Raw genomic sequence first — 107,332 nt, forward strand, 5'->3', positions numbered from 1 at the left:
ATAGGCTCAAACCCAGCTGTGCATCTGGGATACCTCCATCACCCTCATGGGCCAGTCCCCCCACTGCTTTTTATGTGGGCCCTTTGAAAGGAGAGCACTGCCTGGTGTGAGTGCGGGAAGATAGAGTACCTCAGTACCTAGCCTGGGGAGAGGATAGGGGGTGAGGGACTGGGCCAGGCACAGATGAGCTAAGGCATATAGTCCCCATCCAGCACAGAGTTTCAGCACCCAAAAATCCAACCCCCTCCCAGACCTGGCACCTCAGGACCCAGGTCCTTTCAGGGGAGGCCTTTAGTCACTTCCTCTGAAATTTATGTGTGCTTTTCATTACAGCAAAAGTTGTAACTAAGGGGAGGCCATGACTGTTAAAACTCAGACGTGCAGAGAATGTTCTCCCATGTTCTTTGGAAATGGCTGGATTGTGCCCAGATGGAGGTGTTTTAATGACTGTTTTGGATCCCTGGGAGCCAGTGCTGGATCAGCTTGCTGCCTCCTCCCACTCAGCTCAGGGTAATTCACCTCCTCCACAGATCAACGTTGGAGGAGTTGTTGACAGGCGGAGAGTGGCTGGTAAAACAGGTTCTCAGCAGGGAGTTGTCTCTGAAACCCTGGGAGACCTGGATGGATCAAACCCTGAGCCTGGGTCTCCATTCAAATCCTGGCTCACCAGGCAGCAAAGAGTGATTTGCTTTTGCGTGGCACTCCTGGGTAGGGCATCTTTTGCCCGGCGCTGCTAGTAGACAAATTACAGCCTTGCCTCTGTCAAGGTAGACCATGTGATGCAGCCTGGTGGTAAATGGGTTGCAGGCAGGGTAAAGGTGCACAGGGAAATAACCTTGTAGGGAGTTCTTGCTTCCTTGGGGTGCAGAGTCTCCGGGCAGTGCGGATCTCCGTGGATTTGTGAGTGAGTTGGCCTTGATGCCTGCACAAGTTTTTGGAGCTCTCTGAAACTCACCGAACGGAGGAATGTCTTTTAACAGAAAGAACTGGTCTGATCTCTCCAGGTAGGTGCTGCAGTTTAATGCTTAACCCTTTCTACTGACCAGAGGTGGGCTCCAGGCACAGCGAGCCTCGGCGAGGGAGGTGAGAGGTGTTGGGGAGGATGGGAACAAGGGGCAACTGTGGTGTCCAAGGGCGGGAGGAAGGGGTTGCTTGCAAAGGCGGAGGTGGTGCCAGCCCCACTGAGTGCTCATCGCTGCTGGATGCTGGAGTTTCTTGTGTGTGGGCAAGATCAGAGGCATCTTGTTTGATTAAGGGAAGCTGAATGCTCATGTCTACATAGGAAAACCACTGTGGAAACATGTCCTTGCCCCCTGTGCTGGATATGTTTCTGGTCTATGGGGGCTGGTGCCCCCTCTCTGGGGTAAGAGAGGCAAGCCAGGCTCTCTCTGCCTGGGTTGTGCCCCCAGGCTTGCTCTGGAGCTGGCTATGGGGTTTTGTGCTTGCTCTGTGTCCATACAGCCCTCAGCGCTGTGGGTGTATGGCTCGCCGGGGCTGCTGCACACCTGTGTGGGAAGGTTGCAGCCTCTGTCCATCTGATGCTGAGTAAGCCCTGATTCATCTGCAATAACTGAACCATCCCTGTAACCTCTTGGCATTGAGCACTCCACTTGGCCTTTTGTAAGAAGAGATTTTTTTGGGGGGGTGACAAAGCTCAGGTCAGAGTCAGGGCACATGAGGTTCCTGGGCATTGCTGACTGCTTCAGAAGTGTTAGTGGCTACCAGGAAGCCTCCATGATCTGGAGTTCATTCCCAACGTGTCGCAGACCCGGGGAAGGTAACTTTGACCTTGATTCCTGTCTGCGCATGCAGGGAATAGTGATTCAAAAGCAGCCATGTTCTTACACAAAACAAAACCAACGTCATACTTTGAGTGGACCCAGTGGCTTAGAGACTGAGTGTCCTGGCCTGGCTGCGAGACAGGATGGCCCTAAGGACCCCCAAAACTGCTGTAGTTTCAGCTTATTTATTGCTCATCTCAGTTGCTGCCATGCTAGTAAACCACCCACCACAGTCAGCTAGGAAATGGGAATTAAGTAAGACCTCACGGCACAGAGGCTGCCTCTGTGAGTTCATACCTTTGCCTTTGTCAAGACTGGCTGGGAGAAATCCAAAGAGCATCCAAAAGTCGTTCAGATCCACAATGTCCGAGCCGCACTCTAACCCTGGACTTGCCTGAATGCAGGTTGAGCAGGGTCCAGCACTCAGGTTGTTTTACAACCCAGGAAGGCAGTTTTCTGTTCTCTCATTAGATGGGACAACATTAACTAAAATAGCATAAATGTCAAACATCTGAGCACTAATAATTAACAGGGCAGGAGAAGACAAAGTAGGGGGAGACTTACAAATCTTTTTTTTATTCATCTCTTTGAAGTTAAAAAAGATAAGACAGTGAAAAATAAATCCCTCTTGGAAAAGAGGAGGGAAACATTGGCAAAACAAATACAAAGCCTGATGTGTGGATTACCTAATTATCAATAATGAGAAACTGCATGCTGATAATGCCAGGTTACATGCTGCCCCTGAAGGAGCCAAATGAATTCAAAGCAGGAAAAACTCATTCTCATTTTGGAAGAAGTTTATTCATGCAAAACAAAAAAGTAGCTGGCTCTCACATAAACCCGTGTCAATGCGCCGTACTGTCATTGTATGAGACAGGCCAATAGCACTTAGTGGAGGCACCTGTATGTGTAGATCTACATGCATATGCTAATCTGGACCGGTGGGAATTTGTATGCGGCATGATTGCTGCAGTGTGTCTTGCCAGAACATCACAGTGTGCCATGCAAGTAAAGCCATGCTGCTTTTCAAATGCAGCTAAGCCATATATGAATATTTACACGCCAAGGCCCACAGACGAAGTGGCTGTCAATAAAGCTTCAAGGAGCTGAATGTGGAGGTGTCTCCTGGCAGGGTGAGAGAAGGCTTGGAGTGCTGACAAAGCCCATTGACTCCCCTGGGCTCTGGGGCATGTCCTCAATCCAGCCTTATGCATCATGGTGTCCTTGATGCCAGACCGGGCATTGAGGATCACCCTGGAGTCCCTCTCACAGCTGAGGGCAGGGGGTCCAGTCGCTGTCAGGAAGCAAGGGCTGCTGGGGTTAATGGCAGCAAATGGGACAGAGGCTCCCTGGGAAGCAGCAGGAGGGGAAGGGCAGATAGGTGCTGAACTTTCAGCTGGGGACGTGCAACTTTCCCTCTTTGCTTTCTGTTCTGCTTTCCTTACCCTTTTGCTCTCCCCCACCTCCATAGACCAGGAAGAACAGAAGCCATGAACTGTTGCAGGAGGTAATGTGGTTTAATTTATGACCAAGATTTCATTACACAGTAACTTGTTACCATGCTGTGAGTCACTGTATCTGCAGTGACATTAATGATACCGCAGGCCCGGGCCTGCTCTGACTTTCATATTCTTAAAAGTCAAATTCAAAGTAAATCTTGAGTTTGCATGAAACTAGAGTGCCAGCTCCAGACCTAAGACACCATGATGGGTCAGATGCTGTCCAGGAAGAGCCTGCAGTCCAAGAGTTCAGAGGAGGACTCTGACCATTTGGGCTGTTCAGGGTGCTGGGAGCTATGCTGGGATCCTTGCATTTCTTTGCAGCTCACTCAGGAGTAGTGTCACAGATAAATGAGTAGCATCTGCTGTGAAAAGCTCAGTCCACTCAGTAAAAATATTGCCCAACATAGTTCATGCACCGGCAGAAAGTGTGGGTGTTTTGCCTGGAGAAAGGAAGGGAAAGCTGGTGCTTTCCAAATAACTTTTTATTTAGTTTGACTTTTTATCCTAAAAAAGTTAGTTTGCCTTGTGCAAAACAAAGTCTTTAAGGATGGTTCTTTAAAAAAGATGACCAACTCTGTCTTTTTGGTACGATTTATGATTATATAATCTGTCAATCAAAAGCATCCTTTTGGCTGGGAAGCCACATGGGGAGAGTAAGGAGAACTCTGCTGTCCCTGTTCCTAGGCAGAGCTCATTGGCAGCACTCACCCTCTTGGCCTCTGATGCTTTTGCATCTAAGGATTTTTCCACAGTAACAATTACTACCTGGCTCTTCCAGTAAGAAACCCCAGTATTTGTGCTGCTGCACCCAGAAATATTTCTGCTTCCAGCTGCCACCTCCATGTGGGATGGCCGGAGGGGTGGATGGTGGGAATCCAGTGCTGGGAAGAGAAGGGATGACAAGTGCTGAGGAAGGGTCTGTGCCCAGTCGTGCCTTGCTCCAAGCACCTCTTGTGGAGCCAGGCACTGGGTAACTGCCCCTCCTGGCTGCAAAAACACCATCCCTGAGATCTGCAGGGAGTTAAAATCTTCTGCCACTAGCAGTTACCTCTCCAGTTCCTGTGACTGAGATCCATGCAATGGCTCCACGGTCCCAGCCTTGCTGAATTACAGGATAAATATTCTTCCACAGAAGGGCTTACTTAATGTAAGGGTTCCTTTTAAATGAATGCTCCCTCTAACAGAAGAAGTTAGGAGTTGCAAGGACAAGTGCTTGTGTTGGGAAATGCCTACCTCAGCTCGGTGGAGTGAGGAAGCTTTGTGAAACCTGGCTTGCACTGACATGGTGATCTGCCCCTCTTCTTCAGCCCCATGCAGCACCACAACTCTACTGGAGCAGGGCAACCTCCCTCAATGCCTTGTCCCTTGCCTTATGGTGTGCTGCTGCTCAGGATACAACAGTCTCCTTTCTCTGCGATTGCCTGGCATCAGGACTGCAAGCTTCATGTCCAGGACACTGAACCTCACCATGATGTCATATTTTATCCCAAACAGCCTGGCCAGGCAGAGAACTCTTGAGGATGAAGAAGAGCAGCAAAGGGAGCGCCGGCGAAGACATCGGAGCTTGCTGTCCTCCACCTCAATGGACAAAGACCCCCCTAGCCCTTCAGAAGATGTCAGTCCAGCTCCCAGCAGGTGCGTGGGGTACTGTTAGCATCAGCCTTGCATGTGATGCTGCCTATATGCAGCTTGCTGCCTTGTTTTTCTTGGCCAAAGTTACTGCAGCCAATGGGAGTCTATCCTCAATGTGAGTGGGCTGAGTTGTGGAAAGACCAGGGGATCCAAGGAGGCTTTTGGGGCAGACAGACGGGCTTCACAGGTAGAATAGAAAAAGAGGGGTATGTTTCTGGTAGGCTAATGCGTGGGCCTCACATACAATCATGTCCCACAGCATGCTAATGTGAGTCAGTACTGTGGTTGAGCATAGGTGCAGTGCTGGCCATGTTGAAGAGGCAGAGTGAGCAGGTAAGAGCAGAAAAGCCACCATCTCTGCAGAACAGGTGAGCTGAGTGTCCAGTGCCTGGCTGGCTGCCCTTCTGTCTCCTCTAAACCTTGTAATGATGTTATGCAACCTGTGCTGGAGCGGGAAGGTGACCCGAGAGCTTTCCAGTTAGGCTCTCAAAGTCCCATGCTTCAGGGATCTGGGATTTAGAGGTGTCTGGAGATCAGGTTGCCCTTACACAGCCTAAAAAACTCTCTAAATTGATGCTGGAAGCATCTAATATTTAGCTGGCTTTTGCTGTCCACAGCGAGAATCATGCTCTAGAGATATTTCTGCAGACCAGATGGAGTGAGGATGTATAGGGGTTAGATGTGACTGACATGGACAAGAGGTATTCCACTTCCCTGGAGCCAGGACAGGCCAACTATTGGTGATTGCAATGTGGGGATTCAGGGGAGAAATGAATATTATTGCACCTCCTGACCAGGTCTTGGAGACTGCATAGATATAGAGCCTGTGTGGCCCTGGACAAATGAATTGTTTGCCTCGTCCCAACTTCAATGGCTATATTTGCTGCTTTCCCAAACAACATGCTGTGCTCTAGGTTGAGGCTATGGAAATGCTTAATCCTTGTAGGGAAAATAAAAAAAAAAAAAACTTTTCATCCAGATTTGTCCTTGGAGGGCCTAGCTGGGATGACAGGCATGCATGTGGTTCCAAGTCCTGGTCTCCAGGGAGTGCTGGGATGGCTTCAGCAATGTTTGTCGACCTTCCTGTCCCCTGGTGCCTTTCACCTGGATTAACCTAACCTGCAGGATAAAAGACCACCCTTCAGCACCCCAGGATGCTGAGGTCTGGTCTGTGCCTTGTTTCTGTTCTCTAGGCCTCAGGTCCTGGTGAAGGCAGTGCCTCTGGAGGAAGAGGAAGAGCAAAAGCTCTCGGAGGTGCTGAAGACCCAAGAGGGGAGGCGGACAAGGTCCCCAGTGGCAATCTCTGAAAAGCTGAGACAGAAGAAGGAACAATGGGAGCCAGGGGCCAGAGTGAGCCACGTGGAGCCAGAGTTGCAGCAGCATGCAGGGCAAGAGAGTGTCCTGGCTGGAGAACAGGGTCACGATGCAGCCAAGAGCAGAGGGACCTCATCAGAAGACCAGCGCTCAGAGACGGCCTCAGAGAGGAAGGTGCTAACAAAGGGACAGCTTGAGGACAAACAGGAACAGGGCATGGAGACACAGCAGGGGAACCAGAGGAGTGAGGTGGGGGAGCAGCAGAAGCAGGCAGTGCAGGAGCAGAGGAGCTGCAGGCTCCACGAAGTGAAGATCCTGCCTGGAGGAGGAAGCCGCAGCATGGAGAAGATAAACTCGTCGGTGACCTTGCCTCCTGGCCAGCAGGTGAGCAGGACTTGGAAAGCATCCAACACTTGCAACTCCCTACCCTGAGTGAACCCTTTCTTGCTTTCCAGCCCTAGCAAGGGGAGAGAAAGAGCTGACTCTAGTGTGAAGTCCCAGGTGCTCGAATGGGAACAGAAAGAGGGAGAGTCCAAAGTACCAGGAAGGAAAAGCTATCTGTAGGCTTTTGGGGAATGCGTGCTTGATATGGATGGCTTCATGATGTCACAGGCCAAACAACATCGCTACAGGGCAGGGGAAGGGTGTGCATTGCCAATGTGGACAGTCATAGTGTGTCTGTTCCCCCACCTCACTTGATCGGGAAGAAAGATGAGGTGGTACCAGGGACAGGGTCCCAGCGCCTACCTCCTTTCCCCCTTGCAAGTGCTATTTTGATGACCTTCTCAGGGAAGTGCCTATCAGTCTCCCTTACGGTTTGGCTGAAGAGGGGGTTGGGGTTTCGCATATCCAACTGAAATAGCAAAGGTTTGGAGGATCAGGATCTCATACGCTTGCCTCCAAACCAGTTCCTACCCTGGCTGCTCAGATCCCTGGGCCTAAATCTTCTTTGTAAACTCTGCGTGGGTGTATCACATGTCTGTTTTTTGCTTAGCATCCACCCAGGAGTTCCCCAAAGGAAGTAACACAGCTGACTCCCACCCAAGATGAACTTGCAGAAAAGTCAGATGCTCCTCCAACTCGTATCACCTATAGTAGCTCCATCAGACGAAGCAGCCCAAGAACTGTCTCTTTCCGGGTAAGAACTAAAGCAAGTAGGGGAAAGACTCTCATTATGTCAGAGAAGGATAGTGGCAGCCTTCAGCTCTTATCAGCAAGGAAGGGTTGCTTTGATCTCTAGGTGATTTTGGCAGAGCCTGTTCCCAAAAGTGAATTCACAATCCATCCTGGACCTGGGCATTGCAGCTCTGCTTCAGTCTTTCCTCTGTTTCTCCTCTTCTTGTCTGACTCACATGTCTGTAACTGTGAACAAACTCATGTTCATACACATGGTGCTGCCATGGAAGCTTGTGGGAAATACTGAGAAAATAAGGCTCTTGTTGTCCTCAGAATTCCCAAAGAGTTACAGGAACCACCATCTGCCCTCTGGCATTTCTATCTTCTCTGAGAATGCAGATAACAAAAAAAATCCATCATCCCTCCTGTTCCTTGTTACATCCCTGAGAATATCTTCAATTCTAATCAAACAAAAGGTATCTGGAATTAACTACTTGGAGAGGCTGGGAAGAGCAACAGAGCTGTTGAGATCCTCTCTTTTACGGCTTAACTGACTTTTATGGTGCTTTTCTGGGCACAAAATGTTTTCAGTCTGGACAGCTTTAATATGAGTTTTGGTGTTGGTGAAAATGGAGCTTGCCTGAAAATGGGGGACCTGACCCAGTTTCTCCCATGTTTTTCTTCTGTGATCAAGAACTGCTTCAGTATCTCCTTTTTTTGTGTCTTCCAGGTGATCTCAAGAAAAGAGAGAGAAGAAAACCCAAGTCCTCTCACAAGGAGGTCAGTGCCTCTGTTTGTATTGCTCTGGTCTTCCTGGTCAGGGATTGTCATCCCTTGTTTTCAAAGGGAGGAGGAGGGGACGGGACTGGGTACCATCCTAGTGAGTGCCCCAGAGAAGGTCTGCTGAACATTGGCCCCCGTGGTGCCTGGCTGACTGGGCAATGATGCTTGGGGTGAGAGCAGAGCACAGACCAATGTCCACCATATAGACTGCATCCATACAGGATCCCCCAGCTTGTGCCCAAGGTCTCTTGGTTAATGTAGTTTCTGATATGTGCTTGCATCTGCACTGTTAGGAGCAACTGAGTGTTGAGAGCAGTGCAGCAGCACCACAGGGTCCCATCCTTGCAGATATTTAAAACTCAACTGTACAAGGCCCAGAGCAACCTGATCTGGCTTTAGAATTGGCCATGTATTGAGCAGGAGGTTGGACCAGAGATCTCTGGAGGTTGCTTCTAGCCTAAACCTTTCTCTGATTCTGGAGTCCGGATGAAGTGATCCTCCACATCTCTGTGGCAAAGTTTGGACTTGTGGCTTAAAAACTCTTGAGGAACTGAGGGTTCAGGTCTGAATGCTGTGAGTAAGTAGGATGCTCTCTCCCACCTCAGAGTGTGTGGCAGGTGAATGAGGCTTTACTGGCTGTGTGCAAAACTCTTCTGACCTGTGTGAGACCGGAGGCTACAGCTCAGACCTGGTGGTAGTCAAGACTGGGTAAACTGGGGAGCAAAAACTATTTGGCAGGGTACAGTGTGGGTCCTAGAAAGGTGGTGAGACCCAGAGATCTCTGTCACCGGCAGGGAAGGAGCTGCCTTGGCTCCTTTAGGAAATGCACATAGGATGAGAGCCTCAGTTGGATTAGATCTCCTCCTGATAAGTTGAGTCCCCCAGGGCCATGGGTCATAGGGGGACCCCGGGGCTGTATTTAACTCTCTCCCCTCTTTTTTTTCCAGTGCAAGTCTGAGGATCCCAGGAAGCAGCACCACTATTGAGGAGAAACTGGAAAAGTACACTTCAGCTGTGCAGGTACCAAAACCCCTCCTTTACAGCCGGACTGACACGGGAGGGATGCATGAGGAGAGGCAGAGGGGTTGCCTGGAGCTGAGAGGGTAAAGAGAGAGCTGGAGGCTGAGCTGAGGCAAAGAACTTGAGCTGATGGAGCTGAGCAAAACTGCCCCAGCCAAAAAAAGGCACCTGCCTCAGGGTTTTAGGAGCAGAAGGGGGATATCCCTTGGAGAGAGTAGTGAGGATGCTGCATGGTCCTGCTCGGGAGAGCAGCAGGGCAATCCCATGAATATGTTGATGTTCAGGGAGAAGACCCCACGCTACCGCAATAGGCTCAGGGAGTGAGCGAGATGCAGGACTTTGCTTTTTGACAGGAGTACGAGACTCCCCAGGGGAGACTGCCTGGGTGCAGCACAACTCCTGCTAACACCCATCTCTCCTCCTAGCGATCGGAGGTGGTGAAATCTTCTCTGACTGTTCAGAAGAACCTCCTGCTTTCCTCAGAGGGAGTGGCCAGCAAGCGCAACTTCTTTGAGGCGAGCACTCCTCCCACCAAGGCAGAGCCCCTTGCTGTCAGGAAGGTAAGGCCAGGAGCTAGCCTGAGTGAGGACCTTCCTGCACGTTCTCGCCACAGCAGAGTCCTATGTCATGAACCACCAGCTCTTTGGGCAAATCCTCCCCTGTTTGGATACTCAATGCACTTCCTGGCAGGCTGCTGCCCAGGGCTGTCTGGATGCAGCCAGGAATGGGAGTTAGGAGCTTTTTGCACAGTGCTGGGCTCGGGCACTGCCACCAAAACTGTGTTTTGGCAGTGTGTGGGTTAGTGTCGATGCACTGGTATTTGAGAAGCTGGGATCTAGCCAAGGCATAGGCTGGTCTCTGCCTGTTGCAGCCCAGGGCACTGTCCTGGGCTACGTTTAAGCAAAGGGAGACCTGGTGCTGTAATCCTGGTTCCTCTCTGTGCCACAGGACAACCGGAAGATCCCGGGATCAGTGACATCCCGCATTAATTTGTGGATCAGCCGAACTCAGGAGCCCAGCAAGGAGGAAAAGAGCAAGGTACCAGCTTGCGCTGACATCTTGGGGTAGAGCCTTGGCACGACAGGTCCATGTATCTGGCAGCAGCGGGGACAGCCCAGACTATGGGGAAGCTGGCCTAGTTAGATTGCCCAGAGTCCTTCTCATTAAAAGTTTTGAGGGGCACTTCGCCAGGGTCTCAGCCTACTCCTTAGAGCAGGGCAGCTTCTGCCTGTTACTCAGCTGGTTCAGGTGTTGCAGGACCACCACAGGAAGATGTCAAGTCTCTGCTTGTTGCTGTGCTCTGATCCTGAGCCAGAAGCACCTGAGGCAGCTGTTCCCAGCCCTCGGTAGGATAAGGAGGGAGCATGCTGTGGTCCAGGCATCGGCTGTGTTCCTCTCCCAGAGGGTGGGGAGGGTGGCTGGGCCCAGCCCTGCCACCAGCAGGATAGATCACCCTAGTGAGAGCCCTACTCTGCTGGTGACTGGAGGACTAGTTCCAACCTGGAGGCCACCGGAGCTGAGGGAGATGAGCTGCATGCTCAGCATTTTGGTGCTGGGCTCAGCAAGACCCAGAGACTTGTGTGTGCATTGAAAGGCACTGCTGTGTAGGGGGCCTAGAACAATCTGCAAAGCCTCCGTGTGCAGATCTCAGCCCTCAAAAGTAGTGTGTCCAGCATCTCAGGGGTGCAAAGTGCTCAAATGAGAGGAGTCAGTGTCACCAGGGCTGTTCCAGACACATGGGATCTCAGCATGAGGGAGACAGTCAGGAGACCCTTTGGGCTCAAGGTAGTTTTCTGTACTTGGGGAGCTTCAGCATGGGCTCCAGCCCTCACAGCGCTGGGCAGAAGTCACCCTTTACAAGGATACTGTGTTTTTGCTGCTGGTTGTAGCACAGTGTGCTGCAGGCACCTGGATACAGATTCTGGAGGGGCAGCTTCAGCCCAGCCCTGCAACCAGTGAAGGCAAGCCCAGGCACCCCCAGTGCTGAACTGCAGAGATTAGGACTGCCCAGACGTGTCCACACCAGGCGGCTGGGCTGGCTCTGTGTCTGCTAGGAAATTGTTCACTCCTGGGGTCACTCCTGGGTAAAGTTTGAATTTCTTTTATGAGTTCTTCCTACAATAACGCCCTGCCACCATCCATCTCTATGGGTTGGAGCTGTGCTTTGATTCTGAGGAAATAGATCTACCAGGGGCGTGATCTCAAGGCTGACTGACTTTATCTGGAGCACATATGCTTCAAGGGGATGAAGAGGTCCAGAGGTCTGGTTCAGGTCAGACTAAGGCAATCCTGCACATGATGCATGCAAAAAACCACTTGTGCCACTTACAACTCTCTTACTTGCAGGACACCAGGAAAATAAACAGCCTAACAAAGCGTGATGTCTGGGTAAAGCAGCCGAGAGACTCCTCTGGGGACACCAAGGTACATGTGGAGCTGCTCTGAAAACTGGTGCATCCTTTGAGATAGGGGCACAGCCAGGACCTGCTTGTCAGTGCATAACCTGCAGGGCAGGCATGGGAGTACTGAGCTCACCCACGTACAGGAGGAAGAGGGGTTGTGTGGGATAATATGACACAGCATATCCAGAACCCCACATCTCCTGGGGGAGTCAGAAAGAGGGGGGGAACTAAAGGCAGCTGTAAGGGTGAGAAGGGGTCTGGTCTGGGAGAGGGAGGGAAATGGCATGTGCTGTAATTTAAGGAAGACCTGCCTGGCCTAGCTCTTGTTTAGGGCGTATAAGGTGCTGGTGAAAGCAGCTGCCTTTTGGGGATTCAGGCCCAGGCTCACTGGTTTTTTGGTTTCTTTTCCAGCTGTAAGAATATAAGATGATCTGGGAAAATGTCTTTTGCTCTGAAGACCAAAACCTGGCTCTACCTAATCATCCAGCAGCCCACTGCCATGAGATTCCCCTGCATGCCATGTGTGAGCTGGATCCGAGGGATGGCCGGGGTCCTCTGCTTGTGGGCTGGGAAGGAAGAAGGCTAGAAGACTATTCCTGTGCCCTCAATCTTCACTCGCTGTTTGTCTGGGAGTATCCAGGCCTTGAGCCCCCTTGCAGATGCTGAAGGCAGAGTCCTGCCTCATTTCCCCACAACACTTTGGTGTTTTGCTCCTAGCCCTCAAGTAGGCCCCATAACTGGGCTTGCAAAGGGTGAACTAGATGTCTCCCTTGCAGCTAGGCCATGATGGTAGATGAGAGGTTGCCCGGCCAGGGGAGTTATGGCTGCCTATCTGCAGACCGTGTCGATTCCTACTGCCTGTCCCTGCTCAGTGGCAGGCTCATGTCGAGTGAGGTGAGGGAGACAGGCAGATGAAACCTCCCTCCCAGGCTGTGACTGCTGGAGGGGACCCAGCAGGCAAATGCTATCTGTAACGTCACAAGTGCACTAGCTTAGTTTGGAGATGCCTCATGGAGGAAAGGTAGACCTGAGGGCCCTGGTGCTTCTCTCCAGCAGCAGTTCCACAGGAGAAGGGGGCTTGCCCTCCTTCATCCTACCCCTTTTGTTTCCTGCCCCTTACAAACAGTGACCCCTTTCGCTTAGTGCTGTGGGGAAGGTGGGATGGCCATGACCCTATTTACGAGTCCTGTCCTGGGCCCAGTCTGCTGCAGAGCCCCTGCAAACCTCATCTTCCCTCTCGTTGCTCCTTGTGAACCATTTATCCTTGGCTACACAGACCCAAAGTTACCTGATCCCTGCCTCTGTGCTCCCTGGCCTGCTGAACCCATGTGGGACACCATCCTGTGAGGTGCCCTCTTGAGATCAGCTTTAGAATACTGTGAGGAGCCCATGAGATGATGCTCAGATCCTTGTGAGAGGGCCAGGCCATGGGCTGTGGCTGTGGCTCTAACAACCACTCCAGTATCTGAATTCAGCGTGGGACTCAACTGGTTGCCCTAGATCTGATCTTGCTTGTTAGGCTTTGGAGAGGACTTGGTTTTCTCCATTCTTTTTTTTTTTCTAATAAAAATGGCTCTTTTTAAGATGCTCCTGGTCGGTGTGCTCCAGGTCTGGGAACAAGAATGGTTTGCTTCCCTTCCTCTGGCAAGAGGAAAAGGCAAAGCCCACCTGTTTTGGTCTCTGTGCTGTGCAGAACAAGCAGCAGTAGGATGTCTCTGTGGTCTGTCTGGCAAATCCAAGACAAACGTGTCCTGGGGGCTCCTGAGAAAACCAGCCTGTCTGAGCATCCAGCTTTATGTGACTCATGCCTTTGTGTTATAGCTTCTTGGGCCTATTGTGGATGCAGAGTGAGCCAGAGTTGGGAGTAAGTTGGTGGCTGGGCTCTGGCAGAGGGTCCAGACCTCCATTTGTGGGAGCACTCACTTATCAGCGTCGTCAGCCCTAAAAAGTGACAGCTGACTGGCTTGTGTCAGCCCCTTGGGCACTTGCATATCTCATTCCGGCGGGTTTAAAATAGCAAATCTCTGAGGCCGCACAATAGCTTGGGCTTATATGGGCTCCTGGGTGGGGGGTGGGGGGAAGAGGGAGCTGTGGAGGGGGCCATGGCTGTGGCTGCCAAAATAGCAGCTCACAAGTGTTGCATTCCTCGCTGGGCGCCGGTTGCATTCCTCCCGGCGCTGCCCGCCCGGGGGTGGGCTCTGGAGCCCCCTTAAAGCCTCCTGCCTCCAAAGAGGATTTCTCAGACGCCTGCCAGCTTCCGCTGGGCTCCGTGGGATCTCACCTGCACCCTGTGGGAGAGGTAAGGCGCCAGGCTGGGGAAGTGTGTCTGCTTGTGCCGAAAGATGCTCAGTCTCTGCTGTAAAAGTGCAGTCACTAAACACCTGAAAGGGATTTGGCTTGAAGTTACTGGTCCTGCCCAGCTGCTTCCGCTTGGATGACTGTCTTTCTGCCGCAAAGGCATTCCTCCAGATAAAGCATCAGGACCCTCTTCAGTGGGTTTGTATTTGCAATGTATCTGGCTCCATTAGAGTTACCCCTGGTTCATGCCAAGGTGGCTGAGAAGGATCCTGGCTGCCATGGTGCTGGGGACACCTGATAAAGGTCCCTATTCCCTGTGTCTTTGAGTGGGATGAAATGGATGTTATGATCGTGTCAGTGATCGGTGGCCAGCCTGACCCTTGGCTCCATGGCAGTTAGAAGGGTGGATTAGAGGCAGGATACTCACGTGCCTGGCCACGCGTGAAAGCAACCAGTGATGTGACCAGTGCTGGAGTGAATGCTGTGACACCTGGAGTTCAAGGTCTGGGTAGCCTGGAGGAAAGCAGGGACTGTAAACTGTAGACAATTAACTCGCCCTCTGAGGTGTGAGCAGCCAGCCCAGTGCTAGCAGAGCAGGGGATTTTGAGGAGGGGGAGGGATATTTACATTATTGAACCCACAGTTGGTAATGGAAGATTACTTGCCATCAGTAATGTTTGCTCTGTAGCTCTGCAATACCTCTGCTCAGTTCTCTTAATTCCTTCACAACAAGTTTTCAAAGCTTTAACCAAAAGATTTAGCCTGTTTCTAGATGGAAAAATAAATCTTAGAGTCACTTTCCAGTATAAGCTTTTCTCATGTATCTCCTTAATAGTCCTGTTTGTCAGCAATTGCTCTGTGGAGATCTGATGATATATGAAGGGGGATGTGAAGGGAAGTGTAGAAATGTGTTTTCACAAATGCATGTCTGTACTATGCTGGCTAGGAGGGAATCTCCACTCTTGTGCCGTGACAAGATCACATCAAGTCTTGAGTGCTTAGGATTAAGACTCAGATCTGTTACAAGGGAGGGGACACCTGGAACAATGACGGCAAATGCAGGCGGAGAACCCGAGGCAGATGAGAATGAATCCTGATGACGTTTATCTCCAGAAAGCATTGTCTGAGTCATTGTTCTGAAGTGAGATTTGACAGATCTCTGTGAGCTACACGGTGTGCAAAGGCACCAATCTTGTAATGCTTTTTTTCTGTGCTGGCTCATTCCCATTGTGAATTCAGGCAGTCAGCATCTTTAGAAAGCGATCATGAAGCCTATCCCACCCATCACGAGTAATAAATGCTGAACAGATGTAGCCAGAACCAGTTGCTCCCAGACATCCGATAAGAGGAGATGTGAAGCAGAGTTGCTCTGGGAACAGGTGGTTTAGCACATGGAAGTTATTTCTAGAACTATCTTAAACTATCCTGCTACATCTCAGCTTTGCCCAGGTTTGGCATGAATGCGAGCAGTGGCCAGACTGTGCGGAGGCTTTGGCCAATGCTCAGAAATGCTCTGCAGAGCCAACAGCTGGGAACTGATGGGAAGGTTGGCCTGCACGAAGCTGGTGGCGCAGCATCAGCGGGTAGCTGGACAGAGGTGGGATGATGAGTGGAGATCATGTTGGAGTCCACCTGAACGTGGCTGGGAAGGATACAGAGATGCTGGGAAGAGGAGCATGGCTGCACTCCTAAAAAGCATTACTAGCCCTACTGCTAAATCAGGCTGTGAGTGATTCCCACATTATCTAAATCTGGAATGATTTAACAGCTTCTGTTAAATCAGCTTCTGTTACCAACTCTGTCTCTTTTCCTGGATATTTTGCGATGCTGTTGTAAGGTTGGACCTCATCTTTAGTAAATGCCATGCCAGATCGTAGGGTCTGGAAAGAATTAAATTCTGAGTAGGTTCAGGTGCACTCTTGTTTAACACAAAGCCTAGATGGAATGGAGGAAAGAGGATTTAAGGTGACTGAGATCTTATTAAAAGCTGTAACTGTCATTTCTGTAGCATTTTGCGGCTGAGGAGTCTGCAAGGTGGTTTCCTGTCCTTGCAGAAGAGGTAGCGAAGGTGTGGGAGGAAGTCCAGTATCCTTCAGCAGCTCAGCATCAGAGCCAGGAACAGGATAAAGATGCTATCGCAGAGCCCAGATCACTCTTTCCAGAACATTTTCTGCTCTTGAAGGGCTGGACTGGGAGGTCTCTTGCTGGGATCTCATGTTGTTGCTTTTGCAGGGCTGTGAATTTAAGATAACAGGACATCCCTGCAAGTCTCTGTATCCCAACAAAGCTAAGAATAGCCAAGAAGCAAAACAAGCTGAACTTTATAATTGGGTTCTTTTCCCATGCCCTGAGCAAACACAGCACCCTGAGATCACTCTGGCAAGGGGTGCTACGTGTCCTGGACACGGCTCCTGACTAGAGTTATCAGTGTTGCACGAGGCTGTGTCTAATCTCCTGGTTTCTTATTTGAGGTGAGCTGTGATCGTGGGACAGGAGGGGAGGGAAGGGGGGCCTTATCTCAGCTGAGATACAGCAGCCCTCAGTCTGGCTGGGGACAGCTCACAGCTGGCAGTGGGAAATGCTTTGGAGAGGCACAGCATCTCTGTGTCCATGTCTCTGTTGCTGAAGGACAGGCTGTGATTGTCCTTATCTCAGCTCCTAACACCCATTCTTTCTAATCTGCCTTGAATTCTGCTAGATAACCAAGCATGTCGGATTCTGAAGAGATAGTCGAAGAATATGAACAGTAAGTGCCACGTTTTTAAACACCTTTTTTTCCCCCTCCTTCTTATTCCTGCCTTTCCACAGGGTTGCAGCGTTCCTTGTAGGTGTTGTTCATGGTGCATTGGCTCTGATTGTTACTCCACCTCACTTGGAGCAGGCAAGCATTGTGAAAGCACTTTGGGAGCCTTTCCTGTGCTTGTTTGCACCACTGCTGAGATGGTATTAAGATCCCCAGCAGTGGCATGTTTGTTTTGCATTAGGAGCTGTTTGAACATATACATGACAAGGGGACAGTAAAGGCACTAAAAATGATGCCATCTACATTGGTGAGACAAAGTTGGGAAAGGGAAAAGGACAAGTTCATCAATCTGTTGCTCACGAGGGTCCCAGTGCCACCCCAGAGCATTCTGCTGTGAGGCCTGAGTTTGAGAGCAGTTTGGGCTGGTGAGGACTGCTGGGGCACAAAGCATGAGGGCCCTGTGTGCGCCATGGGGAGAAGGAGCTCCATATCTAAGCTGTGTCGCTTTAGGGGCCAGTCTGAACAAAGCTCCTGCTCTTCTCATCTGCCAACCCAAAAAGCAGATTTGAATCCTTCACCTGCATTTGAATGACCCAGCAGCCTCCCATAGGACAGACAGGTCTGTCCTCTGTGTCTGGTATTCCCTGTGTGAGCCTGAGGACAGACTGCGCAACATGAGTCTGGGGCAAAAGCAGGACATGAGATACCTGTGTCTAGAGTTGCAGGCCATGGTCACTTGATCTTCTCAAGAAGTTAATGCTACAAAACAGTGTTGCGCTCTGACCAGTGCAGGCGTGTAAGTTGAGCACTTCAGCTCCTAACATCCTTAGCCTGCAGGGTGATCTGGGTCTTTTCCTGTTCCCACTGTTACATCACTGCATGGAACACACCAACCTATGAAATTTTCATCCCCTACTTCTATGAAAAAGGGGAGCTACCCTTGAGGGAATTTCAAATTCCCCTTTGGCTTACTGATTGACATGTACATCTCACTGTAGCTGCTCCATTTAACTTGGTGGATCAATTTAACTTTGCATTGTGCTTTGCAGGGAGCAGGAAGGTAAGAGGATGTGGAGCATCTGCACTCACACTGAGACTGAAACTGAGAAGTGATCAGAGCAACTTCAATAACTTGCGCCTTCTTTCCCTTCTCTCTCTCCCCTGCGCACATGTGCTCTGTGAAGAGGAATATGTCGAAGAAGGTAGGTGTTTCACTGGCAGTTACAAGGACCAAGAGACTGTTGCTATTGCTTCAGTCTTTTGCTTGAGTGGTTTGTGATGGTAAGTTCCTTGACCGCAATGGGTAAATCATGACCAGAAAGGGCCTATGAAACCATGCTCCAGAAGGTTCCCACTGATGTTTCAGGTGGAGAAAAACTAGTCCAAATTTTTTCGGGGCCTCTTTTATCAGTGAGAGCCCTTGACTCAAAACCCATATCTGAACAGGGAAGAGGGGGTGGAAATTTTTGCAGCCCATTCCTGAATGCAACAGTGATGAAAGCACAGTAGCCCACTCAAAGCTGGAGCCTCAGCTGAATTTATATTAATTATGCTCAAGCATAAACTTCCAACTGCTTCAGTTTGAAGAAGCAAACCCCACTGCACTTTCAGAAGCTCTGGGATTTGGGCTGGGCTGTGCATGCTGAGCTGGGGTTAGGTTGTGGGCCTTGCTGAGGAAAGCTCTTACTGCTTCAGAGTCCTGCAAGACGGCCTGGGCTTCTATGCAGCAAAATATCCTGAATGTTAAAAGCAAAAAAGCAGCGCAAGAGAGAAATCAATGCACTACTAGTGTCCTCATCTCATTGCACATCGTAGCTAGACCCCACAGCTTTATGGCATCTGACTAACCTCTCCGCTTATTCCTTTCACTCCTCCCTGGCTGAGAAGAGGAAGAATGGATAGAGGAAGAAGACGGTAGTTATTACATCTTTCTTTATTTCATCTCTCTGGTGCTGCTTTAAATATGTCATGGGTGGTCATGTCTCTTTGTCTTTCCCTGGTTGGGAAATGGTTTTCTTTCATTCTTCCACTTCTCTGTGTTGCTTATTGTGCTCCCTCCCTCATGCCATGCTGTGTTATGCATATCTGCTTCAGTTTCTGTGCTTTCTACCTTTCATCCATGGAGTAAATGTGCCCATGGTTTGTTGCCTTCTTTCTTTTTCTTTCTTTTGGGCTATGGGACTACAAGTCCTTCAGGACCTTCCAGGTCCTGAGGGTCCCAGCATCGCTCTAGCTCTGATGGAGGAGTCTTTTTGGGATACTGCTCCCTCCAGTGGAAAAGATGCTCCATCAGCCTCATAAATAAGACTGAGAATAGCCGAAGGCACCTTCTCTAATGCCAGCTGGGCTTGTTCTTTGCTTGGTACAGGAGAGCAATAGAAATCACTCCCACCCTGCCCTGGGGTCTAAGGAGGAGGGTATTTTGACTTAGTATCTCTATATAGCGGGAATTTCTGCAAGAGCAGCCCCGGATGGTGCCTGGTCCTTTCATTCTGCGTTGCCTGAGAGTATGGCTGTGCAGAGGTGCACATACAGTAGGAGAGGGAGTGAGGGGCTAACCAGTAGGTGGCTATAAATTCCTTTTTCTTTCCCCTATCTAAGTGCATAATCAGCCCATAAGTAAATGTTAGAGTGAAGTCCTTTGCTTTCTGAACTGCTTTTTCTTTTTCTCCTGTGGCTACCTCTCCTTCTGAGCCTCTCTCCTGGGTTTACTGGTGGCTGGCTCAGTGCAGCAGGCTGTCCTGTTATTTGGGTCTGTAGGGAGTCAGAGGGAGTTCCAACTGTCGGACTCACTCTGCCTGTTATCCCACAGATCAGGAAGAACACATAGAGGAAGTAGAAGAGGAAACTGAAGAAACCAAGGCAGAAGGTGTGTGGTGGCTTCACTAGTGAGCTTCCATGGCTCAGCAGGCTCCAATCAGCTGCTCTGCTTTGGTGGGGTGCTCCCTCTTGCACTGTAGAGCATGGGTTGAGATGCCCCAGTGTTGCTTGTGACAGCAGGTCAACATTGGACTCAGCTTTGCTTTCCCGCTTATCAGTGGCTTTCTGTAAAGAGGTGACAAAGCTAAGCTGCCCTTTCCTGATCTTACCACATGCTGAGACCCTTGGGTGTGCAAGAATGAGGATAATAGTGTTTTCAGTTGGTTGTTGCCCTGCTTCCAAAATGATCATGTCCAGCACACCGAAGTAGTGCCAAAAAAGAGTTAAGCCTGTTCCTCCAAAAGGTCCCTTTTGCCTCAAACTGGGGAATCCAGTGCTGGTATCATGCTTTGATGTGTCTCCCCATCCAAAGAGTTCTGGACTTCATGACACCTCTTCAGGGTAGACTGGATTGTCTGTTGTATGCCCTGGACTGAAAATCTGGTGGGGCATTGGATCAGATCTGAGCTATGGGGGAGGCAGGGTGCTGTGACCCCTCCATGCTGGATGGGGATGTGGTTGTACTTATCTGTGGATGCTCTAATTGTATTCTCCCTGTTGCTTTTGAAACAGAACAAGAAGATGAAAATAAAGCATCAGGAGAAGGTAAAGCAGGAGTGGAAGAGGCAACCTTTTTTGGCCAGTTCATTGCTGATGCCAAACCCACAAGATGGTGGCCCCTTATTATGGGGATTTTCAGTGTCAAATTCAGCCACTGCTGAAGATAGAGAACCTGAGGTAAATGCAGTAGAGCTGCCCTTGGCTCCTTCCTCTGCCAATGCTGGAGAGCAGCAGGAGGCCTGCAGGAGGCAAGAGTGATAGTTTTGTGCTACCTAGGTAAGAAATTCACTCAACGTGAAAAAGGAAAGGGCAGCGCTCCTACTTTCCCAACCTGAGTTCTTGCATTGTGTATCTATTTTCCTTCTGGGGAGGATCTGAGGTGCTCTCAGCCTGTTTGGGGGAAAGCAACATTTGTAAGGGATCTGCTCTAGCCCTACTCATCCTGGAGGCCCTCAGCCCTCCTGCCCAGCCTCCTCAGGGCCTTGGTGAGGACAGCTCTGCTGTGGCACCTCAGTTTGTGCTCCTGGCACCTGGATTGCCCCCCCAGCAACCATGCAGATCCTCTCCAAGGTCCTGGGCTCCTTGGTGGGTTTTCCGGTGGGGATAAGCACGGTCATGTAGCAAAGGGGAACAGCCTGGCTGAACTGTCCGGCTGCCATGCTTGGGCTGGATGCACAGCAAGGCTGGCCTCTCGTAGCCAAAGCACCATGTTTTCCACAGATGGAGAGGGGGACAGAGAGCAGGAGCCTGGGGAAGGTGAAGTATCTGTCCTTGTTCCTCTTGGGGGGGAGGGAGGTAAGGGAGTGTCCCTACACCTATGTAAGTAGGTACTGGCCACTGTCACGCTCCCAGTCCATCACCTAGGTCCTCTCTTTGATCTGACACCTCCCCTGGATGGCAGCTGAGAAAGGAAAGCTTAGCCAGAGCAGGACAGGAGCAACCAAAAATAGGCTGGTGTTACTGTTGCCTGGGGCTGATTCTCCCACAGGTCATGAGTCCCAGGGTCACTGGGGTTTTCACTGCCAGTGGGGACAACCATGTCCAGGCAAGGAGTCTGGAAGAGAGATCCAGTAAGCCAATGGCATGCTGGGATGCTCATGCACGTTGCCTGAAGCTGGGCCTGTGCTCACAGTAGGCTGCCTTACCTGGATGGAGCAGGCAGTTGGGAGTCTGAACAAGAGCGGGCGCAGCCTGGGAGATCCTGCTGCCCGGTGGCATAGGACCTGTCCATCAGGTGCCCTGTGATATTGCCTTTTCTTGGGAGAGAGGATGTTCTGAACACCCCTCAGCTCAGGGAGGAGCATCAGCGGGTGTCTCAGAACTTGGCACATTTCTCATAGCCAGATACCTCAGTATGTGCCTTTCTGCTGGAGGATGCTCTGTGCTGCTGGGAAAGAGGCAGCTCAGCTCAGTTTTATGGGCTTTGAGTTGAGGTGTGAAAGCAAATGCCTCTTTTCCACTAATGCTCTCTTTCTATCTGGTTCCTGTGGACATGCAGGTGAATTGAAGCCAAAGCCCAAGTAAGTGTTGGTGCGTTTTCTCTGGTTCCAGGTGTGAATTAGGAGTTATTTAGTGCCAGGCTAGGGGCTCTGTGTGATGTGCTTAATACCACGTAGTTGAGACCTGTAAAGGATGTGGGATATTGAGGCCTCACAAGCATGACAGTAGGGAGAACCTGGGACATAGGGAGAAAAAGGGAGAGGAACAGACAGGCAAACGGGGAATATGAAGAGAACCCTGAGAATGGGTCATAACTGGCACTTTTGAAGCATTTTGTGTGTTTCTTTGAGGAGGCCCAGCCACTCTCTGGCTCTGCAGCTGGAAAACATTTGTGTCCTCCTCTGTGCAGCCTGGAGTACATAGTCCTTGCCACAGCCAGGGTCTGTCCTCCCCAGTATGCTCCCAGCCATGATTGGAATGGGGCAGGGCTTTGCATAAGCACCAGCATCCCTGGGACAGGACAACCTGCCTGAAGGAAAGGGGCCACGAGCCATTCCCTGGAACCTGGGCTGTCGTCATAGAGCACCTGGATGCTATGGTCTGGGAGGCAGATCTGTCCTCAGCTGTGTTCTCTTCATATTTTGGTGTCTTTATATGCCTCTACTGAGGGTCTCCTGCCCTCTCTCAAGCCCGTAATGGATGAGAAGACGGATACCAGTGTTGCGTGTCAGGTTATGCTGGAGCATACAGTTCCTCCATACTCTTTCGGGTGAGCAATGTGGGTGGTTGCCATCCCTGGGGTGCCTAGCAAAGGGATGTGGCCAACCAATTTGCCTGCTGCTTGCAGTTTTTCCGGCCGTGCAGTCGCCTTGGAGTGCTTCCCAGGAATGACAGAGGTCTTCCTCCCATGCTGTCCAGTTGGCATCCTCTAGCTAGCAGCATTACACTTGGCTGTCCTCAAATCACACTCGCTTTGCATCCCTAGGGGCTATGAAGCTCAGATCTGGGCTGGTTGGATCAGTGCACAGATGAAAGGCCCATCCTGCCCCAGATCATCTGGCTCACTGTCCTCCTCCTAACCTTTGATTGCAGGCTCTTCATGCCAAACCTGGTGCCCCCTAAAATCCCAGATGGGGAGAGAGTGGATTTTGACGTGAGTAGTGCACACCCATGGGGTGTTCCCCTCTTATCCCTCCTCCACACCATGCCCAGCAGCTTTTGCAGCTCCCAGAGGGTTTCACTCTTTTGAATGTCACAGTCACCACTTTTCTCTGTCTGGTACAGGATATCCACCGCAAGCGCATGGAGAAGGACCTGAATGAACTGCAGGCCCTCATCGAAGCTCACTTTGAGAGCAGGAAGAAGGAGGAAGAGGAGCTGATCTCCCTCAAAGACAGGATTGTATGTTTGCAGCCCTTTCCCTATATCACTATTGCCACCCTCTCCCCAGTGGGCAAAGAGGCACAATCCTTTCCCCACAGTCCTGACAGCAAGACCTGAGGCATCCTGGGTCCCTGCAAGAGAGGGCTTGAGGTCTGAGCCAGGTGTTTGTGTCCCAGTGTCTGGAAAGTCCTTTGTCTGGCTAATGCAATGCTGCAGGCCTACTCCAGAGGCACCTTCCATGGTGGACTCTGGTCCATGTACTCCCCTGGGAGAAGTGGGAGCAGGAGATCTGCCCTTGGGCCTCACAGAGCTCTGGCTCTTGGGGTCAGAGTTGTGTTCCTAGGGACAAAGAGGATGTAAAGTCCCTGGTACGCTCAGGCCAATGTCCTCTCCTTCCACAGGAGCAACGACGAGCAGAGAGAGCAGAGCAGCAGCGGATTCGCAGTGAGAGGGAGAAGGAGCGCCAAGCCCGCATGGCTGTGAGTTTCTCTCCTGGGGCCAGGGAGGGTTGATTGCACCCCCAAGGTGGGCTTTGCCCTTTACCAGCACTCTTCAGAGCAGCTGCCGTTTCCTGTTCCTGTGCTGTGGCAATGCTCCCTCGCTGAGCATCTCTGTGCATCCAGCCCTGCTGCAGCAGCTCCTCCAGCATCTCCAAGGCTTGGCCTGGCCATTCGCTTTGTATAGCTATGGCCTGTTCTGAGGAGATCTGGACTGTGTTAGCGACCATAAGGGAGACCCAAATCCACTGAAGAAGCAGCAACAGCATGCCAACATCCTTCTGAGTCAAGGGTTCTGGAGCGGAGGGGTCACACAAGGGCTATTCCAGCTGCAGTAGCAGCCTCTGACCATGGGAATGGGCTCCTCCGCTCGGGGAGTGGCATCCTGCAGTTTTGGTCAGTGTTATTAGTCTGCCAGTGCATGCAGACTGCTCAGGCCTTCCTCCCCATGTCTGGCCTAGCAGCACGAGTCCAGCCACAGAGCATACAGGAGCACAAACTGTCATGCTGCATGCGAGCCAGTACCCCTCTCTGAGGTCTCTGCCCATCCTCTCCTGATCCACTTCTAACCCTGGCAGGAAGAGAAAGCTCGCAAAGAGGAAGAGGAGGCCAGAAAGAGGGCTGAAGAGGAAGCCCGGAAGAAGAAAGCGTTCTCCAACATGCTGCATTTTGGAGGCTACATGCAGAAGGTTTGATTCTGCCCCAAGGGGGCTTTATATGAAGCTGCCAGTGCCCTCAAGAAGGGCTCGACTGTGGGCTGGCCACAGGATGCTGTACATACTCAGCTCTCTCACTGCTGGTGGATAGTGGCTTCTATAAGCTGAAGAAGGCAGGCTACTGCAGAGAGGTCACAGCAGTGGTCAGAAGGTCAAATTGAATTTAGAGCTCTGCTTTGCAGATGCTAGCCAAGCCCACACACTGTGGGGTCCAGCTTTGGTCCCAGGTGCAGGGAAGAAGTGCAGAGGGGAAGGGGAAAGCAAGAGCAGGCAGAAAGGTGGCTTGTTAAAAGGCCGGATGAAATGTGTTGTGGGAGGTTGTCTTGTCCAGTGTTGCCAAAATTTTCTTGAGGAACTCATCTGCTTCTGGGTTCCCAAAATCAGAGGGCATTTGGGGGAACAAAGCAGAGGATGGGCATTGGAGTAGAGCCAGGGATGGGCAGGGGAAACGGGCTGGCCAAGGGGGAGGAACATCCGTCCTTCCCTGTGATGGACTAATGGTTTCCTCAGACAGAGAAAAAGGGTGGGAAGAAGCAAACAGAGCGGGAGAAGAAGAAGAAGATCCTCAGTGAACGGCGGAAGCCCCTGAACATTGACCACCTCAACGAAGACAAGCTGAGGTGAGGACAGGTTGCAGGAGGGGCATCCAGGACAGCAGCCCCCTGCTCTGACTCCCATCTCCTGAGGCACCACTCGGGGGCCCAGGTGGACCACAGTCTGGACCACAGGGCGATGGCACAGCCGGGTGATAGGCCACAACATACTGTCTGGGCCTCTGCACCCATGGCTCTACAGGGCCACTGCTGCCGGGCTGCTGCTGACAGTGCTGGCCGTCAGAGGGAGCCACACTCACATACTTAGGATATGTGTGTCCCCCCCCCGTGTGTTCTGACCTCGTTCATGGCTTGGCACACGCATGGGACTGGCCTTGCCTCCTTGCCAACAGCTCCCTGGCTGGGCAAGGAGTCTGCAGAAAGACCCATCCTGGGGGAGGAGGCGAGATGGTTTGTGCTATGAAGGGGTGGCATCCCTGCCCTGTCCCCCTGCAGTGACCTCCTGGATGCCATGTCCCTATTTTGCACTCATGCCAGACAGCTCTTCCCACAGAGATAAGGCCAAGGAGCTGTGGCAAAGCATCCGTGACCTGGAGGCTGAGAAATTTGACCTGCAGGAAAAGTTCAAGCGGCAGAAATATGAGGTGAGCCACAAAGCCATCCATGAGCTTGACTTTTCTATGCCTGTCTTGTCCATCTCTTTGCTTCCCCATTTGGGAGATGAGGTGGGTCATTCGGCTGATGGTGCTGTCGCAGGAAAGTCGACTGCACTAGAAAAAAGGTCTGTGCTTTCCTTGGGAAAGGGGTAGTAAATGCCTGAGAGACCCTGCACCACTGAGAAGTGAACCCCGTTGGCCTGTCTTTTGGATGTGACCCAGGATCAAACCCAACCTTCCCAAAATTCAAGGCCAGCACTTGTCAGTGTGCCCCCACATCCTGGCAAGGCTGAGCACAAACCTGTGAAATGCTGGGGGATGTCTGGGAGCCTCAGGGGTTAGGACTTCCATTCAGTCTGTGCCCTGCAGAGCCAGGGCTCACAGCTGTCGAGACAGGCTGCTGGTGGGTTCCCAGCTCCTGGGGATACATGCCCTCACACTGTGGTGTGCTTCCCAATGTGCTACACATCACAGCTCTGCCTCAGGCCCAGCTTCACCCACAGCAGTGCTGGAGGCTCCATGTCCCGGCTCCAACCCAGCAGCGGTGGACGGGGTTTGTGGCTGCTCGTGCTAAACCCTATGCAGCCAAACAAGAACCTCTAGGGAAGGGAGAGAGCAGTGGTCCACCTTCACCCCAATCCCTGTTCCCAGCCAGGCACGAGGCATCCTGCCAGGCCTCACCATCCACCTGTATTTCTCTTGCAGATTAACGTTCTCCGAAATCGCGTTAGTGATCACCAGAAGGTGTAAGTAACTGAACAGGCCAAGCATCCTTCCTTCCCTCCTCCTGCCCTTTCAGGTGCCCTATTCTGCTTTTCCCAGTTCCCTCTCTGTGTTTCTCCCGGTGTCTATCATCCTTGCAGATTCTCCTCCTTTTCTTCCTGCTCCTGGTCCCACAGGTACCTGCTGTTCATGGACCTGCATGTCTGGTCCAGCAGCCTTGGTCCATGCTGCTCTGCTCCCATTGAGGCCCCCATTGCCTCCCAGCTCCATCAGCTTCTCCCTCCTGGTCTTGGCTAGGGATGAATCCCATGCAGAGATCTCTGAGCCTCTACATGAGGCTCTGGTGTGGAGCCTTGTGTCTTCTAGGGGACTTGCCATCCTGCAGCAGTCCCCATCCCTGCATGGGTGGTGCCTCTGCTCAGCATCTCAGAGAAGGCACTGGAGATCCCACCTTGCGTGGGAAGGGAAATCTCTGGGGCTGTTGGAGCAGTGCAGCTCCGCATGGAGGGGGAGCCTGTCTCTGTGTCCTTTGCACGATATTCAGGGACTCTTCATAGCACTCCCAGGGCGGAGGTACCTATTTAACCTCCCACCCTAGGGAGCACTATGCTGCTCTCACAACCCCATCCTGCCCTGTCCTCTCAGATGAGATGTGCTTAGCCTGTGCTGTGTGTCAGTTAGCAGTTTCCCTCCTGCTTATACCAAGTCTCTCTTCTTTTCTACCCTACCATGGCCTGTTCCTGCAGTAAAGGGTGAGTACAGGCATTTCCTGAGTGCTGTGTGTCTCCCACTGCAAGTGAGCTGCATGGACACGCAGGGCTGAAATGAAGCTAGAAGTAGGGCTGAGGGGAGGAGGCAATCCTGGTGATTAGCAGGTAGAGTGGAGTCAGTGACTCTCGGGATAAAATGTCTGGTCAGAAACATTCTTCACCAGTGGTCTGAGCCTTCTCTTCCTCCTCCTCTCTGCTAACCCATGTGCAGAGCAGCAGCTGTTCCTCTGATGCTGGTTAAGAGGAGTGGTGCGGTAGGCAGTGGGTCTTGGCTAACACACTCTCACGGCTTTGGGTTCTTGAGAGAGAGAGATTGTAAAGTTGTCGTTATCCATATGTAGCTAGAGATCTGAATCCTTCATTCCTTCTCTGAAAGATCCTTGAGAGGGAGGAACATGGGAAGGGAATCAGGGATATTTAGAAACACCTGGTGAAATGCATGAACTTGCTCCCATACAGTCCCAAAGCACAGACCGATTTGGGTCCCAAGGCCTGACCTGAGGAAAATGCTACTGAAGACCTCCTTCCCTGTTGGGAAGTGAGCATCAACCAGAGACAGATCAGTCCCATGGGACCCTTTGCAGGGACTCCAGTTCTCCCCTGATGGAGCCCACCTCTTCTCTCCTTTTACATTCACTAATGCCTTTCTGCACATGCTTTTCTGCTTCTTTCCCAGGTCAAAGGCTGCCCGTGGGAAGACCATGGTGGGTGGCCGGTGGAAATAGATGACTTAGAAGGCAAAGGTGAGGCTCAGCCATGGAGAGGCATATTGCCTTTTGGTCAACCAGCTGGTTTCCCTAGGTCATGGAGCCTGCATCCATCTCTCCCCTGCTGTAAAACTGCATAGTGCTTACAAGGACCTTGCTGCAGGCACACCACTGTCTGGGTGGGCAGATTCTTTGTGAGGTGCTGTTTCTCATTTCTACATCCCCAGATGATGTTGTGTCCGTAAATAAAGAGAACGGTGAGGGGGTGTGGGTGTTGTCTCTGTGTTGAAGCTCTGAGAGCAGAGGAAAAAGGCACCACACAGTCCCAGCAGTGCTCTACTGAGCAAGCACAATTGCAGACCCCGCCTTCTAGTGCTGGAGTACATGAGGATTCAGTGACCATTAGGGTATCTCAGCAGACCTCCTGAATAACACGTCCCCTTGCCTTACAGCCTCTCACACCTGAATTCCTTAGGAGGTTTCTGTAACAGACCTCAGTGGTATGACCTGCTTTACCTGCTGCAGTCTGGGATAATCCTAGTTATGGCCACTTCAGTTCCTGCTGTACTGTATTAGAGCCCCCTCACTCCTCTCCATGCCAGAACTTGCCCTGTGGAGCAGTATGGGTAGGGGCACTGTCTGGCAAGTCTTTTCCAAGTCTCCTGATCCCTTGATTAGTTGGAAGGCTTGCTGCCAGGCCTCTTTTGTTCCTATTTCCACATCTTCCTGAAAGGCCCAGGCTCTATTTGCCACCTCTGCATATTTCTGACAGCTTGCAATCAGGACTTGAGATGAAAGAAGGAGCCCGTGTGGAGTCACCATCCAGCTGTCCTTTCAAGGATGCAGTTAGCTTGCATTTTTCTTCTAGACACTGGCATCTCCAAAATGCTCCCACATGTGGTGCCCTTGCAGGCACGTTTGCTGCATAATCCCAAGTGTTACCAGCACATAGGTCTGGCCCCTGGACCAGCAGAAGACACCTGGGTTGCATGGCCATTTGCTAGTGCAAGCTGCCCCTTGCTGTAGCTCAGCAGTGTCTGGGCAGTGAGGCTGTCCTCAGAGTAGCAGGGGAGGGATGGACACAAAGGATGGTGGATCTTCTTGTCCCTTGACAAGAGCTTCTTGTCCCTTCTTGCCACGGCTACCTGTCTTTCCCCCATCCCAGGCTGAGTGAAAGGGCATCCTGTAGATTTCTCCCTTGTACTGCCTGTTGGATGAAGACTTATTTTGCCTGCTTCAGGAAGAGCCATCAGGTTTTGGGGGAGCAAACCTCTGGGAGGCCTCAGTTTCAGGGAGGCAGCAAGTAGAGAATAACCCCAGCTCCCAGCACTAGCCTGATCAAAACCCAAGGTGGAGTAATTGGCCAGAACCCTTAGCGGGAAGAAAGGGGAGAGCTGGGGTGAATGACAGTGCTTAAAAGCACTAAATCCCCAGAGGGTGACTGAGTGAAGGTCCAGAGACATTTCCACTCTGCTTTGGTTCATGGCCCCTAGGAGAGAGGCGCACTCAATGAAGAAAGGTATGTCTGGCTGGGGAAAATCCCCTTCTCGTGAGCTTGGGTGGTTCTTCCTGAAAACCATCCCTATTTTGGCAGGGAAAGGCAGGGTCCTGCAAATGTGGTGTATGTTGCCACACAGAGGTGCTGCAGCCCCTCTCCCTGTTCCCGCAGCACGGCTGCACCCACCATGGCGGTATGGAGGCACTCCCTGCTTTCCACGGTGCTGCCTGTCTTGGCAGCGTGTCTGGCCCTCCTGCCAGGCCCGGCTCCATGCGTGCCAAGGCTGACACATCTGCACACCCCGCCCCACCCGGCACCGCCCTACCTGCACAGAGTGCTTTGTCGCTGAGCCACACGGGAGCAGCTGAGTCAGCGTACACAGGATGCCTTGCCGCTGACCCCCTTCCCATTCTCCATCTCCCACCAGCGTCTGTGGCCTCCCTCCCTGAGCAGGCTGGTTGCCATGTGCTCAGGCATAGTATAGTGTGCTGCAGGATGCATGTATCCTGCAGGACACAGAAGAGCCCACTGCATCTTCTTTGTGGGTGTCTGGCATCTTCCACAGTGTTGTATGGGCTGCATGATGGTTGCATGGCTGCAGTATACTTTGCCAAGGTTTGCTGGAGCATGGTGCAGGTTGCTGCATGCTGGTGAGGAGCGCTAATGTCCTGTCTTACTGACCCACCCTTAGCATGCATGGAGACTGCCAGGAGTTTTGCATGTGGATGGCACCTTCAGGGCTCCCAGGGCAGCATAGCGGGTTGGGGCCTGCCACACCGCCATGCACTGCAGAGTGAGGGATGCCATGACTGCAAACTTCAGAGGGCTGGGCAGGGCACAAACAGCCTCTCAATACTGTGTCATCAGGGAGGTTTGCAGTGTTCTGGTTTTCTGCCATGCTTTGTGTTGTCCCAATGCCTATGTGTGCTACAGAGCCTTTAGATGTTGAGTCAAAGCACCAGCATCCTCTGGAGTTTGGTATGAGAGGGGTAGAGAGCTCTGCTCTTCCCCACAGCAGGGCTCCTGTCCCTTCCCAGGAGCTATCCAGTGCACAGGGGACCAGTGTCTTGCAAACATGCTGTGGTCCTTTGAGAGCATTTCCTTGTATAGCACTGCTCTAGAACACAACGTATGAAACCAGTGTCCTCTAGGGTGCTTCTTTGTTGCCTTAGCCAAAGCACCATACAGGTACCAGACTGTATCCAAACAGCCAGTGCAACACGGGATGCCAGCACAGTGCTGCTATATAGTGACGTTGGCAGGAGCCATGGTGATGTGTGGAGTGCTAGCAGGTGGAAAGCAGAGCTTGTGTTCTCCAGTACATGGTGTGGTGCAGGAGGCCTCTGCCCTCCTCAGAGTGGTGCTGCTCAGCAAGCTGTAAGAAGCTCCAGAGGGTCCTTCCAACCTGGAGGAGAGACCTTCTTCCTCTGACATTTAGCACAGGTGTTTCAACACAATCGCATTAGTCCAGACTATGGCATTATGAACCTGTACCCAGGTTCTGATGGTCATGCGTACCTTGAGGTCTGTTGATGCAGCCCATGCCAGGATCCTCCCCAGGGTGCCACTGTCCCCTACACCATGGAATGGATACGTGCAAAAGAAGATGCAACTGTTGCATTGAAGGTGATAGTGAAACATTTCTCTGATGTTTTGGGCCTTGCTGGTGCTAAACCAAAGCTATGTGTTAGGTGGCCTCATATCTGCCCTCACAAGATCCAGAGGTAGAGCCAGCCTGTAATACAGATATTGAAGAGCTGGGTCCTGCCACTACCACTTCAGACAGAACAGCCTGCTCATGTCTGTGTCCAGATTGTGCTAGCCGGAGCAGGCAGGGATGGCCAGGAAAGCACAGGAGATTTTAGTGTCTAGTTGTTCCGCAGAATTGCTGTCCTGTGGTCAGCTGGCCAAGTGAACATCCCAAGGAGCCGGGGGCACACATCTGCCTGGGCTACCAGCATTACAGGCCACAATGTAGCTGCAGTAGTCCATGAGGACTTGTGGGATGATGCAGTGGCAGCTCTTGAAATTGGAATACTGTCAGGGCCTGGTATGCCTTACCAGGGGCTGACATGGGGAACTGGCCCCACGCAGCTGGAGTAGCTCTGCAGGCTGAAGGATACAGTCATCCTCACCTTGGAGACATTGGAGAATCACTTCCCCTATCTGGCACAACATTAAGTTTGAGGTGGCCCTGACAGCTATTGAGCGTGAGCAAGAGCAGCATGCGGAGCAGCAGCAGGCAGGGACAGCGGATGGAACAACATTGGGGTGTACGTCAAGCAGAGGACAGAGCTTGTCCAAAGTGCTGGACCATGCAGATTAGGCTCATCTGCTCCAGAAGGGAACAAGCCAGGAGCATGAAGGATGCAGAAAGCTCTGCACCTCTTGCTTTGCTCCCTAGCATGGACACTTGTGACAAGGTAGACATATCTAGACTATGCCAAAATTTTCCAGAAAGGAGAACATGCCAGCATTAACTAGAGTATGCTGTGTCTGTCTATGCTTGTACAGTCTCCTATAGCACTCTGGACAGCAGGGGTGGAGCTGCTAGGATAGCACTACAAGGACGCCTGCTCCGTAGGGTGAGCCAGGGTCCATGCTCCATAGTGAGGATGATGGCCTTCATTCCTCTGGGGCTGGGGAGGCAGTGCAGCACCAACACCCTACGGGACAACACATACACCATCTCCTGTGCCGACAGCAGATCCCAGCGAGCATGCAGAGACCCCAGCTCTCCAGGTGCAGCCCAGCATGGGTATACTTTTCCTGTGACTTCCAGCACATTCAATGGCAGCACAGCTCCTTGCTGCCTAGAGTTTGAGCCAAGGCCAAATGCCAGCCAAAAACTGCCAAAAATAGAGCAGTACAATCTCTGACAGTTGATTTTTGCATTGTGTAGATCAAGCCTAACAACAAGATATATTTTAAGAGAGATAAAAAGGATATGAACATTGAATTTGGAAATGTCTTCCAGACCTGGAGCTCTGGTCTCCAGTATGCCAAGCCATTGTGTTGCCATGAGATGGCCCTCCTCAGCGCACTCTCCTGCAGGGCAGGTCCATTTGTTCATGCAAGCACCTGACATGCGCAAGTTTTTTATGCTTACTTTTAAATTCCTTATAAAACCTTAAGTTTAAATTAATATGTAAGCCCTGTAAATCACTGCCTATAGTATAGGTCATAGGTATCAATTAATCTCCTTTAATTGTTTAAAGTTGCCATGGTGTAAGCTGATTCTACAGGTGTATTAAATCATCTATTAGTTCTTTAATGCACTGTAGGCACACAATGATCCATGTCCATGAGGCAAATCCCACTGACAAAGCAGGCAACAATGTTCTGGGATGGAAAGGAAGAGGCTTTAGCTGTTGTCTGGAAACTGTATTTTATTGGCACTTTGTGGAAGGAAAATAAGCTTCCTGGTGATGTCTGAGTCATTGCTTTTGCATGTGCTCTCATGCCCATGTTTCAGTTTAAGTCCCAGGTGCAAACTATGCTCTCCTGTGGTGCAGGGGAGCAATCACTGGTAGGAGCACTGAGATGCTGAGACATAAGGGGAGCTGGGTCAGCCCTTTGCCTTGGATCCAGAAGGTCTCAGCTGGCAATTGGTAAAGGTGGTGCTGTGCCATTTCTCCTGACCTGGAATGATGCTGAACACCAACGCGCTTCTGATGGTTTGCAGGAGCAGCAATCCCTCCAGATGAGGCTCTGTCAGTCCTGGGCAGTGCCAGGGGCAGGGGAATGCACAGCTCTGAGGGGTATATGGGGGAGGGGGGGATCTCAGAGCCCCACTTTAGTGGCCTTGAGGTAATACCTTTAGCATATTCCTGTTTGTGCTAATCTCCTACTGACAATTCCCTGCTCCCCACGGAGGAAGGATTTCACCAGTCTCCCAGGTACTCAGCATGCCCAGTACCTGCAGATCCCTCATTCCCATGCACATGATCCCTTGTGGAGCTGCCCAGCCTCCTCAGTGCAGATAAACAAGCCAGAAATGCATGCAAAGGAAGCAAAACAACTCTGCGCTCACCACTTGCAGGTATGTTTACCTGCACACAAATCCTAGTTATAGTAAAAGCGTGCACAGAACTGGGTATTCCCTTGCATACAAATGCACACACACAAATATGCACATAAAGGCACATAGAGTCCCAGGTACATGCACACACCCACACACATGCTGCCACAGTCATGGGTGCATGTATGCACACGCACGTGCAGAGGTTGCTGTGCCAGCTCCTGCAATGCGCCTCTGGAAGAAGGGTGATACAGACTCATAGTGGCTGCAGCCATGGATGCAGGGGAACTGTGCCCCTGTGCCCATGGGTCCCAGTGGGTGGGCTGTCCCAGATGAGGGACACCCAATGGCAGGAGATGTATTTCAGGGTATTGTTTAGTGGCACTGAGCACTTCTTTTTTGCAGTATCCTTGGTTTGTGCTCTGACTGAGAAAGCAAAGGGTTCAGTAGCTGTGCTGGCAGCTGGGTGGTGCGCAGAAGTAGCCTGAATGTGCTGGATGAGCCTCATCAGGGCCATGTGGTCTGAGCAACAGATTAGGGGGATGCAATGCTGAGTTTTAGTTGTCTTTTTTTAGGTAGCAGAGCTCAGCTCTGAGAACTGTGGATGGACAAAGACCCAGCCATGAACATGTTTAACAAGGGACACCGTTTTGTTCATCAGCCAAAGTGCTGTTACCTTTGCCAAGAGCAAAATGCTGCATACCAGACTCTTACTGCTTGGACCCAGCATGTGATATATGTGCCCTTCCAGATAAGCTCCAGTTTGGGTCTGCTGGAGACGCAAGAGATGGAAATAGTTGTTGAAAGTGAAGTGTGAATTTAAAGGCTTTACCTTTGGTCCTGGCATGACCTGTGACTGGGAAAATTCTCATTACAAAGCAATTTTCTTCACCTTTCTGCTGCCTGAAATAAAAGGCACTGACACAGAAGGGGCTGAGCAGGAAGTAATGAAGCCCAGTTGGCTAGGAAGCACATGGTGATATATTTATCAGCTGTATCCCTGTCATGCATCTCCTCTAGGCTAAGATGGGCATTCACAATAGGCTGGATGAACCATACTCTGCAAGTTCCTATAGAAGTAGAGACACATGCCTCGCTGAAAAATAGATCCTGAGTCTGGGAGAATAATTCTGTACTCTATCTTTGCAGAATGCTTTCCAGGTATTTACCATATTCTACCTAGAACAAATCACCTATGCAATTCAAGAGGAAGCGGTGACTGATGTACTAAATAACACTAAATGCCCTTAGTGACTCTGTGCCTCTAAGGGCACTGCTGGAATAGCTACTCCTCTAGTGCTACCCAGATAAGCCATACCAAAAACACATATCCGAAGTGCTTTGAAACGTGGTCTTTACATTTTGCCCTGCTATATAACATATGCCCAGTTAATATGCAGGAAGCTGGTCCACTGCAGGTTGTTCAAGTGCAGCACTAGATGTAGGAGTGCCTGGTGCTGCTTGCCTCCTACCCAGATGCCATCACACCTGCCTGAATCCCTGCCTGTTATTTGTTACCACTCTGTGCTCTGCGGCTGCCCAGGTTACGCAGATGAGCCATCGAATCCTGATGCTACTGAGCAGCTCAGCACCTGGATCTACAAAGGGGATGGTTTTCTGCCTGGCTTGCCTCCGATGCTGAGCCTTAAAGAAAGGACACAGAGGAGCAAAGAGCAGCATATGAAGGCAATGCATTCCTTATCTAATAACTTAGTGGTTACAGCACTCCCCAGTGATATGGAAGACTCAAGTTCCTGTCTCTCCTCAGCCTGATATGAGCATGGCTTTGCACCCTGCTTTTTAACACCACTTGAGCTGCAACATTCTGTACTGTCTTTATATTACTTTTGATTTATATTTTCCCTGCTATGCACTACAACTGATGTGTTAGATTGTGGCATAAATCAGTACTCAAATTATTTTATTCACGTCATTCTTTTGGTTTCAAAATTGTTACGAGCCACTTGAACCTTTTGTCTCTGCATGTAAATGAACACGGTTGTGTCTTCACAGAGCAATAAATCTAACTTTGATATCATGACAAAGACAAAACACTTTGATCTAGAGAAACACTTTGATTTTTTGTTATGAACCAGATGTTGTCTTGATTAACTGTAAAATTAGAGTAATAATTTTAATTGTTCAGGCGGTATTTCAGGGCTGTACTGGCAGTGATCTGTCAGTATATTAACTGTATGCCATGCCATGCCATAAAATAAAAATAGGCAGAAAATGAAATTCAGCTAAACCCTGCAGTTCTCAAATTCTACCAATTTTCTGGAACAAGATATTTTTGAAATGTAAAATTTGACTTTGAAAAGTTTTCTGCCTCTGAGTTTTTGTCCAGGAGAGTGTTTTGAATGCTTTGAAATAATTGCAGACAGAATCATCCTGGCAGAAACTAAGAAGGAAGAGCAGAAGTGGACGCATCTCAAACATCTGGGTGTTGGAGAGGGTGCCCAAGCGCCCTGTCAGGAGGATGGTCTCCTCCCTTGGGGGAGCGTGCTGGGACCAGTGGCTCTTGTAGTCCTATGCAGCTCTCCATTAGCCACCTCACCACCCAGACCATATCCTTCACAGCTGCAAAGCCGGGCTGGCTGCACCAAAGGCTCTTGCCAGCAGCCCCTGCCCCTCCCTCCCACCCCACAGGCTGATGGAGCAGATGCAACATGGAGTGAGGGCGTCTCAGCATTGCCTGAAGCTGTGCTCTGAATCCCTCCTTAGGATCTCTGGAGACCTTCAGCTCCAGGCAGCATTCAACTGACACATAGAGTAAATTAGAAGGACAATACACACTATAGGCCTAGATTCATCCCAGCTCACCTGACACACTTAGCAGATATGTATCCACAGTGTGATTTCATTTCCCAGCAGTGGGAAATCATCTCAAAAGGATGATTCAATCTTAAGTGTACTGGCAGGGCAAAGCCATGGACATGGGGTCCTGGCTGGAAAAGCCACAGTGTGACAGGATGGGAATTTTTCCTGAGCTTCTGGTTATTTACCAGTTGAGACAATTAGTCCTTTAAATTCCTGAGCCTTGTGATTAACTGCAGCAATCCAAACATCGTCACTGCAAACAGTAAAGGGTTCTGCAAGTTGTTGGCATTTCTTGGCAGCTATGGAAAAGTCACAATTGCTCAGCTTGCAGGCCCTTGGCTAAGGACATGCCAACCTACCAGCAGCTTCTTGCATGCAAACCAGTAAACAACTCAGGAAGAAGCACTTCTCTTTTGGCAAGAAAGAGAAACAACGTGAAACTCCTCAGAGCCTCTGTCCATGGAACCAGGCAAGGAACCGAGGGAATAATCACTGTCTGCCAGAAGTCCTAACTGTGGATCGCTCCATAAAGACGTGGAACAACATAAATAGCAACCCCAGACATTTCACAAAGACACAGGCTGGGCTCAAAATTTCTGCATAGATTTTTTTTGCAAAGTCCAGTTTGCTGGGACAGAGATTTTGGTAATCTGTCCCTGAGTTCTGTGGAAAAGCATTTGGCCTATAATGCCTGCCTCAGAGATGAGGGTTACAGCTACAGAAATAGGTTGCTTTAAAGCACTTGAGTCCTTGAGTGCAATTAGCAGTTCTGACTCAGGCTCCCTAATGCTTTAGTCAAGCCAGATGAAGCCTAAGTACTTCTTCCCAGGGTCCTCACCAGCTTGCACGCTGGGTAGGATAGATGCCCTACGAAGGAGTGGAAGTTGTGCGCTGAAATCCCAGCCTCTCTGGGATCAAGATGTTGTGAGGTGGGTACTTGCCTCTCTGAAATGTCTCTTGGGATTTGGCACCTACCTTAGAAAGGCACCTAACTTTTAGAAAGTCCCACGGTTGCATCGCTTCCTCACTAGCCCTCAACAACCAACGCCCATCAGGTTGAAATTTTCTGAGGATCTGGGGAACTGGGGTTTAATTTGATCTTTCATTTAGAGGTTCAGTTTCACACCTCAGAGGCAGGCTAGGGATGTTTCCTGGTGGAAATACATGCAACAAGGCAAGAGTTTTCAAGATAATGTTCTTGACTGGAAATATCTAAATTCTACTTAGGGCTTTTTGTAGGGCTGGGTCTCTGTGTTCATCTAGCCATAGACAAAACCAGTGTTCTCATCTCCATTTTGCTCAGATAAACGTGACCCGCTTTTCCAAAAAAAAACAAGTGACCTTCGAGAGAAGTCATATTCTTGTGGAAGTTTAATAATTTGCCCAAAGCAAAGAGTAAGAGTACTGGGACTCACTCAAGCTGGTGATACAGCTCCAAGGCCATGTGAGATAGCTAGCACTCAAGGTTGTATTAGGAAAGTTAATTCTCCATTAACAGACCCTGATACAGTATGTTGTTTCTGAGTAATGGTCTTGGGACCCTGAAAAAAGGCTGTTCGCAAATAAATGACTTCCCATGCAGATAGCTAACAGCTGTGTGTCCTTCTTTCATGGAGAATTACAGAGGTGCGATGTTGTGGGACTGTTAGCTCAGCAGTTTTAACTCACATTAAGAGTGCGCACGCACATATATTAAAAGAAGGAAGCCACACTGTTGGTTTTGGGGCATTCCAGGGGAGGTGTTGTTCTTTTGAAGTCCGTGGGGTTTCTCCCAGGCTGGGTCCATCCACGCTTCTCACACCCGTGGAATGTGGCCTCAAATTGGTGTGACCAGTTAGGCCAGTAAACAGACCTTCCTACAAAATGAGTTTTTACTGAAATCTGCAAAGACCTGTTGCAAGCAGATTGACTCACATGGTTTCTCAGCTCTTAGTCATGAGCTTCTTCTCTGGACAGTTAATTAGTTTGTTCTTGTAGAATGCTTTGAAGATGCAAAGCAGGCTGGGAGGGTGAAGTGTTATTAGCTCATTATCTGCAATCTTTTTTTTTGTGACAGAGCAATAAAATCCAGGTTCAGCCTAAGATGCTTAACAGCTCTCAGAAATGAATTGTCCACACACCCCGTTCTGTTCTTATTTCAATACAGCTCTTCGCCAATGCAATTTCGTTGTGCTCAATACCTGTTAATACTAAAGCTCCTTAACACCAGCCAGGCAGAGTAAGATGACTTAACATAAATACATATGTAATTGGCAATCGTGCTAAGATTTACGCTTACCCCGACAGAACACCTGAAGAGCAAATCAGTATAAACTGCAATTTGGACCACTAATTTCAGTGTACTTCCTACTAGTTTGTACTTAGATGGGAAGGGGAAGAATGAGGCCAGTGGATTTTTTTGATTTATACCATAATGTGGGTGTTTTAGGAGCATCTGAGAACTTGAAAGCTTTATAAAGAGATGTGAAATTAAATAGCCCAGAAGGTTATGTGAGATGAATTAGCATCTATCTGCGCAAAGTAGCTCATGTGTGTCTGGTTATGTTCAAAGACAATAAGTATTATTGAAAATATTATTTTTGTGTCTACAAGAGACGTACTGGCCAGACAGTGGTCATGCCCTCTGACATATAGAGGATATAGCAGCTCTGTCTACTTAGCTGCTCAGTAGTTGTATATCTGGCAATTTGGGGAACATACCAGAGGCGTTTCAAAAGATGGTATGTGCAGAGATGTGGCTTACTGCAAGGAGCTGCAGCTTCATAATTGGGTGCCTGAAGTCGCTTGGCCTTGTGGCCCCGTTACAATGGTCCCACATGCATGCTCAGCAGCTTACTGAGTGTAAGAGACCACTTATTAAGTGTAACTATCCATGCACTTTTGAGGGAATGCTGCATCTAGGCTGGCCTGCCTGCTCTGTAGACCTCCAACCTGAGTCTCCAGTTTGAACCGAATGCGCTCCAGCTATATGACAGACTCCTAGTCTCCATGGAAGAAGTTCAGATTGAGCAATGAGCCTCACCCCTTTTGCACATGCATGCACACACACACTCGCATGTATGTGAGAGAACTTTCATGAACAAATTAAATACTTAACTACTTGCACTGGGCACTCATGTCCTAATTTCAGGTTTCGCTTGATAGCATCTCCCCTTGCTGATCTCCTAGACTTCCAGCACTTACTTACCTTTGCAAGAGTCTGTGATATGAGTCTTGTTTCCTTGTGAGGCTGGACACAAATAAAATATTGATATCCCTTCTTTGGGAATAAGAAGCCTCATTTCCATTGCCTTTGAGGGCTTCTGGCATCAGCTATACAACTTCCACCCCCTCGTTTCACTGCTAGGTCAAAGCACCACCCGTAAAGGCACGGCTGGATAAGCAGATCAAGCTCTGTTAGGGACCTAGCCTTTTTGGATAGCTTTAGGTCCAACCCAATGCAGTAAAAGCAGCCACAAATTACTAAGGAAATCCAGTTAGAAGGATTTCCATGCAAGGGAGAACAAAATGAACCAAGCTATGGACATGTGTAAAGTCCTCTTAATCCTAAGGATAAAGAGGAACCTCCAGCACGTGGGCAGTACTGAGCATTTGAAACTTTTCTCTGCCGACTATTACCTGGAAATAAAAGAAGAGTAACATCATAGCTATCTCTATGACTCCACAAGATGGGTTTTTCAGAAAAACAGAAATGGTGTAAATGGTGATAGCAAGATGAGAAGTGGGAACACCCCAGTGGTGAGTGCCTCCTGGGTGCAGCACAGGGTCACAGGAGCACTATAAAGCTTCTCCGTCAGGTTTCACCCAGTTCTTTGGTCTGACACTTATTTCACTCTAATGTCAGGAAGACACATGAAAGGCGTTGTTTATCATCCCATCCTGCCAGGGTAGAGCTATTCTGACATCCTAGAAGGGAAGACTGTCCCTTTGAAATACAGTACTAGAGTGGGTGTTTGTGTGTATGTGTGTGCACGCACAAAAGCTACAGGGCGAGGTTCAGGCCACCTAGCCATGTCTGAATATCAGTTATCTTAGTCAGCTTCCTTAATCAGCAGTGGAAGTGGAAGAAAATTATTATTTTGTCCCTGCTTCCACCTCTGTCTTTTGATGGGATGAACCACATTCCAGGCAGACCATTTCTCTCCACTAGCTATGAAGGGAACACAGAGTGACTATCTCAGACTTCAGTGTCTAATTTTAAGTTGCCCAGGTGAGGATGGATTGGTCCTAAGAGATTTCTCCTAGCAGTGAATGAGCAATAGAGGCCAAGGTGGTAGGAAAAGTCTTTTATATGTGGCTGATTACCTCATCTTATGGCGAGCTGGTGTTTGGAAGCTTAAAAAACACAACCAAGTTGTCCTGTAAACTCTGCAAAATTTTGTGATTGAGAAGGCAGGTCCTTATGGGCAGTCAATAGCTGCTGGTTTGCAGGTCAGCCTGTGTTTTTGGTCCATGGTCATGCCTGGACAATCTGCTGTCTCTGAACAGTTGGGAGTGGAGAGAGGAGGCAATAGCAGATCATCTCTTTCCACACGGTATGCAGTCTGGCACAGAGACTCTTTCCTCACAACACAACAGGTGCTACCACTGCTGTCAGTAGTACTGGCAAATCTGTGCTGAATAAACTCCAGGTGGAAAGCCCCAAGCTGACTTTAACGGGACAGATCTCTAAAAATATGTAAGCACCTGAATCTTCTGAAATCACTTATCCTTCCTTCCCCTTTGAAAATCCCAAGATCCAGTTAAAGCATTTCAGATTTGGCACTTGGAACAGAGGATCATGCAAAATCACTCCTGGCTTTGGATAGCCTTTCCCAGCTGAGTGAAATGTAAAGCCCTGAATGTATAGTCTGATTTTAGTAGAGGCCAAGGTTTGTCTGAAGCCAAGAGAGCTGTTGCTCTGCAGGATGTTAAAAACAGGAATCTGGGTTCAGAAATGCTGGCTTTAGAGGCGAAGGCACAGATTTTGGGCTCTTTCCTAGGGACACAGCAAGAGTATTGTGCTACAAGCAGATTCCTGATCACTGATGTGCATCCTGTGTGCTGAGCCCTTGCAACAGCCAGCAAGTATGTGGAGCTTTCTCAGAGCATCTGAGGTTATGCGGGGAATTTTGTGCCAGGATGTCTTGGAATAAAAGGGCAAAGCAGGCTCCCTGGGACTCTTGCTTGTCCTTGCCTGCAGGATGTAGTGTAACCAGCTCGGCACTGAAGCAGGTACCACGTGCTAGCGGCTTGGGACCCCATCAAAAACTGGAACAGAAAAATGGACACCCAAGAGCTAGGCTGCGTATCTGTAAATGAGATAGATTGACTCAAAGTTGGGCCTGTGAAGTGGAATGAGAGAGTTCAAGGACAATTATGTCCCATCCAGCACAGAGCCTTAGGGAGAGAGATTATCGTGCAGCCAGCATCAGTCACCACTTGTACCACTCTCCTGTCTGCTTTCTGTGGCCCTAAAGGAGGACGACAGGGTGGTGACAGCAGTCTAGGCAGGAGATCCTCGTGTTCCCAGCCACTCAGGGAAGGAGGAACAGTCCAGTGGCATATCCATAACAGAATGTATGAAAAGAGCCTCAGTGTGCGTGGGAATTGCCCCTGAAGCATGTTTCCAAATTGAAACCTGGAAATGCCACTATTTTGGCCCTCCTCATCCCCAGGCCTTGGCCTCAGGTTCTACCATGCTGGTGCTCTTGTGGTGAGCTATCTCGTAGAGCAGCAGCGGTAGGGCTTTGCGCTGTAGTGTATGGAGGTGTCGCTGTTGAACCATTTCCTGACACTCCCAGGAAGGTTGTGCTCCTCTTTGGAAAGTTTATGGAAGACACCTGCAGCTTTTCTGGTATTGGATCATGCTCACAACCCCATCCTTAGCATGGCCAAGAGGCCATTGTCCATGTCTCACTCCTGTTCCTCCCACCAGGAAGGGGAAAACAATCCATCCCTCTGCCAAGTGCCAGCTGATGTAGAGACCAAAGCCCCAGATGTGATTCCTGCGGGGCTGCACAGCTGAAAGCAGAGCCAGTTTGTTCTGGGGTTTTCCCCTGCAACAGTGTGGTCTATGGTAGGAGAACAGTGGCAAGGCTGCTCTCTAGAACAGAGTCATCGAGAAGGTATTCCTACATACAATGGACTTGCCTCTTAGCACTGGGCTCTATTTGACCCTCCCCAGGCAAAGCTGAGCAGTTAGCTACTTGCCCATGAGTAATGGTGACTACTCTTCCCATTCCTTTCCTGCCTGCTGGAAACCTGCCAACGAGTGTCAATCTTTGGTATGCTTCGACTGCTGGAGGAAAAATTCTTCCATCCGTTCTCATTATTTCACTGGCTTCCATATTGGCTAGGGCATGGCTTGATCCTTGCTTTAACTGCAGCTTCCTAGGCTGGCGCTCCTGGGAGTGCGAATTGGTCCCTGGGGGCCTCTGCAGATACAAACTACCTCAGAAGCTGCATCTCGTGCACTGCCTTTTCTCAGGTGCCTCTCCACGAGCCCTGCTTCCTCCTGTTCAAAGCAAGGTGGGGCTCTGACTCACCTGCATCTGGATCTTGCTGCACAGCAGGACTTGCCTTAGCTCCGCTGACTTTCCCACGGTGGCTGAGCCCTGCAGTAATGTTGCTGCTTCATCCTGGAGCTTGCAGTGGGCAGGTTCCAGGGGCAGAAAGGTGATGGGTGTGGATTTTGCTCCATGTACCAAGGAGTCATCACTTTGGATAGTGTAAACACTCACCTGTGCCATCTCCTCCCTCTCTCCTTCCCGCAGGCTCTTTAACCCTCTGCTTCCCCACATCAGGAAAACATTTCTACATTGCTTCTGGGTTACTGCTGCGGAAAGAAAAAAAAAAACCAGCGTATTTGGGATAGACACAACTGATTTCCCATAGGACAGAGGAAAATGACAAGATTCATTTAGGAGACATGCTGCCACTTGTGAAATCCAGAGTCTCATTAAGATCCTTCCCATGGCTCCTCTGTGATACCAAGGCATCACATTTACTGCCGCATGTCTCTGCTTTCCCTCCAGTGAAAGGAGGCAACAATCCTTTTTCTCACGGGTAAAATATGCTATAGAAAAGCTCAGGGTGGAATTTGAAGGCATTCACGTAATCTCTGATTTTTCCTTTACATATTTTGAGCATTTTTTCAGCCCTGCTGACATGAGACTGATCTTCCTGTTCTGCCAGGATAGATCTTTGTTAAGTGAAGCAGGAGTTACTTGTACTGTAAGATTAAGAGGCTTCCTGGGGAAAGAATAGAAAACATAAGAAAGAAAACAATAAGATGCTCAAACCAAAGCTCTGCTGCACTTCATTGTACCCTTCCCAGTCCGGGTCATCTATGAGACTGAAACTTGGCCTCAGGACCCAAAAGCAGTTACAATTATTGCCTGAGCAATCTGTTAGGTAAGAACTTGTAGTGCACTTGTAAGGCTTTTCATGAAGACAAGCACTAGGGAAAGGAGGGAGGGACTCCAGTTCTTTGGGAAAGTAACTGATTTTCATATTGCCGGGAATTTCCAGTAGTGTTATCACTTTCTGAAGTTTCTGTTTGCTTTGCAGAAGCAGACTTTGCTTGAATATGGCCATCTCTCATCTTTAGGATGCCTGAGATCTTACTTGAGATCTGCAGTATTGGCCAATGTGTTAATCAGAACAGATCTGCTGCTTAAAAACTTCTGTCATCAATTCTCAATTCCCAGTGCAACCCTGACATAGCCTGTAAAGATTCCTACAATGCTTTTTCTTATGCTGAAATGTTCCCTCACTCAGTCCTGCTGGGGCTGAGCTACTCCTCGTGGCTGCTGGGTTTGGGAAGCTGGAAGCATGGAGGGTTTTTTTTTCCTCCCACAAAGCACAGGCAGATTCAGTGCAGAATGTCTGACACCACAGAGAGCATATAGGTGAGTGGGAAGGAGGCAGTAATCATGAACTCGTCAAACCCCTCTTGCCTGCCTTCCACATGAGACTACCAAATTCCAGAGAGCTGGTAATGGCAGCTGGAAATGAAGTCATGATAGGGCTCGGTCAGATGGGGGTTACTAAGTCTGGGCATCTAACAGTGGAGCTGTACCTGAACCATATCCTGACGAACTGTACACAGTGTTTCCCGAATCAGAGAAATGTTACTGGCAAGGGACTTCTAGATGTCCCTACTCCAACCACCCTGGCAGAGAAAAACAGGCTGTAAAGACTGTAGGGCTGTGGTATTTTTCTTACGTGTCAGTAGTACAAAGTAGAGCCCTCCAGGTGTTATCTGAGAGAAAGGCATGTGGTCCTGTGTTTCGGATGCTTCATGGGAATCCTTCAAAAGGCTCTCATATGATGTGTCAAAAGAAACAAAGATATGCTTAGAAAACACCAAGACAATGTTGGATAGGTAACAGCTTCCATGTTAGGAAAGATTAAATCTTCAGGACAACTGTGGGAAAAATACAAATGAGGGTTATACAATAGAGGAGCAAAAAGTCATGCATATTATGGGAAAAGGTAAATAGGGAGTGAGTCACTGTGCCTCATACATGAACATCATGCTTTCTTCTAGGCCCCTGGCTCCAGTGGTGGAAATGCCCTGGGGTGTAGGTGCACAAGTGCTGTGGGGGCTATGGGCTGCGGGTGCCATGCATATGCTCAAGCTGTTCTGCATATGCCTTGGTTTGTGGGGCAAGGCTTTCTGGTATGGGCTGCCACGTGTCCTCCAGGCGTGCATTGTTCAGGGCTGCAGCACTCCCAAGGTGCTGGGCTGTGGGGCTGGGATGCCATGGTGGTGCTGCTGCTTGGGGTGATCTCATCCAAGGTGTGGGAAACTGAGATAAAGGAGACACATCTCATGTGTCCCAGCATGAGATGGGAGTACTTTGGGGTTGTCAGCACTGCCAGGGTGCCTGGCTGGGGCTCTGTGTGTCCTGTGCAGTGCAATGTGATTTCTGTGCAGTGAAATAAGGCCAAATTGGGAACAGCTTTTGGCTGTGAAGTGATGATTCTTTGGGCTGCTGCCTGGGGTAGCGGAGTGTTTCTGGAGACGTCTGGAATCTGTGGTGAAGGTATTCCATGGGCCTGAACGTAGAGAGTAGGTCTGCTCTGAAAGCATCATAGGCAGAGATAAAGGACTCAAAAGTGGCACTGTGGAGTAGAGGGATGCTATACTGGTGGTTGCTTTCTCAGTGGGATAAATGCATTATTTAGGATCCCATGAGCTGTGGGATAAGAGTGTCCATAGACTTAGTGCGTGATGCAGTTCAGAATAGTAATGCTGTATGGATACTCCACATGCTATAGCACCCATTTTTTGGACTGCTGAATCCTCAGGCAATCCTTAGATGGCAGTGTGCATGGGCACTGGTGATGTCCATGATGCTGAGAAGTTGTAGGCTTGTCTCCAAGAAACTCCAGCACATCCCTCTCCTCAGGAGGGCAGTGAAGCTTTCCCTTGGATCCTGTTGCAGTACCAGTGCATTCATACTTAATCAGTGTGTCCAAGACTGTCTGCTACCACAAAAGTCTCTGACCTCTGGCCCAGCGTCTAGAGGGGATGCAAACTTTTGTTGCATTTGAATCACACGAGGAGTACCTTCGTTGTTTTTTTTTTTTCCTGCAGTCTGCCCTGTGGTCTTTATGCGTCTGCAGACTGCTCTGCCCAAGAACAGGATGTTTCCCTATGTGTTCATACACAGGATACAGGTCCTGATATCAAAACACACATTACTTCCATGGTATTCATTTTACATGCTGCAAATGGATAGAGAGAGACCCAAGCACTTAATAGTGTATCATCAGCTCCATTCCTGCGTAACCCTTAATTTCCAGATTCGAGACATACTGTGATGTGCTGAGACCTACCATATGTCCTGCCCTCCCTGAGCATCCAGAGAGCCTGCTCAAGAATATAAAAGTAGGATTATTCTGCATTAATCTTAGGCATTCTGTATCTATGCTAGACTCAGTATGAAGGCAACTTGCTCTTCTGGCTTATTTATCTGACCTTTTTTAGATATGCCTTCAGATGTGATTTATGCCTGACATCGTAGCTGTGGAATGGACATGACCAGTACCTATACAACATGTACAGATAGTTAATCCTCCCACGGAGTTCTGGATACAGTGCTCCACAATGGACTTTTGTAAAACAATTGTGTACTGCATTCAATACCAATTGCAAATGTATGTCCTTTGCTTCTCATTAAATAGACCAGTCCCCTTCTATGTCCCCAATGGTGTCACCACCAGGTGACATGACTGCTCCAGGCTAGCCATGGCACTATGTGCATGTTGGCTGGCCAGTTGACTTTGGATGTTCATTCATTTCACTCTGCTTTTTGTTCAATACAATTAAAGCTGGCTAGTAGGGTACAAAACTCATGGGAGTGGCAAAACAGATAGCATGACTGAACAAGCCTCACGTCTTAGGAATTACACACATTTTAACTAGATGAACTGGCTGGTTCATAAGCAAAAATGTGACTTGCAGTGGGGAATCTTATCTCAGTAAATGGTTTCCTCAGGGGGTTCTGCGGTATACTGATCAGTGCATGACCTTGTGCTGCTCAGCAGTGCCATTAGCATTTTGAAAGGACAGATATAATCACCTCTGACAATTTTTATGGGTTGCACATGCCTGTAGCCTGACAGCTAATAATATGGCCAGGACAACGAGACAGAAAGATGTGTCACTTGGTAAGGCAGCCTCTTCAAACAACATGCATTTGAATACCATGAAATACAGAAGTGGGACCTAGGACCAAAGAATGCTGGCCAAACCTAGAGGGTCTAGGACCGTGTCTTGTGAAGGAGGGAGCTGGAAGGATTTGTTGATCCAGGGACATGCAATTCACTGTGACGTACAGTGTAACAATAGTCATTCAGGGTCTAGATCTAGACCTGTTTGACATTTCAAATAACAACTACAGGAATGACTAAGTAGAGCTGGAGCTGGAGCACAAAGAATGGGGTTCTGCAAGTGTGCCTCACACTTGCCTCTCATAAATGCCTCTGAACCTTTCGGGGAGCAGGGCTGCATCCCTTTGCATCCTTAGCAGTACCTCCATGCCTGCTGCATTGCAGCCTAGAACCGGACTGAGTAAGGAATGACTATCATTGCCAATACAATTTAAGTTGTGAAGTGTTGCTGAATAAAGTCCATCCAAAACTAAGAAGTCTGGATTCCGGTGCTTTGCGTTTGTGCTTAATCTTTTGATACTTGCCCACCTGTCAGAAATCTCAGCAGAACAGCAGAGGTGCTCCTGGAAAGGAACTCTGAGCAATGTGGCATGGGGTGATGCCTTCCCCTTTTCCTATACATGGATTTATAAGAGGTGCCAAGCTTGTCTGAAAGGCTGTGAATCTTCTTTTCATGAGATACTTGTCAGTTGTAAGGATCATTTGTCAGTCTTGCCTTGTGAACTGAGGACACCTCTTAGTTGAGCTCGCCTTCTCCTTTGCCAAGTTTCTTCTTTGAAGAGCTGCCTTCCGAACGAGATCAAGAGAATGCTGTTTCCTTATTTCTTTTGTAATGCTGCAGCCAGTATCTATTTATATGCTATAGGGCTCTCAAACTTTGAAAGTAAAAAGTCTTCTGGGCATCCTGCACTTCAGTTATCCCCAAATACACCGAGTTAAAGTTACTGCAGGAAGCAATGCAGAGACTAAATTCTTAGATGCTGTCAAAAGCAGTTTCTTGGAGGAGCCTAGAAGGTTACCCAAGCAGATGATGCCCTAGATTTAGTCTTGATTAATGAAGGGTCTGTCCCCAAAATCTCACATTTGTAGAGCTGTCATCAGCCTCTGGATCAACAAAAGCCTAAATATCTGCCACTGTGAATTCACCTTCAGAAAGGGGAACTTAAAGGACAATGCTTGTTAAGGCAGGGAAGTGAAAAGGAACAACCAAACTTTACAGGCAATGTGGACTGTACTTGACATCATACTGCAAGCATAATCCCAGTACATCCCATCAATTAAGAAATTCTTGAGGAATGAAGGGCAGAAAGGAGCTGGCTTGGCTAAACAGCAGGAGGAGGTTATTAGAAGGCATCTTTCAAATAGCAGAAGACAAAAATAGGAGAGACTTCATAAATTCTGCCAGGTTAAATGTAAACCATATTAAATACGCCAAAAAGGAGTTGAAGGAACAATCAGTAAAGGTCATAAGGATAAGCCATAAATAATAAGTGTCCTCAAACATGTCAGGGCCTGCCAGAGACTGGAAGGCCAGTAAATATCAGGGATGAAAGGAGCACTTAGAAAGGACAAGACTGTGGAAAGACAAGTTTTTTTTTTTTTTTTTTGGTGATGCTTGGGAGAAATGGGCAATATTCCTAGATTCCTGCAACACCCCATACGTGGTATGGGGAAACCCACAACACCACTCACCTGAGGACAGATGGTGATGTCTGTATATAAAAGTTTGGGGGACTACAGACCAGTAAGGAAGATACTCATGCTGGGCAAATTAATAGAAACTATGATAAACATTAATGAAGAATATCACTAGTAGTTATTTGGATGAATATGACCTATTCAGGAAGCAGCAACATGTCTTCTGCAAGGAGAAATCCTGCCCTGTAAACTGGGATTTGTTGCTGAGCTTATTAAGGATTGATAAAGTATACTCCAATTGCCAAAAAGTTGTCCACAAAGGAAAGCTACAGAGTTTATTCAGGGTTTCTACTGAGGTTGAGGGCTGGCAGCAATGAACTGCAACAGGAAGAGAAGACAAACGGGTGATAAATGGCAGAACATCAGCATAGAGAAATGCTAAGTAATACGTATGGGGCAAAATAATCCTATCTTCACGTGTAACTGATGGGCTCAGAGATGACCACAACCACTTGTACACTTGTACACTTCTATGATATACAATCCACAGCTCAATATACAGTAGTAGTGAAAAAAACAAGTTGAATATTAGGAACTATTAGAGGAGAAAGGAGCATAAAAGCAGCTGTTATATCCCTGTATAAACCCATGACTTACACTTTGCATCTGTATGCAGTTCTGGTCTCCTTGTCCAAGAAAGGAAATAGTTTAAGTGGAAAAGGTTCAGAGAAGGTCAACACACTTACGAGCTGATGGCTCTGTCTGAGGAACTGATCAGTAAGCTGGGACTTTTCAGCCTGGACCAAAGACAGTCCATTTTCAATATAAGACCTAGGGAGCTTCAAACACAACTCACATGGGCTAGGTTCAGAAGAAACTAAGGTGATGGTGTTCCCCACAATGAGCTGGAGATCCTTACAGCAGCCAAACGAGTGATGCTATTGACACTTAAAAGTTTCACAGGTTCAAGGGGTGGCTGTACAATCCCACTGAGGATTGCCACAGGTGCAGTGGTGAAAGAAATGGGATTTATAGCTTTATTCCTCAGATCAGCATCAGACAGAGCAGTCCAGGGCTCAGAGTCAATGACTGATCACACTGCTGCAGTGTAAAAGGCTTTTACAAACCTTTCAAATAGATGTGAGTTCCTGGCAAGACAACCAAAATAAAACCATACCAAAAGGGGAAGCTTGAAGAAATTTCAGCAATTTTTATTGATTTCAGCTTTTCCAACGAAGCAAATACATACAGTACAGCCAAAACAAAACTCTGATACATTATTCTCACATACCTATATCTTACAGAATACACTGTATAGCTATGGACTGGTAGGCAAAGTTGATCTCAAACTGTTGTGTGGTCAGAGGGGAATAAAAGTGCCTACTGCCTTCTACTCGTCCATGAGGCTTCTGAAATGCTGGGGTAGGCTGGACTTTACGTACACAAAACAAACAAAGCACTTATGAGAAAATAGACCAAAATATTCTGCTATGCCCAGGACAAACAAGTATGGCATTTATTTACATGATGCATGTCCTGTGCACAAATCATGCCCTAACTGCTCTTATTTCCACTGCTGGTAGAGCTAACGGTGCTGCTAGCCATGGTCCTTCCCTCCTTTGTAGTTCTCCATCACTCTGACTCAGAGCGTGTGCTAGGTACTGTAGGCCTGCCCTCATCAGTAAAATTGCGGATATGCCCTATCTTGGCTCTCAAACAAGCAAAAATGGGGAAAATAGCTCATCGAAGAGGATATCACAGTTAAAGACATGCCTTTAAGAAACAATGTCTCCCTAGAAAGAATAATGGAGGTCAGAATAGCATGCATTCACTGCAGCGGGTACTGGGTACCTCACTGAACTCTGCCTCTGGTAAGACTGTTGTTTGGAAAAGAAGTTCCTGAAACCGCTGCTTATAAAAAGCATCAGACCATAAATCTGATTTTCCTTTCTCTAGCAATTTGACATCAGTGTCACTTCATTAACTTGGGTAGAGTCTATCATCTAGATTTTAAAAAGAGAGACTGACGGGAAAATAGACTTAAGTATCAGAGAACTTCCTGTGGAAAGAATAGCTGCAAAATAGCCTGGCATGACTGGGTGGTTACGATTTACATAGCACACCGTTCTTTCTTTATTTTGAGGTATGAGAGCAGTACCATACAGCATCAAAAAAAAATTTAGGTTGGAAGGGACCTCTCTGGTTTGACCTTCTGCTCCAACCAGGAGCCAGATCAGGTTCAAAACAGGTTCAAATCTGTTTCTGAAGATCTCCAAGGATGGAGACCGATTTTATTTTTATCATTTTATTAGCTTTGGCAAAAGCAGTTTGCTGAACTTAATAGAATTTATGTGAATGATGTATCTGTTTCTTCATGTTTAATAATTACTAATGAAATCTCCAGTGCTTGTAAAGATATAATTGCCTTATCATTATCATAGAGCTACAGCTCTTTGTGTCTTATGCAATGATACAGTCAACTAAACTACCAGTGAAAGCAGACTGTTTTAAAACAAAGGTTAAGTAACAGCCAATTAGAATGGATTTCCTCAATATTCCATTATTACATTCTGTTCGAATTTGAATTGCTTTCCCAATTAATTTTACAGAGAAAAAACATTAAAACCTAAACATAAAAACATTACCTCCCAGGACTTCTACTGAACGTGTAATTACAGAAATAAATCTGCATGCAAAATTGCACAAAGCATACTTTTACTTTAACATCTTTGCTGTGGACATTGCAGACATTCTGGACATCCATAGTCTTGGTTCCTGCTGAAAACGTTTTGAAGCACGTACCTGAGAAGAGATTGTCAAATACTTAACAATTGATAGGTATGGCAAGGGCATACCCAAAGGCCTAGGCTCCTTTGCTGCTGCTTAAATGCTCCTGAAACTGTCCTACCAGATTCATCTGGTTCTAGCTCTCCACTTCAAAGGTGCTTTTTTCTCTTTCATTTGGCTGAGAGCTCTGCATAGAAAGCTCTCGACCGAATGTGGGTGAATGCAAGCAAATAGTTGTTGCTCATTAAAGTGCACAAGATGATGCCACCCTTTGTAGTCCTAGAGAAAAACCAGCTGGCAACCCATTCTGGTACCTTCCCTGCAGAAACATGCACCACACGGTCTAAATAGGGGGTGAATATCACCACGTTTCTTAGGTCTAGAGCCATATCAGAGCAAATTTGAACTTTAGGGACAGATCCTTAGTGGGCACAAATCACAGCATTTTATATGAAGTGAATGGGGCTATGCTGATTTCCAGCAACCCAGGAGTCTGACACCAGCTTTTACCCCCCTCACAAAAACCAAAATGTTTTTTCCCCATCCAGACTCAGTTCCATAATTTGTCCTTCCCAAGCACCTCCTGGATATTTGAAATTTGAAGAACAATGTCCTGTGGCCCCACATCATTGCTCAAAGAAGCAATAATCTTGTGTGGGACAGCCAGCCAATGCATTCAGAAAATGTAGCTGATCCTGTCCCTGTGGCTCTGAGCTATATTCCCTCCTAGCTGGAGGTCCTTCAGGACATGGTTACTGTCACAGGAAGAGGTGGGTTGCCCTAAAAGGAGCGCAGCAGTCCCCTATCACAGCTTTAGCAGGACAGAGTGATTCAGGTAATTAAAGATACTGAGAAATAAAGTATTTCCAAATCTGACTTCACATAACTGTTTACATTCCTTCGCATTTTAATACTAATTCTTTACATTGATTAGTAAAAACAAAATGCGATAAAAATGCCACATCCCTCATGTTCAAGCCCTATGTGGCAGTCAATGATCCTGGGAAAAATAGCATTTGATGTCTCCAGCTCAGCTTCTCAAACGCCACATTTGTCTAGGTACAGTGTTACAAAGGAAGGAATTGGACATATTTTACAAGACTGAGTTGTTCTAGTGTTCAGAATGATTATACCGGGGCCCCGGATTGATTTGGGACCCCAGTATATTCATGCTCTGCAGATGTGTTATAGTTGTCCCCTAGCCTATAGCTTCAGGGAATGGTTACTGAGACCCAGGAGGGAGTTTGCAGACATGAATTTGCTTCTTAAGATAAAGAATTCATGTGACATGAAAGAAAATACTAATAACTATAAAAGCTCATTTGAGAACAATTCCAAAGCAGAAAAGAAGCCCATGTTCATAAATGTTAGGAATAACAAGCTTTTTTAAAGAGCACTGTGGTGTGTATCTATTTATAAGAGCCATACTCAATGGGGTAAAGACTTAGCATATAACTGGTAATTTTATACTTGTGAGTAAAATTAGGTTGTGACAAGTATTTAGTGTGGCAGTATTTGGTGCACAGATAGGGTGGAATTCGTCAAAACTCTGCAAGGGGTTTAATTGCACAACTCACACTGACTTTCAGTGGAAGACAGGGGACTATGCCTGTAGGAAGATCCTACTCATAATATGTGCACATGTATGTTGTGGGCGTGCACACATACGCAGCTACACATACATAGTTACACAGACACACTCTTTGCAAAAAAATAATTATTGACATCAGGAAAGTATAACCTCAATAAAAGTCCCTTCTCCCCCCTAAAAAGAAGAAAATGATTAAAAATATCAGTATCATCCAGATGAAATCCGCATAGTTTGCTTTACAGTTGAGTTTAACTCAGAAACACTCTACATCTGTAATATCCTAAGTAATTCTGCAAGGGTTGTCTTTCTGGAGATGAACCAAAACCAAATTCTGAAATGGAGAAAAACAAAGAAAAAAGAAAAACCTACATAATTAAAGCATTCAATAAATCACTTCTTTACATTCAAAACCAACTTTTAATCTTTTTCCTTGGCCTGTCCCCAGTTTTTGTGCTGCCCTGAGCTTTTTCCCCTAGACTTCAACACTCCTCTCAAGTATCAAACTGATTCTAAGTGAAAACAGTCCAGCAAAGCAAGAAGTGAAATTCATTCCTGGGCAGAGAAAAGAAATTGGCTTTTGTACCTTCTTTTCTTACATCAGGACTGTGTTTAGCAAGATTACAAAGAGCATGTTCAGGAAGGGAGCAAACAATTCATTTCATATGATCTCAGTCCCCACCACAGAGGCACCTGATATTTGAGAAATGCAGAATTTCTTAAACCTTTTTCTCTTCAGTGAGAATTATGAATCACCAGTACCTTGCAGATTCAGGCCTCATTTCACACTGAATAAAAAGTCATAGTGCTACCTCGAAAATTCTTCCCTTGATCTCTCTTAACGTGGTTTATCTGTTGGGATTATTTAGATGGCAGCATATAGTTCCAAATTTTGACAAAAGGCTTTCTGGTAAATTTTTAAATGGTCATAAAATGCTTAAGGGTGATGGCAAGTGTGATAGCACGTGCTGGAATTAATTGCATGTTACTGACACTCTCTGGTTAACATTACCCAAAATTCAAAAATGAAAATACTCTCCGAGAGATTCCTTTGAAAAGTCCCACCTGACAGGATTTGGCAGACTGCAATTATTCTCTTTTTAGTTAGCAAAGAAAGTAAAAGCAGCAAAACACTGCCAGTCCATAAAGAGGAGGGATGTTGTGTGCAGTTCAAAGATTTGGCATTGTGAGCTGTAATCACGTCCAGCAGCTTTGCCCATCCTACGGCATCTATGCTGAGCATGTCGAAAATATGCAGTTGTGTACTATGGGCAGCATCTGCACAAAAGCCAAGAACCGCAAGCCTTCTGACTTTTCATCAAGTCAAATGCTTTGCAGTTTAGGCTGATAGGATTTTGATGAAAACGTCACAAACCCACTTTAGGGGATACTGAAAACAGCAAAAGGCTTGGGTGGCTCATGCACCATTCCTTTGCCCCGACAACCTCCCTTTGTGCGATGATGAGGGCCCCACTCTCACCTGCAGTGGGAACACACGTGGAAAGGCTCCTAGAATCTGGAGGAGAGGGTCCTGAAGGTCGTTCCAGCTAAAGATCCCATCATGTTCTTATCAAATCCTTGCTGAAAAAGCAGATGCATATGAAGTGCAGAGAATGTATGGTGGTTTCAAAACTGGTAGTCTATTGTCCTGAGGGCGAGCCTCCTGTTCCACATGAAAATCTGGCCTCCACTTAAAAATGTGCTTCATTCTCTGTACAAACAGCTTGCTCTGTCCTACCTCTGTGTGTCCTTGGCACGTGAACAGTCGCCCTTATTGATGGACTTCTGGACTTCATCTTCCTCGCATCGCTTTCTATCTGCTAAGAGTAGGACTTCTCTAGCTTTACAGGAGAAAAACTTTACTTAACCCTTTACTGAATGTTATTTAATCTTATTCCCTGTACCAGAAAAATGACAAAGATATATGCATGATGCACATATCCCTGCAGACTCCCATCCTCCTTTTCTGATGTATACCTATGCAATGAACATCTGTGGAATACAAAGGAGTGACTCAGTCACATCAAAATGAGCTGGCATGGTCTCCTAAGCAGAGTCTGATGCAAAGCTGCACAAATTCCTAGGGAGAAAGTCCCTAACAGTTAATATAAGAATATTTAGGTACTCTCTACCTTCCCGCCCCCAGGGTATTCCCTTTGTGGATGTTACTCCACTTTAATTTGGCCCTTTACTCTGTGCAGGTGCTGTTGATGTTGAGTTGGAAAAACCCAGCCTGTTCAAAGAAAGCCACTGAGAGAGGGAAGGCTGGCTCAGTGCCCCATCTGCCTCTGCACTTTTGGAGTTTCTGTTGTAGGGAGGAAAATAAATCCTAAATACTCCTCTTATTGGTTTAAAAGATTACCCTGACTGTAAGGGTGATGTGACCACAGGGTAGGGTTATGGATACAGAAGAAGATGTGGGGAAAGAGAGGAGGAACTTTGCCAGAAATCTGTTGGGGCATGCATATCCTACGCGATGGACCGTGATGCAGGGATTTCCCAAGCTAGCGCGAAGGAACCTGGTCCGTTCCTGGCACAGAGCTGTGCCATGCACACGTGACAGCTTCAATTCCTGAAGCAATGAGACTACATCGCAGCAGAGCCCACCTGAGCTAGCACCAGCTCTGGAGTGCATGCATGGAGAGCACTAATGGTCCTCTCAGTGCCCTGGGTTTCTTCCGGCCACTGCTCACATTCAGTGCTGAATCATGAGCTTTGCAAACTCACGGACTTCAACAAGAGAGTCAAGATCAGGTTTATTCCATCAGCTGAAAAGCAGAAGTATTTTCCTTACCTGCTTGAGCACACTCTGCAGCTCCCTGTTTGACCAAAGATCTGTCAGGAGGAGGCGAGCAGCTTCAGCTGCTTTTGGACAGGAGCTGAGAAGATGAGAATAACCCCAGTGAATTACGGCAGCCACAGAGCAGCAGCCCACAGATATCAGTATGCATTATCAACGGCCTTTGAATGAGCCTGTCTTTTGCTGAGGGGCTGACTAGTTTTGATGGAGGTCTGTCAATAAAACCTTCATTGCTCTCCCAACAGTGTTATCCGGCACCAAAACAGGGCTGATAAAAAAGGAGGGGAGGATTTGAATGGAATAAGGAGATTAAGCTGAGCTGCAGGGCCTTTTCCAGAGTGCAAAATCTGGGAAATAGTGAAACAGAAGGGAAATGATGCCAAGCCCTCTCTGGACTCTGTATAGGTGAATCGCTCAGGAGGGCAATACAGGAAAGGGCTCTATGTTGTCTGGTGACAACGGAAGAGATGTGAGCATTAGTACCAACAACAACAGTAATCGTAAGTCCTTACTCAGCACAAGGTAATAGATACTTGCTCATGTAACAGCTCCGAAACTGTGACTCATATACAGTATCTTCTATAATTTTGGAACATTTCATACACCTAGATATAAAACTCATTGCTGGTTCTTATCGCTACTCCTGATCTGCTGGACCATGGCCTAGCTGTGGGAGACTTCTGAGTTTAGCCTGTCACAAGCAAGGTGATGAAGAAGTAGGATACCAAACGCAGGACTCTCCCTGGCTCACAGTATGATATAGCTTCACAAAACGTTGTGTTCTCAAAATAATATGTCAGACTAGGAAAAGTGGTCATCAGGAACAACCTGGGACCTGCAAACTCTGTGCTCAGAGTATAAAATGGCAGGCGCATAGCCACATTCAGTGAATTCTGAGGCATTTCTCTGACATACGCAACATTTGGTACAGAAGACCTTCTGGCCTAACAGGAACTGTCAAATTTAACGTGGTCAAAATCACCCAAGGGATTCTGCAGATCACACCCAACCATCACACATAAAGACTGAACATGGCACTGTGTGGAGGACTGGGGAAGCCACGGATAACTAGAACTTCTTGAGTAGTGTTTTGGGTCAGGAGAACTATGTTGTGTTGGAAAATCTCTTCTCCAGTTATGTCTATCCTACTCCTTGTCATTAGAATGATTGTGTCTAAAAAGATGTTTTGTGGCTGAAAAATTGTTTGTGACTGAAAATAACTTTTTCCTGTGTTTGTGATTAGATGGTCAGTGCATATTTTGGACATTTTTTTCCAAGGAGGTTTTGTTTCCCTTTTTCTAAGCTATAGATTTTTCCTTTTTTTTCTTTTTTCTTCTAGATTTGCTTTTAATACAAATACATATTATGCACTTTTCCAAAACATGCACTTTTGGCCGCTGCATCTTCTGAGCATACCGCAAAAAGATATTTTTTTCAAACCAAACTTACTAGCCCCTGCTATTTGAGCTGTTTCTAAACCCAGTCAAAAGAATTTGTCCACTCTGAGTTTGAGAAATTGATACTGGCTATGGTTTATACAGCATCTAATGATACTGTTTAGGTATAAACAGATTAAGGATGAACTGATGGAGCTGTGATGACAACCTTAAATATGCAAAGCAATATATCCTACACAGAATTGCTAGTAATTAATAGCATATAACTATAATCGTATGCAACATAAAGAAGAAATCAATGAAAGTTGGTGCCACTAGTGGCAGTGGCAACAGTCATCCATGAAACTATTGATTGCACAAAACACAAGAATCTAATTAGAAGTAGGCAGAAAGTGCTGCATGAAGGCAGCACAACAGACAGTTTTTGTACAAACATATGAGATAACCGGGGAAAATGATCTATATTTCCTCAAAGCACAAGAATATCAAAAGCATTATGCATGTCACAGGAGATGCCAAAAAAATGCCTTGAAGAGAGAATCCTTAATGATAAGTTTATAAAGTCAGTGCCAAAGTGAAATCTTTGGTAGCAATGGGAAAATTCGAAATTCATGCTGAGAAGAATTCTCTTTTACAGAAAAGAATCAATGGGAGACTTGATTTTCATTACATTTTATCATAGAATTAAATTGCATAATTAAATTGTGTAACAGGAAAGGTGAGATAAACAAAGAAAGTGAAATTGAAACAAATCAATAATAACGGGATTGTGAGAAGAACTGCAACTCCAACAGTCTTAAGTTTATAAAAATACATTTTGGCAAAAAGCTTTTTGGAGTGCAGCCAGGAAAATTATTGAGAAAAATTGTAATTTTATCAGTAAAACAATGTTGCTTGAAAATGACCAGAGGAATATTTTTCAGATGATTGGAGAAGAAAGGTGAAAAGGGCATCACAATAAATTAGTAATACCAACTTGGTTTTCAGAAACCCCCATTAAAAGGAAGGTAATCAATATTTTGGCAACTTGGATTAAAAAAATAACAGAGTGAACAAACAATAGCATCACTATGAAGCCCATGTCATGGATGAGGATATAGACAGGAAACTGAGACAGTTATGTAATTGGGATGCTCCAGAAAGGAGAAGGAACCATAGCTATCGGAAAAACTGCTTAAGAGTTTATGCCTTTAACTCAGAATATAGCCACAGGAAGCATCAAGGAAAAGATAATCTCAACTATGAGAAATGCCTGAAGGATTGCCTATCGAAAAGCCTATGGAAAAGAAAAAGATTCATAATCTACTTGTCTGTAACCTGGAAGTTCCTGCTTAAATACAAATACAAAATTAGTCAAGTGTTAGGATGTAATCAGACTAATGATTTATAAATTCAAATGCAAAGAGAGACCAGTTAAAGATTATTGGCAAAGAACAATTTGGTGGATGGCATAAATATGCAGAAGCAGCATGCACTGGAGAGGTGTTATGCACTCACGTCAACCAACCATAAGACAATGCTTGAGGCAAGGGAAGTGTGTCCACAGTGGAAATGAGGCAAATTAACAGGGAAAGGTCTGCAATATACTAACAAGGTATAGCATGGCATGGTATTCTCCATGGTGATTTGGTCACCATTGATTCTTGCTCTATTCTCTGTTTCTGCAGGCTATGACACTGGGAAGGAGGAGTGTCATAGCATGGGACTCATCACACTAAACGTCCATGCAGACAATGTGGGGTCTGCATCTAAGGTGGCCTAGGCAACAGCTGCTGGCAGAGATGTTGGATCTAGTCAGTACTGTCAGGGAGTCAATGGGGATCAGCTCTTTCTGAAGTAGAAGGACTGGACAAATTCTACCGTAAAATTTCCTGTATCTCTTCATAGACTATACAGTGAAGTGGGTGAAGTAAGCTGATTTGTGAATCAGCAGAGCCAAGCTGCTAGAGGAGAGACCTCTTTCACATTTGCTTTATGGGAATAGTCTGAAATGATGATTGGAATAAGTAAAGAGTAATCCTGGGTGTAAATTGCTGGGATTTTTTTCATCAGAATGGAGTAGCATGAAAGTGCTAGGGGACAGAAATGGATAATAGGGTCACAGGAACAATTCCAGTTTTGGACATTATAAGAATTGGGGAGTTTCTCAGAAATAATTTTGACAAAGATAAGAGAAACACACTGAAGACATCTTAGGACTCACAGTTTAGTGAGTCATTGAAAACAAAGCTCATGACACAAAACAGTCAAGACAATTAAAGTGTGCACAACCCGAGTTGTGCAATACTTTGCTGAAGATTAGCTGACAACTGGTCTGAGGGAACTGAAGCAGGACTTTAAGTAGAAGTTAATAGCATTCAAAACAATGAACACAGACTTAAAAGAGGGCAAAGCTTGATGTTAACTGGGCTTGTAGTAGAGTGGAAGCGTATAAAAGTGGCAAACTGACAAATAGTTGTTGGCTGAGGTCCAAACTAAGGAAAGAGGCCACTTCTGATGAATGAGAATTTCTCTGTGCCACTATGAAACAAGTGGCAAGTTGTAAGTGGTTTGTCAAAGGATGATGGAGAAGACATGTGAATGTCTATTCTATTATTATTAATATGTCTATTATTTGCACAAGATATTTTAAAGCAAAGACAGATGGTAGGAGAGATGAAAGGCTAGGAAGGGGAACACACAGTCAAAAACTCTACGTTCATTTGGCCAGGAATGAACATATCATATGGCAAGAGTTGACAGTCTTTTGCATTGAGATATAAGAAGAGTGGATAACTATCCGGGCAGAACTATTACCATCAAAAATCAAACCAGGTCAAAGAGAAATACTGTGTAAAACATTTTGGGACTGCTCAGTTGTTGCTGTTCATGGAGTATATGTGAGTAGACCAGAGGAAGCATTTATAAAAATATATATGTGCTTCAGCATAGCACTGTCTTTGCCGTTTGAGGTGGATGCTCCAATGGAAAGACGAACAAATCTGAACATTAAAATTATAAGCATAATCCCAATTACCTGTGATGCATTAGGATCTCATGATGGGATTATATCAGCTGTACTTGAATCTCACATCTGACCTTCACGATAAGGACTATGGCAAGCTATGGATGAGAAACCCAGGTGCCAAAGCATCAAGTTGCATACCTGACATCCCCTGTACTGACAGCTGGCATTTTTAACAGGGTTTAAGATGTTGGTCTCTCAGTTCCTTTTAGAATTTCTTTAAATTCAAGCAGCAGATTTCCTGAGGATCCTTTACAAATCCCACCCTAGATGGTTCATGTCTGTTATCAAGTAATCAGTGCTGAGGATTTGTGTCTACTAACAGGCTAGAAATTTTTCAGTACTCTCAATTACAAGGACAGGGAAAGAAGAATACTTTAGTCAGTCCCTACAGATCTGAATTGGTGCTCTGGAGGCTCTGGGATGAATCTGGTTTTGCACAGAGTGCACAGGCTCAAAAATGTCTGCACGTTCTGTCTGTATGCCTTCCACTCCAAACTCACCCATTTCGGCACAGGCTTACTACATTATTTAGCATGTTGCTTGTCAAGTAAGACTTCCCCAGGTGTGGGTTGGACAAGATGAGGTTCCTCAGAGTGTAACAGGCTGATGTCATGATCTCTCCGAAGCTGTTGGTATTTCCAGACTGGAATGACAGGAGACGTGATACATCTGGAAGCACCTGGTGAGCTAAAGAGGTGGAATGTTCCAATCAACATTTAAATAAAACCCAACACAAATGAACGATACTACATGAGTAAGCACAATTCAGTGCAAGAATGCAACATTATCCCCTGAAGAAGACACTACTAATGTTGGACAGTAATAGCACAACGGCCATTACTTGGTTTTTGCAGCCAAGGTTAGGGCTGTAAGCCTCTGGAAAGGCAATGGTATGAGTCAGGAGTAAAGTCCAACTCAGTCCCTAAAACACTGACATCCAGGCAGCAGCCCAGTGACCCTGCAGATTTTTCATTATCTATAAAGCATACCACATCTTTATGTAGACTTTGCAATAGCATGCATTTTGCTAAGAAAACATATCACCTGTAATGGTCCAGCTGGCCAGAACAAAAAACATGCCTTTGTCCCATTTGGGTGTTTGGCTGAATCCTGTCTTGGGGTTTACAAAATGAAGTGCAGTGCAGATATTAGAAGGGTAGAAACTAGACATTGTTTTGGAATACTCTGTGGTGGAGATTACTTACCCATGGTTTTGTGGAGAATAGGATGTCGGGACATGTTGCTCAGCAAAGAAGCGCCAGATCGGACAACTTCAGAGCTGTTGGACTGAAGGAGCCGTGCTATGCGAGGCAAACCTTTTTCTTTCAAACCGATCAATTGGCTCATTGCATTGGACATCTAGGAGACAGAACAGAGATATCTGATGACTTCTAATGCTGGAGGGACACAATTGGAACAATGTACAGAGCCAAATATGGCTACAGTATAAAATATCCATATATTATCCATATAATACCTTCTTCTGCTATCATAATCCCATCTACTTTATCATTTATCCCTCTTCTCCATAAGCACTTTGCAAAGTCAGCCTCTCCTCCTCTGTGAGGGTAACTGGGACTTCTATCTTCTTTCTGGAGGTCTGAAGGGAGGACAGTTGCTCACCCAACTTACATTCCTATTAGTTGGAGAAGTTTCACCTTCATGCCCACATTGCCCTTGCTCAGCTCCCTGCCATGCCATAAGGAATAAGCTGCTTCAGAGTAGGAACAGCTAACAACACATTTAAGAAAAAAGTTGAAGGTCAACGATGCACGTCTTGGATCACAATTTCATGTTTGCTCATGTAAATCTAGAGGATCTTTGGGTTGAGCCAATGCAGCCAAGTGCTCATGAACTTTGAAGCATAGACCACTAAGTTGCCCGCTTGTTGGTAGAGTTTAAAGTGAACTTCTCAGCTATTGCACCACCAGACAGGCTACTGGAGATCATCACACCACCAGAGAGTGACATACATCCACCGACAGTAACAAGCAAACAGAAGGAATGAGCTGGGAGGCAACCCTCTTCCACAGGGCTGAGATCCAGTTTCCCTCCCACACTCCAGGAGGCACATGTGCTGTGTTAGGGATTCATACCAGCAGGTTGAGATGTGTGAAGCTGAGACTGAGAAGAGATTCAGACTCCTCCTCTATAAGCTACAGGGCTAATGGCATCACTTTGCAAGCTTCTCACCAGTCTCCCTTTTCCTTAAGTGATAACAAACCTAGAAACCCATTCCAATTCCAGCTCTGAGCTGGAATAAGGCCTTTGAAAGAAAAAGCCATTTCTGCACACTCTGGTAAATTCCAACTATTCCCTTTCAGAAGGCTGAAATTAGTTGTTTCAACTCAGTCAAAGCTTTGTTTATTTGTTTGCTTTCTCCCCCCCCTAAAAAGACATTTTTATATAATAATCTCTGAAAGGCTTTTCATTTCTATGGAGTACCTAGCTTCAGCCCCATTTCTCCAGTCACCTCTATCCCACACAGTGGCAGGCTCCCTCCCTCTTATTGTTAGTGGCACCATTTACTTAAGCTGAAAAAAAAAAATCACAAAGGATTTTCACATTGAAAGACTTGTAATAAAAGCTTCCAGGAGAAGGTTGGCACTGGCAGGTTAATGTCCTCCTAGCAGTGAAGGCTCCTTCAGTGAGTCACTCCGTGTTTCTGGGTGGAACACTTCACACACGTGACACACCTCTCCTATGTACGAAATAATTATCTGTTTATCTACCTAGCCATCTTATTTAAATTAGAATTGATGAAGTTTGACACAAACAGACAAGTTGAGGTTTGTCCACATGAACACAGCCTGTGAGGACATGCCATAGCGATATTGGGCACTGCACATAGAGCTGCTGTTGTGATGTGGGGCACTTGCCATGCACTAGCCCCTGCAATACCCATGGCGTTATACAGCCCGTGTCACCTCCATGCTGCCATACTCAAGAGGACTAGGAGTACCTGTGATGCTTATTTTATAAGTAGCATGTTCTACAATCCACAGCACAACCCACCCTGTTATTAGAACCACCTCCCACTATAAAAACATGCACAGGTGGCTGCACATGTATGTCCTTTCTCTCTAATGGACAATTTAATGACGGCTGTCCACATGTGCACATCTATGCACACCCACACTGGTGTCCTGGGGCGCGGGGGCCAATACCAGCAGATGCTAGTGTTGTGACTGGCAGACCAGAAAATCTGGAGGTGCCCCTGGAAAGCTGTATATAGATGTACGCAGATTTGGGACAGACCCCTTAGGTCACTGATTCTAGCTCCCCTTGAAATGCTATCTTTAGAGTTTATAAGTATCTAAGCTGGAGCACCTGATGTGGAAAGAACTGTGATAGTGCCCTAAGGTTTAAAAAAATGCATTTTCCCTTCTGACTACTGTAAGGCAATGATATGTTTGGCCACACGTGCACGGAGGAGAGAGAGGGAGACCTTACCAGCCCTCGGCTTGCAGTGAGGTTCTGCAGGGCCCCAGCACAAGCTTCCAAAGTGGCGTCCTTCTTGCTGTGCTCCATCAGGGACAGATAAGTGCGGATGGCATCAGAGTGATAGAGCCAGCTGGGTCCTTTAGGTTTATAATCCTCCTCAGGAAGGGGTACACCATACTCATCATTCTACGAAGAGATGAGAGTCTGCAAGTTCAGACCCTGCTAATTGCTTGCAGCCCATGTCTGGGGCTGAATATCACATTTCCAAGCCCTCTGCAGTGTATCTTACCTCCATTTTGCCACTCCTGCTGTTGAAGCAGCCTGTGAGAGTTTTGTCCATATAAACACTCCGGGCCATGTGGTTGAGCTGGGTGTATCTGTTGGGAACTTCAGCATCCAGGCGGTAGGAGAGATTGTGCAGGATGCAGATGCAATTCTCCACAGACTGAAATCACCCCCAGAATAAAGATGCAAACATTACATTAGGCAGAACCATGGAGCATTATCTGCTACAGCTACAGAGAGGACATAGACCATGACATAGTTATCTTTTTCTGGTGTTCTATTTTATAAGATCTTGACCCTGCTTAATGGAGCAATGGATGGGAGACAAACAGGAGAAAAGAGGTAGAGTAGTCATGAACTAAGGCCGCAAAGCCTTGTGGCTGAAAAATTAGCAAATGCGATACTGTGGATCTCAATGAGTTGACTGACCGAATAGGCCTTATTAGGTTCCACTGTCACTGCTGAATTGATGAAGAGGAAGAGAAAGAGAATGAGTGCAGAAGATAGGTTTATCAAGCTGCCTGGCAAGAAATTTAATACACCAAATCTTGAGAGTCTTCCTCATTCCATATTCAACTTCCAATGACTTTATCCAAGTAATGGCTACAGACTGGGACGTTTTTACAAGAGCAAGCTTTTAAATCTGCTTTACCTGGATGTGGTAAGGGAGAATTTTTGCTAGATACCTGTAGCCAACAACAAAACATGCAGACATGCAGCTACATTTCCAAAGAGCTATGTTCATTGTGTGCTGCTGGAATTCGTCTATTGGTAAAAGCTATGCCCAAAAGAGCATTTGCTCAATCCTGAGCTCATTTGAAATAATTTTCATACCTTGCTGGGAACTGAGGACTTAGGGAATTTTGGCTAGTATTGCAGGTGTTGGACTCCCGAAAGTGTGGCCATAAACACTGTTCTGCTCAAGATAAGTGCTATTTACACACAGTGACGAGAGTCACAGTTTGGGGAGTGGCAGAATGATGCCAGCTCCTGGCTCCCTACTGACTGTGATGACAAACTGGGGTTTATAAACTTCAGCCCTGCTGGAGAAATGGATGTGTGATAGGGCAACCTAGAGATTTAGGTCAAGACCGCCAGAAGGATCCTGGAGTGGGAGGGTGAGGTAGGGAAGCATACTGGGGGCACAGGAGCCAGCATATTTTTCTGTGGCTCTGAGCTGGTAAAGGGAAATTGTAAAACTCACATCTACTTCAGGCCAACAGCACGGAGGCTTTGCAATACTACAATAGGTCACACTGGGATTTGATGGCACAAGAGGAGCCACAGAGCCCCATCATCTCTTGTATTTGAATCTGAAAGGGATTTTGAGATATTCCCAAGGTTGCAATTATTAACTGTGGGTCTGCTAGGACTGAACTCCAGCAGACAGCCTAGGAGGAGTATCTGGTACCTTATCATCAGGTCGGTTAGAAGCCACGCAGTTCTGAGCGTAAGTCATGACTGAATCAATCAGGCCAGGGTAATTCCTCATGGTCTGGCGCCCCATGTCTGCAGAACTCAAGTTTCTGATGAAGGACATTGCAGAACGTGTCAGGAGAGAAGGAGGAGAGAGGACGAGTTGAGTATACTCACTAGTCTTTATCAGTCCTTTTCTGTCTATGCCTCTGGTTGAATTTAAGGGTTTTTTTTTTTTTTTTGAGGATTCAGCAAGGTGGTGTACTGCTTTCATTTTACAGGCCTTCTGTGGGACTGCATAGCTCTCATGTTGCTTTTTTATATGGATTTCTCTGGGAAAATGTCCTCTTAAAGAACTCTATATAGAAGATCTCCTATCAAGAATAACTAACAGCGCTATTTTGCCTTAGAGGCTATGCACATGATGTTACACAGACTGACTGCCTCTTTGGAGGTGTTTCCAAAGATCATACCGAATAAAGACCATCTTTAATTATTGTGAAAAATCAGGAATGTGTAAATGTTTGTGACTACGGAGCTACATAGGGTTGACAGCAATTTGCATGGGAAATGAGGGCAGGCATGATAAACTGCAGTAACAGCTCTGACCAGAGAGATTGACCAAATTGTACTGTATTCCTGAGCACTCCAGTAGGCTGATGCCAGGACAGAGAATTTTTTCCAGTAACAGAAAATGCTTTTTTTTTTTCCCCTTCTTTCTTTCCTGTTTTAATGCCTTGTAGCTTGCAAATGAAAAAGAGAGGTTGGCAATTGTTGTGAGATATTCACTCCAGGCATCCCAGAACCGGATATGATGTTCACTGTGATTTGCAGCCTCCTCATTAACATGAATCCATCTGCAATCCAGAAATGCTTGAGCAGCAGTGGCTCGACCCCCAGGGCAAACCCAAGGCTGTTCTCATCTCTGTGTTATGATGTTGCAGTGCAGTGAGTCATAGCTCTCCTGGCTCATCCCTCGGAGCAGGGGCTCCGAACCCAATTCCCATGCTTTGCTTCCTCTGGATGCTCCTGAGTCCTGCTTCTCCAAGCTTTTGGAGCTTCCTGACTGACTTGTAGTCTGATAGTGGTAGTGTCATGTATTACTGCCACAGATTGCAATAAACAAGTCTTAGGAGATAGAGCCTGCCTTGAGCTAAATTCTCTGGAAAGCCCTTTTTACAGGCTCTAATATCATACTCCTTTCCTTATTTTAATGGACTATCTTGTGGCATCGGTGGGTTTAGACGATCTTATAAGTCGAGTGACTCATATGTGACATATACCACTCACCCTGACATGCAATTGCATGAGAAAAGTTGCTTTCCAAGACAAGGGAAAGGAGCTGCACTCACTTTCTTTCAGACACATTTCCCAGCCTCAGAAGACGATAGTATCAAGTCTCAAAAGGCCCCTACCATATTCACCCATTTTGTTTCGTAAGCAGATACAGCTCCTACTAGCTGCATGTCTGGTAAGGGTGTGGTCAGCTGTGCACTCCCTCAGGGAGAGCTTCAGTTGATGAAAGTACCTAATTATACTGTTTTTTTTGTTGTTTTTTTTTTCCCTACTTGTTCCCAGTGAGACAAGAAGCTTGCATCCAAGTGGAGGAGGGTGGTAGGAGAAACAGCAAGTCAGGACGAAGATCCCCTACAAAAGGGCTCTGGCTTTTCTGTGAAGAGATAACCTACTCTGGGCTTGAGCTGCACCTCCCATTTTATAGCTGACCCATCTGTCGAAACAAGCTGATAGACAGTAAATTGCGTAGGTCAGGCAGCATCAGTAGAGGTCCAGGGCAATGAGATATTCTGTAGTTAAACAGTTATTAAAATCAATGGGAAAACGCTTGTTTCCCACACATAGAGAATTATTTCTTTTATCATCTAAAACTCAAACCATTTTTTTTTCTAGCAACCAAAATTGTCTTTTGAAGCCTCAAATTCTAGGGGCAAAAAGTGCCAAGTTTCCTGATCTAAGTCAAATGCTGTCATGCTTCAGTATTGCAGCTCTCCAATGACAGAGCAACTTGTATTTTTTTGAGGAGAGACTTTGCAAAAACAAACTTATTTTGAAAAAAAAGAAGATGCTATCCTGCTAAAAATGTTTTACATGGGAGTTTTTCTCCTCCCTCTAGTCAGGAAAACCTTCTCAAGGAGAATATGTAAAAATATACTCACTGTAAAGATATTAATGAAGGGGGAGTTAGACATCTTCAGCTTATATCAACAAATGGGCAAACTACAGTAAGTCCCTGCTTGATGACTCACCTCAAACACCCTGTAGCATTGAAGAATACTTCTGGGTCAATAATTTCTCTTGTCCTATTGCAGCTGCCATCAGACCAGCCGGAGAAAGGGATGATAACACAGTCTGTCAAGACAGGGAGGGCCTCCTGTATCAACTCTTCTTTTAATTCATCAGTGGAAGAGAGGTTCCAGAGCAGTCCTAGAAAGGAAATGGGAGACCAGCTCTAGCAGAAGGTCACAATGCAGTAGAAACTTTCTTTAGACCAGTGTGAATTCCAGCAACAAAACCCTTGTTCACTCCATCCCTCTTTGAACTGACTAGGGGCAGAGACTGCCCTAAACCCTAGTCTCTGTCCATCCAAGTAGCAGAAAGGCAGAATGGGCAACTCGGCCTCTTATCTTGTGCAGATGGGCATCTGTGCATCCTCCCGCCTCCCCAAATTGGCATTTATTGCCATTCATGCAGCAAGGGGAAGGCATCTCTCCAGGGATCTCGTGAAAGTTTGAACACAGAATCTCAGGCACAGCTGAGGGTGACCTGTGCCAACAAATCTGTGTCAATCCTTCAAGAAAAGCTGTGACACCAACCAGACAACCTGCTCAACCTTCTGGGGGCCACCAGTGCCTTGGGCCTTCCCTGGGAACAGCATGGGGGCCAAGGGTGCAGAAAGGCATGAGAAAGTCTGGGTGACCACAGCTGTGGAGGGAAACCTGGGGCAGATGTAGCATGTAGCCCTTTTGGGCACTTGCGGCATGGGGAGTCCCTGCAGGATATCCAAAGGCCAGGACCTCCTCTGCCTTGTGCTTTGAGTTGCCATTTCATGCATCAGGGGCATAAAACTTCCTCTTTGTCATATGGCAGCACCGTGGTTACTGAGCCTCTAAGTGCTGAACAACACAGACCACAGACAGGGAGGACCATGGTCCTTGTTGACAGGTGAGCCTCTAGGATGCTCAAGACTGGTGTAATCAGTATCTGGAATGACACCAGCTGAGGGGCTCTTGGCAATCTGCTGTGTACCTGTCAGTTGTTTCTGAATTTCAGTGTTCCCTGTTCTCCGTAGAAGGCTCACACACTCCCTTATCCCATTCTGCCGTCGGGTTTCTATCTTGTTGGTTGGATTCCTGAAGACCAAATTTCGGAGGGCTCCAGCTGCTGCTCGCTGAACGTTCTGGTTTGTGCTGCGGAGCAGTTCAACAAGCTTGGCGATTCCCCCCAGCCGATAGACCTGTGCCATGAAAAGCATACCACCATCAGTGCAGTGTGCAAAGCATTACTCAGAGAGGGATAACTGTAACAGTTCTGGAATTGCAAGAAGTCAACATGGCACATACTCACAGGAATGTGAAAAATAGACCTGGCAGTAAAGAACAGCTAGAGTGTGCAAATGATATATCTGTTCAGGCCATAGGTAGTAGGCACCCTGGTGCAATCCTTGAGATTGAAGCTCAGTTTTTAATAAAGGATGCATGTGAGTAATGGGCCAGATCCTTCGTTGATATAAAACTGCTTACTCCCACAAATTCTCACTTACCTCTATCAGTTTATGTTAGCTGAAAATGAGGCCCTGCAAATACGTAGAGGACATCTACAGCAATATTATAATAAAACATGGTAATTTATTTGCATCCTGAAATCACAGGCTGAACTAGAGGGAAGGTAGTGGTACAGTGTAAATGCCCTAGAGGTCAACTAGAAGCAATAGGCCATATTCTAGTACTGAAAAGGGGAGGGTACATCAGGCCACATTGGAAAGGGGTGTGAATCCAGACATAAAAGACATAGCATGCATGCTGAGGAGGTTTGAAAGCCACGTGAATTCCACCAGCTGAGGTTTTCTGAAAATTATAATTAAGTCTTCTGCCATAGGATTTCCTATGCTGAAGACATAGGAAACTGAAGACATAAGTCTCACTGGAGGCCCTACTCGCACAAACAAACCTATTGGCTGAAGATTTGCTGACAACAGAAGATGAATGAGTGCTTTTTAAAAAGGAAAGAAAACAAGCATGTATTCAGATGACTCATTTTATACTTGCTCTAACACATCTTTCTGGGAAGTGATGGGACAGGCCGGCGCTCGGTGCGTTCTCAACGGTAACGCAGGGAGTGGTCACACCACAATTAGTGACTATAACATAGGCAGAGGTCCCTGCGCTCAGTTCAGCTGCACCGAGGACACAAAGGTATGTTCACGCACTATGCCAGCCTATCTGACACCACCATTATGCCAGAAAACAGAAAGTCACCTTTATACAGATGCCATCTTGAGAAATCCACATTTTCATGACTGCAGACAAAGCAGGATGGGGATAAACTTTTGTGAAAGAATGTTGCTACAGCAGATCCATCCTTTAAGCTATGTGTTGCCATAAACATTGTAATTAGAGAGTAAGAACACAAGAAAAATAAGCTGTGCTATGAGGACCGCTTCTGTTTGATTAAATATCGTTATACATGATCACTGACCAACCCATTGGATTAGGTGAATGGCTGAAATGTCATTGAGCAATGCACAATAAAGAAATTGCAGCAGGATTTAGGGCAATTTTGTGCAACTTACTTGGACACTGCAGCTCTGAGATAGCAGGAGATTCATGTGGAAACAGGTGCAGTTGCATGCAGGAGAGGAGACTGCATTTGGTTGGCTTCTTCTGTCACCAAAACCCACCCATCCGTGTCACAGAATGTTATGGTGATAACGTGGCCACAGTCTCCTGCCTGGTAACTATTCCCCTTAATAGCAGATCCCACTGCTATTAAGAGAAAGTGGCCACTATTAGTTGAAAAATCCACTTAATTAATTCCCATGTGGGACTAACGAAGCTTGAGAGTCCATAATCAAAATTAAGAGAAGCTATGGATGCTAGGCACTGAGAGGAACCAGTTTCATCCAACTAGTGTGCCCTCACATCCAACGCATTTGCAGAGCTGTGAAGAAATTAGCTCACCTCTTGCTTGGCAGATTCATCCTGGAAGCAGGTGTGCTGGAGGTAGTAAGCACCCATAGCCTGGTATTTGTCATCGGAGGAGCACAGAAGTTGAATGGCTTTCTGGATGGTCATTGCACCACCGTCTATTTCATCTCCACATATTCTATGTTAAAGAGAAATACAGCATTGATTCGGTGCTCAGTCACAGGCAAGGGAGCTACTTCAGCACTAGGAATTATTAGGAAAGAATCAAACACAAAATGCAAAACATGATCACATCACCATCATATGGTGATTGCATTGTGCATGCAATCATATGGTGCACCCCTAGTGCCTTTCTCTGTCTCAAAAAGGAGATGATAAAAGAATCCAGAGGAAGGTTATGAATAGCTCTGGCTTGGAGCAGGAATGAAATGCTTGGGAAAAATATAGACCTTTAAACATTTGTCCCCTAGTTTAGAAAGATCAAGCTCCAGCTGTCTTTAGCAGTACTGATATTGAGCTACATAAAATTAAAAAAAAAATGTACAAACTTGCAGACTGATGAAGGGGCTCTGAACCACAAAGCTTGTCTCTTTTTCCAATTACATCAGTTAACCTAAAAAAAGCTATTATTTCTTCTTGCATCCTTGCCTCTTAGGCCTGCAGCTGGCTTTACAGGGGTCTCAGCTCATGGCAGCAGAACCTACATTAATTCACACAAAGTAAATAACAGCACAAAGTTCAGGACTGAGAAGACTCAGAAACCTAAGTCCCATTTGATTACTACTATTTAAGCAGCGATGAAAAAGAAATGGGAAACACTTTGTTAATAGTAGATGAAATCAAAAACTTGCTAGGACAATTACCTAATAGTTCTGCTGCCTGACTGATCTCATTTCTTGTTCAGGATCCAGCTCAGACTGATGGGGAATTTTACCTGGAGATTGGGGCGATCAGTTCCTGTTTGAGCCACATCAATTTGTATACTAGCTCTTGCTTCATGTCAGCCTAGTTAGTTAGTGACTGGGTAGGGGGGCTGACTGCCATGAGACAATCCAATAGACTCTAACAAAATAGAATTTTTAAAATAATATCTTTAAATTTACCTATTACATTTGAAGTATTAAATATTTCTAGGAGGGATTGACTAGCTTATCATGCACAGGATATACAGATTCATTTTGATTGTGCCAAAGAACTGTAAAAATAAAGGTCTAGAAAGGACCAGCAGCTTACTAAAAGAAAAATATTTTATCTTTAAGTATCCAAAGACTCTCACCTCCACACAGCACAGGCCAATGAATAATCCCTACCATTCTATAACAAATGTCATACAAAATATCAAAAGTCAATAATTATGGCATGACACTGGAAGACAGCAGCAGAGACTGTTATTAGACACGATTCACCTCCCCTGCTCTTACTGGTGAAGTTGCACCCAGTTTAACTTACTCATCTAAGCACCTGTGTAGTGAAAGGAGAGAAATAGGTGCTTACAAAAAACAATTTGCCTGTGTGTCTTAAACATTTATCTTAAGACAAGAGGACCTGCCCTCTGGAGATACCTGTGCCTCTGCTGATATACAGGAATCTTAGATGATGATCTTGGACAGGACATTAAGCTTTCAGTGACTAAGGTTAGATGAACGTCATTCCACTTCCATTTCTATTGTAAGAATAAAATCATATCGCTTCATCATAAAATTCTTCTTCATCATTTGAACCATTATCAAAACTTGACTCCAAGAAGCTTGCATTAAGCTTGAAATAAGGAAATGCAAAATTGGAAAGAAAAAGTTTAAACTGGAGACTTTGGAACCTCAAAAAGCTTGGGGTTGGATTTAGTCATTGTAAGGTTCAGGATGCTCTGATTTTCTCTTAGTCTTTTTGGTGTCTCTGAGACACACAATAGAGCTGAGACACCAACAGGTCCAGCATGAGTGACACCAGAGGGCTTTCTCCTTTGCCTGGGCTAGAAGGATAGGGAGGTAGGGAGGGGAGCATATCTAATCATGGTGATGATTTTTTTTTAGTATATTGCCCAAGTTAAGAAAAACCAAGAGCACGTTTTATGAGAAAGATGTCCATCTAGGGCAGCTACTCAAGGAGGGCAATTTCCTACACATCCATTCCACAAGAGGGGCAAATCCTCCTTCAGCAATGAAAAACTCAGCAACCAGGTCCAGTTCTGCATGGGAAAAGATGGCCAAGCAGAAATTATTTCCTCTGCTGGATCCCCGACAGGAGAAGTTCACAGAGGATGAGCAGTCAACTTTAGTCATACTACCTAGGAAGTCAAAAACAGTGATTTCTCCTAGCTGAGACTATAACTTCCCTGGCAAGGCCTGTGCTAATGGGGAGATTGTTTGTCAGCCACTCAGAGATAGTCGTAACCAGATTAACAGTGTGTGAACAACCCGATCCAAGAGAAATTCTTGGATTGTGGCCATCTCCAACCTGGGCCAATGTGCCTGGTAGGAAGAACTCCAAAGGTTGTTCTTCTTCCACGATAAAGAAGCAATCAGAATAGGGAGAGACCTCAATTAGAAATGATTCAACAAGAGACAAATTAGATGATCAGATTCAGGTCTGGAAGGGAAACAAATACTTAATAGGATCAGGATCACAGAAAGGCACATTCTCTTATTTGATACTAATGCCTTTGGCTCACTTTGTATTAGCAAGTTGCTTTGTGCTAATCTGATCTAAGTCTCCATCTTGTCTGAGGAAGACAGGAATCTTCTTCTGAGGAAGACAGAAATTTCTAAGAAATTGCATTGTTCATTAACAAATAGAGATTGAAGACACTCAAAGCTATGACAGCACCTCTCTAGGGCATCCAAGCTTTCCAGAACTAGGCTGCACCGAATCAAACCTGATGGCCATGCTCCATGCCAGGCAGCCACATCTGTCGCTGAAACTCTCCACCAAGATCTTGGTGCCATAGAGAGCTCGGCTGGAGCCTCCCCTCAGGCTTTGCTCAGTGAGTAAATACTAGGGAGAGAGGCACAGACTGACACTGAACCCAGGGGAAGGGGATTCTCCCCATGTGCAATCCTACTGTACAAACTCTGCCAGAACAGCATCATGCACAGCTCCTCTGCAATTCCTTCAGATGCAAGCACACAGTGCAGACAAGTCCATATCACACTGAGCCAACACTGTAAAATAGCCACTTTCAGAAGCAGTTTATGTCAGATAAGAACAAAACAAAATGAGGATGTCTGTCTTTGTACTTAGTTCTGCTTTCACTGTGTGGCAAAGCCTGGGAGAACCTATGTTTCAATAGTGATCTCCTTTGGTCCCAATCTCCTGCCCTGAAAGAGAGGAGCTCTATCAGAAAACAGCCTAAGTCCCCTTTTTTGAGTCTTTCAATAATAGCAGTGTTTGCTACTTATTGAACATCCAGAGAGACTAAGCTCCTGCCGAGGAATGAACCGTTACAGGACACACAATTACTGTTCCTGAAGTTTAGCTACAGCTCACAGAGACTGCTGCAGCCTGTCTTGGGCTAGTCAGTGTTGCCATAGGCAGATATGACCATATTTGAATCATGCTTTTGCAATATAAAAAATCCAAAGGGTTGCCCCAACTTTCACTGCCTAATCCATACCTGCCAGCCAGGTATTCAAGGCCCTTGAAAGTATAGCACCAAAATCTTACATAATTCCAGCTTTCTTGAGAGGCACTCACTTTCAGGTGAACTTTGAAGAGGCATTTTAGCTTCCCATCCACAGAGAACGCCAGAATGAAATGTATCAACAATGTCTAAAAATGAAGCCACAGGTGCATGTGGTTTTATGGAAGACAATGCATATTGTAGGTGTCCATTAATGACTCCTGCCCATTATCAGCAACCCTTAAGTTGGAGCATGTCTGCAGACTTGCCAACTAACCTCTTTGCCTTTACAAATGAAAATACTCTGAATCCTTCACAAGGGGTGAGGCTGGTCTGACCTCACAGTGGTACCTGGAACTCAGACAATCACCAGGGTTTCATCTGAAGTCAACAGAGAGATGCTGACTTTATTAGGGGGTAACTCACTGAGCTACCTCAGATTTCAGCTCCATTAGCCCCTGACTGCATCTCTACTGTGGCAACAAGAGCCCAGGGCAAGTAGTTCAGATATAGGCATCTGAAATAAAGTGATGTCCACATAACTAGTTGACTACTGCACGGACTATAGCAGAGTCACACACAGCTTATATCACCAATCCAGCCTGGGCCTGGACTGTCAATGCCTTGTGCATGAGGTATCTGAAGCATGCAATGCAACACATTTGGAAGTAGGGTTAAAACAATGCCTGCTGGTGGCACCAATAGTGTTCCTGTACCTCAAGTTCCAGCTCAAGGGGGAGAAAGACCCAGGGTTTTCTAGGACACATTAAATACCACATGCTTTATTGCTGTTTCTTGTTACCGCTACCTGATGACTTAGGAAGTTGCAGAAAATTTTTCTTGACCATGCTGAATCACAACATGTTACTTGGCTAAAAGCTAGCTAGCTCAAGATGGCACATAGTCATTGGAGCATGACTGTCACGAAAGAAAAGCAAGTACCATCAATCAGAGGAAGTGGTTAAGAGCAGGCAAATATGCCTAGTCTTCATCAGCTCCTGAAAACACTGTTGCTGTTGCCTCCCAGGATGAAAGGCTGCAGATCTGCAGGAAGCCATGAGAGCCCAAAGGGAAGAAGCATGGCAGGGAGAATGGGGTGCCCCGGACACCAAAAAGTCTCCCTCCAGCTCTATTAGATAGAAATACCTACTCCAAAAAGCTGTATTCCGGCAAAATGGATGAGGCCAGCCTCTTCTCCGTGGTGCCCAGCAACAGGACAAGAGGCAATGGGCAGAAACTGAACCACAGGAAGTTCCTTCTGAACCTGAGAAAAAACTTCTTCACTGTGAGGGTGACAGAGCACTAGAAGAGGTTGCCCAGAGAGGCAGTGGAGTCTCCTTCCCTGGAGATATTCAAAACCCGCCTGGATGTGATCCTGGGCAATATGCTCTAGAGGACCCTGCTTGAGCAGGGAGGTTGGACTAGATGATCTCCAGAGGTCCCTTCCAACCTAAACGATTCTGTCATTCTGTGATTCTGTGATTCTGTGAAAATGTGAATGGTGCTTATTGGGAACTGACTTTGGGAGCCATCAGAATTATGCATAAACTTCTGAGCCCAGACCAGAGATGCTGAGCTCAGAAAAGTTTGCTGCAGATATGACATAACGTATGCTTACAAAGGCTTACAAGAAAGCCCATGAATAGTTTTAAAGAGGTATTTCTGGAAGGGACGTGACAAAGTCCCTCTCTGCTCACTGAGGCAGTATCACAATGATGGGTGGTAGAAGGGAAGATACTTCAAGAGGACATTTCTCAAAGCAAGCAAGATACTTCTTTGGAATAACCTCCTGATCTGAACAAACTGCAAAACTCAGATTTCATCACCAGAGCCAGTAAAACCCTACAACATGTTTTAGTTTACGGCACAAGATTTCCACAAAAAAACATTCAAATGTTAAACTACTCTTCACCTAGCTAGAGGAAAGGTGTTTTCCTAGACTGAAGTTGATTCTATATGAGGAAGGCCTCTTCTGAGATTTAGTTGTCCAAGATAGCTTCTCTGTTTCTGAAAAGGAAATGCTTTATACCTCAAAAATCAGTTCAATAAATGGAGGTAATCACACAGTCAGGAAGAGTTCTAGAAATTAAATAACCTCGTGACCAAGTACACTTCTACTAGAGACACTGCTCAGTTTAACAGTTCTTGCATACTCAATATTTTGATAAACACATGCCAATATCACTATCTGAGAATGTCCAATGTTCCTTTTTTCATCTCACACCCTCTATGAAGAAGATGAGGTGTATAGCATGGGACACCTGAGGAGCAGAGCTCTTGAAACTGCACTGACTCCATCCAGAGTTACTGTGTTACGGAGCAGTTCTGTATTACAGGCAGACCCACTGGATTTCAGATCCCACCAGCATCACTCCTACAGCAATAGGATTTATCCCATTGTATCACTTATGAAAGGGTGGAAATAGTCTAACACTTCCGTTGCTCACAGAAACGGCTTGCCAAACTGTGGACAACTTACCCACCTACACAGGAATTAGGTGCATGAAATCTAAACACAAAATGGTCCTTGTTCTAAAAGGCAAAAACTCTACTTTAAGAGCTACTAGAATAGAAAGAGCAGACACCCAAATCAGGTATTACCCAGCAGCTATTAACCAGCTAAACCCTCTTCCTGAGGGCCTACAAACAAACCTCTCCCTACCCAAAGATCAGGCCACTCAAATAAAAATCAAGATCTCCAATTACAGAATTCTCCAACCAGAAGCAGTCCTACACAACAAAGAGAGCCCAGATACAGTCCTAACTATAAAAGCCCCTTCCCAAGAAAAAAGCACTCCAGACCAAGGCTAACGACAACCCTGCCATAACCTGTTTTCAGAGAAGGACTGGCCTTCCGAATCAGTCATTTTTTCAAAGAGGACAACTCCTTAATATGCTTCCAAAATTATAAAGATGGCTACTGCCAAGCTCAGCTCCTTTGAGTCAGGAGGAGAACCACTTGTACAAACTGCTCTCCAAACCAATCCAGCTCTGCAGTGAGTTTCACTGAGAGCAGGGAGGGGTGCCCCAGCCAGATCAGATTTACTCAGGGGACACAGCCACTGTTGGGCCTACGACTTCAAGCCTGACATTTCCACATTAGAACCAGTTCTGCCAGATGAGCAATGCCCCCAGCCAGGACAAGTGTATAAATGGAACCACTCCCTAACCAGAGGGCATTCAGCACTACAGAATATTCCTCTCACAAGAGCAGTTTCTTTTTAGAAAAACTGATTATTCTTCAAGTGACCTTTCCAAAGCAATGACCAAGTCTGCAACTGTGACCTATCTGTGTTGCCGTGTAGGGCTTTCTTTGAAGAAAGCCTGCCCACCTGGGACTGACTTCTCAAAATCAACATTTTCCCTATGCAGAAAGCAGCATCAGTCCCACATTTGTTCATTCGGCCGTCACTCCCACTACACTTTCATGCTCTTTAGTCAGAAATTCCCTGGAACAAGTTGCTTCTAGTTTACATAGTGTCTCTATCTTCCATTCCACAGGAATTACAAAGCTTCTGAGACGAGCAAACCCATACCACCAGTGCTCCATGCTGGAGGTGACCAGAGCTAATTTTGCATGTGTTGAACTTAAAGGAACGGGGCACACAGAAAGCCAATGTTTCACGACAACATGCTAACAAGCAAATGATATTTCTTTTCATACACAGTCTGGGATTTACTTCCACTACCTAGTTTGAAATGAGGGAGGCTGAGCAGAGAATTAGCCAAAGGCAAGGAGAAAGCTGGAAATCAACATTCAGATGTGAACAAGGCCATGATCTGGCTCACAGCACCTATTGTGGAGGGATTTTCTCAATATCTACAACACATTTTGGATCAAAGGCTAAACAATCAAAGCCTTTGTTGTGAGTTACAGAAAAAGCTATGATCATTATTAAGTAGTCTCACATATTGTGCTGTAGTGAGCAAATTCCTTTTTCGATAACACAGGAAGTTTACCAAGGACCACCAGAAATGAGCTCAGGAGCTTCTACAGTTTGTATGACAGTCTGCCATGTCTGTAGGGGATTGTGATAATCTCTGGGCTGGCATAGAGCAAGCCCTATATGACACTGATGCAGCAAAGGTAGTGCAGTCACTCCTGGGAATGCTTGCAGAAGATGTAGACCCTCTTTCTCTAGACTAGTAAAACATTACAGATTAAATCTCTTCTAGGACTATTGTGAGCAGAAGAACATGGTTCATGCTCCAGAGTTGATGGCAGTGTAGTTGTTAGCTTCAGGGCAGCTTTAAACTAACATTGCTGTAATGCCACCAAATCCTGCAAGTTTTTTTTTTTTTTTTTCCTTCTGAGCACTGTGCTGTGTTGTACAGATGTAACAGGCTGGGAGTGTCTGCACTGAGCTCTATGGTGTGTATTACATGCCCTACTGTTGTAGGCAACATTTACAAGAAGGGATCTGGTGCTAAATGAGACACAAAGGACAATCCTCCACCCTTGCATAAGTCATAACCACGATGGGATTGGATGGGAAGGAAATGTGCAGCTTCCATTCTTTCCTCTTTCCAGGCTTGGTAAATTCTTTCAGTTAGGCTAGTTTTTTCAATTTCTGACTCATTTTTTCCCTGAACCTGAATCAGTCAGACCTCTTCGGGGAATGAAGCAAGGACTGCTTAGAAAGACAGAAGGGTAAATACTGCCATTCAGCAAGTTCTCAGCTCTGCTCCAAGTCCTGAACCCAAGCAACTGACCCCTTCAAAACTGGCCGTTTTTTCCAGTTAGTTTTCTACCAAATCAGAGTGGTGTGGCAGCCAGGAGAGACACCTAAACTGCACATTGGCCTTTCCGCTCTTCACCTTCCCACTTTTGTCCTGCAAAGGAGCTGTAGGATAATACCACCACAGACTAGGGGATCATCTTGCCTAATGTCAAACACCTGCGGCAGAGATGTTTACACTGAGCTGGTCATATTGGTCAGCATTCATAGTCAGCAACCAGAAATAAGCTCTTTAAGAGTGTAACTCATCTGACCTACTTTAGACTCTACTGCAGGATGAGAATGAGTGCATTGTGCATAGGTGAACAGATTTCCAGTGGCTAAAAAGCAGCCCAAGCCTCCATATCAAATGTCTACAGTTACTTGGATGAATCCCACTGTGTGAGACTTACTTGGAGCTGGACTGAGCCTGTCCATAAACCACATCCTGCTTGCTATTCATCATGGGCTGGGCATAGACCACATCTGCCTTGTTGCTGGAGGGGCAGGAGAGGGCCCGTGCTGTCATTTTTTTACTTGTCCTCGTAGTTCCTTGCTGGGTGCTACAGCTGCTGTAGATGCTCTGGCGGTTCAAGGTTGGCTTGTGCTCTGCCCGGCTCCCCACCTGACTCTTCCTCAGTGTGCCCCGGGGCGGTTCGCAGTAGAGATCAGGCTCACTCCGGCTGCTCTTGATGTTCTGCACAAAGCAGTAGTCGCTGCCGGCCCTGGTGGGGCTGCAGACAGCAGCCTTGCTGTAGTGCTTGCTGCCCCAGCCGTCCATCTGGCTGTATGAACTGTAGCGTCTGTTGTCCGCATCCCGCTTCAGTGTCCCGTTGTACAGCTGATCAGTAAGAGAGCAGGAAGCAAAAAAATTAGGAAAGGGTTGAATGGAAGATCAACATTGTCAAGACCTACTTCCTGTGGGGCTACCAAATTCCTATGCAGATATTTTTGTGGCCCAATCTCCCAGCCCTGCTGTATGAGCCTGGAAGGAAGAGCAGTGCCAGTCTCCTGTACAGAGACATTAAACCTCAGGCATCACAGGCAAACCTGCACTACACTGAGATGACTAATTTTAGGCATTAACCTCATGAGGTGCTGAACTGCAATCTGCATACCTCATTCTTATCACTGGCCAATGGGGGGTTTTGTGCAAAGCACAGAACAAACATTTACCCAGTAGCCATACACATGTTAGGGAGTTTAGACCACCTCTAGCCCTTACATTGGTGCCAAACCATCCCTTGAAGTCTGGGGACATGCAGTGCTCAGGATCTGGCATCCAGCAACTTGGAGACAGAAATGAAAGCTCTGACATGACCCTCCTATTAGAGCAAATGTCCTATTTCCAGTACATGGGGTCTAACCCAATCTATAAGACAGGAGCCAAAATTCTTATACCCTGTTAAAGTTCATGTCATGTCTCTTGCCATCACAGGCGACGTTGCCCCTTTCTGCCCTTCCAGCAGTGCCTGTCCTTATTTTTAATTTCCTTATCCTCTTTTGTTCACCTTCCACGTGCAAGTTCCTTAGAAAGGGAGAAAAGGGAGTGAAAAGGTACTAAAAAGGGATTCTTGAATCTCATTGTGCTAAGAAACCAATAAAGGAAATTAATATCTGCTTATGAGTTACAAGGTGTGTATTATCAGCTTATGCAACGGGATATTCTAAGAACAACGGGGAATATGCCGTAAGAAGTGACAACCACTAAGCCAGGGAAAAAAAACAAAGAAAGTAAAAAAAAACCGAAAAAACTTAAATTAATCAAAAGAAACAGTGGCTTTAGCTGCCCTGCTCTCTGTTCAGACAGACTTCACCACTTCACCAAAGATATTCCACATTTGCCCCAAGTACGCCATAGATCACGACTGAATCCAATATTTGCCATATTAAAACTTTTGGATGTCGTCCTGCCATTTGGAGGCCTGCATGGCTGTCTCCAGGTCAGAGATGTGTCACTAAGGTGTGTACTCCAGAAAGGAAAAAAAAGGCATTTTAATGCTGTTTGTTTGCCCCATTATATCAAGTTCTTCCACCTTACTCCCCGAGCACCCTGGCTAGCAGATCTCCAAGACATTCAGCAAACAGACATGAAAAGAACTAAATAAAGACAGTGACATAGACCTTAACTGTCTGCCTCATCTCCCTTAGGTTTACCTTGGAAGGCTTATGCAGGAAAAGACCCGTGGCTGAGGGGGCTTTTCTCACCTAACTTTAGGCAGATGTACTTCGGATGCCTCTTTCTGTGCAAGCCACCCACAGGTCCCTTGGGCTGGGAGAGAAAAGTCAACTCTGGCACCTTGTTATTTCCATGAAGGTTCAAGGCACAAGCCTGTGCCTGGTACAAGGGACATGTCCACACCTGTGCCCCTCTGAAGAAATACGTATTTTCTAATGAAGAAATACCATGTGACAGAGAGATTGGTATTCTCTAATTTCACGTGATACAGAAATTAGTATGCTCTGCAGGATCTCCCTATCTCCTGCTGCTCTGTCGCTTTTCATCCCAGCCTTGAGCACAGTCAGCATCATTTCTGTCTCTAACACTTTGCAGAATTGTCATTATGTTAATTAATTAAGCTAAGTATTTCCATTAACAAACTGATCTTCAGGAATGCAGTGAATCCTCTCTGCTGTGTCCCAGAGAATTGCACAGGTGAGTAACGGCTGGAAACTTTTAGAATGGGTTATATATCAGGCATGCCACCTATATAAGAGGAAACCTTTCATTCCCGCTACTCTGATACCCAGATTGCTCTGCCACTTGAGCACAAGTCTGAAGTAATTTTGATACTTTCATTCAGTAGGCTTGCAACTAAACAGGCGAATTGCTGGAAGGGGAGAAAAGAAGGGCAAATTCCCTTTACATTTACTCCAGAGGACACAGAAAAAAACCTATTAGTACTGCAGAACAACAGATAACAGGTTTGGTGCTTACTGCAGAGCTCCCAGAGATTTGGAAAAAGAATTTGCATGTGATAAGAAAAGCAAGGACAAGGCACATGGGTAAGTGTGATGAGTCTTGGTGGCTTCTCTAGCAGTGGGGCAGGCCCACAAAAAATTTCCAGGATGGCCATGCTGCTGAGGCACTCTCTCTACACTGGTTTTGCTTTGGCTACAGCAAAATTGACTGACTCAGCAACGCCATCATGACCTTTCACCAAAGCCACATTCTGCTCTGCTGTGAATGACTGTGTCCCTTTAAGGCTGAAATCATCCTCATTAGCTCTACTACTTGCAGTGGCATTCAGAGACCCTAAGGACTGTGACTGAAGGAGAGTGTAGGACAAGGATGGTGAAGAAAGATTCTGGGTAGCCTTTGCTGGCCCACGGCGAGCTGAGCAGTGAACCCAGTCTCAGAGGCCTGGCTGGAGGACAGAGGAGCAGTTTGCCAGATGTTAGCCATGTCATTTTTCTTTATGAGTCAGAATAAGCCGGAATGATTTTGTAGGGTTGTCAGAAGCTTAGCAGAGACGTGGAGCCCCTGGGCATTTACTGAAAACAATTCAGCTAACCATGGAAGAGCTAACTTGCTATTTATCTAAAGCTATTGTTTGCTTTTCAGTGCACTCACATCTGTCTGGTAACAGAACAGGCAAGGGAAGGTGTGAATGTGTCTGTGTTTATAGGTGGGAATTATCAATTCTATATTTCCTGCTGTGTTTTATAGTGGCATATAGCATTGTTCTCCTTCCTGCCAGCCCTGAGAAGGGCGAAGCAAAGGGACCGCCTATTTGGAAAGACTCCTTTCTGCAACACAGGGAGGCCTGAGCTGCAAGTCAGTGCAGGTCCTAGCAGGGTGGGGAAACCTTTTGCAAACTCATGGGAAAATAGTTCCCGTGTGATGTGAAGCTCATTACCAAAGCCAGTGCATGACTTTTATTGCTGATGCTACCAGATGCTTGGCTGAGCCCATTTTAATCTCTTTCAAGTGGCACGGACCTAATTGGTATCTTAGAACTCCTCTTTGCAGCAAAAGCTTGATCCAAAGCCTCTCCAAATCGATGAGGAGTCTCTTGTCAGCTTCAGTGGATTTTGAATCTGCTTGCCAAATAGTCTCTATGAATCCTCTCACAAATGTCGCTGATCTGATTGCTTCTTGATCTCAGCAAAGTGCCATGTTCGTGTCTTAAGCGCAACTTTGTCAGACTAACATCTATGTTCCCATTTCAGATATTCAGCCAGCTAAGTCAGAGACTTTCACTTGAAATAATAGCGCAAACATGGTCAAGGGAATGGTGTTCCCCCTTTTGTTAACACTTTATCCAATGCAGCAAGCAGTGAGATAGGATGTGCAGCAAAGAAGAACCAAGGTATTCTGCCATCTAGAGAAGAGATGTCATCTCTGAAGGGGAAGGCGATGTTATTAAATAGTCTGTCTTACAAAGAGCCACTTGACAACAATCTCATAATTTGTGCTGATTCCATTACACGTATAGAGCAAACTCTTCCTAAGCAGAATGGTGTTAGTAAAAGAAAATAATCGATCTCTCTCCTTCAAACCTCATAAACCGCCCAGATTTCCTAACGTCCTGAATTGCATCTCCCCACTGCTTGTGGGTGTTTGCACAGGGAAGGCAGGCGAGGTCCACACCTCCTTTCCTTAGGAGCGTGGAGAAATGCTGGAAAAGGCAACAAATTCCCTCAAAGCAGGGTAAGGACAGAAAGCAGAGATTCCTTCAGCACTGTGATTTCTGGAAATCATTTTAGACGAGCACAGGCTGTCACTGAGACTTCTCCCTGCACTGAGACTTCAGTGGCCCTGGGCAGCTTCATAGTCTCCCCTTCAGTCAGATGTCACCATGCACCAGCAGTCAGTCATCTGCACTCGCAGGATACAGGAGGGTGCTCACATGCAATTGCATGATGCCAGCATCCTGAATTTTAGTCTAAACTTCTCCTCCCTACTGCGAAACAGGCCAGTATGTTTTAGACCGATCCTTGGAAGCTGTTTGTTCATATTAAAACAAGAAAGGGAGGCATAGAGAGGAAAGGTAGCAAAGATGAGTACTGATAGTGCACAGGCACTCTTATCAGGCCCAAGGACTTGGTACTTTCCTTCACTAGCAATAACAAAGGCCTACCTTTAAATTAAATAAGTATTTAGGGATCACCAGTCATCAGCCTGAAATACAAGGTCATTTTAGGATCTTTAATTAGAACAAAAAGCGCTCATACAAAATGAGTAAATGAATATCTTAAACATCATATTTCAATTAGAAAGAAAACGGTACTAGAGAAAAAGACACAATCACAGTATTTTAGTCATTGATAGTGAGTCTGTCTCTGGTACTTTTCTTCTCTAACCCCTTTGTTTAACAGAAAAAGCCACTATTCTCTTCCCTCTTTCCAGATAGAGAAACTGAAGCACAGAGCAAGTTGCTGATCACCCAGCGCACCAGAACCAGGAATCCCATTCGCATCTCAGGACTGCCTTTCCAAGTCAGAGGCCCTCCCAGATAACTAGGTGTTTCTGACTTCTGCATCTAAGGACGCGATCAGTTCATTACCTAGCTCTAATTTTTTCCCTTGCAATTTGTTTGTTTCTAGAGCAGCAGACAGAGAGAAGTAAAGGACTCCGTATAAACACGTCAAGAGCAGGTTTCTCCCAGGCTGGAGGGCAAAGCACAGGCAATGCAATATGACAGCGTCCCACCCTGAGTGATGGGTGGGGAAAACTCTTGATGCAACTTGTGAAATGCTTTAGCTACTGCACACTCCATTGCATGGAGAAAAATTGCAAAACTAGCAAATACATGTTAATCCATTTCTGAAATGCTCTTTCCCACCTCTCCTGGTTGCTGCCCTTCCGTATGCTTTTTCATCTGCTCTTTTAAGCAGCTGAGATTTAGATCTTGATTGTTCAGTTTGTTCTTTCATGGGAAGGTAATGTTCAACATGCTACTCCAAAGCATAAAGACTCTTGTAAAATCTCACAGGGAGACTGGGGCCTGAACAAGCAGTGCTGTGCAACAACTGTAAAACCTTTTTTACTTTAATAAGGCTACTCATTGCATTCCTTTTTTATTAGTATTTCAGTGTGTCATTACAGTAAATTTTACACACAAATTTTATCCTGAAGTCCTTGCAGGACAAAGCTCCCACTTAAATTGAGAGATTTTTGTCTGCAGAGGTGATAACAGCTCGAGGATAGCAGGGAGCATTCTCATCTGTTTGAACAGGACTGGGCTACAGGCAGGCATTTCTACTGGTGAACTTTTCTCCTAGAGATAATTAATGCATTTGGACAAGAAAGCTCTGCAACTTGCTCCCACAGAGAAAATTTGTTTGGGAATCTACATACAGTCTCTACTGCATAGGGGTCAACAAAGTGCATATATTTCATTCATGTCAAAATGGACACAGTTGCTCCAGAAGCCTGGCTAGGTTGGTCCCTGCAGCACTTAGGCTGAGACCCTAGCTGTGATGACTGAAGAAAGCAATGATGAGCACTAGTGACCCAGTAGCCAGCGGCGCCCAACTGTTATTTGTATCAGGAGCCAACTCAGTTACTGCCTCAATAGCAGCAACGTCTGATATGCCAAATACTCCTTGGCCTGGGAGCTGAGCTGCTCCTGGAAATGTTACTTGCAATAGCTACAAGCCCACAGGCTGAGTAAGCTCTTTGGGGATGAAGATCTGCTCATGTGGTCGGAAGCAGAGTGCCCTAACATCAGAGATGAACCTACTTTCCTACTGATGTACGCCCAGTGTGCCAAGGACCTGGTCTCCCCTTGTTCAGGGCAGTGCCTGGAGAAACAAGCTGCCACTTCCACCCAGACCACGCCTGCAGATTTCCCTCATGTGGATGCCGCAGCATTGAAGGAGGCTGTCAGGCTTCTGCAACTTGTCCCAATACTGCACCATCCAGACAGTGCCAAGGCATACACAGAACTTGGGAACCCCCTCCTGATTCTCTAGTGAGGATGGTGGCCAGATCTGCAAAGCCTTTAGACCCAGACATAAAGCAAAATTGTTGCAGATGGGAAAAAAGCCTCAGAAGGTCTGCTGTGCTCACAGCATGCTTCCTGCCATTCCTTGATGTTCTCTGTATTGGGCTTTGACTACGTGGTTACATGACTACACTGGCTACAGGCCAGTGGACTGTGACAGCGGCTTTGAGCCTGGTGCTGAATAAATGCCAATGCATGGGGCAGTGGGGAGAGGTTGGAGCCAAGGTACAGCTCATGCTGAGACCTCTCTTGCCACAACTGCCCTGTCTGCATACCCAGTTTAGATCACATAAAGCTCCCTCAAGTTCATTTGCATGAACTGTGGTCACCACTTTAACCTCAGGCACCACTCAGGCCTTCACATTAGGCCATGGCATAGCAAATTCCTGGTGGTCTGATGACTCTGAGAACTAGTGACCACTTTTAATTCACATTGTCAGCATGGTGATAAATGTCACGAAAGATCCTCCAGGCTCAGCAATACCTGACTGAAACTAACCAGGAAAGACCACTTAACACAGAGAGGCTTGCTATCACTAATGTACCCATTACTGCCTCCTGCTGAGGTCAATATGCAGACACAACTGGGAACTTTATCCCTGAAGGTTGAGTCAAACTCTGTCATGTGAGCCAAAGAAATGGTGCAGCCAAACAATGGGGACCAACTCTGCTATCCTTGAAGATGGGAAGGAGTGTCTGTTCCTGGAGCAAACACATTGATTTCGGTGTTACCTAAACTGGTAATGAGTAGTTACTCATTGTAATACTAGTTACAGTAATGCTTCTAATAAGACACTCCACAATAGAAGTAGTCAGAAAGTCATTTTTAATAATGAGTAAATCAAAGGTTTTACTTAGGACTGTTGATGGACTCAAAGAGAGCTGACAACTCTCTGTTTTTTTTTTTTGAACAGTTTGCACAGTTTTTTTTTTTTTGAACACCAGCATCTCATGAGGTAGGGGAGAAAGCTCAAAAGTAAAAACTTCAGATTTCCAGGAAGACACAAGACCAGACAAAAGGGAAAAATCAGGAATAATAGTTTCTTGGTGAAAGTGAAGGGTGAAGCAGGGTAGGTGACACACCTTCTTGCAAAAAGATGTCATTTAGAGTCAAAATCTAAGGCAATGCACTGATAAGAAAAGTGTTGCAGGTGCTTTAGAGCAACTATTTCCTTTTGCAGAACACGGACATAGATTGCCTATTATATTTTTTAACTCCAGAAGTATTAAGAGTAAGAAATTTCACTGAATATTATACTGGATCATTTCCCTGACCATGTATCTTGAAGGCCATTGGGACTTTTCAGAAACAATCACAGCATCAGGAAAGAAGTCTAGCAATTTTGTCTTCAAAGACAGACTTTTTTGTCTTCCTTTCCATGGCTTACAAAACAGAGGTTACAAATGCAAACACATTTTAAAAATGTCTAGAATCTGCATGGATTTCAAATGAGCCTGTAGACAAAGCTTAAAGTTAACTGAAGCTGGAAGGTGGTAGTGGTGGGTGTTTGTAAACCTTTAACACTTTTCTGGAAGAAGCAAAACGGAAGAGGTTTCTCAGTGCAGTTGGGGAGTATGATGTCTATTAAGCTTGTTAAGCAGATTTAGGCTTGAGGTTCTATGTTCCAGTGTGCCAATGGCTCTTGGGACTCATTGTCCCCAACTGCAGCCATCCATCTGTTAGGTGTCTGCTCCAGTCTAGTTATCAGTGGAAGGAGATAGGCATCCAGAGGGGCTGATTCATCCTGACCTAACAGATCTCCAAAATAGGGAGATGAATCACCTCCTGGTACCTCTCTCTTTGTTGGCCATGGGAGGAGTCTAGACAACTTGTTAAGACCAAATTGCAGATTTTCGGATAGACAAAGTTAGGTAAGATGAATTTTACTGTAAATCGGCAATGAACACCATTACCTTTTAATAAAGCAGCCAGGTCCTGAAGCGCTTTGCCAAAACAAGATACTTAGGTTTGAAGAAAGACCTTCCCTGATCAGTAAATGCAGAAAAACCCTTCAGAGAAAAGCCATGAACTGCATGCATAAGTCAGTGATGAACCAGAAACGACTGAACTGGCATGTGCACTGTCCTCTATGTCTAGTAGAGGCCCTGATCTTCATAATCATCTTGTGAGATATTCCCCAAAACAGTGCTGGACTGAAATCTCCAGCAGGCAGTTGGCATTTCTACCTATCCAACATTTGTCCAACTGTTGCAGTAACTGGGGAGAAGATCAGGAATTAACAAAAAGAAAAAACAGTTCAGAAACCAGCGACGCTCTCTGCAGTGTCGTGTTGCCAGTACTGTAGCATGAGCTGGAGGGCCAACTGCAGAGCTGGGACTTATCTTCTACCCTGTTTAAGTAAAATAGCTAGAGACTACTGGAATGGCTAGAACAGAATGGCTTTGCTTAGACAAAGCATAGCAAACTCCTTTCAGAAGGCACAATAAAAAAGTGACAATAATTCATCCCCCACCACAAGAACCCCACCACAGTCCTTTTACTCATGAAGCACTCCTCAGTAACAGAAATGTTGGAGAGATTTGTGACATCCACTTAGTGGTGGCTCCACCTCAGGAGGAGTCAGCTGCAATTTGCTGGTGGACAGGAAAATATTGAGAAGTCTCCCTGCCTGCTTGCCCTTCTCAGACCCTTCTGCAGGGGTCCATCACTGCCTTAGTGACGGTGACCGGACATTTAGCTAGATAGACCTTTGCTCTGATCCACCACAGTCACTCTTTTGGTCTTACACCACTGCCTGGGATTTAACCAGCTCAACAAAGTACAGTGAAATAAGTTGACAGATAGACTGCAGATAAAAATTTCAAAGACATGCCAGTGCTTCCAGTCCTTCCTACTGAAAATGCCGGAAGTAGGCAGCTAACATAGCGATGCAAACCTAGCAAGTGACATTATTGCTGCCTTGAAGCAAGCGTGCTACACAATGGCCATTAAGAAAGACGACAGACTAATCTTTCTGTAGCTGATGAATGCTGATGCTATGAACAGGGAGAGGAGTTGGCAATTAACAGGAAAAGCACCAATGCTCTGTCTCTGTGCTTGAAGCCAACATAAACACCTTGCCTGGTTCAAGCCTTTGATGGTAAAAGGAGAACTGCTTTATAGCTCCTAAAGATAGTCAGTCCAAGGTGGTTGAAAGGAACCTTTTCTTTTTCCCATATTAAAATCTCAGATCGGTGAGCTCTCCTTTCTACATTACAGCTGATGGGGACCAAGAAAGAACATTATACAGGCCCAGGGTGGCAGGACAACACAAGGACAAGTTGCCTCAACAGATGTTGCAGTGGTTTGGAGAACTGATGATTCTCAACGCCCTGAGAGTCTGTCATCAAGGACAAGACCAGGACCTCTGTGGAATGCATAAGCTCAGACTGTGCAAAGACAAGCACAATCTTACTCATGATTTTTCTGACAATCTATAATATTTCTTTAGAAATCACCATGGGAGAAGTGGAGCACATCTTTTCCAAGCTCAGAGAATATCATAACAGAGCGTGCATTAGCATTTAGATTTGGAACAGCAACACAATTAGGAGGCAAATCCCCTGATCATCCCTCTGAACCACACCAGTGTTGTAGACACAGCAGTTTTGGATGCATGTGAACAGATTCCTTTTGGAGGAAACAAAACTGGAAACTCTAAGCGAGTGATGGATGTGCAAACTTTAACTGAGATATAAGAATCTGAACCGCATGACTGATCCTTCAGAGAGTTTCAAATCTTTTGTGTTGTGGGGATATTGAGCCCAGCAGACCAAACTATATCTTATCCACAGTAAAATTCCCAACTACATACAGTATAGATATTGTGTTCTCAATGCTAGTTGCTGCGATCTACTGATCCTCTCCTATTGCACTGAATTACTTGCTAAAATAGACATAGCTATGGATAATCTTTCACTCGTGTTTCCAAAGTGCTGTTAGCTTACTACATGACTTCTTCTGTTGGAGGGTGCTTTCCATCCACATTGCCTCAAGAGTATACCACAGTTCCCAGATAAAAGTACATCTTACCGGATATCCCCAGCTGCTGTTTCCTGTTTGGGTTTTGACATAATAGCTGCCCCGGGATGTCCCATAGCCATAACCATCAGCTAGACCATCGTACATGGAACCTGTAAATGAAAAAACACTGTCAATAGGAGAAAGTGGTCCCTGCATGTGCTCCTCCAGAGCGTAAAGCTCTTTTTCTCCAATGAGTCTAGATGAATCTAGATTTTTGCTCGTTACTGAAGAATGATGGAGTTATAGAACTTAACAGGAACATAGAAAAGTAAGTCAGTGAGTTTAGCTTTGCCAATGCAGGCAACTCATAGAAGATGTATACTTCAGAAGGGCTCTTAGAAATTCCAGTCCACAGACTGTGAGTGACAGCTTAAGGTCTTCAGCACCAAAAAAAAAAAAAAAAAGGCCAAAGGCACATCCAAAGGTCAAAGGCACAGCCAGTATCTTAGGTCTTTGCTATATGAGAGGAATGAGATGATATTCTGTGCTACGCATCCAGGAAGCACTGAACCTGGAGCCCACCTCTCTTTTTGAGTTGGAGGTAAATAGATATTGCTCTTTCTCTGAAGGAAAAAAACCTACCCTCCAACCTCTTGCCAGTCTGGCTGGAGAGAAATTGCCTTCCTGGTCTGAAGAATACTAAACACATCAACACAAGTTTTATGAGCAAGCTTTGATAAATTCAGTAAATTGTGAATAACAAATATGATCAGTAAATGATCAAGTCTATTTAACACCTGGGGATCTAAATGAGTCAAACACTTAAACCCTAATATTACTGGCTTAAATTTCCATGTCTAGTCTCTAAAAGATCACTTTGTGTATTTCTACTTCTTTTTCTGGAAAGTATTAAGCTCGATCATCATTTATGGGAAGGTGGGGAGATATGTGGGACTAGATGTCAGGTATGTCTTGCAAAGATGCAAAATTCTTGGATCAGGAGGAACCCCTCTGCCATTACTATTTCTCAGCACTTTAATCAGAGTGTCTGGAGCCAACTCTCCCAGGCATACCAAAACCTCTTCTGGAGGACTCTTTCCAGCAGATCTTGGGAGTGCAATCTTTGGAACTTTCCTGAAAGTATTTTACTCAAGGCTGCATTCAACACTACGAGCAAAAACTGAGAGGCTCATTCTTTTTCCAAGCTGGAATTCCATTCAGATGGTCCAAAAGGGTTTAAGGTCATTTAAGTTTCATTTTCAAAAGCGCTCAATAATTGTGGGTTCCCAAGTCCCGTTATGAGGAAGTACAAACCCTACACTCCAATTAACTTCCAGGGGAAGCTCTGAGTGTCTAACAACCTACAAAATCAGGACTTACCTGTCTCAAGTTATGCACCTAAACTGGTGGGTTATGTCAGAAATATCCTAATGTCTTTGACTGTTTGATAAGACTCATCTCTTAGATAAACCGGATAAGCTCTACCACAAAGGCCCTGAAGCCACTCAGGTCTTCTACAGCCAATGAGCCTTGGAATATATCTAATTTACTGCCTTGCCTTAGGCATCCAGAACCTGTTATGTTGATTCGGTGCGTGGCTAAAATTCTTGCATTTTCTCAGGAAGATCATTCCCTTAGATACAGTATAAATAATAAGATTTGCTTTCTATTGTCAACAAGAGAGGAGCAACACTGCACAGATGACAGCATCTGAACAATGTCACTGAACTCAGAATAAGCAACAGCAGAATAGTCTCACATATACTTGTGCAGAAAACCATAAGAGCTCTTTTTCTATAAACGCTTGAGACTTAGTGAGCATTGTTTCAAGAGCCCTATTAATAACTCTCCAGCCCTTATTGGTTCATATGTGTTAAGCTGCAAAAGACTTGCCCTTATGAGTAACAGAAATGGCCACAGACATCAGAATGGACGTACTATGCAGCTGCATCCTTCACCTAGTGCTTCCCCATCCTGGGATTTTCCCTGAAACTATCGTTAGGGCAGATCAGGACATTAGTGCTGGGCTGGAGAAAAAGCAAGGCAGGGCTTGAAATGATACCTTTGGCCCAGGTGTTTCACCAGATGACAGAGTTACCCAATAAAACTAGCTCTGAGTGGAAAGGTAAAACAATATTATGATATTCATTTCCTTGGAATTACTTCTTGTTATTAGTCTCCTGTTCTGTGGGGACATCAAATAACTGCAGTCTGAAGCATCTGTGAGCATTTTCCTGACATTGTTTGTGAGTTCAGCAGCTCCCTTTAACGCATGAGTTTTTCAGCATGACTCATGGGCTAATCTGACCGATCTTCCGTCTCCCTTTTCCCTCTCAGGGGAAAAGCATAGCTCAGTTAAGACCTGTTCCTACCAGGCATAGCACTAAAGACTTCTGGATTGAGATAGCAGACATCAAAATAAGCCCTTTTAGACACACTTCTGATTTTCTTGTATAAATGAATTTTTTTTTCTTGTATAAATGAATGACACCATTACATGTCCAAATTCAAGAAACTAGGCAGTTCATGCAGTGTTATGTTCTTCAGTTGCTGGAAAGTTGCCTTCACTACCAGGAGTTTACACAGGCTCACATGTTCAAGGCTTTTGGAAACCACCCTGCTGGTTGGAGAAGGTGCTTCTCTCACCTCCACGCAAGTGTGATTTATTGTTTGGAGAGCTCAGTCTGAAGGCCAGGAAGAACCTGGGGATCTTCTGATGGAGGTGGCTAATGAAAAAATCAGCTTTGTATTGACCTACAATTTTATACTTCTCTGCCTGACTTATCTTGAAAGGCAGCTTGGATCTGTATAATCAGCTCTAGGGGAGAGAGAGGATATTCCTGTCTTCAGTCAGCTCAGGGATAAAGAGCACACAAGCTGGCCACAGATTTTGAGAACCTGGGGAAAAACAGACCCTTAAAAAAAATTATTCTACAGGGGATGGAAATGCTCTCTGGGGGAGAGGCCTCCTTGGTGCTGATTCCTAACTGTGTCTGCATGTGTGAGTGTCTGCGGGTGTCCAGCAGCTGAGCAGTTCTTTGGGTCTGTAAAGTGCCCACCTCAACTTGGTTAAACCCAGAGCCGATTTAAACCGTAATGTTTTTAGCACTGGGGACAGATTTTTTTTTTTTTTTTAGCAGAGGGGACAGGGGCAGGGAAAACGTTGATGTAAATCACTCAGCTGAAGCACAGCCTCCCAGCTATCATGCTTGTTGGCAGAAAATACCCCTGAGGGCTGACCAGGCTCTGGCTGGGCTCTCATAGAAAACCTCTTCCATACCCAAATTGTTATACCACTATGGCATTTCCTTCAAAACCTGATAAGTTTAAATCAGTCAGACAGTTCATAAAGACTATCTGCAACAGGTAAGGTTTGCAAGATCTTGCACTTAATCACTGTAAGCACCTATACATGCCCTCATCTTCCTCTCCTTAGCTATTGTTGATCATTGCAGAGCAAACTGAGCCTTTGGTCTAACTCAATTTGCCTGCAGTATATGTTCCTCTTGATGAGTTACTTAGATTCTTCAAAGGCAGCTTTACGCTCCAAAAAGCTAAGAGGCTCATGAGGAGGAGGAGAATTATGTTAACCAGGGCCATCTTTCAAGCACAACGGTAAAAAACGCCAGCTGGACACATAAAGCTAACAGACAGTTTGTGGCAATGGATGCATATTAATAAATATTAATCCATGCCAGGGAAAGGCAAGACAAGAACGAGTCAGTGGTAGCGCAGGCTAGACGAGTTAAATAATAAATTATGCACGACTTTAAAACAATGAGGATGATTAAACATAGGAAAGAAGTAGTAAGAGAAGAAGGCCTGTGGAAAGCATGAAGCAAAGTCTGGATGCCTCCTAGGAGAGAAGTGTTAGTCACATCTGAGAAGCTGGGATTCATTCAAGAACAAGAGAAGTGCATTTTTGGCTTCTGGACTATGAGCTAAAGGGTTTCTGCTTCTGTAATCAATACTCTGAAAGACAAGGTTTATGGAAGAGTGGACAGCTTTCACTGAATCATCTCATGCAGGGGGAAGATTACAGAAGTCTTCAAACCACTCACTTTCCACAAAGTCCCCCCTTCCCTCATATCAAAGGAATTAGAGCTAGGTAGGATTTCACTCCTCTCAGCAGCAGCCAGCATAGTAAACCTCTAATCACAACTCAACTGCGAGACAGCTGGATACAACACTCCTAAGTTCAGGTTTCCTAAGATCCTTGCTCCCTGGCCACTCTAACTAGCCAGTGACAAGTCACCATCAAAACTTTTCTTTAGCCAGAGGTCTTTGTAGATATCACTGTTAGCTAGGAGGTTTTTGTTCAGCTTGGCCTGGCCTTTTCTCCTACCATGTCAAAGAAATTAATTTTCCCTTGAAATTTGTTACTCACAGATCAGATGGGGCTATCCAGGTAGCTATTCTCACAGTGAGAAGTAATGTCCCTGAGGCAGAGCCCACAGACCTGAAACGCAAGTGCTCTACAGCCATCCTTGGAAACACTCATAGGTGCTATATTGGGAAAAGGCCCCTTTGTCCGTGCAGGATTATGCTCCTTGCAGTTAGTTTCCACTCCTTGCCTTACCTCAGTGCACGTCAGTTCAGCCTCAGCAGGATCACTGTGCCCTGCTGAGGATGTGTTGATGCTCTGTGGCTTAGGCAGTGGCATTTAGTCCCTTGATGTGCTGGACTGCAAATAACCAACTAATTTTATGTAGACATCAATAGCAGGACATTGGAGGGATGTCTGCTGCCCTCTAAAGAAAATCCAGTTGTAGGACATGTTAACTCCATCTCTGCTACATTTAAGCAGGGTACATGTCCATGCTCCCCATCCTACATATGCAGACACATACGTTCCTGAAGCTGGGCGAAGCTCTGCTGTGCACTTCAGCCTCTGCCCAAACTGCATAACAAAACACAATGACATCTGAAGCTGGACGGACACCTAACCAGGCACATGTGAGAAGCTTTCTGAATGCAGAAGAAATAATGCACTAGGACATTTCTCAAGGGGCTTTGCAAATTCCCTAGTTTGTGCTGTCTTCGAGGAGAAAGTCTGAGAAATCATGCAGGAATGCATGTAGCTAATATTGGAGGAGCATTCAAAGAGGCAGACATATAGCTCTAATAGTCCCTTGTAACCCATCTGTAGGAAACATGACTGCTTCTCACTAGGTGTATGCAGCTTACCGTTGGAACAACGGCACTAATAAACCATACAAGACAGCTCTCTGCCCCTTGAAAGTCCAGTCTGACCCTCTCAGTTTCCAGGAGAAAAGCTGGAGAATAAATGGGAACTTCTTGCCCTTTTTGGGAGTCCGTCCAGCACCCCACTAAGAGAGCAGCCACAGAGGCAAATTAGCCTGCCCATGACATAAGTGTGCGATCAGGAAGGCAGGCATCAGGGACCTCCGTTCTGGCCAGAGTCCCTGCTGTGGGAATGCAACCGTCTCTGCCCTATGTTTGGAGGCAGTAGCTGGGAGCTGAATGTGACTCAGCTTCCATGGGACATAGAAACTGGATCTGCACATTTCCAGGCAACTTCTAGACGTTCCCAAAAGTCTGGGGGAGGGATTTAACTTGGGCTTGTAAAACAGAGAGAGGCAGCTGGGGAATTTGCTCTCCCCCTTCCTCCCCCCCCCCCAATAGCTTTAATTTGGACACCTCTCCAGAGGGAATATTCCCTTCAGCAGTCTCCCTCTGTTTCTCTTCCTTCCTGTTACGAGTGGCAGCAGGAGACATCTGCCTGCCTGCTTCCCCTTGAAACAAACCTCTGCTGGAAAGGGAGGCTGGCACTGGCCCAATCCTCAACCAGAACCTCTCCTATCATCTTGATTTGTATTTTATTTTCTCAGGTCCGGCACCCTAATGCCTTAAGCAATAAACCCTTCTGAAGTAGGAGGAGATTTGCATCTCCCATTGCCTTCCATTTTGGTGGCAGAAAAAAGCGCTCTTCACCCACCTGTCCTCCACCCACTCCTAGGAGTCTATGTCCACAAACAAGCAAAAACAAAGCCAGAGATTTGTACCTATCACTGCCCATCATGGGCCACTGCACATATGCCTTCCTCTACAAAGCTGCTCTATTCCTTCTGCCTCAGCAATTGCAATGCATATGGCCAGGAGGGCAGCTATGGCCCATGGGGAACACCATCTTGATTCCTTCACCTAGCAGCATATTGCTACCTTGCTTCCCTCAGCAAACCGGCTCAAAATATTTGGACTGTGATGCCTCACCAGCGCTGGATTTTCCCTAGTGATCCAGCCCTGGAAAGCTACCAGCAAGACATTGCAGAGTCAGGGCCACCTTCCCCAGAATTGTTGGCAGAGACTGGCCCAGCTCACACAGCCTTCCAGCAAACACTGCTCACTCCAGCTGCAGCCAAATGGCTCAGTCGTAGCCCCAGCCGCAGCACCCCTCTCCCCCCTAAAATCCCAAGCTTTCTTCTTCCCAGTGAACTCAGCTGGGCCAGCGAGCTCACTAGCTGGTGAAACTAACCCGAGCTGGTGAAAGCACCTCCGAGAGCCAGGGAGGCTTTGCGCTTGGCTGCTGTGACCCTCTGGGTTTGCAGCTCCTGGCTGCACGGCTGAGGAAGGGTAGGATTTACCTCCAAAGCAGTTTTCTCCAGATGCAAGGAGGACAGTGAAGCAAATCATTTGCCAAGCCCTGTCCCAAAGAGGGAAGGTATTACAGTAGGAAGCCAGACCTCTGGGACTCAGCTGATTGCTTGCTTTCTATGGCACAAACTCACTGCACAGTGGTGGACCAGCTGCCTGGATCCCCTCACCCCACTCTACCCATCTGCGAAACAGAGGGAGCTGCGAAGCACCCCACTGAACCACAACAAGAGGCCACAGCAAGAAAAAAAAAAAACCTTTCTAATCCTCTCTCTCTTCTTTTCTGCTGCTCACACTGGGCTGTCCCTAAGACTCAGCTGCCCCCACACTTGTCTGCAATGCAGCCTGCAAATTGGGGACACCTCGGGAGCTTCAGAGGAGAATCCTGAGTTGAGCTCAGGTTGGTGTTCTTTGCATAAGCAGAGCTACCTGTCCTCCATCTGCAGCAATATTAACGAAGTGACAGCCAAATCACAGCTCTTGGCCAGCTCCTAGTCCCCTGGCAAGTGCTGTTAGCCTTGGCTAGCCACAAGAGGGGAGGAATACGGCCAAGGAGACAACCTGCAGGGGCATTCCCAGAGAAAGAATTTACAAAGGCTAGGAAGCTACTCCAGCTTTACTGCCAGGGAACAAATGGTTAATAGCACCACACTGAAATGTCCAAGTGCCTCAGGGATGCCGATCAGTTCAGCCCCACTGCGTTCCTGGGAGATCTACATTCACTTTTCTCCCAGACCTACACCAGGAAGGGAGTCATTGCCTCCAATTCCATGTCTTGTCCTAACTCTTCCATCCAGTGCAAGAGACCTTGGCATCCCTAGCCAGGGTAACCCAGCAGGTAACGAGAGACATGAACCGGTCTGTCCCCCATGAACAAAGCCCCCGAAAAGCAAGTAGTCTCGAGCAGGAGGACCCCATAGCATTTGCTCTATTCCCGCAGGGGGACCCCTTGCTGTCCAGTGCACAGTGGGATTTTACCTCGGTTGGAGTGGCCCATGCTCGATGACACAGACGATTTCTGTTTCTGCCGTTTCACCGTCATCATCACTTGCTCTTGGACCCTCTGTTTTCCTGTGCCCTTAGTTTTCAGCTTGTGATCCGAGGGCAAGGCCAGTGTGGAGCTGGCCTGGTCTTGGAAACATTCATATGCCAGCGCTGTTTTCAGTGGAGAGTGAAGCATGGCTGCAAACAGACCGTGGGGCTGGGGAGGAGAAGGGACTGCACTTCAGCTGACTGCACGTGACACAAGGCAACAGCAACACGTCTCGTTCTGGGCTTAATCTCCCAAACCCCTCCTTGCCATACGTCCCCTGGCCGAAGATGTCTCAGGACTCCTGCTCCTGGCTCAGCTCTCCAGCGTGTGAGCAGGCACACCCTCTGCCAGACTGGATATACAGCCCTGCCTGTACACACCCACGCGCTCCTCACCGCGGCTGGTTTGCAGCCCCTGTGCTGCAACTGCAGGGCACGCAGCTCCCCACTGCCCTCGCCCTAACTCTGCCTCCTCCAGCCTGTGCCGAAATGGACAGACTGAGAGGAAAGTGCTGGTTCTGGCAGGCAGAACCCCCTCCTTAGACCCAAAGCTGGGAGGGGTCTAAGTTTGGGACAGGCACCACTGTCCCCTTCACCATGGCGGGCTCACAGATGTGGGGGTTGTGGATCTCAGTAGGAAATGGTGCTCTTGGCAAACAGCTGGAGGATCTCCCACACAGCCTACTCATCTTGTAGTTTATTGTTTTCCTTAGTCTAAACAGGGTTAAAATGGGTTTTCAGTGCCACGAGCCTGGGAATGCCCCTGTTAACAAGAGGCAGCTTGCACATGAATGAGGACAAATGCTCCCCACAGTTCCTGTGCCTGCGTGAGGGTCCAGACTCCGTCCCTGGCCCTATTGAGATGCTCCCAGGTCAATCTGTTTCAGCTCTCCATTTGTGAAAAGCTTCCTCTGCCTGCACAAGAGGCAAACCTGCCAAGCCAGGGATTGCACAGGATTGCCTGTGTAACACCTAATCTTGGTCCTGGAGTGATCCCCTGGGCTCCGCTGACCACAGGATGCTGCTGTGCTCATAGTGGCATGACCCTTTCCCTTTCCAGGGCCACCCAGGCTCTCCTCCAAGGAGAAAATATCAGAAGTTACATGCTAAGTTTTGAACTGGAGGGAAGAGTGCCAAACCATACCGCAGTGAGTCTTTTGCAGTGAACCAGACACCTTAGTGCTGGTGTGACCAGTTTTAGGTCACAGAAAATGCTGACAAAGCTTCTGCCAAGCCACAGGAGGCCAAGACAGCAGAAGAGGTACAAAGCTGGCCAGGAGAGAGAGCTCTCAGGACAGAGACTTCCCGGTGCTGCCCTCCCACCCCCACCCCAGCACTGAGTCCCAGGGGTGCCTACATGAGCACAGGGCCCAGACAAGGGCCAGGAGAAGCACGCCACTCTGTGCTGCTAGGTGGAGGGTGTTGCTGTGGAGGGAACTTCCATGGTTTCTCTCTCTTAGCAATCCACAGCATGAAGGATCAGTGCTTGGGGTCTGGCCATAGGCCTGGTGCTTTCAGCTCATGGACACTAGGTTACTCCTTGGAAGCAGCAGAAAACATGGAAACACTTTACCTTCATTTCCATTTCCATGTTTTCTTGGCAGCTGGTGAACACTCATATGACTGCCTTTCAGTTTTCGAAGGAATGGGAGCAATATTGGAAAAAGCAGAGCATGATCCTGGGGAGCATGAAGGTTGTGCACCTTCCTCTTCTGATCGCTTCAGGATGCTCCTCTCGCTAACCCCAGCACTAGAACCCCAAACTTTGTTAATGAGACTCAGAACTAGAACAACTAAGGACTAATTGCCTTCAGTCCCCCCCCGCCCCCCCAAGTTTCCTGACACCTCATCAAAGGAATGCGGCAGCTTCACTGTCCTCTGTCACCCATCAGGCCTGGGCCATTTAGACAGTGACCAAAAGAGGCCAGCCAGGATGAGGGGCAAGTGCTACCCAAGACTGGGGGGCCAATGCCTGATGACGTGGAGGAGGATTTTCTGATGTTCCCGTGCTCATTTTCACCCAGCGGTGATAAGTCTGTGCACTGCCCAGTTTGGGTAGGGAGCAGCAGAGCAATATCTGATTGTTGTTTTCCTATGTCCTACTTGTTTCTCCTGAAAGCCTTAGTTGTTTCTCCTGAAAGCTTGTTATCGATGCCAAATGATGTTTTCGCAAATCAATGACAGGCTGTCAGCGTCAGATGGCTTCTGAACAACAAAGTGCCCAGCTCTTGCAAACCTGTAATGTCATTTACCCCCCGGCAAGGAACAGCCCTCACCCTGTCCCCGCACAGAAGAGCCAAGTGTTTATCACATCCAGTCATTTACTGGCGGATAATACAAATGCTATGCTCTGGCATCTGCCCTGTTTCATAACTCATCCAAAATGCTGAGCTGGGCTGTGGAGCTGGGGACAGGGAGCTGATAAAGGCTTTCAAGAAACAATAGTTTCTTAGGGATGAATTTGCACCATCTAGACCAAGGGAAGAAAACTCCAAGCTTTCTGAAACATACTTGAACCTGCCTCTAAAAGAGCAAAAGATACTTAAACAAAGGAGTTTGTTGCATCTCTATACAAACTGCTGTTTCTGCTCAGAATCACAGGATGGTGATGCTTACTTAGCAGGGACAGCTTGCTGTCATCCTCAGCAAGCCCAGCGCTGCACCAGAGTGGCACACAGCAGCCAAAGCCCTGTATCTACAAGCACCTTAAGCAAATTCCCTGTCTGCGTTTCTGTCTGGAGGTTGCAGGCACTGGGACAGCAATAGGAGAAGGCTGAAAGGGGAACAGAAACTGTGCTGAATTTGGAGCATGACTGGCAAAAGACTGGAGAGAAAAAAGGCATCTGGTGATCTGAGGGAGACAGGGGCCTTAGCTGCGGTCTGATGGCTGCATGTGCGCACACCAACCATTGCATGGTGATGCCATGAATCACCACTCCGCACCCCACAGGCTCACAAGGACACACCTTGTGCATCTGGCCTCTTCAAAGCATTTTTGTTTGAGTTCCTGGGATTCTTGCCAAATCACTGATTGCAATCAAAGGGCTCGCTGGCCCAATACTGCTCCCAGAGTGGTGCAGGGTTTTCTGTTCAAACTTGTCAGACACTCCTGAACTAAAAGTGTCTACAAATTGCTGCAGAATCTGCCAGAGGAAGATAGCTGGCCCCAAAATTGGTGACAGGAAGCACCGCCGCAATTTTTTAGCGTCTTGGGTTGCTTCTTCCTCAGAGTGGATGGTCACCAAGAGGGATAGATGTAAGGGTGCTGGGGATTTCTTGTATTTCCCAGGAAAATGCCATTCTCCGAGGGGTGACTCAGCCTTGCCCCACCACAGCTGAGACTTCCCGGAGCCTGGCAAGGATTCTGCAGGAGGAAACCTGCTCTTCAGATTTGCACAGCCTTAGTTTCACTCAGTATCTCATGAAAGGTTCTTCTTCTACGGTGCAAAAAAGAACCACAGGGCCAGGACAGATGGAGAAGTCAGATGCAAAAGAGGAACCAGGATCCAGGTGAAAATGTGCACACAGTGGTTAAATTCAGGAAAGCCATGCAGAAGCCTGCTGAGGCATGTGGACAAGGTATTTCCAAGCAAAACCTTCCCTCTGCTATTCACACATGTGTGACACCAAGCCCAGTTTTTGGGGTGGTGCAGCAGTAGGACAGGGGTGGTGCAGCAGTAGGACAAGGTGATGACAGCACCTATCAGATCTCAGGTTAGCCCTTGACAAAGCAGGTAGACTTCACCAAGCCCCAGAGCTCTTCCATGGCAGATGGGAGCTTGTAAGGGGCAGGGAATGCTCTTACATGGAGAAAGAAAGGAAAACCCCAATTACTCCTTGAAAAGGAAGGACTGTGTACCATTGTATCAGAGCTCACACAGAGCAGCTGTGAGGCTAAACCAACCAAGGTGAAAGTCTTGTGAAATGGAGCTAAAGTACCTGGGAATGAAGTCAATGCATCATACAGGTGTGTCATAATAGAAACACAGAATAATTTAGGTTTGAAGGGACCGACCCTTTGTCCAAAGCAGGGGCAATTTAGATCCAGCTGCTGGGGACCTTTTCCATTTGATGCTTGAGCATCACCAAGAACGTAGGTCCTGCTGCCTCTGTTCCAGTAGTTGACTACCCTCATGGTGAATATTTTTTCCTAGTATCTCAGGGGAATTTCCCATGTTCCAGCTTGTTCCCATTGCCTATCATCCTCTCACCATGCACCTCAGAAGAATTTGACTCTGTCTTCTCTGCACCCTCCCATTAGGTAGCTGCAGACAGCACTAAGATCACCCCAAGCTTTCCCTTCTCCAGGCTGAAGAAACCCAGCTCTCCCAGCCTCTCCTCATGCTTCCTGTGCTCCAGCCCCAAACATTTTGGTGGCCTCCACTGGAGTCTACCTCTTTCTTTTATTGGGGGCCTCCAAACTGGGCGCAGCACTGGGCACAGTGCAGGAATCCCTGCAGGGCTGGAGGGTGGGGAGAAAACCAAGCCCTTGTCCACCTCCCAGGCACAGCTCCCTGGCAGAGCCAAGCATGGCCCTGGCCAGAAGCGCAGCATTTTTCCCTAGCACCTGGCTATGGCTTGGACAAAGTGCACTGCAGTGCCTGGGACCACTCTCTGGCCCTGGGACCAAGGGACACTACATGGTCCATGCCTATGTGCTGAAATGTCCTAGCCCCAAGAACAGAGCCAAGCCAAGCCAAGATCTCGTGGCTACTTGTGAGAACATGTCAGGCCCACAGCAAGGCTGTGCATCCATTGCAGGCTGGTGATGGCCAGATGGCTGCGAATCCCACTTGACCATGTCCAGAAGACATGAGGGTGCTCAGCAGTAGAGACAGTCTCCTTGTGTGCATCTCCTTTCTCCGTTCTCTAGATCTTGAGGACTACCTGAGGATTGACCAGTGGCCATCTTGTCCTTTAATAATTAATGAGTTGCAGATCCTCTCCCCTTCACACCATGCCATGCCTGAGAATTCCAGAGAGAACTGGCTGTTAATTGGGGGAGTGCTTGAGGTTAGGGTTGGCGGACGCACACTCAGATGGGGAGAAGACTCCACACTGCCTTGGAGACAGCCCTGGAGATAAACTAAAAGTTTGTTTTGGGCCCCCATGGGGTGCATGAGCATTACCTGGGTGGTGTCCTGCAAATGCAGCCAAGTCAGGTCCTGCAAGATGCATATACTGCTTTCAGAAGTGGTTGGAGGGAGGGCTAGGGTGTGGGGCACTGTCTTCAGAGGTGATGCTCTGCTCATGGACACAGACACAGCCGCTCCAAAGCCCTCTCAGGGTCAGCCTTGCTGAGGAGATGCATGTGTCTACCACACCTAACCAGGCCCGTGTAAGAGGTATTGCTCCTTGTTGCAGATGTAGCTGATCACCATGCAGATATTTCTCCAACCACCTCAGTTGCCTAAGAATACTCTCAGCTGTAGAAATGGTTGATGCACCCCCAACCCCGGGCCACATTCCCTGGCTCCATTCATGCTGCCTATTGTCTCCAAACAGCTGTCCCACAACAGTTCCCTGTCCCTCCCATGCTGGCACAGGCACAACCAAAATTCTTCTTCACCAGCACGTTGCTCTGGGCTTATTCCTCCTGCCAGGGCAGCAGTATGGCCAGAGATGAGGGCCACAAGAAGGTGTCCCTTCCCTAGGACCTTGGGTGCGCAAGGGGCACAATCCCACATGTGCCATGGTTAGTTTTCTGAGCTTATTGTGGCTCTGTCCTGTTGGCAGCCACTCTGTTCAAGGCAGTGGGAACCCTTGCTGCATGGGGCAGCAGACTGTTCTATTCCCCACCCCACTTCTTCACAAAGGGCCACAGAGCCGTTATTTCCTTTGAGCCCCTCCACCCCTCCATACTGGTTCTCTACCATTTTCTGACCCTTTTTTTTTTTTTTTTGGAGGGGGGGGGGGGGCGCTCAGAAAATAAGGAAGGCTAACTCACAGACCAGCGGGGTTTTGCAGTGGACACCAGGGGTGTGTGTAGGGTGGCTAGAGGCACAGTTGAGGCTGGCATGTTATGGGTGCAAAGCCATACCAGTTAGAGCCAGGAAACAGTGCACAAAATGTGTGCAAGTAGTACACCCCTGTCTATGCTGCTCATCAGAAATGATGATCCCAAGGATCAGTGGGAATGCTGCCAGGCCCAGGCATGTATGAATACAAGGGCACCACATGGAAAGTCAGGTAGAGGGCTTAAACAAGCATCCATCCTGAGTCCAGCTACAGCACCAATGAGACCGTTACAATCAAATAGGTATGGGCAGCCTTTCGCTGGTGGGGACCCAGTGGAGAAGGGTGGGCACATATGCATCTCAGCCAAGAAGGTACGCAGCCTCCTTGCCTCCCCATTCCTGTAATAATCTAGATCAGCTCAGAAATGATGCGGAGAAAGGAGAGCTTGTTCCCATTCTGAAAGGAACAGAGACAACAGGATCACATTTAGAAAGAGACCAAGCATGTAAATGATGCTAAGATGCATTTGATTCCACATCATTGTGAAATCCTCTGGTGTTTCTGGCAGAGGAAGGAAGCCCCACAGACCAGGTTATATAATGATTTAGCAACATAGCCACTTGTGGCTCAACTTGTTAAAACATACACTGGCTGGGGGAGCAGGGTGGGGGAGGTGATCGTGCAGTAATCCCCTTGGTGCAGACAGGGAGCATGCGGTAAGAGAAAGAAGGCTACAAGTGCTGTGTGACCTACCAGCCGCACTGCAGAAGAGAAAGGCCAAACGCCTACTACTCTGGCAGGTTATGCATGGACATATGCCCACACCACATCTGGCAGCTCCATTGCTTCATAACCACGTGCTCTGCAGGGAAGTGCAGATGATCCTAGCATCAGTAGAGACTCTTCCCTTCCTTCCAGAGCACCATTTCAGTTCAGGGCTTAAGATGGGGATTAGTTTCTCCCCACTCCCTGCATCAGAGAGTCCCATTAGAGTTTGATCCCCAGTTAAGCATGAAGCTAGCACTAGACATCAGGTGCTACAAGCACTGCCGTCCTCTTCCAAATAGGATCAGAGCAGCCCAAGCATCAGGATTACCACTTTGTAGTGATGCTATCTGACTATTTGCTATCCAGACACGACCTCCTTTGCCTACTCAAAGTCCAGGAGGGTTTGTCTGTAACTGCCATTGTACAGGAGTGTTGTCAGCATGAAAATATTGGGCTCACCCCATGCACGCAATGTCCTGGAAGCATTTATTCCATCCGTATCCAGCACCACCCTTCAGTCATCTAGGCACTGCTGCCCATCAGGATCCATAGTGAGGTGATGATGCCTTTCTTTGGTCACACTGAAGTTGCACTCATCCTCTCCTTTGTAAATGCAGCTGCCAGAGGAGTTTCCCTCTCCATCCTCCTCAGTTTTCTAATTTTAGGAAGGCTCTAATTCCTACACAGTAGCAAATTACTCCCTTGTATGTGATGCATAGGATCACATGGACAGAAATGCACCTCTGTCTGCGGCACTGCAGCAACCCCCTGGAGGTCCCTGGGGATCTCAGCAATCCTCCTTCAGGGCACACTGGTCCTGCCAAAGCCTTGTCCTTCCCAAATCTGCAGATGTCTCTTTAGTAGCAGCTCTCCTGATAGGAACTGAGATTCAGCTGCATTTCTCTTTACAGTAACCCTCTTCCCAAGAAAGGAAGCTCTCCTTTACTCCCAGAACTGTGGCAGGGCACTCAGATCATGAAATATTAATAGTAATAAAAAGAGTAATAATAACATTATCTAGCTGCCAAACATTCCTTCTCTTGCTTGTTATACTGCTTTCACCACCTAGTCCACTAACCTCCTGGTCTGCAGGGAGCTGGTTGGTTTTGCAGTAGTGGGTTTTCCCCTTTCTAAACTGTTCACTGATGTCAAAGACATTTAAGAAATATTAAATGCTTCCCGATATCATTCTTGTGTGCCAGGGCTCACTTTACTCACTAACTGATCCTGGGCCTACACTCCCACCTTGAGCCAAAAGCCTTACTCCATCACAGCTGGAGCCAGGAGATCAGTGATTCCGGAAGGAGTGGGTTATACCAGAGATAGAAACTGGGAGCAGGAGGCAAATCCACAAGGACATGGAGGGCTGTAGACAAGGACAAAAAAGCAGAGAAAGATGGAGAACCCTCGGCTGCTTCAAGAAGTCCTGGCCAAGGAGGAAAGAAGATGACTGAAAAGACGGACAGGGACTCCCAAGTCATGCAGTCCTCTCTGATGCTGGCCCTCCTGGACAGCAGAGATGGCAGGGTGGGAAGGAGAGCAGCAGTTGCATCTCTGGACTACACAAGATGTATCTAGACATGCACTGGGGCAGAAGCACTGTGTGACAGTGGAGGAGCTGGGACAGGTTCTGCAGCTCGGCAGACCCCAGGCTCCTTTGGGAAGGCTCTGGACCGTGCGGAGGACAGTGCTAACAAGTCTCTGCCTGAAGCTCTGTGTCTGGGCTGCCTGTTGGTGATATTTGCAGCTGGCAGACACGTGAAGCAGGGCTGACCCATGGGGACTCATCCTCCATCACCTTTCTTAAGAACACTATTTATCTTAATAGTGAAACCTATAGCACTGGTGCTTAATAGCAAGTTCATCTAGAGATAATACTTGAGGCTGATCTCTACATGTCATGCAGGGGTTATTTGTTTAACTCATGTCTACTTTCCAGGAGGAGTCCGTGCTGAGTTTGATTGTCCAGATGGACAGGTATTTACACATTTGACACATTTACACATTTCAGACTAAACAAAGAAAAACAGATTTTTCAAAGCCAAGCTATAGCTGGCCATGTGAAATATATTCAGATAACTGTGCTAGGGATGGAGTAAGGAGTCTCTCTCCTTCCCAGAAGACATCCAAGAGGATGTTCAATGATGGTAAGCCTCCCAGCTGTTGAGATGGGCAGAGGCAGCTATCAGTCTCTTGCTTTATCATATTACCTGCCCACACAGCAGCCTTCAAGTCCCTTTTGCCAAGTCTGCACCTCTCTGTTGTGAAATCAGCTCTCTATTGGAAACGTGCTGAAGTACCAGGTAAATTTTTCCAGTCCTGTCTCTACATGCAGCTGTTCTGGTCTCAAAGAAACTTCAGCATGGAAGTCAAGCTGCTTCAGTAAACACAGTGCTACTGGTCCATCCTCCCTCCCTGTGCCTGCCACGTACAGGGGAGCAAGAGTGGCTTTCATCTGTCGCTGGGATGTACTGACCTAGCTTCAACACCCAGCTCCAGAAGAGAGAGCGCTTGGGGCAGAGGAGATGCACACCTCTCCTCAGCCTTGCTTTAGGCATGCAATTTAATGTAGCTTCCTGCCTAGTTGGCTAGACTCCTACTCCACAGCTTGGCAGCCATCATGGAGGGATGTGGTAACACCAGCTGCCAAGCCTAACATGGATTTCAGGGGACAGAAACTGCAGTCTAGGCATCCGGTGAGACTGCACTTGGACTCTAGTTGTGGCCTGATGTCTCAACTGGAGGAGGGCAATTGGAGGCTCATCTTTCAGAGTGCATCCTGCCCCTCCTGCCATGCTGCTGAAGAATGGCACATACCCTGCCTGTTTTATAATGGTAACAGCTAATCAAGTCATCTAAGCAGGAATGTCCTACAGACAACAGGCTATGGTATAGAGAAAGCAAGCTGTGGTTTTCCTGTCAGCTCCTCCTAACAGGTACCCATATGTGCTTATCACTTCCTAGGCTGCCAAAGTCCAAGCAAGATATGTCCTTGTCAAGGATCATCTCGCTTTTCCAAGCCTCAGAAGTCTTCTGTAGGATGCAAACAATCTACCTTGTGTGTGTATGTCTTATTGTCCTTCATTGGGGGAAAGTTGTAGAAAGACTTAGGTTGGAGGGGACTTTCAGATGTTCTGAGTCCAATATCAAGTTCAAAGTAGGGCTGACTCCAAAGCCAGGTCAAGTTGCTCAGGTCCTTGCTCAGTCGAGTTTTGAATATCTCCAAGATGGGAATTCTGCAGTGCCAGGGCTGCACTTCTGTCACGGGGATAAGTTTTTTCCTTTTGCGCAATTGGAATTATATTTGTTGCAGCTTCTGCATGGTTTCACTCGTTCTTTTCCAATGCACCTTGGAGAAGGACCTGGCCCTGTCTTCACCACAGCTCCTCCCATGGGTGGAGGAAGGCTGCTGGGCAATCCCACTTCAGCCTCCACTCCTCCAGGTGAACATACTCAGCTCCCTCAGCCTTCCCATATGTTATGTACCCTCGGCCCGGCCACCTTTTCCTAGCAAGGGAAAAATGGGTTTTTAAGCAAGATGACTAGGTACCTCTTGGCTGTGAACTTACAGAGTCTAAGTGCACAGAACAGGGATCTGTTCTTTGATCACTGTGCAATCAAGCTGGCCAAATATAGTCAATTTTAATTACAAAATCATTCAAA

The 107,332-nt window shown here is 46.9% G+C and overlaps 3 protein-coding genes across 4 annotated transcripts; 2 read left to right on the top strand and 1 right to left on the bottom strand.

The window, feature by feature from the left end:
• The first annotated feature begins 522 nt into the window (after positions 1 to 522).
• Positions 523 to 13,045, top strand: LAD1 (ladinin 1). The gene is made up of 10 exons (XM_009667325.2): positions 523 to 1,004; positions 4,778 to 4,918; positions 6,109 to 6,613; positions 7,224 to 7,367; positions 8,076 to 8,125; positions 9,076 to 9,148; positions 9,574 to 9,708; positions 10,097 to 10,186; positions 11,495 to 11,572; positions 11,962 to 13,045. The coding sequence occupies exons 1-10, from the start codon at positions 967 to 969 to the stop codon at positions 11,965 to 11,967; spliced, it is 1,260 nt and encodes a 419-aa protein (XP_009665620.1). The 5' UTR covers positions 523 to 966; the 3' UTR covers positions 11,968 to 13,045.
• Positions 13,046 to 16,556: 3,511 nt separating this feature from the next.
• On the top strand, positions 16,557 to 27,781 carry TNNT2 (troponin T2, cardiac type). Its single transcript, XM_068917851.1, has 14 exons — positions 16,557 to 16,594; positions 17,702 to 17,793; positions 18,479 to 18,505; positions 19,404 to 19,460; positions 20,084 to 20,116; positions 21,570 to 21,591; positions 22,604 to 22,664; positions 22,796 to 22,912; positions 23,296 to 23,373; positions 23,970 to 24,080; positions 24,618 to 24,727; positions 25,215 to 25,305; positions 26,023 to 26,063; positions 27,487 to 27,781. The coding sequence occupies exons 1-14, from the start codon at positions 16,557 to 16,559 to the stop codon at positions 27,533 to 27,535; spliced, it is 927 nt and encodes a 308-aa protein (XP_068773952.1). The 3' UTR covers positions 27,536 to 27,781.
• Positions 27,782 to 49,344: 21,563 nt separating this feature from the next.
• PKP1 (plakophilin 1) lies at positions 49,345 to 101,908 on the bottom strand. 2 transcript variants are annotated; one of them, XM_068918211.1, is made up of 15 exons: positions 101,831 to 101,908; positions 96,890 to 97,112; positions 89,366 to 89,466; positions 78,793 to 79,220; positions 70,079 to 70,223; positions 68,148 to 68,355; positions 67,148 to 67,325; positions 64,879 to 64,993; positions 63,472 to 63,627; positions 63,192 to 63,368; positions 60,944 to 61,097; positions 60,239 to 60,425; positions 55,329 to 55,413; positions 54,015 to 54,115; positions 49,345 to 52,868 (listed from the first exon to the last, which is right to left on the bottom strand). In XM_068918211.1, exons 2-14 carry the CDS (start codon positions 97,089 to 97,091, stop codon positions 54,044 to 54,046), a joined length of 2,208 nt encoding a protein of 735 aa, XP_068774312.1. In that variant the 5' UTR covers positions 97,092 to 97,112; positions 101,831 to 101,908; the 3' UTR covers positions 49,345 to 52,868; positions 54,015 to 54,043. The 2 variants fall into 2 exon arrangements, with proteins under 2 accessions (XP_068774312.1, XP_009665616.2); XM_009667321.2 differs by lacking the exon at positions 101,831 to 101,908 and having other exon boundaries at positions 49,345 to 50,961; positions 96,890 to 97,281.
• Positions 101,909 to 107,332: the final 5,424 nt, after the last annotated feature.

This window comes from Struthio camelus, chromosome 24, assembly GCF_040807025.1.
Source record: "Struthio camelus isolate bStrCam1 chromosome 24, bStrCam1.hap1, whole genome shotgun sequence".
NCBI lineage: Eukaryota > Metazoa > Chordata > Aves > Struthioniformes > Struthionidae > Struthio > Struthio camelus.

What these genes read in the sequence shown, in the direction of transcription:
- LAD1 (XM_009667325.2), top strand. Translation starts at nt 967, where the DNA reads ATGTCTTTTAACAGAAAGAACTGGTCTGATCTCTCCAG. An exon ending in AACTGGTCTGATCTCTCCAG is followed by an intron (nt 1,005 to 4,777) that starts GTAGGTGCTGCA and finishes TATCCCAAACAG; the next exon opens with CCTGGCCAGGCAGAGAACTC. An exon ending in CCTTGCCTCCTGGCCAGCAG is followed by an intron (nt 6,614 to 7,223) that starts GTGAGCAGGACT and finishes TTTTTTGCTTAG; the next exon opens with CATCCACCCAGGAGTTCCCC.
- TNNT2 (XM_068917851.1), top strand. Translation starts at nt 16,557, where the DNA reads ATGTCGGATTCTGAAGAGATAGTCGAAGAATATGAACA. An exon ending in AAATAAAGCATCAGGAGAAG is followed by an intron (nt 20,117 to 21,569) that starts GTAAAGCAGGAG and finishes GTGGACATGCAG; the next exon opens with GTGAATTGAAGCCAAAGCCC. An exon ending in TTGGAGGCTACATGCAGAAG is followed by an intron (nt 24,081 to 24,617) that starts GTTTGATTCTGC and finishes TGGTTTCCTCAG; the next exon opens with ACAGAGAAAAAGGGTGGGAA.
- PKP1 (XM_068918211.1), bottom strand. Translation starts at nt 97,091, where the DNA reads ATGCTTCACTCTCCACTGAAAACAGCGCTGGCATATGAATGTTTCCAA. An exon ending in CAGGCTCAGTCCAGCTCCAA is followed by an intron (nt 70,224 to 78,792) that starts GTAAGTCTCACA and finishes TCTTTAACATAG; the next exon opens with AATATGTGGAGATGAAATAG. An exon ending in ATGAATCTGCCAAGCAAGAG is followed by an intron (nt 68,356 to 70,078) that starts GTGAGCTAATTT and finishes TTCATGGCACAG; the next exon opens with GTCTATCGGCTGGGGGGAAT.